The 121,896-nt window shown below is 47.3% G+C and overlaps 1 protein-coding gene across 1 annotated transcript; it reads right to left on the bottom strand.

The window, feature by feature from the left end:
• Window positions 1-20,950: 20,950 nt before the first annotated feature.
• Window positions 20,951-121,255, bottom strand: NPHP4 (nephrocystin 4). The gene is made up of 30 exons (XM_035119028.2): window positions 121,193-121,255; window positions 114,874-115,064; window positions 107,918-108,070; window positions 99,896-100,068; window positions 99,509-99,573; window positions 97,377-97,526; window positions 86,420-86,547; window positions 82,508-82,689; window positions 82,002-82,128; window positions 69,741-69,923; window positions 68,247-68,388; window positions 57,559-57,617; window positions 55,892-56,008; window positions 54,139-54,287; window positions 53,354-53,545; window positions 51,832-52,022; window positions 48,318-48,478; window positions 46,649-46,829; window positions 38,901-39,029; window positions 33,604-33,815; window positions 32,857-33,083; window positions 31,473-31,659; window positions 31,041-31,130; window positions 30,236-30,392; window positions 29,530-29,615; window positions 28,857-28,942; window positions 28,028-28,199; window positions 24,563-24,742; window positions 22,355-22,498; window positions 20,951-21,662 (listed from the first exon to the last, which is right to left on the bottom strand). Exons 2-30 carry the CDS (start codon window positions 115,009-115,011, stop codon window positions 21,522-21,524), a joined length of 4,302 nt encoding a protein of 1,433 aa, XP_034974919.2. The 5' UTR covers window positions 115,012-115,064; window positions 121,193-121,255; the 3' UTR covers window positions 20,951-21,521.
• Between the last annotated feature and the right edge of the window lie 641 nt (window positions 121,256-121,896).

A 121,896-nucleotide genomic window follows, 5' to 3' on the forward strand; every position in this document is an offset into this window, starting at 1 on the left:
CTGCCCAGCTGGGCTCAGCGGAGCGCCCCAACGAAGCGGCGGCTGTGGGAGGGGCTAGCCGCCCCCCCCCCACGTGCTGCCGCCGCCACAGAGAGAGGCCGAATTGCGGCCTTCTTCTGGGCGCCCGCTGCCCAGCTGGGCTCAGCGGAGCGCCCCAACGAAGCGGCGGCTGTGGGAGGGGCTAGCCGCCCCCCCCCACGTGCTGCTGCCGCCACAGAGAGAGGCCGAATTGCGGCCTTCTTCTGGGCACCCGCTGCCCAGCTGGACTCAGCGGAGCGCCCCAACGAAGCGGCGGCTGTGGGAGGGGCTAGCCGCCGCCCCCCACGCGCCGCCGCCACAGAAAGAGGCCGACTTGCGGCCTTCTTCTGGGCGCCCACTGCCCAGCTGGGCTCAGCGGAGCGCCCCAACGAAGCGGCGGCTGTGGGAGGGGCTAGCCGCCCCCCCCCACGTGCTGCCGCCGCCACAGAGAGAGGCCGAATTGCGGCCTTCTTCTGGGCGCCCGCTGCCCAGCTGGGCTCAGCGGAGCGCCCCAACGAAGCGGCGGCTGTGGGAGGGGCTAGCCGCCGCCCCCCACGCGCCGCCGCCACAGAAAGAGGCCGAATCACGGCCTTTTCTTGGGCGCCCGCTGCCCAGCTGGGCTCAGCGGAGCACCCAGACAGCGGATTAAACGGTAGGCAGGGGGGGGGAGCGCGCGCGTGTGCGCGTTCTGTCTCTCCGTCCAATCCCTGTGTCTCTGGGGTACATGCGCAGTACCCCAAGGACACATGGGACACAGGGACTGGACGCAGGGACACTTGCATATTATTATATAGGATTCCAACGAAATCACACCTCACTTGGTTTGGCCTTTGTCCTAATTCACATGTAAAGGACGGTCCTTTACATGAACAGCTGTCTGATCCAGATCCACATTAAACATAAAAAAGAACTGTAAGAAGCGGCTCACAGAGGGTGGGTGGAGGTAGCATGAAGTTCACTGGCTTCCCCCATATGGTGATACGGATTGCATTTCTAGTTAGATTACAGTAATCATTCCTGAATGTGCATTGATTATTATAAGTTAGCATATGCAAATTTTATGCATATCTGGACACTTTTCTTCCCCCACTCCCTTTCTGACTATGCAAAAGGGGGAACACTTAGTTATGTTGCTGGTTCCCAGCCAGAACTATCAGGAAGAACCCTCCCTGGCTCAGACTTCAAAGCCTGCCAGAAGCCTTCAGAAAGTTTTTCCTCTCCCAAATCTCCTAGGTCCAGGGCTTGTAAAAGAGCTACATAAGGATAAGCTTGGCTGTCCTTTCCTGACTCCATGCAGGAGCTCACAGAACCCAAAACCAGCACCTGAAGATAGAGTAGCCTTTCAGGACCTTGGACAGCACCAAGGAGAAATCCCTTCCCTCCCTTGCTCCCACAAGCTCAAAGGACCGGTACTGAATTCTTGAATAGCATCTTTAAATATAACAACCACAGTGAGAGTTCTGACTGACAGAGGGAGCCAGGGCATACATTTTGATATTTTTGTTTTTAATAAGGAAAAGCTGGTGGATAACTGAGTTCCACTGCACAGATTTCCCCTGGAGGTGCGAAATCAGGGCAGCTCATCTTACAATTTGAAGGCATCCCTTTGTCCAGCTGACAAAGGATTTCAGCACATATCTTTCCCCTTCTTGCTTTACACACACACACACACACACACACACACACACACACACACACACACACAGACGCTTCCTTAAAACATTGCTTTTACGCATAATTGTAAGCAAGCGGGGCTCTGCCTTTCAGCTGAAAGGGAGTTAATTGTTTAATTAAAGCTAATGTAGTGAAAACAAACTAATAAGCAGCAACTGGGTGTATATAAAATGCAGCCCATAAAGGGTGTGTGTGTACATTCAGTCCGCCATTGGCCAGCACCACTTGCTCACAGTGCCAGGGCTGACAGCAATGGAAATGCGGGTGGAGGAGAGGAAGGTCAGAGAAACCCTAATTTGGGGCTGTAGGGAGGCTCCAGAGAAAGTGCAGGAGACCTGAAGGGGTGTGCATTTAAGATGGAAACCATATGAGTGAGACGGTGAAGTGTGTGAGCTGCTGACCCCTTATTTACCTGTGGTCACCCCAATTTTCTGATCCTTGCTTAATCACTATTCCAATCTGTTATTTAATGGAAAGTTCAGTCTGTAGAGCATGAGACTCTTAATCTCAGGGTTGTGGGTTCGAGTCCCCTGTTGGGCAAAAGATTCCCTGCATTGCAGGGAATTGGACTAGATGGCCCTCGTGGTCCCTTCCAACTCTGCAGTTCTATGATTCTATGAGAAGTGGAAGTGTGGGAAGGATGGTAAAGGCAAGTAATTCTTTTCCCCCAGGGTTACAGGTTAGAGCAGGCTTCCCCGACCCAGTGCCCTCTGGATGTTTTGGACTACAAGTCCCATCAGCTTCCACCAGTGTGGGAGGATGTCAGGTTGAGGAAGGCCAAGGTTGCATCATCTCCTCAGAGTCCCCTACTTGCTTGAGTGACTCTAAAGGTAAAGGACCCCTGACAGTTAAATCCAGTTGTGAACGACTCTGGGGTTGTGGCGCTCATCTTGCTTTACGGGCCGAGGGAACTGGCATTTGTCCGCAGACAGTTTTTCTGGGTCATGTGGCCAGCATGACTAAGCCGCTTCTGGCGAAACCAGAGCAGCACACAGAAACGCCATTTACCTTCCCGCCAGAGCAGTACCTATTTATCTACTTGCACTTTTACGTGCTTTCGAACTGCTAGGTTGGGAGGAGTTGGGACCGAACAACGGGAGCTCACCCCATCGTGGGGATTTGAACCACCAACCTTCCGATTGACAAGCCCAAAAGGCTCAGTGGTTTACACCACAGCGCCACCCGCGTCCTTTTGAGTGACTCTACCCACCGCAAATGACTGTCTTCTCTCCTGAAGCAGGAAGAGCTGCATCAATGAGGATATAAGGCATTATTACAGCTTGCTCAGACTAGCTTTGGAGTTGCAGCTATAGGGGGGAAATACCCCCCTTCCAAAAAATATCTGTCATCTGCATCTTTTAACCTTCACAGCTGTGTGAGCAGTTGAGAAGAAGTCTATAAAGGCCTGCTGTTCTCTCTCTCACACACACCCCATGGCAAGGAGCTTCAGCAACAGCTGGCCCAGGCATCACCAGGGTGGGAACTGCAGGATCCTTTGCCTTCTGCGCGTTCTGAAAAAATCTCCCTGTTTCATCTTTCAAGGCTGAAGTGACTTCTCAATTTGCGTCTGCCTTTGCCTCGGGCTGATGAGACAAGGAAGATACGGATGAGCCTCGCCTTGACTCATTCAAGGCTTGCTGTCAGTCCTGAACAGCTGGTTCTAAGCATCCCACAAGACAATGCAATGCAGAGGGATGATTAATGTGGGGAGGTGCCAAAGGTCGGTAGCAGAGCAGGTGCTTTGCGTGCAGAAGGTCTCAGGTTAAATCCCCAGCAGCATCTCCAGGTAGGGCTTGCAGAGAGCCGTACCTTGAAACCCCGGAGAGCTGCTATCAGTCAGTGCAGACCATGCTGAGCTAGGTAGACTGATGATCTGTGTTCTGGTCTATTTCTATGTTCTCCCTAAAGACTGTCTCTCTCTTCCTCCAAATCCATCAAAACCTGCCTCTTCTTGAGGGCCTGGGGGCAGGAACAGTGTGGAAGACAGAATAATTTTAAAGCACAGAAGATGTTGGAGAAGTTCATCTTTGTACTTTTGTCCTTCCTGGCTGCGGTTTACATTTCTGTCTTCCTCCAATGTCTATTGGTTTATAGTTAATTATTCTATTCTTTACCTGTCTACAAACATCTATTCTCAAAGATGCACAATTAACAGATCCTGCATTGGACTAGATGGGCCTCAGGGATGCTTACAGTTCTATGATTCTTTGTTTTCTTTTTGTTAGGTGTGCAAAAATCAATAAAATATTACATAGTTAAAAACTTAGGGAATTGAAATTTACTACTGGGACTCCCCCCCCCCCCCGGCTTTCTTATTAGAGTAATTTGGAGCTTCAAGATGACAAAGGATCTGGAAACCAAGCTCCTTATGAGAAGTGGTTGAAGGAGTTGGGTATGTTTAGCCTGGGGAAGAGGAAACTGAGAGGGAATAGGATAGCCATCTTCAAATACATGGAGGGCTGTCACATGGTGCAAGCTTGTTTTCTGCTGCTCCAGAGCACCCAAACCAATGGATTCAGATGACAAGGAAGGAGAGTCCCACTAAACATTAGGAAGAACGTTCTGATTTTAAGAGCTGTTTGACAGTGGAATGGACTCCTACAGAAGGTGGTGGATGTTTGAAAGCAGAGACTGGTTGGTCATCTGTCAAGGATTCTTTAGCTGTGATTCCTGAAATGCAGAGGGTTGGACCTTTGTGGTCCCTTCCAACTCTACAACTCTATGATCCTGTGATGTTATGACAGAAAGGAAACTTGGAAGCATTGAGATGAGCAGTTTAGGTTTCCCCCACCTACAGCAGGGGCCCCCAAACTAAGGCCTGGGGGCCAGATGCGGCCCAATCGCCTTCTAAATCTGGCCCATGGATGGCCCAGGAATCAGCATGTTTTTACATGAGTAGAATGTGTCCTTTTATTTAAAATGCATCTCTGGGTTATTTGTGGGGCATAGGAATTCATTCATTTTTTTCCTTCAAAATATAGTCTGGCCCCCCACAAGGTCTGACGGACAGTAGACCGGCCCCCTGCTGAAATAGTTTGCTGACCCCTGACCTACAGCCTTACTTGAGCAGTTAGAGACCAATAATGTAAATCTTTTAAGAATCATGCCCCCCCTTGCTGTCTGTCTTTCACCCTCACCCATCTTCCCTTCCAAATTCTCTCAATTTGTAAGGAATGGAATTAAATATAAAGGGCTATGTAAATAATTCAGTAATCTCATTATACCTCCATCCTTTGCAGCATCAGCCTAGCATCTTGTGCAGAAGCAGGAGAGAGCGGGAGCAGAGAGTAAGTCCATTGGAATTTCAACACAGCTCTCCCCCCAAAAAACATTTTATTTAGTGAGCTCCCGGTTATGTTCATTAACTGCATGATTCACTTGGTGGTATCAGGGGAACATTTTCAAGTTGGCTCAAAGGGTTCCTTATATTGAAAAGGGTGCAAACTGCACCTTAGAATGGAGATTGCAACAGATCAGGTTGCCAAGGCCAGGATCCTAGCCTACAAATGAAGTCTTAGCCTTGTCCCCTGAGGGAAGCACTAGGACCTATTTGAGCAGCAAAAAAAAGAAGAAGTGGTCACTCTGGAAACAAATAACAACATTGCTATATTGGTAATAAGTGATATAGATTGGTTGGCTTTTAATTGTTTATATTGTATACTTGTTAATTTCATTGAGAGGTGATTCATAAAATAATAACAACAATATTGATAAGAGCCTATAGCAGATGGAGCAAGCTTGTTTGCTGTTGCTCCAGGGGGTAGGACCCAAATGACAATAAAGGAGATTCCAACTAAACATTGGGAAGAACTTTCTGATGCTATGAGGTGTTTCACAGTGGAACGGACTCCCTCAGAAGGTAGTGAACTCTCCTGTGCTGGATGCTTTTCAGCAGAGACTGAATGACCATCTGCCAGGGATTCTTTGGTTGTGATTCCTGCTTTACGAAGGGGGTTGGACTAGATGAACCTTGTGAGTCCCTTGCAACTCTTACGCTACGGTTCTCTGTTTCTGTGTCAAGAGACATTCAGATCAGTGCTGGAGGCCCTCACGCAGGATCTCTGCTTATTCCCTCTCCCATTCCCCAAGGCTGAACCGCCTGACAAAGGCAACCGCTTTATAGCTCAGGGTGCGCTTCGCCGGCGTGGGATATGAGCTACACGGAGCCTTAATGTGACAGCTTTAATTAGATTTTTTTTCCTCCAAAAAATAATAAAATAAAATACACATGCCTATTAATGGGAGGCAAAGCCTGGCGGCGGGATTTATAGCTGACCCCAGAGTTGCAGATCTCACCACCCGGAAACGAAGCAAATGAACGTTCCTGCAGAGTGAGTTTTATCGCCGCAATACAAACCTTCCTCTCAAAGATGATGCAAATTGAAAGCCCAATTTTCAAGGCTGTTAGGCTCTAGGATAGCCTTCCCCAACCTTTTGTACTCTAGAGGTTGTTGGACCAGCATGGTCAATACCCAGAGACGATGGAAGGGATGGCGATAGCGCCAAATGATGTGTGGTGATTGTCCAGAACATCTTAAGGGTACCAGATTGGGAAAGTCCCATGGATCAGGGACCTGAGGTTAGCTAAAGCCAAGATTAGCTGAAGTATTTACCCACCCATCAACTAAGGGGAAAACCTAGAAGATTTTGGAGTGAGAAACTGCCATGCTACACCATTTGTTCTTTTCATTCTTCAGAAACAAGCATCTATGCAATGGGCAGATTCCATTCCCCCAACCCAGAGAACCAATAACTGGTCTGGATGGACTTCATAGTACAGTCCCACAAGGCAAGTGTTATGTCTCAAAGTTTCCAACGGTAAGGAAGATGGTTGTAAGGGTGACTCCCTACAGGGAGCCAGCCCCCATCGTCCTGACGTCCACCTCGTCAAGTACAGAGAGCACCAGTGGTTCTGAAGCAGCCAGAGGGGGAGGAAGAGACTCGGAGGGGGAGAGAAATCAGAGTGAGGAACAATGGGAAAGATGCAGACAGGGCTCAGGGATGTTGGAGAGCCATGTCACCGACCACTCAGGGAGGAAACTGAAAGGGCATCGCTCCTTCCGGCGCAAGAAGTAAGGAGAGCACTGCGACGCAGGTCAAGGGGGAGGCGTTTTGGGGTGCCCCAACTACTTTGCTGGCGTAGGAACAGACGTGCGCCATTGCCGGATTCTGATTCGGGATGAGAGGTCATGTTTTAAGCTGTCTCTACACTGTACATAATTAGCACAATAAACGTCTTTGAAGACAAACTGGACTCAAGCGGAGTTACTCTAGAGTAGCCACAACAACCCTCTGACAATGGTGATAGGATAGGTGTCTTCAAATATCCAAAGGGCATGGTGCTGCAGCTAATAGGAAAATCCACCTGCCACATTTGACTGTGGAAATACAAGGCAGTCTCTCTCCAGGTGTGTGGAGGAAAGTCTTCAGTGCTAGCCTGAGGTGGCATCCAGCTAGGTGCAATGGGGAAAGGCCCACCCATTTGTTTCTATGGCAACCAGCCACCTCTTTGGACATGTAAATGGCAGGACTTAACCGGCCAGCTCAGGCTATAATCTTACAAAGAAACTAACTTGACGGATCCAGCAAATTCTCTCTTATAGAGTCTAACCCCACATACACAGGACCACAGGCTTGGAAGGGACCCACAGGCATCATCCAAACCGACCCCCACAAACCTATTACAACATATTCACCATGCATTGGGTGAAACAGTAATCCCTGAACCTACAGACCATCAATTTTGTTGCATAGTCAACAAATTTCTCTTCTCCTTACAATGTTTTTTAAGATGGGGTTGGCCAGAGGGACTGAAATGTATATTTTTCCCTGCGCCTATTCCCTGCACCAGTACCAAGCAAATCTAGGGTGTCTGTTTAAAAACTGAAAAGCAAAGGAATGTTGTCTACCTTTGGTGATTTATGGCCTGTGGGGGTCAGCGATTCACCTCCTGCTTGCTCATAATCCTTACGAAATATTTTGAGAAAATGTAATGGGAATTATTCAGCTAATCTACTTTAATAACCCAAGCAAGAAGGGCCTCTGTACATGGTGGATGGACTAATAATTTTGACAAAATATTAGCTGTCTCTTTCAATCAGTTCCTGGGATCCCGGTGCATGCATTAATGAAGCCAGCTAATACATCAGCCTAATCCACCATAAAGATAGGGGGCAGACCGCATGGGCCTGACTGCTAATCTCCTGCAGTCCCTGCCAGGCAGGAAGTGAAGTTTGTGCACCTCACTTAGGAGGAGCCAGATGGGGAACTCGTGGTCTTCCAGATGTTGCTGGCATTAAGCCATGCTGGCTGCTGGGGGTGCTGGGATGTCTAGAAACTCTTCCCTTCAAAAAACCAGGTCCTGGCAATGCTGTAAAGGCACAGCTTAGGAAGCTGCCTTATACTGAATCAGACCATTGCTCCATGTAGCTCTGTATTGTCTACACTACTGGCAGTGGCTCTTCAGGTTTCTCAGACAGGGGGACATCTCCCAGCCTTACCTGGAGATGCTGGGGATGGAACGTGGGACTATTTGCACGCCACAGAGCTATAGCTTTTCTCCTTTTGGAGTCCAACACCCACCAACCCCAGCTAACATGGCCAATGGTCAGGAGTGACGGCAGTTGTGTGGCGATACCCCGATTCCTCCAGGAGTAAATAAAGACACAGGGCACGTTGACTAAGGTTAATGGGCATAAAAAGGCCACAACTTTATTGATTACGGGTGTAGAGAGGTATTGGCTTAGGCATTGGATCTAACCCTTACCTTCCAAGTCCCGGACTGCAGAATCCGGGACCGGCAGCCGTGTGACACCAGAAGTTGCGTCGACGTAACTTCCGGTGGCACTTTGCCCTTCTATGGGCACCAAAAATGGCCACCGCCGGCTTCAAAAGTAGCTTCTACGCATGACCGGAAGTGCGTCGACGCAACGTCGGGTGTCGCCCCGCCCATCTATGGGCACCAAAATGGCCGCTGCCGACACCGGAAGTCGCATCTACGCACTTCCGGTCATGCGTAGATGCTACTTTTGAAGCCGGTGGCAGCCATTTTTTGTGCCCATAGAAGGGCAAATCAGGAAGAAGAAAAAATGGCTGCCGGCAGGAGAAAATAACGGAGAAAAACGGGAGACGAAGTGATACGGGGGACCACTGGGAAAAGGTAAGTAAAAACGGGGGTTTCCCGGGGAAAACGGGAGATTTGGCAGCTATGATCTAACCAACTATATCCGACTCCAGCCCGTTGTGCTGGCAGTCTGTGAAGGGTTAACCACCGTTGGGTGAGCCCTGCAATGGAGATCAGCTAGGAACTCACCCTGGGGCCACCTCCAGGGGGCGTGCCTTAGGCCCTCACCTACCACGGCTTCAGACATGGCCACGCCCCCTTAAGGGAGTACCCTTCAGCATTTGGGGGGAGGTGATGGCAGCAACCTCGGACCCCCACCCCCCACCATAACCTTTCAGAAATAATCCAATGCCTAATCGCCAGAACCAAAGTTGTGACAAGTTGCTATGAGGTAGGCGAAAACCACCCGGCCAGAGCCAATTTGCCAAGTGGAAAAATTCCTACCAGGCCCCTCAACGGCGACCAACCGAGGTCCGCAGCAATGTCAAAAGGAAAGCCCTGCCTAAAAGGAGGGTGGGCGGGGACACCGAAGCGGCTGGGGGCAGGACCCGAATCCAAGCAGCTCTGGATTTTCTACACTACTGGCAGTGGCTCTTCAGGTTTCTCAGACAGGGGGACATCTCCCAGCCTTACCTGGAGATGCTGGGGATGGAATGTGGGACTATTTGCACGCCACAGAGCTATAGCTTTTCTCCTTTTGGAGTCCAACACCCACCAACCCCAGCTAACATGGCCAATGGTCAGGAGTGACAGCAGCTGTAGTCCAGCAGCAACACCAGGGTTTGGGGAGCTAGAATCAATTGTTTGGGCAAAATATTTGCTGTGTGCACCCTGATATCTGAGTGGCGAGAGCCTCCAGGGGTGCCTGTGCTTCTCCAGGGTTCAGTTTCCTTGGAATGAAGGTCACTGGAGACTGCAGTGTCTTTAGGACATATAGCTGTATTTACACATATATGCAACCTGAGCAGAGGTTGGAGGGGCTCACAGCATTAACCTCCCAACAGATCTTGTCCCCCCCCCCATTAGGTGACCAAGGAAGCCTCAAGTCACACTTGAACTCATGGACGTTCCATGATGCTGAATGATGGAAGGTTCAGGACAGAAGAAAGAAAGGATTTCTTCACACGGCACACAGTTAACCTATGGAACTCCCTCCCACAGGAGGATTAGACAAGCTCATGGAGAAGACTATCAATGGCTACTAGCCATGATGGCTCTGCTCTGTCTCAACGGTCAGAGGCAGTAATGCTTCTAAATAATAGCTATTGGAAATCATAGGAGGGGAGAGGGCTCTTGTGCTTGAATCCTGCTTGCTGGTTTCCCAAGGGCATCTGATTGATCACTATGAGAACAGGATACTGGGCTAGATGGGCCATGGGCCTGATCCACTAGTGCTCTACTTAAGTTGCTTCTGAGGGGGTCACAGTAGCCGATATCCTAACAGGAACTTCTGCATGCAAAGCACACACTCCACTACTGAGCTATGAACTCATGCATGAAAAATATATTGTAATAAAATATGTGCCCTGAAGATTGAGAGATCAGGATGGAACCATGTCTGTTGAGGTAGACACTGTTCTATATTTGAAGTCTGAACGCCACATTGACTTCCCTGTTAATTTTCGAGAGGGTCAGGAAGGATGTAAAACACACTACAATGTGATCTCTTCCTCGGGTGCTGGGAGTCACAATGAAACATGGTCTGTATGCTTATAACGTATTCTTTCCTTTTCTACACAAAGGAAGCTGGTAGGACTTGTGCCCCTGTTTTCAAAGGGGGAGCGGGTGGGGGAAAATATGCAAAATGCACTGGAGTACGTTTCCCTCAAATTATCTGAGTACGTTTCCCTCAAATAATATGCTTTAATAGCACAAACTGAGGCCCTTCACTGCCTGCTATGGGCAGCAGTGGTGGTAAAATGTGAATTGTTGAAACAGCTGTGGTTGAATGGACGAGTGTCTATGCTAGGAAGTAGTTGGGCCAGGAAGGGTGAGGAGCTAGAAGTGCACAAAGCTTTTTTGCAGCTCAAATAGAAATTCCCAAATATTGGAAATCAGCTGGATGTCCCTCTAAAGAGGGCTGGGTGTATTCTCTCTGGGCCATCACCCTTTCCACATGCCTGTCATATAACCAGAGGGTGGTGCAAGAGGTAGCAAAATATGAACAGTTTGATAAAGTTTGGTTCCCATTTAAAAGCTATAGCAATAACTCTAAAGGGCTCCACTTACTGGTAGCACATCAAATAACAGGATGAAAGGGCTGTCTAAATGTCAATTTATTTTATTCATTTGTTTTTATTTATTGGATTTATGCACCACCCTTCAGCAAAAGAGCTCTGGGTAGCTCACGAGATAAAATAAATGAATATGGGTCTTCCGGTCTGTCGCGGCGGAGAGAAGGACGCAGGGACTTCGCGTGCCGAAGTCCCTGGCTTCGCGGAGGGGGGGGGGAGTCCGCAGAGCGAGCGGACTCCCCGTAAAAGCACCGGGTAGAGAGTCCCGGTGACTCACGTGCCCAGCGGCTGCTCCGTTTTGCGGATCCCCCGCTGCCCGAGAGCTCAGTAGAGCGATCGAGAGCCGGCGGGGTGGAACCGCGGGAGCCATTTTGGGCTATATCTTACCTCCGAGAAGCGAAGCTCCGAGTCCTGACCCGGCAAGCGGCGGATTCTTCCGAACAAAATTAAAGGTTTCCATGAAGTAAGTGGAATTTTGATTTGGACTTTAAATTTATTAATTGGAAAAATAGGAGAGACTTTAAAGAAACGGAAGTCGGTCTCTTCCTAATGGAAAACTGGGAGGCGTTTTAAATAAACCTAAGCCGAACGACGAAAAAGTATTTGGGACTGTGGACCCGAGAGGAAAAAAGATCTTTTCGAACCATCTCAGCTCCTGAGTCCGGCACCCCTTGAGGTACAGCATTATTAAGGGGAAGAGCGCTTTGACAGCTGTCAAAAGCTGTCAATCTGTTAAAAGACCGGGTGGATTTATTGCATTGCTGTGAACAGTACAAATTGATTGAAAACGTGGTAGAATTATTTAAATCGGAATTAAGAATGGATTTGTGATTGAGTTAAAGAACAAAGAGAAAGAACAGCCAAAATGGAGTCGATCGTCTGAGGAAGGAATTTTCCAGCACCCTTTGTTCTCCACCTCCTGTTTGTCTGCGGTTAAGAGAAGTATGAAAACAAAGTACTCTCGAGCCTTCCAGGAGGCTGTGCTGAACTATCTACAAACATGGGAAGACATTTACAAGGAACGGCAACATCCCAATTTACCAACAGTTGAGGTTGAAGTCCAAGTTCAGGACTTAGAGGATAATTTGGATTTGGAGACTGCTGAGTCTGAGACTGTGTGTGAGGAGAAACAACTTGATGAAAGTATCAAAGAGGACTTGGACTATAACAAACATGTTTGGGATGAAGCAAAGCATGGATTTCAAAAGGAAGAAAAACAAGCAGAGCAAGAAATTGAGAAGCAAAGGAACTTAAAGATTAATGGAATTGAAGATCCTGGAGGGGTTAAAATGTGGGGTGGTGTTTTTGTGGGATGGGAAGGACAGGGACAGGGGGGGGGCAAAGGCCTGGAGATGGATTTGGGAAAGAATGGGTGTGGGGTGAAAATTTTAGTTAAAAGGTTTTGTCTTGGCTTTTGAAAGACGGTTTTCAAAATCTTGGCCTGTTAACGGAAATGCTGATCCAATTGGGGGAAAAGACTTAGGGAGAGGAGATGGAGTGTAAAAAAGAAAGAAAAAAAGCTGTGTTTTCTTGAGGGAGTTATAAGAATGGCCTAGGAAAGAATTTTTAGGTTGATGTAAATTTTTGTAAGTCAAGATAGGTGTTTAGGCAGAAAGCTGCCTACTCTCCTCTCCTTACTCTGAGATACCCAGTGGCAGGGGGTGCTCAGAGGGGTGAGGAGGGGATTTAATGGAACCTTGGAAATGCTGTGCCCTACAGGTTCCTATTGTGGCAGGAGGGGGCCTGTGGGAGGGCAGCATGGAAAAGGAGGAGGATTTGAGTTAATAATATAAGAAAAGGATTTTAATTTGGAATAGAAAACCCGCCATGCAATTAGAGTTTGTTAGGAAAACCAGGAGGAAGAGTATCGAGGAAGTCACAATTACAATGTTAAGATAATAAGAATTGGGGAGTTAAAACTCTTCCCTATTGTTGTTATGTTTATATTTGTTTATGCATGTTTATGAAAGAGCTGGGGGAACCCAATCCTCAGAACTCCTCCATTCCTGTCCTTTCAGTGGCAGGGGGGGATGTGGGGGGAGGGGGGAGGGGGGAGGCCAAACCCAACTTACAAAGGACCCCTTTGATTCTTAAAGCTCACGGGTACCACTGGTGGCAGAGGTGGACCGGTGGGTGGAGGGAAAACGAAGGGACAGTTTTATATTGTATGTTTGTTTTGTTTGTTTTGTTTGTATAAAATCAATAAAAATTATTATAAAAAAATAAAATAAATGAATATGGGGATGTGTTGTTACATAAAGGTTGAATTGCAACAGGAAAACATTTTCCATCATTGTAAGTTTTGTGTTTATGTACCCTGAGCTATGACTGTATTGGGGTTAACTACTTTATGTACTCTGAAAGTTCCCAATAAAATATTTCAGGAAAAGCAGAAGGGCAGAAGGGCTTCCCTGTTGATTCTGCCAGACCACTCATTTTCCAACCCCACTGTCCATTGTTGTATCCTTCCAGATCGCCTGAATGGGAGGGAACTGTGAAGCAAAGGGGGAATACTCTTTTGTGACAGCCCTACACAGATGGCAGGTCTTGGAATGTAGTGCTGTCTGGTCTGGCCCTTGTTTTTTGGCTCCCATCATGCAATTTAACACCTCCATGGAACCCTAAAGCATTCACTGTGTGCTGATGACACCCAACATTCACACCGGATTCTGGATGGTAGTGTACTTAAGAATGTAAGAGGAGCTTGTTGGATCAGGCCAAAGGGGGCACATCTAGTCCAGCACCCTGGCCAATCAGATGCCCTTATGGAAAATCCACAAGCAGGATTCAAGCACAAGAGCACACTCCCCTTCTATGGCTTCCAGCAACTGGTATTCAAAGGCATTGTTGCCTCCAACCATGGAGGCAGAGCATAGCCATTAGTAGCAATTGATAGACTTTTTCATGAATCTGTCCAATCCTCCTTCAAAGCCATCCATGTTGGTTGCCTTCACTTCTGCAGAAGGAGCAGGTGAACAGTTTGGGTCTTCCTTTGGCGGACCCAGCTTCACCCCTGGATAAAGAGTTACAACTGGGGGAAGGCGTGCTTTTGTGTAACTTTGGCTGCAACCACTTCTTTCTTTTAAATATTTCCATCCTCATTCGATGCTCTCGCAACGTGGCTTCCAGCAACAGAAACAATACAATTAAAAAATAAATGGCAATTAAAAACCAGCAGCGCAAAGCTGACATGAAAGGAATCAATCAGGAGAGGCTTAAGCATAAAACGAGATCGATCAGGAAAGGCTCAGGAAGACAAACGAGCCCAGTTAAAAGCAGTCAGATTGGACAAAGGCCCCTGGGAAGGAAGTTACACAGAAATGAGAGTCTCTTGTGTCTGGTATTTTGCAACCTGGCCCTTCCCAACGAACCAGAGAGCAAAGCTTCAGAGGGTGGTCTTAAGACTGCCAGCTTTTCCAGAGTGGACTGACCTCACCACAGTTGCCCATCCCCTGATTGCATCCAGATCGGACTACTGTAAGCACACTCTGTATGGGGCTGCCCCCTAGAAAGCATACAGAGACCCATTGGTGTAAAACAGGCATCCCCAAACTGCGGCCCTCCAGATGTTTTGGCCTACAACTCCCATGATCCCTAGCTAACAGGACCAGTGGTCAGGGATGATGGGAATTGTAGTCCAAAACAACCGGAGGGCTGAAGTTTGGGGATGTCTGGTGTAAAATGAAGCAACAAGGCTGTTGAGGGGACCTCAGGACTGCTGGCCATATTGCTGCAGTATTATAGTAACTGCAGTTGCTTCCCTATCTGTTTCCAAGGTGCTGTGGTGTTTTTTTAACAAGGGGTGGGGGGAACCTTTTTCAGCTTGTGTGAAGCATTTCCCTGTGGGGAAACTCTTGGGGGTTGTTTGTCAGTTGGTGGGCAGCGTTAGGGGCAATGGATGGGTCTCTGGCCTCTGTTATGCCCCCCCCCATTATGTCAGTGGTTCCTTGTTCCCCAGGTCGATGGGACAAGTAAGTCAAGAGTCTGTAGCTTGGAGGGAGAGCAGAGTGTGGGTTCAGGACCATGGACAGTGCTCCTGCAGTTGAAACCAAACATCCAACTTGTCTCAGCAAGGTCCCGGAGCAACTGATTTTTACAGCACCGCTCCATAGTAATCAATTGGAGTCTACACACACACACACACACACACACACACACACACACACACACAACTTCCTTGCCAATCAAAGGGCCAGTGCCTTTTTCTTTAGTTCGGCAATGGGGTTTCCAGGTGCAGGGGCCTCATCTCAGAACTCTGTTGACTCGAGGCATCTGTAAACCAGCCATCAAAGGTGTATCCTCGAGGGTGGAGGGAAGCAGACCTCAGTGCCTGTGGACCCACAAAGAGTACAGCAGAACATAGATCCATCTCCTCGGAACCGCAGTTGTTAGGGGAACCTGCCCCCAAGGAGTCCTAGTTTGGGCCATGACAGAACCCACCTGATTGAAGAAATCCCTGGAGAATATAAACTTGAAATGTGGGTGGTGGGGAGGCTTTCTGCATTTCCAAAAGAAAAGTAGCAGCACTGGCAAGATGGTTGGTTATGTTGCTTTAATTAAGAGATATCCATGGTGTAACGACTGCAGGTCCCAGCCAATCACACCGCTTTTTGTTTCTTTTTACGTCTTCAAAAGCAGTTATCCTTTTGATCCTGTTACTTTCAACCCAGAACAGAAAATTGTGTGACGCAGGGAGGGCAGAGAAACAGAAGCCCAAAGGTTTGGTAAGCTTAAGGAGAAGGGGATGTTTTGAGGCCCGTTTTGAATTCCCTAAGATTTCTCTCTCATCTTTCTCACACACTGTTACGATTCTGTTTAATCACCCATTGTGCTCCAGGATTAATTGGACTGAGCAGAAAAGCATTGCAGAGGATGATTAAGAAACAAAACGCAGAGCTCTCAAATTGGCCTAATACAGTGGTTTGCATTTGTTATGAAAAATAGCTGTGTGTTTCTTTTAAAGCAACCCTAGGGGCTTGTCAATGCTGGACAGCAGGGAGGAAACATATATCAGTATGGTGAGATGGTCAATGTATTAGGCTCAGGTGTGCACATCACCTGATCTCTCCATACTTGAGTTTTCATGGGGGAATGAAGCTCACATGCCCCATCCTGGTTCCACTAAAAACAGTAGCTAAGGGCCCTCTTCCACCCCCTTAATCTGAGCACTATCGTACTTGATATCTGGCAGCTGAAAGTGCAAACTGACTGCAGTGCATAGCACCAAAGCTTGCATTTTAAATGGGAAAGGGTGATTTTTAATTAATGGTGCACACATTTGCTTTAGAAGCTATTTTGTCTCTGGTGTGTTAGCTGTCGGAGGCAATGGAAAACAAGCTATTACTGATGTCCCTTTCTTTCCTTATCATAATAAAACCAAGTAGCAGCTTTCGGTTATTAAATTGTGTTATGTGACATGCCCTTCTGAACGCCTTAACAAGGAACTCGGCCGAGGTTTAGTTGACATACAGATGCACTGCAATTTGACTGATTGAGCCGCTGGTGAAAAGTGTCCACAAAAGTGCTTAGCAAGGGACTAGGAGGGAGACGGAGAAGGCTGCAGGCTGAGCAAGAGAGCGCATGTCTTCCCTGCCACCGGTGCCACATCCACTCCCTGGCTTCTCCAGTTTCAGAAAGGCTCACCAAAGTGGCAGGACTGGGAAAGACCTAGTTGGAAAAGACTCAGAGCAACAGACAATTCTGTGCTCCATCAACTGGGCTGATTTGTTATAAAACAGGTGGGCATATTGGTCATTCTAATGGACTTTAGCTGTAGGACTGAATATTTTACTAAAGGATTGGAAGAAATGTCTCAGGGGCAACAGCAGTTTGACAATGGAACTAATGACCTAGAGGGATGCTAAGAGGCAAATGGGCAGCAGGAAGTGGAGATGCCTACCAAACTATCACTGGATCAAGTTCATTCATTTTGTTGAATTAATTGCACTAAAGTGTTTGAATTGGATTTTGAATAAATGTGCAATTATTTGTTACCGTTTTTAATTGCATTGTTATCTTTCTCAGTGGGCTGTGCAAAACGCTATATAATTTTTTTAATAGGGTAGAGTAGGCACTGGGGATGAGTTTATGGAGTCAAGGGGGCAGTGGCCCCAAAATGTTTGGGAACCATTGACCTAGAGCAGACATAGACAACCTTGGCTCTCCAGATGTTTTGGAACTACAACTCCCATGATCCCTGACCACTGGCCCTGTTAGCTAGGGATCATGGGAGTTGTAGTTCCAAAACATCTGGAGAGCCAAGGTTGCCTATGCCTGACCTAGAGGGATGTCATTCACTCACCCTGGAGGTCTTCAAGCAGAGGCCAGGCAACCATCTGGGCTACAGGATAATCTACCTCTGGGCTGCCTGCATGGAGCAGGAAATTGGCCTGCAGAGCCTACAAGCCCTGCCCCCACCCCCAAATGCATTCAAATTTTCACATGGACCTAAAAAGAAAATGCATTCTAACACAGAACTGGGATGAACTGAAGGCTGGGGGGGGGGACAAGAAGCAGAGAGAAATGGTTCATCCCAAGTGAATGGAGGATAGAAACTACCCTGCCTTTCTAGAGCCCCATGGAATCTCCCAACCTTCTTGGGTCCCTTGGGGAGATTCTCCACTGCTGCTTGATGCCCTACCCACAATCCTTTGCCTCAAAGGGCACTGGTGTCCTCAGTCGCCACTACATTAACCAGAACCCCAGAGGAGCACCATAAACTGATTATATTTGTACTTCTGTAAAAATCAGATTGTCTCACAAGAGAAGCAACTCTAATTATGGGGAACCATCGCATAATTTTGTATCTAATTGGAGATGCATTTGCTGGAAGAATTTGTTGGGATAATTAAGAGTTGAGGGAGGGAGGGAGGGATGTGGGTAAGCTTGCGAGCCATGGAAGAAGCAAATTCCTCATTTCAAAAAAAGAGAAAGAACAAAAGTCAGCAGAGTGAAGGTTGGGTGGGAGTAGCTGCTATCGTCGTCGTCGTCACACTCATGCCAAGACGCATTTCAGAACTGTAGACGGTTCCCTTTCCCTTTTTAATTTAAAGAAAAGAGCTTTTATTGAGATCCTTAGAGAACTCTCCTTTTGCTTTTGAAAACTGCATTAAAGCCTGGAGTGGGGATTGCAATTAGGGTGTCTGGGGACATTAGGTAATTGAAGTTTCCTTAACTACTGTATCCAATTTTGCTGAGGGAAGGATGTTCTCTGCATGGGGAGGAGGGGGAAGCAAGCTATAAAGCTGCAGAGAGACCCTGGAATCTTTAAAAGGTCAGTGCAATGTGGCTGGAAATTATTTGCTATTCCCCCCTCCCATCTGTCTGAGCCCATTGTGGGGTGGGAGGTGTCCTCAAAGTTTGGAGGTGGTGCTTTTTGCTCATTCTCGAAGGGGTTTTGTATCGTGGTAGTCATCTGTTGTCTGAACAACTGACCAACAGGGACGTGGAATAACCATCCTGGCTTGGTGTCAAATGCCACCAGCTCTTAACCATGCTAAGGATTAAAAGGTCTATAAATGCCTTAAATATAGAAGAAGCAAACCAGCAGCACTTTAGAACGGGGCGGGGCGGGGCGGGGCGGGTAGTCATCACTGCTTCCCTGCTCCCGCTGCTGCAACTGCTGCTATCGCAAACAGTTGGGATGAGTGGAATTAAATTTCTTAAGGAGGACCAATATACAGTTTTGTCACCATGTCACTGACCTTCATATGAATGGATTTTAAGCCCCCAATTAATTCTGCGGTTTGCCATTTCCACCGGTTAGATTCAATACTAAAACACGCAGGCACACACACACACAAAACCCTAAAGCATTTTCCTAGTTTAATCCCAATGGCTCTTTTTGCTTTATTTCCCTTTTCCCCTCCACCTCCTCTTTGAACGAAACAAGAGGTTATTAACTAACGAAGGCTCCCTCATTTTCCAGTCTGCTGGCTGCTTTGCTACCTGTGCCATGGGCCGTTGAGATGGAAATTCCATCCCTCGGCCGTTTGGGCAGAATTACTCTCCATTCTTTTGAGACGCTCCTGGCCTCTGGGCTTTTTTTGTTCAGCCCTGGAATTGTATTTCAGGGCTTGTAGTTTTCATTCAATTAATGAAACGCTGGTCCCTCTCTCAGTAGCCGAGGAAAAACCGTTTCCCGTCTTCTAATGGGATGCTCCCATTTGCTAGCTGAAATGGCTAGCAGGAAATGACCATTTTGAAATCGGAGCCTATTTACTTGGTAAATACTAAGTTTACTTGGTTTATCATCCAAGGATCTCAGGGGTAGCAGACATGAGGCCATCCCATCCCATCTTGAGAGAAGTTTGCGAAACAATGCCTGGCCCAAGGTCACCCAGAGAGGTTTTGTGGCTGAGAGTGGTGAAACCAGGTCTTTCCAGCATAAGGTTGATTCTCTGGCAGAGGAATAGCTAACATGGTATAGTTGGACTACAACACCCATTATCCTTCATTGTGGGCTATGCTGGCTGAGGCTTATGGGAGTTGTAGTCCACATCTGGAAGGTCCCACATTGGATCCCCCTGTTCTAGCAGGCACATCACACAGGTTTCCACAGGTGCTCTTGCTTGTTCCCAAGCAAACACAAACACAGGAATACAGAAGACAAGAAACTGTGATATATCTAGTCAGGCCATCAATCCATTTCGCTCAATGTTACCTACACTGACAACTTTTGCCTTTCTGGGATATCAGACCAAGAGACTTTCCTTGTCCTGCCTGGAGACGCCAGAAATTTGGGCTGGGGCTTTCTGTGGTGAAAAGCAGATGCTCTACAACAACCTCCCCAGATGTTCAGCCAACTACCACATCAATGATGCTGCCCCCACCTGATGGTCAAATCAAAGTTTATTGAACGGTCACAGACCAATTCGAGATCTGATGGTCTATTTTAGTGTATCTTTGATTCTCAAACAAGGGACAAAGTGTACCTTCCCAAAACTAGCCCACCATGTTGGATGTATGCCTCTATGCCTACCAGAGGGAGGTCTCCCACAGCTGTATCCCTCACCCCTTCAAATATAATCTATTGCTACAAGTGAAGGGGAATCCTAAAAGCTCGGCTATAACCCAGAAAGCATCTCCCTATCAATGACAGACCAATTAAAGAGGAGAAGAGGACATTGGGGGAACCATATGACCCAGTCCATCTCACAGCAGAAAGAAGCACACCTGCAAAATTTGTTTGAGCAGCCAAAATAGATACGTAGCAGTTGGATGTAACAGCAAACTATGCATCCTCTTTTAACCCGGGGGTAGAGGGCAGAAACAAACTTGTACCTCCAGGTATCCAAAGTTTAGATGACCCTGTCTTAATCAGTATTTGCTTTGAAGCATTTGAGACACACTTTTTAGAGGAAGAGTGCATAACATAGTGGGCGATGGGTGAGAGCTTTATAAAATAAATGGTACCTGCTAGTCCCAACCCCATATTTACCTTTGAAATTGCTGCCACCTCCTTGCATGCCAATGATCCATTTCCTTCTCTTTTCCCTCATCCTGCCCCACCCACCCCCTGATCGCTGGTCCCCAGTTGTGTGCTCTGTTTAGGACAAAATTTCAGCAACAGTATCCTGGACCGTGTATATCCTTTCCTTGCAGACAAAGATATATACATTACCATCCAAGTGGCATAATTTGTTTGGACAGCCAGGTTTTATAAAAACAAACCAAAAACACTTGGTGGGGTGGGTGGGTGGGATGTGCTGCTGGTTTAATTTCTTTTTTAACACCTTTATAGTTTATTATAGAGGGTTGCTGCATTTTTTCCATGGGGAATGAGCTTTATTTTTATGTTTGTGTGTGTTGATTACGTCAAAATAACTGTCTGCTTTCTCCATACTGTGGTGGCTTTAAACAATTAAGTTTAATTCCTTCAACAAGAATGAGAAGGCACGTATGTTCTTCTGATTATCATCCTTTCTTTAATTAAAAAAAAAAACAAGCACCCAAACACGCCCCCAACCCAACCCCTGTGTAAAAATAATGTTACAAAACCAAACAAATTGGCAAACAAGCTTGCACTGCCGTGTTAAAGGTCTGAAAGCCTCCGCTGCCTTCTACCAGCCGGTGACATTTCGTGGCGAGAGAAATGAATTTTCGATCCGGAGCCAGGAGGAAAGGGGGCAGGGGTATAACAGGCGGGACTCAGCTGCGTGGCTGGAGGTCGTGCTGACGTCCCAGGAATCCACTCGGGCAATCAATCACGCAGGCTTAGCAGGGGCTCGATGGGATGCAAGCTAAAGTACACTCAAGTGGAGGCCATGTGTCCCACCGCTCTGAGGTAGCAGGGAGGGGGAGGTAATCTCTCTGCAGACTTGTGGTCAGCGACAATTCAGGGGCACAAAGGCTGTTTGCCAACGGGGATCGTGAAGGGAGCGGGACTGTCCCTTCAGGGAAGTTTGATGGGTTGCAGGAGAGCGGGAAACAACCGAGGCAAGGGCACACACAAACGCATACACCTTACGACACTACTGGTAGGTGACCTTCACGCAGAAAGTCTCTTCGTTCTTGTCTTCATGATCATTGATATAAATCAGGATTTCCTCTTCGCCAGCACTCTGGCTCGGGGCAAACCGCAAGCCAATGGTGTACGTCTCCCCTCCGCCGATCTGAGAGGATAAACAACAGGGACGGTAGCCAGAGGGTCAGTTGAGGGCTAATGGATGCCTGCATATAAATTGCTCAGTAAGCAGTGATTCCGTGGATGATCCCTCAGTATAATTGTTGAAAAGGGCATGGCTCAATTCCAAGCCAAAGTGAAGCACCTTTTGTGTCTCAAGGGTGGTGTGGGATTTTTACTATTATTATTATTATTTTAGTGCTGAATTTTGGCTGGAAGGTGTTCAGATGGTGCTCGAGGCTACATGAGACAATATGGAAGCTTTGCCTCTGGGATTTGGTCTATGCTGGCTGTTTCATGCATTCTAAACATTGCATACCCTCATCGAAACTGAAAGATGAGGCATACACATGCGAAGAGAACCCTCACAGAACTATTTTGGGATGTGAGAGCTGATTGCCCTTGATATCCTCAAAACTCTCATTCATTGGAGGTTTTTAAACAGAGGTTGGATGGCCATGTGCCAGAGATTCTTTGGCTGTGATTCCTGCACTGAGGGGGGTTGGACTAGATGGCCCTTGGGGCCCCTTCCACCCCTACAATTCAATGATTCTATCCAAACATGCAGATTACAGAGACGGTTGAGAGCCAACTTAGCAGTGCCCAGGGTAGCATTTCTGCCTTGAGAACTTCCTGGAACCTCAGCCAAGTCAAACCATCCTGTTCCTCTTAAGATGCTACCTCAAAAGAATCCTCCTTGAACTGTAGAAGGTCCGGCCGGTTGGTGTGCAGGAAATAGACCCTCCGGGATGGATAGGGGTTGGCGTAGGTGATCCTCTTGTTTGAGCCTTTCCCTCCGCCCGGGGGGAGCACGATTTCAAAAGCCTGGAGGTGGGAAGAAAAAGAAACTGGAGTCCGAGACAACCATTTTACACTGGACAGGATGATGCAACGCCACTATCAGGGCCGAATGGTGTGAGAGAACTCTGTGTTTAGGATCTCCTCTGAGTTTCTTTCCTTTTTTCAGTTTAGTAGGTACAGGCATGTGCTTTGGGGGAAGAGACACTCTGAGAGAGGGTGATTCACTCTTTTCCTCCCATAACACTTCCTGTTTCAAATAGCCCCGCCTCCTTTTAATTACACAGGAGATGGGGGGTCTATATATATTGGGTTGCACCCAACATCTATGCCCAATGAAATCAAAGAGCTCCCCCAATTTAAACAGTTTCGATGGCCATCTGTCAGGGATTCCTTAGCATTGCAGGGGGTTGCACTAGATGACCTTTGGGATCCCTTCCAACTCTACAGTCCTATGATTCAAAGGCCATCAGTTTCAGAGGGCCTACTGTGACTGAGCTGGATTTCCTCATATCTTGAGGCTGCAGAGCTATAAACAACTCGGTGTGTGTATGTGTCGATTTCACATTTTAGCATCCCATCTGAGCTGCTGCTGCTGAGTTAGCTCTTAGCTTCACCTTTTGAGCAGCTGCTGAATATCTGATGCTTTCTCACCTAGCCTGCTGTCAGGTGTGCCAGGGTAATTGCTACTGTCTCCAGTTTTGGAGTCTCAGGTGCTCTACAGGGCTGGCACACTTCCTTACCCAGAGGACTTAATGTCTAATAAGCAAACCAGAGAAGGCTGTTATAATGAGACAGTGGAGAAAAGGGGGAAGGGGGCAAATCAGATGCTGGATCCGGCCACAGTGACACATGCCCTAGTTACATCCCAGTTGGACTACTGTAACACATTGTACATGGGGCTACCTTTGGAAGCTTCAGCTGGTCCAGACTACTGATGGGGGCATTGCAGGGAGCATGTTGCACCCCTCTTAAAACAACTTCACTGGCTTCTAGTCCATTTCTGGGCACAATGCAAAGCACTGGTTATGACCCATAAAGCCTTATACAGCTTGCGCTCAGGCTACCTGGGAGACCTCCCTGTATGAACCCGCCTGTTTGCTAAGCTCCTCCAGTGAGCACCTTCTCTTGGTCCCATCAACATCAGAAGCATTGCTGGTGGTGACACAAGAGAGAGTCTTTTCTGCGGCTGCTCTCAGATTGTGGGATTCCCTCCCGAGAGAGGTCAGCCTGGCTCCCTCTTTGCTATCCTTCTGTCAGCCAGCCAAGACCTTCCCTGTTCAGGCAGGACTTTGAGAACTAAGGAGCAGACAATGCTGATCACTGCAAACGGTACTTCAGCTGCTGGTTCTAAATGTGTTTCGATGCATTTTGAAGTTTTTAAATGTTGCACGCTGCTTTGAATCCCAGTATGGGAGAGAAGTGGGATATAAATACATTAAATAATGAATAAATAGCCAGAAGGTTAAGGCTTGTGGGATCCTGCCTTCCTACCCTCTGTCTTCTAAGAACGCGTTTTGAGGAAGGGCTGAAGGAAACGTGGCTGTGGACATGAAACTGAACCGAATCGTGTATTCTCTGATTCATGGTCTCTGAATCTGGGGAGCTGGGGGTGGCTGAACTGCAGCAAGGCAAATTGCTCCTCTGTTGAACAGGCAAGGGCAGAGCTCAGAGGCCAGTCAAAGTTCCTTCCTGCCCACAGAGCAGATTTCAGTGATGGGAGACAAGCTATGTAGCTAAAGGCCTGGATTTTAAATTACAACAAGAGGGGGAAACAAACAGTGCATTGCCTTTTAGGACACACCTTTGCCATTCCTAATAATGACCAGAAACACAAAAACTCCTGAAGAATAACCATGCAGACAGCCTTGAAATTGCCACCCAAGTCCCCCCTAAATGGCACTCCTGAGACAGGAGTGTAAGATGACTTTTGACTTTCAGACTGAAAGGAAAACCCACCTGAAGCAAGGTCTTGTCCTTGCCTATTCTGGATCCCTCATGTTCAGGAGAACACGGCCCTCCACCTGACCTTTCTGCCCCCCTTGCATCACCCTTAGTAAAACCTGGAATTGAAGGCAAAAGTCTGACTACCTTGGAGACAAGAGGCTGCCGGCAGGATAGGCACACCAGCCAGGAAGAGACAAGCTGATGGTATTCGACATCCACCAGGTTGAGGTAGACAAGCCGGCTGCCGGCACTCTGAGGCCTCACGCCGAGGTGCAGATCTTGCACGCCATTTGCAGGGAGGATGAAGATGCCTTCTGGGTCCACCTAGCAGGGGAAGAATGAGGAGACATAAGCACAGAGCTTGCTGGATCAGGCCAATGGCCCATCTAGTCCAGCACCCTGTTCTCACAGTGGCCAAACTGATGCAAGCAGGATCTGACCACGGAGCCCTCTTCCCTCCTGTGGCTTCCAGCAACTGGTGTTCAGAAGCATCACTGCCTCCATCTGCAGAGGCAGAGCAGAAGTATCATGGCCAGTAGCCATCAATAGCCATATTCTCCATTAATTTGTTTAGATTCTCTTTTAAAGCCATCCAAGTTAGGGCCATCACCGCCTCCCACGGGAGCGAGTTCTGTAGTTTAACTATGCACTGCATGAAGAAAGGCTTTGTTTTATTTGTCCCGAATCTTCCAACATTCAGCTTCATAATGAGCCTACGGGGAAAGGAGCTTGCTGCAAAATATTACATAATCTTCGGCGCCTGTACCTCTGCCCACACAAAGCTTGCTCTGGAAAACAGGGAGTAGTTGCTGACTAAACCATGGAGTGAAGCTGCTGAGGACCCAGAACTCCCTTTCAGGGCTGCTTCATCAGCCTTATTGCATGGATCCTTAGATCTACCTTTAGCAAGAAAGACCGTGATCAATGGCAGAACCACCCCTGGTCTGTCTATAGTAGGAGACTTGAGGCATTCCATTGCTCACTCTGAACATAGCTTGCTTACGAGCCTATGTTCAATAGCCCATGGGTGGTTTTACTAACCACAAGTGATTTCAGGCCTAGCTAAGACTTAAAATCTGTTCCATTTTAAAGTCACTGTCAAAGGATTCTGGGGAGGGAAATCCATGTCTCCCCCACAGAGGAAGTGAGGAAGAAAGACTCCTCCCTTCCTCTTTGTTAGATGTGAGTTACAAGGTGTGGGTGGGTGGCTTGCCAAAAGCCAGGTAATAATTTTGGAAGGGAGCATTGTGTTTAAGTGCAAGGCACAATGGTCCTCTCCTTCACCTCGCAGGACACCTCCCTCCCTCCCTCTACATCGTATCCAGAGATGCTACAGGGTGGGCTTAACTATGGAAAGATGGCTTACAAATGAACAATGAGAAAGGTGATGGATGTATCAGCATCCATACTTTGGCCCTTTAACAATGGTGCCCCGATAGGGACAGTGAACTCAAGGCCATGTGCTCTAGGTGACTGAGTGATGCTGTGAACAGTAGCTACCAAAGCCCCTTGCCGGAGGATCAGGAGGAGGAGGGGCTTCTCAGAGGTTAATCCAAAATGCAACAGACACCAAGGAGGCTCTTCTGAAAGGGACCACCCTGCTATCCTTTGATCAAGCCATGGGGGGGGGGGGGGGAGCTAATCTGCTCCACCTCTGTCTCCAGCCTGGAATGCAAATGAGGCAATGATTCAATGGGTGCTGCTAACATGGAAATGAGAGCCTGCAGAGGCAAAAGGCAAGGGCCTAGCATTTTCTTTTCATGAAGGTTCCCCCTTGGCAACGGGGGCCACATCCGCCTTATGCCAGCAATTTAGCAGCCATCTCTGGTCAGTCTGTCCGGCTGCGGTGCTTAATGCCCATTACATTTAAGGGAGGGCTGTTTTAGAAACTGAAAGCAAGGCTCCTGATCCTTGGCTTAAGGTATAATTGCCACTGGCTTCCTCCTCCCCTTTGCTCTAGAGATATAACACTCAGCTGACTCCACAGGAGGTTCTCCAGAGAATACAAGGCCATTCTCCACCACGGCTCAGGCTGCATGTGCCTCTCAATGGCAGGGGAGGTGGTCTCAATGGATGAAGGTCAGCAGAAGCTTGCCTTGGGGACCCTGAACACCCTGAGACATTTCGAGGCCCACTTTGAGGGCAGCCTCAAGGAGTGGATCCCGTGTTTGACTGGAAGTTTAGACTTCCTAAACGAAGACCTGTTGGCCAAGACTCTCAATCTTTCATAAGCTCGAGAGTTTACAGGTGTCAGTAACCCGCTGACATAGCCTCCTGACTTCAAATTGTCGCCAGCTTTAAATTCCTTCTCACTCTCAGCTAAAGGCCAGGACCTGGGCACTCAATAGGTCTGCCTGTAACGCCCATCTTCTCTGAAAACTCCCACTGGGAGCTGGTCCAGGTCCTGCACAATCTGAACTAGATGTGGCTCCCTGAGCTCTTGATGCTTGCTACTTGCTGCTGCACACTCACCAGAGGTCAAGTCCCTCCATGCCTCCCTCAGCATCTTCTCTGGCTTACAAACATCGCCAATAGCACCATCAACATACCAACTGCCCATACAGGTGTGCACCTGTTTAACTATCCACCTAAATTCTGCATGAACCTAATGCCAAATTCCGAGTTTGGAGAGAACCGCAGATTACTCACATCTCCACCCATTATACTTCTGAGCAGACTTTTCTTATGCTCTTATAACCTCATGTCACACTGAGTACCGTATGGGCTTTTATACGGACTGGATAGGTGAAGTTGAGGGTGAGGGATTGACCAAGGCTCATCAGAGAATCCACATCTAAACTGATCCCGGGTCTGATCAGCAGAATATCACTTGACACCATACCATGAATTAAGCCGGAGTTTCCTTCAACTTTCCTTTGTCTTTTGTTGTCCCCTTTCAACTCATGCAGCTTCAGAATTTTCAAGCCCACCCTCCTTTTTTCAATTTATGTGAGGGCGGCGGAGTTTGTGTTTCTCTTATTATTCACATTTATAATTATGACTAAACGCATTCTAAAGAAATTATTATTCTCCATAGACTCATTAATTCTGATAACTTGCCCACTGGGGTTTTTGGGCCACTGATCCCTCCGTACAATGGCTTTAATCAAAAGACAATTACAGAAGAGGCTTTGCAGCTGTAAATTGTCTGAGGTCCCCTAACAGGCTCTTGCATCCTAGCGGATGGCCCATCTCTTGGGGACCTTTGATGAAAATCTCCAAGCAAAGACACTTGCAGAGGCTGAATCAAATTTCCCAGCAGACACACACACACACACACACACACACACACACACACACACACACACCCTCCTTGTGTGATTTCTCACCAGTGATTTCTCGCCAGTTTCTTGTGAACATGTGCATCACCCTTTCTTTCTCAATTGCTTTTATTTGTCCTTGGAAAAACATCATCGCCCAGCCGAATCTGATTAGCTACACCATGTGATCCCTGATTGGCTAGGATCAACCGTTTGACTAATCCAGGCAGGAGGGAGAAAGCGTAATAAAGGAGGAGGAAAATAAAACAGAAGATTTCCTGTTCTTTTAAGATCTGAGCAAGGACGGAATAAAGCACAGTCCCCACGGAGTCCCGGGGTCTGATCTTACCGTCAGCTCATGCGGGTGTGAGGTGTACGCTTTCACCTTCCGGATGGCTTGAGTCCCTCTGAGCACCAGCGAAAGGCGGGTCAGCTGCCCTGTTATGCAGCTAACATCCACCCGCTGCAAAGAATGGAGGTAGAATTGCCAGATCTGTGTCGGAGCAGCCAGCCAGGGGTCCCTGGAGTGACAAACGGAGCAACAGATGGTGCTTCACAGCCTTGTCAGAGTGAAAAATACTCGGGGAAGTGACGGCTCCAAAACTGTGAGCCGGGAAAAGAGGAAAATCCTCCCTCAAACCCACATGTGTGTGTTCCATAAATTAAGCACCAGCCTCCCGGTTCCTGGGGAATGCTCGCACGGCCTAGCAGGGCACAATCCTATCCTGGTTTGTTGGTTTGTTTCCTTGTTTAAAAAACCAAAAGGAAAACATCCAAACAAAACGCAGTTCTGCGCTCAGCTCTGGGCTTCTCCGAGTGGTTGAATGTTCCAGGGTCTGTTTCCTTAAGGAGACAGAGCAGCATAGGCCAGTGTTTCCCAACCTTGTGCCTCCAGCTGTTTTTGGACTACAGTTCCCATCACCCCTAGCTAGCAAGACCAGTGGTCAGGAATGATGGGAATTGTAGTCACAAAACATCTGGAGGCACAAGGTTGGGAAAAACTGGCATAGGCTGCAGGGTGCCTTTTGATATTTTAAAATTAATTTTTATTGCTTTGCTTCTTACCTGTTAAACAACAGCACACATACAAGCAAGCAAGCAAGGAAGGAAGGAACCCTCCACCCTTAGTAACTCTGATGCAGCACAGAATCTGAGCGCCGTCATGGTTTCCTACTTACGTGTAAATAGAAAGGAAGAACCTCTTGATCTGTGGACTTGGGCCCCCTGCGACTTTCAGAAAGACATCCTGAGGTTCGCCAGGCCCCTGGGTGGGAAGACCGAGACCAGATTGTGACATATCAGACCTTACCCAGCAGTGTCGAATTAATTTCTGAATTAAAACCAGGGAGCAGGTTTTGGAACAGAGGAGACTGCCTTCCATCACTGATCTACACCAGGGGTGGTCAACGCGCATCCCTTTAGATGCGGCTAGAGTAAGACTCCTGTCATCCCTGACTATTGGCTGGGCTGACTGGGGCTGATGGAAACTGGAATCCAGCAACATCTGGAGGGCTGCACTGCTAACCTCACCCTGGTCCACCCTGCCTGGCAGAAACTCTCCAGGGTGTTATACGGAGAGAGCCCTTTCCCAGCGATGCCGGAGATTAATCCTGGGACCTTCATCAGACAAGGGACGACCCACTGACATATAGCTCTCTTCCCTGAAGGCTCTGCTTTCTTGCATCTGGAAAAGTTAATTTATAACGTGTGTAAGACTCAGAGCTGTGCTGGAAGTTAGGAAAGAAATATTTTCAGCACCTTGGGAGCAGGAGCAAAAGGGGGTAGGGGAAAAAACTCGCTAATCTTTGGTGGGTTGGAATAATTTTCAAAGATTTATGGGGCATTCAGTACCATTTTCTTGGTTTCACAAACAATGTTGGGGTCACTGCAACGCACAAACATCTCTGGTTCTCCACCCGGCATACCCACTGGGGCACCTGGCAAGGACAAAAATGGATCGTGAGGTCTGATTATTCCCACGAAAACAGCATGAATGAAAATAATCTCTGCCGTCACTCCTGCGGCATGCAATGCAAACGCTGAACGCAATTATCTGGGCGGCTTCCAACAAATACCAAAATACATTAAAATATCACAGATTAAAAACTTCCCTAAACAGGGAATTTATACTGCTAAGACCACCCCACTACCCAGACAGGAAATCAAGGGCTGAACTGGCCACCTTCTGCATTCCAAGCATATGCTCTACCCCAGAGCTAATGTTCTACCTCAGTACAGTACAGTACAGTACAGTACAGTACAGTACAGTACAGTATCACAGCAGACTACAGGGCCATTTAGCTCAGTATTGTCTGCACTGACTGGCAGTGGCTCTCCAGGACTTCAGACAAGGGTCTTCTTCAGCCCTACCCAGAGATCCCAATTGAAACTGGGAGATTCTGCATGCAAAGCAGGTGCCCTGAACTATGACCCTTTCCCATTGCATACATTCAGTATATCCATCTTGGCCCTGGCAATGGCAGTGACTTTCGACGTGCCGTTTCTCGTTCTGCACTTTCAGGGGGTGGGGCTGCCTGCAAAATTGGCTAAGAGCTACCTGGAAGAGTGTGCCAAGGAGGCAAACGGATGGATTTCTTGAGAAAGGTGAGCTCCGGGTGGTAGAAGCGGAACGTCTGATCCACCACATGGGGCTGGGATTCCACGTTCACACTGAGGATGGCGAGGAGCTTCCCGCCGCTTGCAGTGAAGGAGACCTGAGTGGAGGGAGAGGGAGAAAGTTAATGTCGTTGACTTCACTGCCTCTCACCCCGCCCTACCTTGCAGGATTGTTGCAAGGATTACATGAGGTGGGGGGGGGGAGCCACGTGCACCACCTTGAGCGCCCTGGAGGAAAAGTTGCCTTTCGTAAAACAGGCCGAATCTTTATTGCACTGCTGTGGGATAGTTTGCCTAAGCCGCAATTAGCAAATGCGGAATTAAGTCCTTAGGCTTGATATCCTTGTTACATCCCATAAATGCAGAGAGCAGAAATAATCCTTGAGAAATTTTAGTACTATCACCTGTAAATACTAATCAGGTCCTTGCGTGCCTTTAAAGAAATAATAAAATTGGAGTGCCTTTTGGAAAACAGGCCACATCTTTATTACAGAGCTGGGCAAGGTTTGGAGATCAAAAGGCACAGGGGTGGTAAATTGGGGGGGGCGCATGTCTGGAGCTGCCCCCACCACAAGTCATTGCACACAGACCCACCCCTGCCACTGCCGCCACCACCCCGTCAACCTTCCTGCATGAGGAATATACCGAGAGTGACAGAACCACCAAATCTGAAGAGGGAAGAGCACCCACAAGCCGACTGACTGGGTGCTGTCCAATCACTCTCCTTGTCAATCAGTGCAATTTACCCTGATGTGCTTTGTTTGTATCCCACAGGACTTCCAGGGGGCTGCGGAGTCCTCCTTGCCTTTGCTGAACATCGGCTCCGTGGGACCTTGCTGGGAATGAAAGAGAGGAGTTGGAGTGTGCTTCCCATTTTAACTCTCCCCCCCCCCTCAAAAAAAAAATCCTCCCACTGCATAGCTGCCAAGTTTTCCCTTTTCTCGCGAGGAAGCCTATTCAGCATAAGGGAAAATCCCTTAAAAAAAGGGATAACTTGGCAGCTATGCCACTGTCTTCTGGGTGTCTAATGTCTGTGAGCCATTATCCTGGTTTATATGCTGTGGAATTCATTCTGCTACAGGCTTAAATGAGATTCCAGTGCTGCACCTTGTGTAAAGTTTCTCAAAAGCAAATATTTGGGAAGTATTTTAAAAAGCAAAGCACGAACGCCTCTCTACCTGCATGGTGGCAGCATGCTCCAGGGAGAAGGCCTGGTACTTGAAGGGGATGTGGACCGTCTCCTTGGGGCGCAGGTACACCTGAGGCGTGAGGTCGTCCTGCAGGTGAAACATGTCCTCCTCCAGAGGGGTGGTGGTTTGGGTCAGCTTCTTGAAGTGCCTCCATTCTCTAGCATCCACAATGACCCTGGAGGGAGAAACAAACCCAACAAATGCCAAATGCTTTTACTTCCAGGCGGGACTTCCAACCTCTTTGTTACCTGCGATCCATCTCAAAATCAAACTTTGGATTGCCACCTTTGGCACCGTGGCTGGGAGCCGATGTGTGTTGCAGCACGTGTGTCGGCTTTCCTCGTGTATAGTGGAGGGAGAATTAATTTCACAGGAGCATAGAATTGTAGAGTTGGGAAGGGACCCACGGGTCATCTAGTCCAACCCCTTGCAATGCAAGAATCACAACTGAAGAATTTACCTTCTAACTGGGGGCTGGTGGCATTCATGTGCATAGAACCCTTTTATTATTGCCTGTAGGCAAATGAATGCCGCCCACTGGTTCGGGGTGGGGTGGGGAAGCAAAGCAAACTTTTGCAGGGCAGGGTGGGGGTCCAAAACTGTCTTCCCTCCCTGAGATTGAGAACTGCAACTCCCACTGGCAGAGATCCTACAGGGGATGCAGCAACCTGTTTGTGCAGTGTGTGAACTAAACCTCCCCTCTACCTCCCACACGAATTACTATTTATTTAGAGCATTTGTACCCTGCTCCTTAGACAAAAAGGTGGTTTACATATGATCAGTTAAAAGAAGCCTGGCAACACAGGCTTACAACCTAAAAAAAACAAAACAAGAACAGCACACGAGGGAAAGGGGATAGGGAGGGAAGAGGGGAAAAAGATAAATCTTGACCTGACTGCACACCTGGCATTTTTCAAGGGACCCTGCTCCAATGACCCAAAATGAAGGACACTTCAATATAAGAACATAAGGAGAACCCCTGCTGGATGAGGCCAAAAGCATATCTGGTCCAGCATCATGCTCTACCAGGGGCCAACCAGATGCCCCAATGGGAAGCCCGCAAGGAGGATCAAAGGGCAAGAGTGCTTTCCCAACCTGCAATTCCCAGCAATATGTTGTAAGGATTACTGAGCTAATGCACGTGAAGTGATATGAACACTTGAAACGCACCATACCGGGTAGATACACAAACACACATTAATGCCGAGCATTTTTATGATTGATTGTGTGTCTCCCGGCAGATTTTGCATGATCCTTCTGGCGTTCACAATGCAGCTGCTTTTTCTCACAGCGATCCGGTTGGGGCTCAGTAAGCACAAAGAAGGGCACCGCCTGCTTTTGCTCCCAACTGCTCCCCTGGGACTTCTCCTACCTGAGCTCTGGGTTGTCCGTCTCTATGGTGACCGTGTGCTGGACATTATACGGGTTCTTCAGGGCAAACTCGAAGAACTCAGCCGTGCCAAACGTGGCGTAGAGGGTGTGACGGGTGGTAATGGCCTGGCTCAGCATGCTGGCGATGCTCTCGGCTTTGATGCGCTCCCGGTAGGCCTCGATGATCTGGAGGTCCCGGGAGTGCTGAATGCGATCCTCATGCCGTCCCTGGGAGGGAAGGGAAGGCTCAAGAACTGGCTGAGTGGGCAGGGTGGCCTATGGGACGTAGCTCTCTTGGAGAAACTAACACAGCATCTTAAGAGTACTAGGGAACACAAAGACCAAAGACAATTCTGAAACTGTATGGAACGTATCTGTATGGAAGGTATCTGAAGAAGTGTGCATGCACACGAAAGCTCCTACCAATGACAAACTTAGTTGGTCTCTAAGGTGCTGCTGGAAGGAATTCTTTTATTTTGTTTCGACTACGTCAGAACAACACGGCTACCTACCTGTAACTAGACGTATGGGACATGTTTATTCCACACAATGCACAAGGCAATGCCACCCGCGGCTCTCTCTGGGACAATGTGTTCGGACAGCGGGTAGAAGACCACTGACTGTCTCCCACCTGACGGCTCAGCTCTAAGACCCTGTAGAGCTGCTATTACTTGGGAGTGAGTTGTACTTGGCTAAATGGGCCAAGGGTCCAGCTCAGAAGGCGGCCACATGGCAGCCAGTCTCTCACCGTGATGAGGCTGGCTTTCTTCCCAGCATCGCCCTCTTGGGACTCCCGCCTCCGGACCGACAGCATCCTCTCCAGCTTCCGCCTCCGGGTGACGCTGGCCTCGCGGTTGCTGTGCTGGAATGTGGCGCTGACTTCGCGCAGGCGCGAGAAGAGCATGGCCGCCAGCTCGCTGTCCACATCAGCCAGTTTTTGTGCCTGGCACACATTCCCAACTGGAAGACACACACACAGAGAGAGAGAGACAGAGAGAGAGAGACAGAGACTCAGGTCATGATGGAAATGGGCAGATGGGATGAAGCAAAAGCCAATCACATCATTTCTCTGTCTTGATGCGCAGGAATTGCTTGTGGGATTGATACCTGCCTAAATGCCGCTTTTTAAACCTGTGTCATTTTCTGTTTCCTTAATAAGAAAATTTTTTTTACTCCTTCTTCCTTTTCTCCCCGCCCCCCCCCTTCTTTTTTTACTGGGCAATAAAGATAAAAATGCAATTAAGACCGTGGCTACCTCTGCCCTCCTTTCAAATTCCATTAGATCTCAAAATGAAAGGCTTCAAGTTTGGTTTTGAAGACAACGTTAATGAATTAGCTACATGTTACTCTGCTGAATGGTTGAGTATTAAGTTATTAATTTGCGGCTTTATCTCCCCGGATTGATTTCATTTGGGGGACCAATTTTCAACACACCAGTTGGCTACACTTTCATATTCTTTCGTTCCTTGTTTGATGTGGCCTTTTCTTTCCTTTGTGGTGGGAAATAGCTTTGCAAATAAAGTAATATGCTTTTTTATATATAGAGAGAAAAAGACCACCAGAGGTAAAGCAGAAGGAGAACAAAAAGCTTTTAAAGCACAGAAACGTAAGAAGCTGTCTTATGCTGCAACCATTAGCCATAGAATCACAGGACTGTAGGGCAATCCCCTTTGCAATCTAGCTCAGTCTACACTTTCCTCAGTCCAAGGGCCATGGGGAATCTTCTGGGGGCCACATGCCAGCAGGTGGGCTAGGCTAGAGGCAAAAGTAAGAGGAAGAATAGATGGGATTCTTTGTGCCCTTGTACAGCTGGCTACATTTCCGCCACACAAGAGTCGGAGGTCTCTAGACACACATCTCTCCACCAAGGCAAACAAGAGACATGGTCCCAGCTGGCAAGAAAATGCCCTTAGGAAAGGCACAGAGGTGGGGTGGGGAGAGTCCTAAGGGCCGGGCAGAAAAACCTGTAGGGCTGCATCCAGTTCTCAGGCAAAATGTCTTGGGGCCAGCCCTGATGGTGGGTGCAACTGGAGTTTCAAAAGCATAGCAAGCTGCCTTCTATTAGGTCGCACCACTTGTCCTCCAAGTTATTGTCTACACACTGAACTGGCCACTTCCTGCTACACTTTTGTCCACCACCACAGCTAACCGATGAGAGCCAGTGTGGTAAAGCAGTTAAAGTGTCACAGACTAAGATCTGGGAGACCAGGGTTTGAATCCCTGCTCGGCCATGGTGAGTCACTGCCTCTCGGCATAACCTACTTTGCAAGGTTGTTGTTGTTGTTGTTGTTATTGTTGTTAGGAGGCGGAGAGCCAAGTATGGCACCTCGAGCAAGGAGCTTGAAAAAGGTGGGGTATAAATGCAGTAAAATAAAAGTAAGTAAATAACTGCTATGCCTTAAAGGCCCTAGTTTCAATCTCTGGTTGAAGGGCTGTCAGGCCAGAGAATGTTTCTCTCTCTCTCTCTCTCTCTCTCTCTCTCTCTCTCTCTCTCTCTGTGTGTGTGTGTGTGTGTGTGTGTGTGTCCCTCTCCTCCTCTTTCTCTGCCTGAGGGCTTGAATAGTTTTAATACATAGGTAGAGCTGGCCATGAAGGGCTGGTGGTCTTACTCAGTGTATAGCATTCATGACAGCCTGGGGTAGTTGGCGGTTCAAAAGGAAAGGTCCACTGGCCCCCTGGCCACTCCACCATTCAGGTTCCCAAATGAAATTCTTCTTCTGACGTGGACTGCTGTACAAGGTTGCCTATTAGTCTGACTGCACGACTCTCTCCCCCCTCTCTCTTTCTCTTTCTTTATAAATAGTAAGTCCTATTTGCAGGTTAGATGCCCTTAATTGGATGCTCAGTCCACCTTCTGTTCTCCCAGTCGCGGCAGATCGGCTCAGGCAACCTTGGCAACAACAACAAATGAATCACAAAGCCAGGATCCGGATACATCTAGACAAGACTGCTCCGAGGGAAGGGGATGTTTAAGGTGGGTGAATGTCGCACAACCTGTGTAAGTGGAGCTGGCCCAAGGCTGGCTGACTCCAGAGGCCCTAAAGATGTGCAGCAGGATTCCCCTTGCTTCTGGAGGTTGCATCCGGATAGATGCAGGTGTTACAAGAGCTTTGGGGGGGGGGACTAGCCCCTTCTAGGGCAGGCTCCCAGTTCACTATTTTTCCCACCCAGAATATCTTTCTTGTGGATCTTTTGGGACACTGTCGCTAGCAGTTCCGAGTTCTCCCTGTGGGTAACTCAGAAACTCCCTACCGGTTGACAACCATATCTACTCCACCCTGACGTGTTTGGAAAGCTGTTTCAAGCGGCTTTAAGACAATGCTGTTCAGCTGTGGGGATCTTCTCTGCTATTAGATATAGAGAGCCCGTGTGATGTAGAGGCTAGAGTGTTGGGCTAGGACATGGGTTCAAATTCCCCCACTCAGCCACGGATCTCACTGGATGATCTTGGGCCAGTCGCTGCCTCTTAGTCTAATCTACTTCACAGGGTCGTTGTGGGGGTAATAGGAGGAAAACTGTGCACACCACCTTGAGCTCCTTGGAGGAAAAAGGTGGGATATAAACGTAATAAATAAATAACAAAAATAACTGTCCTATATCATTTGTTCTTTGAATTGTTCTTTGTTGGTTTCGGTGGCGGGGGTGCTATTTTATTCTGCTACAGCTGTTGCATATTTAAATAAAATATGTAGGCCATCTTTGAATATGAGAATATATATGACTGATGAGTGTGCACTAGTAGCAGAGCAAGGGAGCAGGTTGCGGCAGGGGTACAAAAGTCTGGGGCGTTGGGAGAGCTGTTGGGCAATGAGGGATGGTTTTCACAAGGGGTTTGGGAGTGAGCTATGGAGGAGGGAGGTTGGGCAATCTGATGGAGGAAATGGCTTTCGGTGAGATATAAAGAGGGGGTTGCAAATGGGGTGGTGGATAGGTGGGACTGGTGAGTAATGCAAGCAGGAACAGCAGTCCAAAGTAAAGTGAAACAAGTAAAATTATCTGTTTCCCAAAAACCTTGCAGGTAGTCTTTACCTGCATGGCAGAAGTTGGCTAGAATAATACACCTCTGAATTTCTCACCCCCCCAAAAAATCCCCACAGTATTTAATGGCTGTGCCCGCGAGAAGCTGCAGCAATGGTGCTGCTTGGCTTGGTCTGCTGCCCTCGCCAAGCCTCCAACCAAGATCTGATCAGATCACTCAACCCACCAGCATCCACCTTTAAAAGAGAACCAGTGTCTGGAATTAAAACAAAAAAAAAACCAAGGCCTCGCCACGAGGGTGAGCTTGGCCAGTCTCAAAAACGGCTCAGGTGCAGAGCAGCTGTTTGGTTTTCATCCAACTCTTTGGAGTTTTCTAATGATGATTTTGTACTTCTGCATGACTGTTTTCAATCCTGGCAGCTGCTTTGAGGGCCCACAGACAGGAAAAGCAGGGTAAATACAATAAATCAAGTCAAGCTGGCTTTTCACTGAACACCTTGAACACAATCCCATGCTAGAAAGAAAACATGGCTTAACTGAAGAGCTGCTTTAACTGCCAAGTTTACACAGCCTCACTTGAGGCTTCTTCCCTGTGCATTGAGGTTTAACATCATGCATTTTCTGAGTCAGTCCCCATAGCCCATTGCAAAGAGGACACACATTTATGCATGAGGTACCAGCAAGCTAACAGATCCACATACCCTTAAGGGAACAAGTGGCCACCTACCCTCATCTTTTCAAAATAAACTCAATGGTCTGGTCTTGGATATCGGACACAATTTCATCAGTAACTGGTCCACCCCGTTGCCTGACACTCCCAGAAGCATTGTTACTTCTGGAAAGTGACCTGAATCCGAAAGTTAAGCACAAAGCTCTTTTCTTGCTTTCCCTGGTGGCGGCTTGGGTGGCCATTGCTCAACAATGGAAGTCATGAAAAATGCTACCTGAAGTGGCATGGCTCAATATCGTCTGGGAGATAGCCCTGTCTGAACGTCTCACACAGCACAGGTGAGGGGTGAAGCGAAGAAAGATCAGTTTGAGGGAGTGTTTCCCCTTTATTAGTATGGAAAAGTTCTCAAGCCCTCCACCCACACCTCACTTTAGAGGGGTTACAACCATAGGTGGAAACAACCCCCAAGTCTGACCCCCTGCAATGCAAGGGAGACAACTGCAAGTCTAGAAGCAGAGCATAAAATGTCGAAACAAATCCCTTCTGAGAACTCTTGGACACCAGAGATTCAAATCTCTTTAAAGCTAAAGGAACCCTGAAAGTGGTCAGGTAAACTTCGCTTAAAAGCTTCCAAGGAAGGAGAGTCCACCACCATCCATTCGACGGATGAACAGCTCTTTTTAGAATCATAGAGTTGGGAGGGACCACAAGGGTGATCTAATCCAGAGGTGCCCAAACTAAGGCCCGGGGGCCGGATGCGGCCCAATCGCCTTCTAAATCCGGCCTGCGGACGGTCTGGGAATCAGCATGTTTTTACCTGAGTAGAATGTGCCCTTTTATTTAAAATGCATCTCTGGGTTATTTGTGGGGCCTGCCTGGTGTTTTTACATGAGTAGAATGTGTGCTTTTATTTAAAATGCATCTCTGCGTTATTCGTGGGGCATAGAAAAATCCCCTTCGGAGGAATAGAAAACAAGTTCGCTCCATCCTAAAATCAATAATCATACGAAACTGGTAATGACTCTTCTAAGATAATGTAATTATTTGCTGTTATCTAGTCTGATTGTGTACTCTATAACCTGTGTTTGTAACTGGATTCTGCTATGTATGTTTACTCGGAGCTGTTCGATTTTGTTTTCTTGAAATCAATAAAAATTATTAGAAAAATAAAAAATAAACTCAATAAAGTTGAGGGGAGGAAAGGGAGGAAGAAGACTCATCCACAAAGCCCTTAGCAGGTGGTCCATCCCTCCTCTCCCTGCATCCACCTGCTTGGTGCATTACTTACTGTTGGGGGAAGGAGAAAGCGGTGGTCTCTCCTCTTCCCCATTTCTGCTCCCACCTGCCTCCTCAGCATAACCCAAAAAGGAAATTTGAGAAATCAGAAGCCGACTTACCACTGTAAGAATTTGCAGACATCAAGCTGCCCCCATGGAAGCCACTATTCCCGTCATAGGAAGAGATGATCCGAGAGCGAGAAGGTGGCAAAGAGATGGACTTCCTCGGCCTTTGTTCACACAGATGGCCTACAAAAGAAGATAAGGCAGAGACTCAGGGAGCACAGGCTCGGGGAATGAACAAAAACCTCTCTATCAAACCCCAGGGGGTTCCACAGAGCTCCTCCCTCCTCAAGCCACACACCCTACAGTCCATGCTCTGCACTCTCAAGTCCTTTTGTATAGCTTGAATGTTCCCCTGGAATGTAATCTTGCCAATGGATGCAGGAGGAGAGCTCCTCTAGTGGATTACAAACTGATTAAGTTGTAGGAAGAAGAATAAGCATTACTGAAGCAGAGTCAGCATGGCCTCTGCAAGGGCAAATCCTGTCTCATGAACCTTCTCTGAGCATATGGATAGAGATGATCCGGTTGATATAGTGTACTTGGGCTTTTGAAAGGGTTTCAACAAAGTCTCCTGAGCAAGCTTAGCCCTCAAAGAATAAGAGAAGAGGTCACAAATTGGCTAAGCAGTAGAAAGCAGAGAGTAGGAATAAATGGATGATTTTCTAGATGTAGAGATGTTGATAGCGGATTCCCTCAAAAATCACTATTAGGACCTGTGCTTTTTAACTTATTCGTAAATGATCTAGAGTTAGGCACGAGCAATGAGCTGACAAAGTCTACTGATGATACTAAATTGTTTAGGGTCACTGAAACAAAAAGGGATTGGGGAGAGCTCCAAAAGGACCTCTCTAAACTGAGTAAATGGGGGGTAAGATGGGAAATGCAATTCCATGTAAACAAGCACAAAGTGATGCAGTCAGGGCTAAAATAATAATAATATTAATTTCACCTATATGCTCATGGGGTCTGAACTGGTGATGAAAGGCTAGGAATGAGACCTTGGGGTCACACTAGAGAGCTCGAAGATCTTGACCCAGCGTACAGCGGCTGTGAAAAGGGCAAATTCCAGGCAAGGGATCATTAGGAAAGGAATTGAAAACAAAGCTACTAGTATCATAAAGCCGTTACAGAAATCTATGGTGCAACCACATTTGGAATACTGTGTACCGTTCTGGTCATCACCTCACCTCAAAAGTATATTATAGAGTTGGAAAAGGTTCAAAAAAAGGGCAACCAAGAAAATCAAAACGAGGAAAGGTGTTTGGGAGTTTTTAGTTTAGAGAAAAGGGAAGTGGTACATGACAGAAGTTTATAAAATTATGCATGTCATGAGTAAATAGACATAAGTTTTTCTCTCTCCTTCATGAGACATGGACACCCATTGAAACTGAAGCTTGTAAGAGCAGCTAGAAGCACGAAAAGGGGTGAGATTCCCGCCGCGTCCTGCTTAAATCAAGCAGGCCACACCCCCAGACCAATCAGCTTGGTTGCCTGGCCAGTGACGCAGCCTGGAATACCCCCAATTGTGCAGGGCTGACCACACCCCTATGCACATGAAGGGGTCATGAGTGCCCGCAGCGCCACCTCCTCCTAAGGCGGAAGTGGCTTAAGAGAACATCCTTCACACAGCACACAGTTAAAACTATGGAAGTCCCTCCTGCAGGAGGCAGTGGTAGCCACCAACCCTTTAAAAGAAGGTTGGACAAATTCATGGAGGACAAGGCTATCGGTGGCTACTAGCCATGGTGGCTATACTCTGCCTCCACAGTTGGAGGCAATAATGCTTCTGAATACCAGTTGCTGGAAACCACAGGAGGGGAAAAGGCTCTTGTGCAAGGGTCCCGCTTGTGGGTTTCCCACAGGCATCTGTTTGGTCACTGTGAGAACAAGATGTTGGCCTGTTCTAGCAGGCATTTCTTATATGTTTCCATGTTTCCAAAGCAGAGCCGGAGAGGCATGTGCATTTTGAAGTGGCTAATTCCAGTCTTAAGATGTAGTATTCAGAACGTGCTTTTGGCTTGTTGGAGAGCTTTCTCTCTACTCTCCTCCCCTCCTCCTCCTCTTTTTCTCAGATCTTTCAAAGCCTCAAGCTAGGTTTTCTTTTTGGGGGTTTTTAATTTTATTTTTTATTTTTTACAAGAAGCACCAGAACAAGTACGCTACAGAAAACAAAGTCTACCTTTCCTGAAGCAATGTTAATAATGAAGGTGACTGAGGAAGCGTGGGTTTTTCCAGAAAGGAGCCTAACAGGAACCATCTGCAGGGGCTCCAGAACAATTCTAAGCCCCAAAAGCACCCCCTCAAAGAATCAATTCCTTCCCCCTCGTGGCAATTGCCTTATCTTACTTTGTACCTTTCTGACACTGAAGGGGAACTCAGTGGGATCCCCTTTGACTTTCGGAAATAAACACCTTGATGCATAATGGCAAGCTTATCCAGTCTCTTTGCAAGTCCGACAGCTCCTTTGATCTCTGACTCAACCTGCCAGCCAAAACTCTCTTTAAAAAAAAAAAAAATTAAAAGGCCCCATCTAAACCCACAGCCCGTTCAGAAAAAGAGAGTTATCAAAGGAGGCACCTTAAGGCTCTTTCTGCATAAGAGGGTCTTTGATTTGCAGTGCGCAACGGAAGCCAGGATCCTCTGAAACAGGAGCAAGTGAGCGCCTTCATCCCTCGGATCCTCTGAAGGAAGCTTACGCTTCCTGGCTCCTTCAAGCAGTTCCTTCTTGATCTGCTCCTTCAGGTGCAGGAAGGTCCTTCTTTGAAGTCACAATTTCTACAGTCTCCATAGTTGCCATGGTGAAGAATTTACTTTAGTGGGGGGACCATAGCTCGGTGGTTAGAGCACATGATCTGCACAGCTGAAGGGCATAGCCTCTGCCTTCCAAGAGAGGGGGATCGTTGTGGGGGTGCTGCCGCCGCCCCACCACCACCACCACCACCACCTGCTGCCTGAGGAAGCTGCCTCTTTAATGGCAACGCTGGCTCCAAACCTTTATAAAAAGCTCCCATTGGCACCAATTAAAGTAAAGTCTAGTTTCGCTCAAAGAAATCAAAGTACAGGTGATCTGTGAACTGCAGAGCAGCAATTTAGAAAGTCCTGAGCAGGGCAAAGAAATGGCACCGAGCACAAACTAATTTGGGATGATGAGAGGGATGGTCAGGAGGGCTGGGACTGCGAGCAACGTCAAATCATCATGCCTTTCAATTATCTGAGGGAAAGAGCAGGATTTGGTCCGGCCCTTTCAAAGGAATCAATCTTTTTTCCCTGGCCACAAGTATTCTGGTCCCTGCATAATCACCAAGGCAAGAAGGGTCCCTATTACTCAGCCACCCAAACTCAGTCATTCTCAGACAGCACGGGATCAGAGAACATTTTTTTATCATCGTCGTTGTTGTCATCATCTCATGTGGCAGATCTTCAAAGAACAACAGAACCAACAAACCTGCTTCCCCAGATGAGATGACTGATTACTGAAAGGCCGGCAGTCTCCTGGACCAACACAATTACAGTCACTCAAACAAAAACACAAATTAGAAACATTAAACTAGCCAGAAAATGTTGTAGAGTGAAGGGGGTTCCTCTGTGTCCCCTTTAGCTGCATACATAAATAAAGGTATAACAGTCCCTTGCAAATGTGTCCTTCCCTTTCAAACCTCTCACGCGCTTTGATTTGTCAGCCAATTTCCCTGCCAAAGCCAACTGCCATACTTTCGTCTCTACCAGGGTGGCGATTGATGCTCCTTCCAGAATCTTCCAGTACCTCCTCGCTACTGGTAGACTAGATGCCAACAGCCACTGGCCAACAAGACGACTGAAATGGAGGATCAGGGAACATGTAGCTGTGGAGTCAAAGAGGAGGAATGGGGCTCTGTGCCTATGCCAGGACTTGCCAAGTCCCTTTTGAATCTCTCGCCCCCATTAGATCATTTCCTTCCCCAGCCTTTGATTCATCTCTGGATTGATCATCGCAGCCCCTGTCCCTCCCCAACTCCTTGCTAAAGAGCTTATCACCCACTTGCAGGCAAAGTATGAAATGTCAATTTATGATACGGTAGAATGGAAGCTAATCTTTCTTCTGAAGATAAGATTTTTTGGGGGGGAGGAGTGGAAACACATGGTGGAGTCACACCGCCTTTATTTTTTTGCAGACAGATGAATTAAAGCACCTGCTACGAGGCCTGTAGTGCTAAGGCCCTTATAAGCCCCGATTCCTCATCCTTCCAGGTACGGTTCTGTGCAGCTTCCAACGCCCCCGCCTCCATTTCTCCTGCGTTGTTGTTTTGTTGGCATCTAATTGAGTGTTGCCTTTTCCATATTGTCTCCTTTGAAAGCCGCCTTGGATTGCCCGCTTGTAAACAAGACTAAGCAGAATTAATGACCTGTGTATTTCCACCATGCCGCAACAACCCGATGTTATTACCGTTGTCGGGGCACAGGGGGGATAATAAGCTTTCGCAACGCAAGGTGCAAATCTTCTGCTTTCCTCCCCTTCCCCCTCCGAGGAGCTGGAAATCCTCCCTAAACAGCCCAAACAGTTGTTTTCCATCAGCTCTAGAGCTGATGCCCGTGTCTCAGTAGCCTGGGGTTCAGGTGGGGCAGAATCAAAGCATAGAAACACCCCTGGCAGGCTGTGATTGGAGGGGGTGGATTTTGTCAGCACTCTATTACGTAAAAACAAAAACCAACCACTCTGCCAGAGGGGGCGCTGGAGAGGTTTTGAGGTTTGATGATCTGCTTTGGGATTTGACTGCTGAACTATTCTCATCTGAACCCTGGGCTTGGGCTAGAAATGGACCAAACTATTTCTGGTCCATGTCACTTGGGGATCCCATGTGGCCCTGTTTCTGCATTTATCCACAGATACTTAAAAAAAAAACAACTGCACAAAACCAGATGTTGGCATTAAACTCAATTTATTAATAACTGTCAGGGGGACTCCCTACAGGGAGCCTCCCCCCCCCCCGTCATCCTGACCAGCACTTCGCCCAGCGACAGCACAAGCAGCGAGTCGGGAGGAGGGAATGAGGAATGGAGCAGTTTGGAGAGAGGGCTCATTGAGGTGTCTGAGCCCTGGCAACACTATGGGGAACAGAGCATGCAGGAAGGGCTCAGAGACGGGTCAGAGCCCTGGCACTGCTCTGATCGAGGGTCAGCGGATGATGGACTCAGCGAGACGTAGGAGCCCAGGCGCCGCCCCAGCCAGCAAGAGGGGAGACCTCTCCTTCTGGCGCCCGAATTTAGGTGCGTGCCCACACGAAGGGCGAAGGGGCGGCATTTTGGGGTGCCCCGGCTTTTGTGCTGGCCAAAAAGCAGGCAGCAGCCATTGCCGGGTTCTGAATCGGACTAGGCGGTCATGTTTTCTGTTATCTCTGCACTGTAAATAGTATGCACAATAAAACTCTTAAAGACAGTGCGGACTAGAACGTCTTTACTCGAGAGTAGCCGCAACAATCCCCTGACACTAACCTTCTAAACAAAGTCTCAAGGTGATATAGCAATAAGGTGATTAATACCAGTTAAAAACACAAAAACAGCTAATACTTTAAAAACAAGACTAAGTGGACCCATTTCTCCAGCTTGGAAAGCCAGTTGGAACAGAAATGTTTTCAGAAAGTGGAGACAGTGGGCTCTTGATATATCTTGACGGGAATGCTGTTCCACGGGACAGGGCACCTACACCAAAAGCCCTGCTCTTTTAGAGTTACCGTACTGCAGTGCAGGCTGTGGAGACCTCTGGAGCTTGCGGGATTCTCTAATGCAGTGTTTCCCAACCAGTGTGCCTCCAGATGTTTTGGGACTACAACTCCCATCATCCCTAGCTAGCAAGACCAGTGGTCAGGAATGATGGGAGTTGTAGTCCCAAAACATCGGGAGGCACACTGGTTGGGAAACACTGCTCTAATGGACCGCAGCAATCTACTGGGTGTGTCTTTTAGTAATGTTTGTGTATTACATAGTCTAAGTCCTATTAAATAGGGACTTAAATGTTAGCACCGGCACCTTGAACATGGCCTAGCAGGGGACTGGCAGTCATTGCAAATCCTGCAAGTAGAGTGTTATATTCTGCACCAGCTGCAGCCTCTGGACCAGGGGTCCCCAGACTTACCGGGCTTTGGGCCGGAGGGTAGGAGAGTGCGCGCGCAGCGGGCCGGAGGGCGGGGGAGTGCGCGCCCGTGCGCATGCGCACACGGTCGAAAAAAAATAGCCGAAAATCGCTTGTGCGCATGCGTATGGGCCTCTCCCGACCCGGAAGTGCACCGGAAATGACCTCTTCTGGGTCGGGAGAGGCCCATACGCATGCGCGCAAAGGATTTTCGGCGATTTTTTTCCGATTTTGAAGATCGCCGCCGCGCCACGCGCCGTAAGAGCGGGCGGCGGCAGTGGGCGGCGGGGGTCATCGCGGGCCGGATTGGGAGGCCATTTGGGCCGCATCCGGCCCGGGGGCCGTAGTCTGGGGACCCCCCTGCTCTGGACCAACACCACACAGCTTTGATATTTGGGGAGTTGAGCCGGAACATTTGGAAACTGCAACATCCAGTGGATAATCACGTTCCAATCTGTACGTTAGTCCAGAAGGTGTAAATCAAGGCAGTTTGTATCAGAATTGGATGTGATTAAATTTCACATGCATCCTTAGTTGAATGGGGAACCCTGCCAGGAAGCCAGTGCTGCTTCCTGGCAAAAAGTAGAGCAAGGTAGCCCTAGACAAAAACATTCTAGCCCTAGCCACCTATGAGAGGAAAACCCAAGGAAAGGTTCCCCATCCATTCATGAGGCTCTACCAGGCATTTGTTGTCAATCCATTTCGAAGACCAGGCTACTCCAAAAGAAGAGAGGGGCCTACGTTCCTTGTGAGATGAAAACAGCCACACTGTTTCTCTTACAACTACATCACAACGGTCATGTCTGCAAGTCACGGCAAGCTACAAACCATAGTTTACTGTGCACAAGTGAATTGTGGCCAAAGAAACCACAACCTTCCAGTTTGGCATTACGTCAGAACCAGGGGCTGTGGATTGCTAACGTCTGACAAAACATGATCTGTATCCAAGGTTTGCTCCTGGCCTACTGATGGTGGTTTGTTTAAAGCCCTAAACGGCCTCGGTCCAGTATACCTGAAGGAGCGTCTCCACCCCCATCGTTCTGCCCGGACACTGAGGTCCAGCGCTGAGGGCCTTCTGGCGGTTCCCTCACTACGAGAAGCCAAGTTACAGGGAACCAGGCAGAGGGCCTTCTCGGTAGTGGCACCCACCCTGTGGAATGCCCTCCCACCAGAGGTCAAAGAGAACAACAATTACCAGATCTTTAGAAAGCATCTCAAGGCAGCCCTGTTCAGGGAAGTGTTTAATGTGTGACATTTTAATGTATTTTAATGTTTTGTTGGAAGCCACCCAGAGTGGCTCGGGGAACCCGGCCAGATGGGCGGGGTATAAATAGTAAATTATTGTTATTGTTGTTGTTGTTGTTGTTGTTGGGGCTGAAAGAAACCATAGCCTCCTTTTCATATGAAATGCTAAAGTGTGGTTTGTTGTTTTGTTTCCCCCATGGAACAAAGTGGATGAGATCAGCCCACTTATGGTAAAGCCATAACTGGGCGGGCGAGTTTTTACATGGGTTTGCTCTCGATTGGAAAGGGATATTTTGAGCCCTGTCCTCCAGGATTAAACAAAATTGACTTGGGTGGATCTCCTTGGGAAGGAAATCCTGGGTACAGCTGAGTTCTGTTTTAATCTGAGGCTGAAGAGCCTTAGGTTGCCCCAGAAAGCCAATGGAAATGCCTGAACAAACAGGATTCTTACCGATGTTAGCCAGGCTCAGGTGGAGACGCCCTCGCACAACAGCATGGACTCCAATGGGCTTCACACCCCCATGCTTGAGAATCTCCCCACTCATCACGGGTGTGTCCTGCTTGTATTCCATGGTGATAACCTCCAGCTCACGGTAAACTTGGACAGCTGTCCGGCCCTGGCGGAGCAAGTGCTGCAGAACAAAGAAAGTCTGTGTCTAATTGGCAGATCATTCAGGGGTGTGGGTGTGGGTGTGTGTTGGAGTGTGTGGACCCACTCAGCCATGAAGCTCACTGGGAGACCTTGGGACAGTCACTGCTTCATATGATTGTTGTGGGGATTAAATGGAAATGGGAGGGGGGGGCAATATATGCCACCTTGAGCTCCTTGAAGAAGAAGTGTGATATAAATGCAATAAATGAATAAATAAGAAGCAGATCACCTTTTGAGTTGTCCTCTGAAATCAGTTATCAGACTGGCTGCCAGACTGGCAGTAGGCATAATCCAAACTTTCCCAAGCTGGTGCCCTCTAGATGTTCTGGACTACAACCCCCATTGGACTCCTTATTTTTGCCTAAGATGTATATCTCCTTTCTGGGGATGCACTACAAATCCCAACTTTTTCAATCTAGGTCCCAACCTGAGAATATGGGGGTGCATGCATTGTCATTAGCAGCCAACAACCACCAATGCTCTTTTTTGTGTGAGATCTTCTAGCAACAAATAACCATAAGGAACATTTTGGGGGGTGCTCTCAGATCCTTCTTGCAAGATCTGGTTAGGCACTGTGTGAAAAGGATGCTGGACAAGATGGGCTACTGGTTAGATCCGATTGGCTCCTCTTTTCTTCTTCCAACATAAGACACAGCCTTGCACTGAGTTAGGTCATTGGTCCATCTAGGTCACCCTTGTCTAGGCCAGCTGTCCCCAATCTGGTGTTTTGGACTACAACTCCCATCAGCCCCAACTAGCATGGCCATATGATGCTGAGCCTGATGGTCTCAAACGCCTGAAGCACACCAGGTTTGCAACAGCTGATCTAATTCATAGGGAGTAGAATCAGTGGAAAATTTAAAAGGTCTAGTCATTTCTAAATACTCTAATTTCAGTACGTCTACTTTGAGTGAGACCCTGTCAACATATAACACTTGTGGTCAGAGACCTGCTAAAAGCATTTTTGTTTAGACAAAGCTACCCAGGTATGCAGAATGATGATATGGCTTTTAATCTGTCTTTAAGCTTATTGCTGATTTTAATTACTACAGTCGTACCTTGGAAGTCGAATGAAATCCGTTCCGGAAGTCTGTTCGAATTCCAAAACGTTCGGAAACCAAAGCGCGGCCTCTGATTGGCTGGAGGAAGTTCCTGCAGCCAATCGGAAGCTGCAGAAGCCCTGTCGGACGTTCAGCTTCCAAAAATAGTTCGCAAACCCAAACAGTCACTTCCAGGTTTGCGGTCAAGAACTAAGCTGTTTGAAAACCAAGGTATGACTGTATATAAATGTTTTAAATAGCTGGGGGTGTTTTTACTGATAACTTTATTCTTTTTGTAAACGGCTTTGAGGTTTTGGGGTTTTTTTACGCTCAAGTAGTATATAAATTTTATGAAATTGGCTCAGAGTGTGTGTGTGGGGGGGCTTTTCTCCCTCCCAAGAGTCAGCTCCAACTTAACAAATTCCCACCTTCAGCTTCACAGCAGCAGATCCGACGAGGAGCAACGAATCGCCATCCCACGCGTCTATTTGCAGGGTGTGCTCTGCCAGGTAACGGATAAACCACCGTTGCTCACCTGGCTTGAGGAAACCAGGATCCACCATATATTTCAGTTGGAAACCTGGGGAGCCTGCAGAGAAAGTTGCTGGTTACAGGTGTGTAAGGCCCAAAGCAAGCAAACAAACAAACCCAAACTCGCTGAGGCTATGAGCCGTTTGACAGTGGAACAAACTCCCTCGGGCAGTGGTGGGCTCAGAGACACATTCCATCCAGGAGAAGCACTCAAGGAGGGTGTGAAGCTGGGCAGGTGGGGGTTTAGAGACTGGGGGATGTCCTAAGGGCCTGCCAGGGACTGGGAAGAGGAGCGATGGGGGAGACCTCCTCCCCAGCTTGACCCTTTCCAGGGAGGAGGAAGAGGAAGACAGTTTAGATTTACAACAGGGGTTTGAAGGAGGTCACAGCTCAGAGGTAGATGAGGGGGAAAGCTGGGAAATAATGGGAGAGGAGGAGGAAGCATCAGGGGGCAACAGCTGACGGACACAGTATCTTTAGAATGCATTCCAGAACCTGCTCTCCCAGAACCCGGCGAGCCTTAGAAGTAGGAGAGCAAAGTGCTCAAAGACAGAAGGCACGTAGCAGCACGTAGGAGAGACAATGAGAATGATGAATGAGGGAGTAGGAGAGATGGAGGGTGGAGATTCACTTGGGACAATGCCACTATCCAAGAGTCTGAGTTCTATACCCTCTCTCTGTAAATACTGAATAAAAAGAGGAATGAAAGAAACACCCCCTTGTTTTTGTATGTTCCTGGGCTACCAGCAGGGAGTTGCTGGCAGTGGCCTGACAGGGCCAGATATGGGGCTCAGCCCCTGGATCTGAAACTTTCTATCCCTAGTCTAAATGGAATGACAGTGGTTCTCTGGGGCTTTAAATGAGGACGGGACCTTCAGGAGGCAAAGTAGGTTGTCCTGCTAATGCACTCTATTTAGTTGGAAAGCCACTACATTATCTGCTTTCTGTACTGCTCCTGTGTTATGTTTTCTAACTTTCATTATGTTTCGTTTCTTGTTGGCTTGTACTTTTTATGCTACATTAATTTTTCTTTTAAAAAAAGCTTTACAGAATAATAGAAACATGAAATAATAGAAACTGTAGAGTTGGAAGGATTTCTAAGGCTCATCTAGTCTAAACCCCTACAATGCAGGAATCACAGCTAATGATTTTTAAAAGAAGGAGTCAAGGGTGTGGCAGCATGAAAGGGGAAATAAGAGAAAGGAAGGGACATCAGATCACAGCGAGGCCTTGTGCCTTCTTGACTAGGACAGCAATGGCATTTGTCAATGGATCCAGGGAGCAACCGAGGAGTGGAAGATGAGCAGTTCAGCTCCAACAAGAGGACCAACCCTTGAGGGCCTTCCTTTTCAAAAGTCATCAGCAAATGAGGGGTCTGCTGCTGCTGTGTGGCTCCACTTTAATAAACAGAATGATCAAGGCTATTATGAAAGATCTGGCTAAGTAACTTTTAAAGTCACACTGGGAGCGTCCTATCCTGGCACAGAGCAGCATTTAATGTGTGTCTTTCCCCCTTTTTAATTTCCATTAACTGTTCCACGGGGGAGAGGGGTGGCTTTATGAACCAGAGACACTCAGCAGGGTACGGAACAGGACCGCCTCTCCCGGGACGAGGCTTTAATAAGACCAAAAAGCACTTTGCAGAGCGAAACAAGGCAGCTGAAGCTTGGCTGCTCGGATGCGTAGAACTCGAAATAAATAAAGAAAAATCTGCTTAGCTAACTGGCAAGTCAGCATTCTGGATTGCCAAATCTCAGCCCTGATGCTTACCAGTGCCTGACACTCCATCCTAGTTCTGCAAAGAGCAGATTATTTATACTGAACCTGTGTCTTAACTGTACGGCTACAGACGGAAGGTGAGGGTTCTCATATCTGAATATTGGAAGGCTCTGCACAGTCCTGGTTGCCTCCCCTAAAAAGAATATTGCGGAGTCGAACAAGGTTCAGAAAATAGCATCCAAAATGATCATAGGGGTGGAATGACTCCGCTGTGAAGAAAGGTTATGAAACTTTGCATGGCATGGAGAGAATGGTGAGAGAGAAGCCTTTCTCTGTCTCTCATAACACTAGAACTTGTGGACATCCAATGAAGATGAATGCTGGAAGATTCAGGACAGATAAAAAGAAAGGACTTCTTCATTCAGCAGACAGTTAAACTATGGAACTCCCTCCTTCAGAAGGCAATGATGGCCACTAATCTGGATGGCTTTAAAAAAAGATTAGACAAATTCATGGAGGAGAGGGCTATCAATGGCTACTAGCAATGATGGCTATGTTCTACCTCCATGGTCAGAGGCAGTGATGCTTCTGAATACCAGTTGCTGGAAGCCACAAGAGGGGAGAGCGCTCTTGTGCTCAGGTCCTGCTTGTGGGGTTCCCCTGGAGCATCTTGGTCGGCCACTGTGAGAAACAGGATGCTGGACTAGATGGGCTTCCTTTGGCCTGGTCCAGAAGGCTCTTCCCAGGTTCTTACGCTATTAAGTTCAAACACCCACTCAGCCTCCATGTCTGTTTTCAAGGAGATCAGAAACACGGCGCTAAATGAACTGGGAATACAGGCATCTGGGAGATGGGAGAAAAACTTGGCTTGCGCATATGTCAATGACCTAATTCTCCAACCTTGAAAACCAAAAGTGTTTTAAAGGAGGAAAGGGAGAATTTACAATAAACCAAGGCAGTATCTGAAGCGAAGCCTCTCAAAGGGTGGGCTTTACTAGCTACACTTCTGTTCTGAAGGAATGATGACTCAACAGCATAGCAGATTCTAATTTTTGCTATCTGTGCTTGGGAGTCGGTTGATATACGTGTCATTGACCTATTAAAAACTGGAGTTAACCTCGCTCACAGGTGTCCCTTCAGCTTCCACTTCCATCAGGCTCACGGCAGAAAGGAGAATTTTGCTGACTCGCGGCTTGAGACTTCATCCCTGGGGGATGCTGCAACAAGCTCGGAGCCGGCTCTGACTGCTGCATTCTGAATTGGGAATGATCTTCCTTGTAGGGCCTCATTTTTCAAACTGGACAGACAGCTGGACTCAAGTCTGCCTGGAATTTACACTCTCTGGTATGATAGCCTCTCTCCCTCCCTTCAGAAACAGAGGGATCCGAGTGGTAGCTGTGATGTTAAAGTGACTGTAGGAAAGGTTTCGAGATATTCCTTACTGACATACTGCAGGCCTAAATGCCATGACATCAGAGAGGGTCTTTGTCAGTGTTTAACTAAGCTGCTCTAAAGGCATCCAAATGGAGCTTCTTGGATCATCGGAAGAGAGAAGAAAGGTAGGAAGACATATCTAAGGAAGAGGGACAGACTAAGGAGGGACACTAGGGAAGGCAGCTGACCAAGGGCACCATGGGGAAGGACCGGAGGGTAGAAATAAGTTTCTGCCCATCTGTTCCCCTCAGGCCTTACCAAGGTTCAGGGTCCCATCTTCCTTGATTTGCACCAAGATGTGAGAAGATGGAATGAATGGAGCTGCCTTCGAAGTATCTGCATTGACCAGCTGCAACCGGGGAGTTGTGACTGGAGGGAAGCGGTAGAACTGGAAGGTGAAATAGATGGTTTGGGGCCACATCTCCAAGGCTGTCCTGTCCTCTGCGGCCCTTGTTTAACAACAACCAAAAGAGACAGAAGACAATTAAATCCCACTGAGATTAAATCCTGATGATTTAAATCCCTATGCCATGAGTCACCAATTCCCAGGGTGTGTGCTGGCCAGGCCAAGGGCACCTCTCAAAGGATGGCTAGCCAATTCTTTGAAAAGCTAAAGGTTTTTGAGAGACAGGACGTGCCTTCCTACAGCAGAGGCTGCCTGCTCTGTCTCAGCATGAGTCACTGCTCTGAACTTGCCTGCCTCCAATCAACCTCAGCTGGGGGGGGGGGGTTGGTCATTCTGACAACTCCCTGCATCAGGAGCCACTGGAACCTCTCCCTAGTACACACCTAACAAAGACTTGTGTGCGTTTGCACACCTTGTATGATCTACCTGTCTGGACTGGCTGTTGGAGCTGGAATTAAATCCTTGAGAATTTTGGTGCTCATCCCCCAGCCTCCTCCTCCCCCTGCATAAAAAACCCACAAGTCCATAGACCTTAAGTCTGGGTAGACACATCTGGAAACACGAGAGCAATTTTTAATTTCAGAATGATACCGTTACGGGAGTCTGATGCTGATAGAGGAAGGTTTTCAGTACAATGCAAAAAGACATGTTTAAGACACAGAACACCCTCTCAAATGGGTCTTCTGCTATCCCTACAGGCTATTCTACTTATTTTATTCCTTCCTTTGTGTTAACCAAACACTTCCACACACTCACAGTGGATTGGATCAGCAGAGACTGGTTGAGGAAAAGAGAAACGAGAAATAAGGATGTCTCTTTTCCCCCTTATGGACAAGTAACAGCTGGGCCAAATCTTCATACATTGCCTGAAGAAATCTCCCTGTTTAATGGAGGGGAATTATTTGGCAAAACTTGTAAACAATGAATCTGAATGCCTGTGTTTCCTCCAAGACTTAGTCCCTGTGGACGAACTCAGAGACGCAGCACTGCCTCCCTCAGCTGGGTTCCCTGTCAGCTAGTTCAGGAACTACATAGCTCTCTGGAGCCTTCAAAACAAAGCAACCATCATAACACAGTTGTTTGTTGCTTCCAGCACAGTTTTTTGTGCAAAATGCTGGGTGTCCAGGGCTCGGGAGGAAAACAGTGCCATTTTCGAGGCAGGTGCCAAAAAACTATTGCAAAATCCAAAAGTTTTTTCTGATAGCAACAAAACCCAAACTACCTCAAAAGCATTGACTCAGTCATAGAGATGGGAAGGCCTGGGGGGGGGGGGAATGGGGAGGACAGCCCCCCCCCAGTTTTTTCTAAAGCCGTTTCCCCCCAGAAAAATTGTCAAGACTCAGACCTGTCTTGAACCTCAGAAACAGGCTTTACCTGGTAAATGCAAGAAACTGCACGATGATTTCATTGTTCTGCAGGAGGTCAGCTTCTTCCCGCTGTGGGACGAAGTTCACAGGGTCCACAGGGTCCACAATTTGGACAGGCTCCTTGTTACAGTCCAGGAGCTGAGGGAATCCCGATGCACGCAAGCGGGCGAGAGCAGCCCGCGTAAGGCCGGTGCTAGGACTGAAGCAGAGGCAGGCAGCTTAGTCTGGGAGAAGCCGGGTGCTGCCAACAGACTCTCAGCCTAAGCGTTTCCCCCCTCTAGCACATATCTGGGGAAATCAGCTGGCCTTAAGAGCAAGGGTGCAAATATCTAGGTGTCCAGTGGCCAAAAGCTTTGGGGAGGTGCCCAGCGCTTGTGTTTCTGCAGAGAGCAGGGAAGCAGGATTCTACTCCCACCTGGCTCCTTAAAAAGCCTTGCCGGATCATTTGTTTTGCGAAACAAGATCTGTACATTCTACCAGGCCGCTGTCCTCAAGGTGGGAGCCAAGGTTATGTGGGTCCAATGACACCCAGGAAAGGGGAGGTAGAGGAGGCTTCCTCATCGCCCCTTGAAATCTTCTCTGGCTTCCTCCCCAGCCAAACCAACAAGCCCCTGCTTTGTCTTATTCCTGCCAATGAGGCTGTGCTGTCTTCGGCAGCACTTCCTCAACAGCAGAATTGGGGGCTCTCAGTCCTCCTCTCCATGTCAATCAGCCACACCCCACCATCCTGTCTGCTGTGTCAGGGCCAACCGACAGGTGGCTAAGCCCTGCCTCCTCCCCGCACAACCTCACCTTTCTGAGTGTGGCCCCAGGGCCATAATGGGCACGTGCACTGGTGTGAAGGGCAGCTCCTGGAGCTGATCTGCGGTGGGGGATTCCTGGACCAGCGAGCTGTAGCTGAGGTTGGACTCCAAGTGGGTGATGGCTCCACGGGGGTTATCCTGCTTGCAGAGGGAAAAAGAAAAGCGATGTTCATCCAAAACAGGCAAGCCTGTGGCTGGATGCAAAGAGGGCTGTGCACAGACAGAGCAAAGCATAGCATCATATAATTGTAGAGTTGAAATGCACCCAAAGGTCAAATAGTTCAAGCCCAGCAAAGCAGGAATGACAGCTACAAGACGCCCTGACAGATGGCCACCTAACCTCTGTTTGAAAACCTCCAATGAAGAAGAGTCCACTATCTTCCGAAGTAACACAAGGTGCCTCTGGATATCCCACAAGCAGGGCCTGAAAGCTACTGGATGCAGGGCCAGCTCTGAGATGAAGGGCAAGGCAGTGCTTCCCCCCCCCCATTCCAAATACAGAAGAATAAGACTGGGTCTTATTTCAACACTGGCAGCGAAAGATACTGTCCTCCACTGCATCGAAGGGCACCAAGCTAGCTTATCATGCCCAAGACAGGCTTTGTAGCTCTGTCCACTCCCTGCCCCTCAAAATCTGCCTCACCTTGCTCAATGGTAGAGCCAGCGCAAATTGGATGTTCAGGGTGCACTGTCAGTTCCCACAGGGTGATGGGGAGGCGCAACAGATTAGGACTGCGCTCAGTGTGCAAGCACAATAACGTGTCCCAGAATGCAGGACACTGGCAGCCCACCTCAGAGCTGAGTTGGGCCTCCCTTTGCTAGCAGCCAGAATTGATCTAGCCTATCTGACTGAGATACTGGCACAGACTCAATGCCTTCGAGGATCATACTCTTACTAAGCTCTGCTGGTTAGATCAACTGAGAACAGGGGGCTGGGCACAAAAGTGCCAGGATAAGCTTAGGGCTTATAGGCTTCAAATGGAAAACTGCTCAGCTCTTAGCCCATGTGACCTTAGAAATTGGATTTTTTTATCAGGATGCCAACCAAGACAGAGCATCCATCATTGCCACACGTTGCTCTACTTGGTACCCCCAAATTAAGACCAATCACTCAAGGCCCCATTACCTTGAAACTCTGACCTTCCCACAACTACACAGGGCCTTTGTAGAACTAAGATTCCAACAGATGCCCTCGGCATATTTAGAGGGGAGATATCGGGGGATTCCTCATATGGATCGCAAATATATATATGGATCACAATCAGGTAGAAGACATCACACACTACCTGCTAGTTTGCCCCCTGTATACAACGTCCAGAGGAAAAAATTATATTGCCAATTCTTAATTGGCTTCCAGGTCAATCCTCACAAGAAGTGACAGATGAACTCCTAGCAGATAAACATCTGTACATTACCCACCAGGTAGCCAAATTTGCGCTGGCAGCCAAGAAGCTCTGTTCCAGCTATGTGAATGCACTCCAATCTTAAGTCTTAATGTTGTACATTTCTTTTTATGCTGTAAACTGCTACAGGTTATGTTCTATGATTTTAGATGAAAGTTTTTCTTTTATTCTCTTGTCCATTGTAAAGGCCTTTGGCTATATACAATAAAAATTGACTGCCCCGGAATATTTGGTGATGCTCCAGAGGCTGCTTGGTGGAGAAAGGGTTGATCTGGCCCACGAGGGGCACTTGAGGGTCTTTGCAAGCTCTTGGGGCAACAGCGTTGTCCAAACCTTTACCTCCTGCAGCTGGCTCAGAGCTTCCGAGGACTGGGACGGCAGAGCCCCTCCAGATGGCTGTGATGGGGTTTTGGAGGAGCAGCTCACTGGAGGCACAGAGAGCTGGGAAATTGACAGCTGAAATGAAAATATGAGTGTTATGTAGGAAGCATCACTGCTGCTCGCTCTTCTGATGCAAGGTAAGGGATGGAGAGAAGAAAAGAGTTTATTCTGTCCTCCAGAATAGGCACGTAGAGATGCCTGGAATGGATGAATTCCTAAAGCAAGCAGCTGCATGGCGCTCCAATTAAGAGCTGATCCAGACATAATACAGAATGGGACATTCAGCTAAATTTTACATATACCACTTCAGTCTGACAGTGGGTACATGTGTGTGGTATTTGAAGACACCCAAGGTAACCAATGGAGTGTCATGGCTGAGCGCGGATTCGAACCCAGGCTTCCCCAGTCATAGGCCAACTCTCAAACCACTACAAATCAACTGACCACCATGAGAAGAGAATTAAGCTAAAAATGCACTGGTAAGCAGCTCGAGTGAAGCAGGGGAGCTTTCCTAGTGTGAATATGACATGAAAGAGAGTGGAAGAGAAGAGGGCAGCTCAAAGCCACCCTTTTATCTTGCATCCCATTAAAAGCAGGATTTGTGCAACATCAGCTTCTCATCCAATGACAGCAATGACGAGGTCGCAAAGCGAGTCACCAGTCCTCCTCTGCCTTCAAATCCAAATGGTTTTTCCTAGCAAGTTGACCCGCTAAGCTCCTTCATTTTCCCCCTGCCTTTTCTCTGCCATTGTCCAAGCCCCTTAATTTATGGGGGTGGGGGGTGGGGAATGCCCTCCATGAAAGAGAAGGACAAGAACTAGGACTCCACCGTTAAAACTAAACAAAACATTAAGCTGGCAATTCTCAAGCCACATGCCAGTGGAAATGAATGAAACTAAAGCCTCTCAGGAGCTCAAAGTACATCTCTTCATGAGTCACCACTCTGGCCCATGTTAGACCATAGCTGCCAAGTTTTCCCTTTTCTCACGAGGAAGCCTATTCAGCATAAGGGAATTTCCCTTAAAAAAGAGGATAACTTGGCAGCTATGTGTTAGACACTGGCAACTGAACCACAGAAACCCTCCCAATGCAGAATTACGTACCCTTACCAATGCTCTGGTTGGCATCCCCCGCCCCTGGCCCCATCAGCCTTTGCTGGAGCAGGTAATTCTTCAGCACTGGGGACAATCAGATCATCAGATCACCCACAGTGCAAAAAGATCATAGGGACCTGAAAGGCCCACTTTCAAGTAAGGTTTTTCGCTACATCTCTGTCTGACTCACCACTCAGGGCCTGCCACTTTCCAATCAGACTCCACAGGTGGTGGATAACTGTTACGCAGCTCTCAGCATTACATGAGATTATATCATCCCATCGTTCCTGATGCAGGGATGTGGCAAATGGACCTGCCATTGGGTGGTTGGGGGAGAGATGCCCAGAACAGTGACTCATGCAGAAATAGAGAGGGTAGGCTCCTCCGAGAGCAGATAATTTCCCAGTCTTTCAGGGCGAAACTTTCGGTACTCCAGTTTTCAATTCAGGAAGTGGTGAGCCTCTGTTATTGAAAGCTTAGGAATACAGCATTAAACTGAACAGGTGGGAAACCTCCGAAGCACATACTTACCCCAGGACCTCGGGAATAATCTTGGGTGGAAACCAGCACCTGAGGGGAAGGTGGAGACCCTATGAGAGACAGAAGATCAGGTATGGTCAGCAGGGAGGTGAAGGTTGTCTGTTGGGTTTTGGTTGGCCATTTTAACGTGAAGGGGATGTTAACAGCTTCTTAGAAATCATGCAAGCGGGTCTTTACCAAGTAGAGCTTGTGTTTGCCCTGGAGATCTAATGCGGCATTGTTTTAAAAGAGTGGAGAAAAGTAATGTGGTGTGGCTTGACAGGCCAATCATTATTGTGTGTGTCCTTGAGTCCACCCTCAGAGTTCTGCCTTCCTAGCTGGGCTCTAAATTGCATCCCATTCTCTCCAGCCCCCAGAATCCAGGAGACTTCGGGGGGGGGACTAGATAACCCTTCCTTGAGGTCCCTTCTAATTCTACAATTCTATCATTCTATGAAATGGGCCGTGTGGCCTCACACTCAACCCTTCTGGTCCTGAAGAGGCAATGGAGGAATGGGAGTCCTTTTGATTTCCACTTGTCCCCTGGAGATGTGTACACCAGTGTGGCCTAGTGGTTAGTGTCAAACTATGACTCAGGAGTGGGTGAGGGAAGCAACCCCAAATCCCCCACTTCTCCAGGAAATGCACTTGGTGACCTCAAGCCAGCGACCCTTTCTCAGCCTAGCCTGCATCACAGGGTTGTTGTGCAGATACAAAGAGAGAGAAGGAAAGAACCATTTGCGCCCATTAGGAGAAAAAAGATGGGATATTATATAAAGAAAAAGTTCAGGGGGTTGGTGCCTATTTCGCACAGCAATTTCCCGCCCCCCCACACCACCTCCACAGAGATAAGACTATGTTCCTTCTTTGCTGTAAAACACAGCTTCTTCATCACTGTAATGTGCTGCGTTTTTTTCCCTTACAGCCATACAGGCCCCGGTTAAATGGGTTGTTTAATGAGACGTGAACGCATCCGAATACTTAAGGTTTCGCCTGCCTTTTACATCATTCCTTGTCACCTTTTTAGTCTGCTGGAGCGTTCAGACCCTGCGATCCTGCTTCAAAAGCTGTGCTGTCATCCTTGTACCTAGCTGGTATAGGGGTGTTGTGCTCCACCCCACCTCCCACATACCTAGTTGGAAGAGAAACAGATGCCCCCCACTTTTGTGGAACCATGTGAGGTATAAAATGGCCTAACTGGCTTCAGGTGGGTTGCAGGGAGTGCCTTCCACACAAACATACGAGTCTTCCTGCCCCGTAGAACTCTGATTCCGTTGCTGCTGCCATTTTGCTTGGTAATAGGGCAGGCTTAGACAATCCAGAGGCTTCCTTCTGCCTGCAGATCACAGGGGTTAGCACTGCATGCCAGATTCCCCTCTGCAGCCTGGGTAGCAGCTCATCAGGCTATATGCAGTCCAAGTTGCAGATCTGAACATTCGCCATACAAGCCCCAACCAGGCCATCACTCTGATGTGCCGCCCCTAATGAGGCTCATAGCCAACGCTAAGAACAGAAGAGGAGCCTTCTTGATCAGGCCGATGGCTCATCTAGTCCACCATCCTTTTATCGCATTGGGCAACCAGATACTCCCAAGGGCAACCTGCAAGGCAGGACCCAAGCACAATGACACACTCCCTTCCTGTGGCTTCCAGCAACTGGTATTCAGAAGCATTGCTGCTTCATAAAGGCAGAGCATTGCCATCATGGCTAATAACCATTGGTAGCCATAACCCCCAAGATTTTGTCTAATTCTCTTTTAACACCATCTAAGGTAGTGGGCATCACTGCCTCCTGCAGGAGTGAGTTCCATAGTTTAAATCTGCACTTCAAGGAGGGCTTTCTTTTATCTGTCCTGAAACTTCCAACATGCAGCTTCATTGGATGTCCACAAATTCTAGGGTTTTGAGAGAGCGAGAGAAACTTTCCTTTATCCACTTTCTCCATGCCAGGCATAATTTTATAAATGTCTATCATGTCTATCATCTCAGTCGCCTTTTCTCTAGATCAACAGGTGCCCAACCCTGCAATCTGTCCTCATAGGAGAGTTCTCTCCAAAGCTCATCCTTGAGGGTCTTTAGATAAAGCTCGAGGTGCACCATGGTCTGAACAGTCCCTGGTTAAAAGTGTTGTGTGGGGAGCCAATGTGGTGTTGTGGTTAGTGCCAGACTAGGACACGAGTTCAAACCCCCGCCTGTCGGTCATGAAGCTCACCAAGTGACTGGCCACTGCCACTCAACCTAACCTACATCACAGGACTGTTGTGAGGATTAAGTAAGGGGGGGAGCCATGTACATCACCTTGTGCTCCTTGAAGAAAATGCAAAAAAGAAAAAGAAAATAAAAGAAGCAAAACAAGAGCAATAAAAATAAATAGATAAGGCAAAAGCTCGAGTCACTGATGACTTTGCTGGAGCAATTCACCCTGTAGATGAAAACACTGTTTCCCTCTAATCTTTGAGATTGCTCCTTTCTTCTGTATTGTGAAGAGTTAACAATGAATCTCTCTCTCTCTCTCTCTCTCTCTCTCTCTCTCTCTCTCTCTCTCTCTCTCTCTCTCCTGGTTCTGAGCCAAGCTGTTCAAGGAGAGCGGAGTTAAAGTAAGAGTGGCCATGGTCACACCACGCCTGGGCCAGGAAGGCAAAATGAACAGCCATCCTTCAGAGAAGTTGTCCTGAGCAACCAGCAACAGGGGTCAGATCTATTTTTAAGAGGAACTCTATTGGCTGATAAGACACATGATGCAAGGACACTTTGTCGAGGCACGTGTGGCCTGCACGACACCAGAAAGTGATGGATGAGTGCAATCCCTCTCCTCTGCTTAGCAAAGAAGACAAGCAACCTTCACCAAGAAGCATAGGCAGTACAGGATCAGAACAGTCCAATGCCAAGGCTACAGCTGCAAGAGGAGACAAGGATGGAGCTGGGGAAAAAGTCACTAACCTGGATTAGTGGCAACAAAACGCACTCCATACAAAAACTTTGTTTCATTCAGTTACATTGTCCCTCAGTTATTTGCCATCACGAAGCCAAATCTGATTGGCTTTGCAGCATTCTGACATTGTCCTATTTCTTGTGTGATCCCTGACTGGGTGGGATCACTCATGTCAACAAACCCAGGGAGGAAGAAGCAGTCGCGGCAGCCCATTTCCACTTCACCAAAATGGCTAGTTTCTGCATGAACATTTCTGTCTGGCTCAATTCCACCTATCCAGGTGCGTGGAGTCCCAAGCAGGACATTTTTAAGGATTGTGTGTCCAAATGGACACCCAATCCTGGCTACTAGCCTCCCGCTAAATGTGATTTGGATGCAGAACATTCATGTAATGAAACAGTGTGTGGGTAATAATTTAAAATGTTGAAAATATAAGGAGAACCTGCTGGATCAGGCCAGTGGCCCACCTAGGCTAGCATCCTGGCCACCAACTTGTGTGTGGGAAACTATCAAGCAGGGCCCTAGCACCAGAGAATTCTCCCCTCCAAGCAAATAAATATGAGCCAGATTAATTTCATTCCCATCCCTGGAAAGACACAGCTAAACACAGCTCCCTCAGTATTTAGGGAGCATGGTCTGCCTTGACACCAGCTGGCTATGTCCAGGGTGAATCATCTCTAAACAGAGACTGGCAGTTCTCTCTCCCAGGGTCCAGGTCCAGTACTCTGGGCATTGTTTACTATGGAACGACTCTGTTCACTGGAGGCCCACAGATTCTTTTGCAGTAATGGATGCAATGTTAATGATCTGAGTGAGAAGAGAGAAAGCATGGGCAGCACTGAACTGTTCGCCTCTGGAGCAGTCCATCTCCACTCTCCATCCCTGGGAGATGCAAGGATCTCTCAGCCAAAGACAATTTAAAAGCTCTGTGTTTTCCTGCTGGTAATATTTCAGTGGCAGCAGCGAGGAGTATGTTCTGAAATAGGCTGTCAGTAATTGTGACCTCCGTCAGCCTTCCCCAAAATGCAATGGAACCGGCTTCTGTGCAGCCGCTCCTGAATAGTCCCAATCAGCGTGACATTGCCGCTTCTTGAATAGACATATTCAGCCGGCAATTAAGGGGAGATCAGGAGACCAAATGGGGCGGGAGGGGGGGGGGGAATGAGGCCCTCAGCGAATTGGGATTGAAAGGAGCTGGCAATGGCAGGCTGCAAAGGGACAAAATCCCAAGGCAGAGGATGAGCTAGGACAACACAGGGCTCATACCCTCCCTCTTTGGTTCTGCCTCATGCAGAAAGAAGTTGCTCTGCTGAAGACATAATCTGACAACACACCGAACGTTCACCAGTTGCTGTGCTAGGGGGACCAGGAGAGGAAGGAGGCAGCATCTGCGTTATGTTTAATTGCATTTTATAATGCTGTTTTAATTGGCATTTCTGTCTTCAGCACTTTGGATTTAAAAAGAAAAACGAAAAACATTATATATAGTTTTGGGAGGGGGAGGTATAAATAAATAAATCCTAGACACACTTAATAGGCAAAATTATTCCCCGTATGAGTTGGCACTGAGCAATGCAAAGGATCAATCTGCAATGACTTGTTCACACATGAAAAGGCCTTAAGAGCTGCTACACATATTGTAACCATGGCAAGGACCGAGAGTTTTCCAAGGACACTGCCACACAAGAAACATGTAACACATGGCCAGCACACGCAAGGAAATCTGCATCTTTAACCACCAGTGTACATGTGTCTGGGGGAAATACATGGTTTCCAGGCAAACATACCACATGCAACATGCAACAAGCACCTATTACATGTTCACTGTGAGAAATTCCACTAGCTGTCAGAATGTGTAGGGCTCCTATTGAAGCCACAATCTGGACCCCACCCAGCAGAGGACAATTTTAAAGGCCTTGGGGATGGGCTCAGTGGTAAAGCATCAGCTTTGGAGGCAGAAGTCCCCAGGTTCTACCCCAGAAACTCCAGGTAAGGGTAAAGAAGACCCTAGTCTGAAACCAAGAAGAGTCACAGACATTGAAGCCAGTACTGAGCTAGACAGACCAATGCTCTGACTTCAATAAGGCACCTTTCTATTTATATTAGAACCATGAAGACTACCATCTTACTTTATTTTAAGGGAAAGGGTTGTAGCTCAGTGGTAGAGCAGCTGCTTTGTATGCATCAAGCCCCAGGTTCAGGCCCCAGGGGCATCTTGCTGCAAAACCCCTGCTGCAAAGCCCAGAAAGCTATCACCAGTCTGACCAGTTGACATTGGGCTAGATGGGCTAATGATCTGATTCAGTATAAGCCACCTTCCTCTGTTCCTATGACATGGGAGGATGAAGAAGTCGGGGGCCCTGAACCACTGCAAAAAGCAGCCAATGGAGCAGTCATTCTGCTTCGCCAACGAGCACCTTTGCATCATACTGGACGAGGCAGCCAGGCCCCAAAGGGAAGGCATACTTAGGGGCATAAGCAAGGAAGCCAGAATTGACTATGTCTTCCTGGCAGATGTCCATGGTGAGCTTAGGAACCCTCCTTCTCCAACACCTCGTCAAGCCCAGGGATCATGGGAGTCATCTCAACCCCGTGTAAGAAAGAGCATGGCCCCTTTAAATCTCAAGAATCAGACTCTTTCTCTACAGGACTGACACCCCACCCCCAAGTTGATTCCAGGTTAGTGCTGAGTTAAGGTTGCTTCACAGGAAGTTGTCCATCCAGACTAGTGCTGAGTGAAGCAGGCTCTGCGGGAGGCTGTCCGTGGTCCTGATCAAGAGGTCCAGACTGGTGTTGGGCAAAAGTGGCTCCACAGGAAGCTCTCCCTGGTCCTGAACCCCAGCCGGCTGCCCTACACTGTACCTCAACTGACTACGAACATCCCTGCGGAGCCCAGCCTGGAATGAGAAGGGTCCCCAGCTGAGTCCCAACAAGCTCTGTCTCAAGCAGAGCCCCAGCTGGAAGAGGCAGTAGGGGAGTGCACAGCACGCTCAGAGGACTCATCCTCCCCCTCCTCTCTCATTCGGGTTTGATTCTGACCAGCTGAACTGCCTCTGTCGGGAGGAATGTCAGTGGCACAGCAGTGCCTCGATCACTTCCATTTATGTCACAATAAACTAGATTGTCTCCTAAGCGCTATTGCTCCCCTCCCCAACGCCCCTGTGCCAGCACGGCTAACTCAACTACCGCTCAGGATTATGTCAAGGAGAGTCTAAGTGAAATTGCCACCATTAAACTTTTTTTTTCAATTGACCCTCACCAGTTCCAGGTTTTAAAACCTATTAAACAACACATGAAACCCACCTCTTGTTGAAACCAGAGCATTTGCAAACAGAATATAGGTCAGCACAGGTCCCAGCAAGGCAGAAGCCTGGGAGACACTGCGCTCTAGTGGCCCCATGGAGGAAATGCATCTTATTTTGCTGCTGCTGCTGCTTCTAATGCTGCAGCAAGAAATAAAAGACAATTGGGGGGATTGTTCGTAATATCTCTCAGCCTAAGTGCTTCTCTCAAGATGACAGCTTCAGTGGCATCAGGATTACCAAAGGAACTTACAGTGCTGGTGAAATATTCAGGCAGGGAAAGGTCTCAGCCAGGACTTTAAATGCTATCACATTATTTTGCCTCTTCCAGACTCTTCTGAAAAGGATGCTTCGAAGGGGGAGAGCTAAACTGAAATGTATCTTGGCAGCAAAATCATGAGCAAACCAACTCTGAGCCCAAAGGATTATGGGAGCTCAGTTTCAGGCAGGGAAAGGGGGGCCTTACTTCACCCCGAGGGCAACAATCCCTCGTAGGCAGCCTTTTGGGAAATGGATGCCAATGTCTGGTGGGGCCAGAGGCAAAAATGGGTGGATTCTTTACTTATGTGTGATAGACTGCATTCTAGCTATTCAAAAGCCAGCATTTTCTACAACCCATCCCCTATCTCTTTTTCTAGGCAGGCAATAAGTATTTTATTGCATTCCAGCCAGGACAAAGAACTCAAGAAGAGTGTGGAACAGGGCGAGTAAGGGGTGTGGTTTTTTAAAATTTTATTTATTTCATGCATTTATATCCCGCTTTTCCTTCAATGAGCTCAAGGTGGGGTACCTGGTTCGCTCCCCTCCTCGTTTTATCTTCACAGCAACCTTGCATGGCAGGTTAGGCTAAGAAGCAGTGACTGGCTTCCCAAGGTCACCCAGGGAATTTCACTGTTGAGCAGGGATTTGAACCCTGGTCTTCCAGGTCCTGCACTATAACCACTATGCCACACTAGCTCTTGTGGCCTCAGGAGACTCTTGATGGCCAGATGGAAGTCTGCAGTGCTGCATTAGGCTCCCAGGATTGAAGTTCACCCTACTCCTGCTCCAGGGGGATGAAGGGCAACTGTCTGGTGTGATTCAGAAGAGGTGCCCTCCTTTGACTACTGGAACCCATTCTGATGCCCACTTTCCACCACATCAAGCTAATCCTTACAATTGCTTCTGTAATGTAAGAACAATGGTTCCATGGGGTAAACATATGTAGCTTCCTAAAGCCCCATGCGTCACACACAAGCTTCTAAGAACACCCCGTTCTCCCACAGGTCTTTGTAAAATTGTGCTTAATTCCATTTTTTTTTAAATGAAGAGGATCTTATTCCTGATTCCACAATGAAACTGGCTCTTTGCTAGGAGACCAAAGTTCTTGCTACCAGCGGATCCTCTCTGGCACTTTCTCAACTGCACACAGTCCTAAAAAAGTCAGTAACTGCACCACATTAATAAGGTAATAAAGGCGCATATGAGTGTTCACACAGGCTGTTAAGTTGAGAGGAATACAGTTAAAACATCCACAGACAAATGGGAAAAGATTAAAAAGAGCAATGCAAAGCAGATTTTGATGAACGGTGGGACAGCGCTTCACTTCATCTTTTAATGCAAGGCTGTTCGTTACCCACCCCAGATAAAGGCAAACTATATAAATGCATTAATTCCTATTGCTGGTTCTTGAACAGGAGCCAGCCAGGTACGGTTGCAGAGTTCAATGCAATTTCCTGTCTTATTGTTAAGTGACTGAATGATAAAGTCTAGGATCTGGCCTATGCAGTCAGCAGAATTACATGGTGCAGTTATTGCTCAGACTTCAGGAGGCATGCTGCATGCTTGAGGGCACTCCCCCCCCCCAAAAAAAACTGTCTGAGGAAAGGCAGCACATCAGGATGAAATTTTCTAGCTCAGTTCTCCAACATGCTAGTTTTCTATCTGCAGAGATATGTTTTGGGTTTTTTTTTTTAAGGGGAGGCTTTTGTTATGTTGTCGGTAAATTCAAGGAAGCCTCAGGTGTTAATATATCTAAGACTTTGGGGCAAGTGGGAGAGATATAACCAGTGGCTTGCCTCCAGGTACGTTCTACTCAGAGTAGACCCATTGAAATGAATAGGCCCGAGTCAGTTATGCCCATTAACTACAGTGGGTCTACTCTGAATAGCACGGGCACTGAAGACAACCCAGCAATGGCCAGATGTGTTTGTAATTTCTAGGATTAGAACGTGTGACTCATAATGTTCCTCTTCAATCCAAAAAGAACATGGTGGCCCAAAAATCCTTCTCCATCTTAGATAATAATTCAGCTACAGTGGTGCCTCGCTAGACGAATTTAATTCGTTCCATGGGTCTTCTCTTATAACAAAAAATTTGTCTAGCGAATCCCATAGGAAAGCATTATTTTTTTGCCCATAGGAACACATTAATTGAATTTCAATGCATTCCTATGGGAAACCGCGATTCGCTAGACGAATTTTTCGTAAAACGCATTCGTCTAGCGAGGCAACCTCCGCTAGAAAAAACCTTTAGTTAAGCGGAAATTTTGTTAAGCAGGGCATTCATTAAGCGAGGTACCACTGTACTATATGGAATGCTCCCTGCCTCACCGTCTCCTTCTTTTCTCTCAAACTTATGGAAGCAAGAGAAGCAAGGTCTCTTCACCTGCAGCCCTTTCCCTACCTCCAGTGCCCAGAATCACTGCAACAGCATCCCAAGTACAAGGAATAATGGGAAATATAGGTCTCCAGGTTCCTGAATCTACATTGTGGGCCCAGGTTCACTGAATTATTACATTTCCCATTTTAGGCACCAGGCAGAGGAAGATGGAAAACCCACGGGGAGAAACGTTAGTTTTGCCATGTACATTGGGTTGAAAGTGTTGACAGCACCTGTCTAGCGCAGGTGTAGGAAACCTTCGACCCTCCGGATGCTCCTGAATCACAACTCCCATCAGCTCCAGCAAGAGTGGCCAGGGATGACGAGAGCTGAAGCAACATCTGGAGGGCCAAAGGTCCCCAACACTTGGTCTGGGGCAGGAGTTCATTGTATGCTACTAGCCGCAATGGAAGCTATGCTCCGCCTCCACAATCAGAGGTGGCAATGCTTCTGAACACCAGTTGCTGGAAACAGCAAATTACCTTCCAAGTCCCGGACTGCAGAATCAGGGACCGGCAGCCGTGTGACACCGGAAGTTGTGTCGACGTAACTTCCGGTGTCGCTTTGCCCTTCTATGGGCACCAAAAATGGCCACCGCCGACACAGGAAGTTGCCTGTACGCATGTCAGAAAGTGCGCCGACGCAACTTCCGGTGTCGCTCCGCCCATCTATGGGCACCAAAAATGGCTGCCGCCGACACCAGAAGTCGCGTCTATGCACTTCCGGACATGCATAGATGCAACTTTTGAAGCCGGCGGCGGCCATTTTTGGTGCCCATAGAAGGGCAAATCGGAAAGTAAAAAAAAATGGCTGCCGGCAGGAGAAAATAACGGAGAAAAACAGGAGACGAAGTGATATGGGGGACCACCGGGAAAAGGTAAGTAAAAACGGGGGGTTTCCCAGGGAAAACGGGGTACTTGGCAGCTATAAACAGCAAGAGGGGAGAGAGCGCTCTTGCGGTGTTTGGGTTATGCCTGCAAGATACCCACATATTGTTGGCCACTGTAAAAAAAGGATGCTGGACGAGATGGGCTACCTTTGGCCTGATCCAACAGGCTGCTCTTAAGTTCTTATGGGCGGGGCCAGGGGAGCACAACCCAGAAACATCTAACCCAGATATTACAAACTGAACACTTTTTCCAACCCAGGAGTGAAATCTCCACCTTGTAGTGTAACAAAATATGAAGAGAAGGGATTCTGACTAAATATTAGGAACAACTTTCTGACAATAACAGCTCTTTTGACAGTGGAATGGCCTCCCTCAGAAGGTGGTGGCCACCTTTCCAGGGATTCTTTAGCTGTGATTCCTGCATTGCAGCGGGCCAACTCTACAGTTCTGTGACCTCAAAGGTGGTAGGCTCTCCTTCGCAGGAACCTTTTGAGCCGAGGTTGGATGGCCTTCTGTCGGTGATTATTTAGTTGTGATTTCTGCTTTACAGGGGGTTGGATTGCAATTCTATGATTCTATTCTGTGAGTCAACTCCATCTTAGCAGCACTTGACAGACGGCACCGTGTTCCCTTCTCCAGCCACAGTGCTTGTGTGGCTGCCACGGGAGCGCCTAGCTCCCGTTAAGGAGCCCACGTCCGTGCACCAGAAACAACAGCCTCTCGAGCTGCAGGCAGCTGAACGGCGGCACTTAAAAGGCTGGAAGAGAGTGGGAATCTCGCCAAGAAAGCAGAGCCCAAGTTTTTGGCCTTATCTCTCAAAATTCCCCAACCACAGCAGCGCATTTTAAGTGGTCTCTCCCCACCTCCACCAAGTTCTGGAGTGGAACAGACGTCCCGCTGTGCGTTTGAAGAGTTAGCAATCTGGAAAAAGAACTCACTGGGGGACGGCGTGGGCGGAGGATTCTTTGAGAGAGGAGCCTCTCCCTTCGTGCTGCTTGAGGGTTTTCCAGCCACTGCAGGTTGTTCCTCCGAGCCGGTGGAGAAGTGGAACTGAACAGTCCCTGACTCAACCTGCTTCACCTGGGATTTGAAAAAAAGGAGAGGGGAGGAAGCAAAGACATTCTTATTTCTCCTGTTCTTCATGTTGCCACTGTGGAACAGCAGAACTGTATAAAATCCTAATGTTCTGGGCCGAAGGAATCTGACTTCTGCCCCAAGAATTCTGAGACCTGCATAAATTGTGCACACTTCTGCAATTTCTACTATTCGATGTAGTCTTGGCTTAACCATGGGGGTAGAAGAAGCACAGACTTTCTGCCCCCTATTCTAACCACTGGAGTTCTTGTTTGGTAGCCCTTCTGCCTTCTCAGATTTTAGCAGGTATTCACACATGTTAAGGACTAGAAACTCCTTTCTCTCTCTTAAAGAAAGCTGGGGTTCTCAGAAAATACCTGCTTTTGCGCAGAAAGTCCCAGGTTCAATGCTCAGCATGTGGCTTTGCATCCCTGGAATCCAAGCCTAGTAAACGCTCCTGGTCGGTTTAGCACCCTAGCCGCTGGCTGGGACTGTTTATTATTATTTAGTTCATAAAATTTATATGTTGCTCAATTATAAAAAAAACCTCAAAGCAGTTTAGGTAAAGGTAAAGGGGCCCCTGACCATCAGGTCCAGTCGTGTCCAACTCTGGGGTTGCGGCGCTCATCTCGCTCTATAGGCCGAGGGAGCCAGCATTTGTCCGCAGACAGCTTCAGGGTCATGTGGCCAGCATGACTAAGCCACTTCTGGCGAACCAGAGCAGCGCACGGAAACGCTGTTTACCTTCCCACCGGAGCGGTCCCTATTTATCTACTTGCACTTTGATGTGCTTTCGAACTGCTAGGTGGGCAGGAGCTGGGACTGAGCAACGGGAGCTCACCCCGTTGCAGGGATTCGAACCGCCGACCTTCTGATCAGCAAGCCCTAGACTCTGTGGTTTAACCCACAGCGCCACCTGGGTCCCTCAGTTTACAAAAATGTAAAACTACAAAATCAGGAGAAAATTGCCATACGTTACAAAATGCAAGACAAGAAACTAAAATTAAAACAGATTAAATTTCACATCAGATTTTCTAACCACCTGGCTTGACTAAACAAAAATGCTTTTAGCAGGAGCCAAACAGAATACAGTGAAGGTGCTTGCTTGATATCAATGGGCAGGGAGTTCCAAAGTGTAAGTGCTGCCACAGTAAATGATTGGGTTTTGACAAATAAGTAATAGGTATTATGTGGCACATGTAGTAGTGCCAATTCTCATAGGTTCCTCCCTCTGACTGCTCTTTATGGCTGATTTGCTGACTGGCTTCACCATGTCCCTGGCTAGAGGCCTGTTGCCTCCAAACCACCAGCTCTGCCAATACTTCCCCCCAAATATGTTTCTGGGGATCACAACTCACCTCTTCAGAGCTCATGGTGGCTGGTGGTGTCTTGTACACCAAAACGTGACTGGGATTATGTTGCACTCCTCCTTGCAATGGCAGGACCACGTTTGAAGAAGTTGCGTCCGGTGAGGGGTTCCAAACAGCCCAGCGAATTGAGTGCATGTAAGCCGGCGTTGTCAGCGATGTAACGGATGGCGTCTGTAGTTCAAGGGGGCGGGGGGCAGGAGTGGATGTGAGAATGAAGATATCACTTATTAATGTCAGTTCCATGGGGCTGTTACACTCTGAGCATCGCACACCGGTGTGACCAAGAAATGCAGTCCGGATTATGCAGATATATACAGATATCTGTGGAATAGCATCCCTGTTGAGATAAGACAGGCACACGCTTTCCAGAAATGGCTGAAGAGATTTTTGTGTTGACAGGCTTCACTAGCTAGGTCTTTACCATGAATGTCCACTTGTTATGGATTTGTTGCTTTTGTGTGTGTGTGTGTGTGTGTGTGTGTGTGTGTGTGTGTGTTTATAATTATAATTATATGTTAATCGCCTTGAGACAGTGGTTTAAGGCAACTAATAGATTCATGTTATAATTAATTGATTAATAGCTCTGTTTAAACTGCCCAAGATGGTGGCAATTGCTGCCTCCCGCAGGAGCAACCTCTGCAGATTAACTATGAGCTGCATGAAGAAGGACTTTTTACCTGTCCTGAATCTTCCAACATTCAGCTTCCTTGGATGCCCATGAGTTCCAGTGTTACGAGAGGGGGGGACTTTTTTCTATCCACTTTCTCAATGCCATCCATCATTTTATAAACTTCCATCATGTCGCCTTTTACTTGCCTTTTCTCTAAACTAAGAAGTCCCAAATGCTGAAACTTTCCCCCAGTTGGGGTGCCCTTCTCCAAATCTTCTAAATCAAGTACACGGGTTGTACTTTTTAATTTGGCAATGTTACGTGGTGGTGCAGGCAATGTAGAAGTTAGAAGGGAATGGTTTGTTTGTTTGTTTTTAAAAAGAGCACAGTGGCAAACATATTAATACAATCTCCCTGTGACCTTGTTCCCCTATGTAAGCATCTGCCAACTTCATGAATCTGATAAAATAGGCCGTAGACCACAAAAGTTTATCTGCAATAATTGGTTAGCTTTTAAGGTGCCACAAGACTATTCGTTTACAGTAAATTAAATATGAATACGATTCATGATTTTGGATAAAATCAAGTAATAATCCAAAAAAAGAGCCCCTTCCCAAAAATACATAGTTTCGAACTCCTTGCTGCTTCTAAAATGATGTGCTATGTTCCAGCTGATCCTGGAGCCAAAAAACCCCAGGATTTTTCAAGGGCAACTTCCTCCCGCTTTACCAATGTCCTTGTGTAATTAAACCTTCATTATCTGTGTTCCCACTCCACAGTCTATGGTAGAGTGGTGGGAAAGGGCCTTTGTAGCACTGAGATTATGGAGTAGGTGGTAGGTATTATTATCAGCAATAATAATAATAATTAAGCTTGGTTCATATTTTGTACAAAAAGCAACTCAAAGTGATTTACAACCATAAATAAATAGGCATTGAAATGAGGCGTAAAATAAAAATCTAAAAGACAACCCTGTTCTTAAAAGGCGACATTTAATCATCCCACCCACTCAAGGAGGCCTCAAATAATTAAAAGGCCCAAGAAAAAAGACATGTTTTTGCCTGCCACCTAAGGATATGGAATAATGGCACCAGGCGAGCCTCGCCAGGGTGAACACTCCACAAGAGGGGGGCACCACTGAAGTGGCCCGTTCTTGGGTTGCTACACTCCAGGCCTCCCATGGAAGGAGCACACAGATTGCAGGGTCTGGGGCAGTATATATGGTGAGAGGCGGCCCTTGAAATACTTGGTAGACTGAGCTCTACTGATAGATCTGTTGATTCTTCGCAGTGGGTCAGGAAGAGCTTGTGACTCCCACTTGACTGACAGTAACAATGACTAATAGGCTTCCTTATCCCCCTAAACTGAAGTGATGGAACAAAGAAAGCATGAGGGCAGGAACCAGAATTGGATTTTTTGTGCGAAATGACTGTGAGTTAATTTCTGAAACTGATCACAATTCCTGGGCTGAGCATGTGCTCAGAAGCGCTCTGTTTCTTAGTGAGTGTCTGCCCTTCTGGCCAGAATTGTGCACCCGATTCTAGTTACAGGTCCAGGGTTCTAAGTAATAACAATAATAAAAATAACAAAGCAGATCCTGCAAGGCTGGTGATAGTTAGGCATTCAAACTGAAGAGGAGAGAACTGTTCCTTTTCTCCTAAGTCTTACCAAATTTAATATTAGCCCCATAAATCAACCCCAGCAATCAGGATTCGCTCTCCAGTATCTGGTGCTCTAGTACTAGTTCTGCTAGTAACCTGACCTTCCAAAGAGAAAGTGATGCAGGATGGGCTACACCGGTAGGAAGCACCATTCTGAATATGACATTATGGGCTGGCTTCTTAGCTAGAGAGGCTCAGGAGGCTCAGGCTGCCCCCGTTTTAAGGACTCTTCAGAAGGGTCTCAAAAGAAAAGCCTAGGAACTCACGGCTGCGTCCCAGCATTTTGAAATCCTTCTCCCGGCTCCTTGTAAATTGCTCATTACGAAAGCTACAAAGGCAATCAGCTTAGGGATTATCCACCCTCCAGAAAGGAGAGGGTAGGGGGTTAATTGGGTTCAGTGCGAAGCCACGGCCGGGCTGCGCAAAAGGGCTGTTGATGACACTCTGGAGCGCTGGGAGGCATGCTAATCTGCACATCTCACACTCATATGACGGGCAGACTGTCTGGCGCAGGAGCCTGATTGCGGTAGCTCAGCATAGAAACTGGCTTATTTGGGGGCACCTGCCCGGGTACTGATCACTTTAGGGAAACTGCTTCCTCCTGTTTCATGGAGGATAATTTGGGATAATCAGCCTCATATGACCAGCATGCTTAACTCTAATTAATGCATGAAGGGGTTAAGACCATAGAGTAAGCTGCCCTGCTGGGCTTAGCTAGGCCATACCCCCTCACCTTGGCAGGAAGGGTTATCAAGCCTTTGTTCTTGAACTCCACCCTTCCCCAGCTCCCAGGTTCTTAAGGGCAAAGGTTGCAGCGGACCTGGTGGGGAGCCCGGAGTCTGCATCAGAGTGCTTCCGCTTTCTCCCCAGGGTGGCCGACTAGATCTCTCAAAGAGAAGCCCACAAGCAGGACCTACACTCTCCCCAGTTGTGATTCTCAGCTACTGGAATATTCAGGGGCATGCCTTCTCCAACAATTGGAGACAGAACACTGTTATCATAGCTAGCAGTCACTGATAATGACATACAAGTCCATAACCTAAAAGCAAAGATTACCTTTTGCTTCACAATTTCACAAATGCCGGTATTGCTTTCAAAAACCATTCTGATGATCATAATTCAAGACAACTGGGTCTCAACTATCTAACTATCAGGCCCCAAGTATCTCAGGCAGAGCTGGTTAATAAAGACCGGCTGTTTTTATAATGCAAGCTATTTTAATGCAAGGTAAACCAGTTTGGGTTTGGATTTGACATGCAGAGCACAGGAGAGGAGCTGTTCCTTTCCCCAGCAGGACCAGGTGCCATCCAGCAAGAAACTGAATTCCATTATTACCACAGCCTGGCATGTCTAATTCAAAACAGGAATGCACAAATGGTGTCTTCTCTGACCCACAGGGGAGATACAATCGCCTATTCTATAAATATTAAAATGTGCACACTGGGTTGGTATTCACAGTGTGATGTAGCTGTGGGAAGCAATGGGCGCACAGTGCCCTCCTAGATTATGTATGGGGAAAACATCAGGCATGGGATCAGTACACATAAAATACCAATGAGATTTCTCTGATGCACTGACAGTTCCTATTCTCTTGCGTCATCCCAGCCCTAGCCAATAGCTTCCAAGCATGCAAAATATCTCATGGGGGTGGGATGGGGAAATTGGCTAAGCTGCTGATGTATCCTGGGGATACACCACTTGCTTCTGCTGTGGTGAGCTGGTGGGGGAAGAAATCATGTTCCTTTATTCCAGGTTAATTAATCAAGCATAATTACAACCTGCTAGATTTGCATGCACAGATTAGAAAGGCCCATTTGAAAGGCGACAGGCTCCGTTTTACAAATGAATTGTTGTTGTTGTTTAGTCGTTTAGTCGTGTCCGACTCTTCGTGACCCCATGGACCATAGCACGCCAGGCACTCCTGTCTTGCACTGCCTCCCGCAATTTGGTCAAACTCATGTTCGTAGCTTCGAGAACACTGTCCAACCATCTTGTCCTCTGTCGTCCCCTTCTCCTAGTGCCCTCAATCTTTCCCAACATCAGGGTCTTTTCCAAGGATTCTTCTCTTCTCATGAGGTGGCCAAAGTATTGGAGCCTGAGCTTCACGATCTGTCCTTCCAGGGAGCACTCAGGGCTGATTTCCTTAAGAATGGATAGGTTTGATCTTCTTGCAGTCCATGGGACTCTCAAGAGTCTCCTCCAGCACCATAATTCAAAAGCATCAATTCTTCGGCGATCAGCCTTCTTTATGGTCCAGCTCTCACTTCCATACATCACTACTGGGAAAACCATATTTACAAATGAATAGACTGCTTTAATCCTAAATTTAAATGGGTGCTCCAGGGTTATTGCACCAGAACTTTCAAGATTTGAGTTAGTTAGGCCTGTTCACACATCTGTTGAGACCCAGCTTGCAGACAGCTCTGGCAGGGGCTCCCCAAGCTGTGAAGGTGAGCTGGGGCCACCTGCCCAGGCAATCTCATAGCCCTGGAATCTCAATTCCAAAGAGGATGGATCAGTTCACCGGGTGTGAAACCAGGAGAATCAGGTCGCATAACCCATAGCCTGGATTAGGCTGCACAGTACACAAAGACAACTTCCTCTCTGATGGATCTCCCAGAAGAGAAGGCACAACTAAGGTCCACCATTGGAGCCCTAGGGCAAGAGCATCACCCCCTGGCATTCTCTGGGCAGCAGCTCGTGCCAATCCTGGCCATCGCCCAGGCTGCCTGGGGCTAATGGTAGCTGGAATCCAACAACAACCAGAGAGCACCAGACCAGCTGTCCTCTGCCCTAAGATCTCAGTGTCAGGGCTATAAATATGTGTCTGGGCCAAAGCATTTGAGATGAACTCGTAAGACTTAAAGAAATCCAGCCTTCACACAGAAAACCAAATGATAGATAGCTCTGGCCTAGCATTTTGTGGGCATGCTAGTGTTCTCTATGCAGGGAATCATGTGGATTCCCTACATCACCTGACTGCCACCTGAAGTTGAACACATGCATCCATGAGAACTAAGCATAACTCAGATTTGTTTATGCAAAGCTGACCATCAACCACCATTGTGGTCCACCTGTCTGCATGAAGCCAAATCGAGCCTCCCTTATATTATCATTCAGCAAATAATGCCTAGGTATGAACAGAGGGGATGGAGCGGGTCTGTATAAGCCCCATAGTTTTGTTGTTGATTATTACTGCATTGCTTCTCTTTGCTCTCCTTAGTCATCTGCACACAGATCAAGTGAGTCTGGAAACAGAATACAGAAATTAGCAAGAGAGGAAATCCCTAATACAAACTGGGTCAGAATTGGATAAAGGCACCCCCACCCACCATAATGCAATGCTGCCATCCGAAAAGATTCCTTCCTCTACCCCTATTCTTTCACTCTAATTCCTCAAATCCTCCATTCAACCATCTCCCATGTAATTATATTATTTCACTGCTTCTATATGTCAATTTCCTTTAAGCAACATAGCTGTGAGATGTCAAAACTGAACAGAATTTTAAAAAATAACACAAATAACACAAACACACAATACCAAGCTTCTTAAGAGTTAAAGAAGTAAGAAATTGGCTTGTTTCTACAGTGGTACCAAGGATTAAGAACTTAATTCGTTCCGGAGGTCCATTCTTAACCTGAAACTGTTCTTAACCTGAGGTACCACTTTAGCTAATGGGGCCTCCCTCTGCCACCACGCGATTTCTGTTCTCATCCTGAAGCAAAGTTCTTAACCCGAGGTACTATTTCTGGGTTAGCAGAGTCTGTAACCTGAAGCGTCTGTAACCCAAGGTACCACTGTACTTTTGAGTCATAGAAAGCATTTGTGTGTGTATTAGGCCACTTCTCTTTCTGTGCTATGACCTCAATAATTCTTATAATGAAAGAAAAAATTGGAGAGCTTTCAAATGCTCTTTCTGGAGCTCACTGTTTCAAGAGCTTTCCAGAACGACTGTTGCAAGTCAGTATTTCCTGCACACACAGTCAGCAGGAAGATTGAACGCCACGGACTGAAGGGGTGTGTGTGTGTGTGATTTAATATACTTATTTTAGCATGTTACATGTGACACCTTTGCAAAGCTCAGAATCTGAAGATGAGCAATGAAACACCTTGAAAGGCATCGGAAGCAAAACCGCCACTGGTGTTGCAATCCAAAACGGCATTTCACTTTGAGAGTGTGTGCATTATTGCACAGGAAGGCAAGGCCGGCCCTAAGGCAAGGCTGGGTGGCGCAATGCGCCAGGGCACCGGGCTGCCAGGGGGCACCACGCCCGCCAGACAGCCACGCCCGCTTCAGTCCTTTCCCAGCAGCAGCGGCGGAGCTGCCTCTGCCGAGGGGTGGCAGGAAACAGGAACAGGGCTACCTTCCGCCCACACTCCGCGGAGCATTGTGGGGCAGCGCTGTTTGTGCTCGCTGTGACTTGAAGGAGTGTGGGCAGGCACTGCCCCACAATGCTCTGTAGGCAAACCTTCTGTCGGGGCGGCGGTTAGGGCTCCCTGGACTGCAGCCCCGCTCTGCTGCTTCGGCCGATCAGGCGGAGGCAGAGCACAGCTGGCAGTGTCCCTACCTGTCACGCTGCGCCCTCCGGCTGCCCGCTGCGCCTGGCCCTACCCAGCGGAGCGCGAGGGGCGCTGGAGGGATCATCGCGCCATGGCGCCCAATATACTTAAGACGGCCCTGCAGGAAGGCAAAAAGAAATGGACTTTGGGAGACCATCGCTCAGCAGGCATGGCCAAACGTGGCCCTCCAGATGCTTTGGGACTACAATTCCCATCATCCCTGACCACTGGTCCTAGGGATGAGGGGAGTTGTAGTCCCAAAACAGCTGGACGGCCAAGTCTGGTCATGCCCGGCTCAGTGGTTGAGCATGTGGTTTTCCTAAACAAGACTCCAAGTTGAATCCCCGATGGCATCTCCAGGTAAGGTTTGGGATGTCCCATCTACAACCCTAGAGAGCCACAACCAGCTAACACTTCCCATACAGATGGTCCCAGGTCCAATCCTCAGTGACATCTCCAGGAAAGGAAGGGAAGGGAAACCCTGGAGACACACTGCCAGCCAGTGTGAACAATACAGAGTCAGGCAGACCAACCATTTGAATCATGGTTGACTGATGCTCAGTTACTGCTGGACTCCAACTCCCAGCAGCCCCCATGGCCAATGGCCCAGTGGATGATGGGAGTCAGGAGTCCAGCAATATCTGGAAGACCAGAGTCCCCGCCCCCACCCCCCACTGTAGGAACATAATGAACTGTCTGCACCCTGGCTGACTTTATCCATTGCTGTTAGGCAACTCTTTTAATGTATTTTGATTTCTTGCAACACTTTTGTTGGGATCTGTTGGGTGTCTTGGGTCCATCTTTTTTTTTCCTTCGAAGACAGGAAGGGCATTACTGGTTTTATAAATATAATGTATACATAAAATATGTTTGCAATATATGGGATTTTGTGCCCCACACCAGACTCCCCAGCAAAGGCTTAAGGAGGTGAAGGGTGGAACCTATTTGTAAGTACAGTTCAACAGCAGGACATATGTTGGTTTAAAGAGGCTGTGGTCCCTCCCCAAATATTCTCACGTGGAAAGTTGTGTCATTGTGCAAGACCTTGACTCAGGGCAGAGAGCATCACTTATTAAGTCCTTTCTGGATCCGTGACACTGTAATGCGAGAGGTAATCTTTCTCTAGGGTGAAAACACAGGATGTTCCTTCCCTGGAGAACCACAGCCAGTTCATTTGTTATACTTTCGACAATGTATTTGTCAAGACAAGGTTGCTCATTCCAACTGCGCAGCTGTACAATCAGGCAAGCAGCACGGTCAGGTATGACATCTCAGGCCATTGCCAACCCCCTGGGGAAATCAAGCCTTGGGTTGATGCATTGCCTGACAACTCCCATTGTCTTTACAGTAGGCTCAGGAACGGGCCCACTGTGTGCGGAACTCAGAGCTTGCTCACAGCCTGCATGAGAGAGAGAGAGAGAGAGAGAGAGAGAGAGAGAGAAACTGAGCAGGCCAGGGAGAAGCTGGCTATGTCGAGGTGGCGCTTGCAATCTGCACACAGATATGCAATTAAGTGCTCAATTAACGACTGACAGATCCTCCCAACCTCCTCACCTACTTTCAGAGGAGCTGTGAGGCAGAAGTGGAAGGGGCTCGGAGCCAAGCACAGGCCGCCGTCCAAACGTTACCAAAAGGGGCAGAGGGCAGAGTGCGATGCTGGGACAGCCAACAGAATTCCTCGATGGGGTTTGCTCCTGGAAATATTTAGGGCAAAGTTAACTAATAGTTAGGGCAAAGTTAACAAAGCCGTGTCTAATTAACGGCTTTGAAATCCGGCAGCATCAAAGGGAATGCCGGGAGGAAGCCAAAGGTACTTTCAACTGGGTCTTCGTTGAGGACAAGGGTCTTTCCAGATAATAAGACTTTTTTGTTTAGAGGAAAGGTAAGTAAGCAGTGACAGGATAGAAATTTATAAAATGCTTGGCATGGAGAAAGTGGATAGGGTTTTTTTTCTCTCTCTCTCTCATAAGCACTAACAATGATGACTTGTTCCCCTTGCTAACCTCCTTTTCAGCCTCCCCGCCCCCTTTTTCTTGATGTGGGGGTGGGTCATAGGGGAAGAAATCAGCAGCATCAGCGGGGTGGGGCATGGTGGAGGAGTGGCATCGTAACATCAAAGCTACACTAGAATGAACCTGGGTGACTCCTTGCACAGGCATGGCCTTAGAAAGGAAGCCAGACCTTGTGGGGGATCAACAAGGGGTTGAGGGGCTCAGCAGGTGGCCTTTCTGCTCCTTAGAGAAGGTAAGCAATTTGACAGCAAGGCAGCAAGCAAGTTGCTCTCTAGGTCAGAGCTGCTAAGCTCTGGCTAATGAACCAAACACTTCAGATCTGCACAGGTGGATTAAGGTGGCTAATTTCGTTAATAAAAAGCCGAGGAGCACCTGATTCACGGTGCCCGGATTTCATCTGGATAAATAAAAGGAGCGCACTGGGCTTCACTCCTGCTGTGTTGAAGGTGCCTTCGCCTTTGTGTGGACGTCAAGCGGAACACTTAAGACTGGAGCCCCAAATCAAAACGTTTGCTAATTGAGTTATATTGAAAGGGAGATCCGCACAGTGAAAAGGAGGAGGTCACCAAGTTCCAGTTCAAAACTAAGGCTGGGCAAGTTTATTTTTCTTTTCCATTTTTCTGCCTCCTCTTAAAAACCGAGAATTAAATTCATCAGCAGTAATTTTCAGGCAACTAGGATTGTTTCTCACAGGCATTTTGTTATCTTCCAAGTTAAATATCCAGGGCCGAGCTACCTATTATGCAAAATGAGCCGGGAGAATTCCAGACTCTTATTCCTGAATGCTCCTCCATGTTAAAATGTAAATAAATCCTACACGCAAGGCAGAACTTGCAGAGCAGAGAGATAGCTTTGCTAAAACTTTTTCTGATCTACTCTTAAATGCAAGGAGTTCTCGTGTGGGGTGGGGTGGGGTGGGGAACTTCAAGATTTGATGATGGAGGAGAATCACTGGGGGCCCTTCTCCTCCCACCACCTGTCTCAGCTGAGAGTGCTTGTCTGCTAGTCCTGGGTGCTTCATATACCAGTGACTCCTCCACAGAAGCTCCCTCGGCTCCTGGCATCCTGCTCTCCCAATACAAGACAAACCAGCACTGCCACAGTGCATGCTTCATAACTGAGTGCTACTGCCTTCATAGGGAGCTCATCTTCTCTAGGGAGGTGGGGTCCAGGTTATTCCTGCATCCTGCAATGGGCTCTGGTGGGCTTCAGGCCAGTTAGGACTGGACCACAATCTTGGCCAAGAGCAGGGTGGTAGGCTATGATTCATCAGTGAATGATTGCCCAGCTTCCAAAGGAACACTGAATGCTGGGATTCTTGTAAGGTGAGTTAGACTTGGAGGACATAAGGAGAGCCCTGCTGGATCAGACCAGGGATCCATCCAATCCTTCACTGTTTTCAACATTAGATGCCTCCTTGTCCCATTCCTGCCACAGGTTCTCCTCTTAGCAGTAAGATGAACTAGACAAGTCACGCCATACATGATGATATGATATCACTTTAAACAGTCATGGCTTCTCCCCAAGAATTCTGGGAGCTGTACTTTATTAGGATGTTTAGAGTTGTTGGGAGTCCCCATTACTCTCCCAGGGCTAAAATTCCCAGCATTTCTTGGGAAGAAGGATTGGCTGTTCAGCCACTCTTGGAAGTACAAGGGGCAGGGAGGGGTCTTGAGCTCAGCACCACTACCCACAACTGCTTATCGCTTGGTATTCTCCCCAGGTACTGTAACCATTGGGCAACAGCACCCCTGAGAAATGGCATTTGGCCAACCGCTATGCTGGAAAACTCATTCCCCCCCCCACACACACACCTGCAAAAATATGCAACTCCCCCTGGATCTTTCATCACTGTTTGGTGGAAGGTGGCACTCCACTGAGACAACACCACTTAGAGAGGATTTATGAAACATGATAGAACCATCCGGTATGAGCCAAGGGTAGCAGCAAAATTCACACTGGCTTCCCAGCCTTAAATAATTTTAAAAGGACTTAAAAATCAATTTGAGCATATTGTGCAATGGGAATAGGCCTCACGACATACTGTAAATCTCTGCAGCCACCCTCACACTCCTCCGCAACAAATACCACTGCTACATGAGACAGGAAGACCTTTTTGAGGGCAGAAATACCCCAGCCTGGAGGACACAAAATCATTTCCATGATAATTCCTGAAATGAGTTTTCCCACCACAAATTTATAACCTTATATTATCACTTGCTGGGAGGTAGCAGCTTACACTTAGGGGACCCCACACACACACACACACACACTCCTTCTATTCCCCCTCCCCACGTCATTCAAAATGTGGACTCAATACAGGTTACAAAATCACTCAAAACAGCCAGCAGTTAAATCTATGTAAAGATATGAAACAAAACCACCATCAAATCTCGATTATACAGAACATTTAGAAGCATATTCTGATTACAGCAAATGATTTCTGAAAGAGTGACAATTTCATAATCCTTAGAAAGCAATTTGGTTGCCTGCTGGCTTGGGAACTCAAGAAGTACACAGACTCTGTTATTCATTATTGGGACCAGTTCTGACCAACGAGTCTGGGGCTGAGTGCTGCCAGTATGCCCCTGAAAGTAGCTAATCAGATCTAGCTATAAGAAGAGCCTGCAGGATCAGGCCAGTGGCCCATCTGGTCCAGCATCCTGTTCTCACAGTGCCCAACCAGATGCCTCAACGGGAAACCCGCAAGCGGGACCTGGGGACAAGAGAACTCTTCCGTCCTGCGGTCTCCCGCAACTGGTATTACAAACCAATGGTGGAGACAGAGCATGGCTATCATGGCTGGTAGCCACTGATAGCCTTATCCTCCATGAATTTGTCCAATCCATGAGTTCCAGTGTTATGAAAGAGGGAGAAAGCTTTCCCCTACCCACTGCCTTTGTGCCATGGACAATTATATGAACTCTTGCTCAGGTTGTGTCCCAGGTGAGGGATGCCCTGGGAGAGCAGTAGCCAGCCTCTAGCCTAATATCCCTACATGAAGCAGATTTGCTGTGAGTGTGCAATTGTATCCTACGTATTGGTTCTGCACTTTGAAATGCTGGCCATGTTCAAGACGGCACCATACGGATGATACGCAGCTACCGCCATTGCAGACCGGGCTTTTAAATGAGTGATGGAGCTCGTAGAAGGGAGGGGAGGGCAGTCAATGGCCACAATTGACCTCCATAAGGCTCTTCTGATGTTTCTATGTCCTTGTGCTGTGTCAAAGGGAAGAAAAGCATTGCCTGCCTGTCCACCTCTCGTCAAGAGATCCTCATAGAAAAAATGGATAGGAGGTACCAGGAGGTCAAAGCTGGCACAACTGAGTTGTGACCCTATGAAGATAAAAGACTCAAGCCATCCTTATGCTACCCAAGAGGTGACAACAGATGCAATGCATACCTTCCCATCTGGTCCACTTGCCACGGAGAAGACGTACTCCAGCAGCAGGACCACTCCAAAGGCTGGGTGATGGACCATCTCTGTCAAGTGTATGCGGCTTCGCAGCACAAGAGCTTGCCCCTCCGAACTGCAAGGAAAGAAGGGGGGCAGAGAGACCCAGAGATGATATGCCAACCAGCCACATGCCATCAGGTTTATAGTCCTGGCCATCTTTCTTTTGCCCTAATTTCTACTTGGGGAGGAACAAAGTACTGCCAGTGCGGGGTGTGCTCATGCCTCTCTATCCAACCCTCAGGACTCTTCCCCAGGCAACGAACACCTCTCTTCAAGCCACATCCCGCAGTGGTCCTTTGCCCCATCCTCCCCAGGTACTTTTGCCAGAAGGTGCCCTTGAAATGTGATCATCTTCTTGCTTGCTTGCTTGCTTGGATGAAGGAAGGAAAGAGACGCGTGTTTGGTTGGTAGGAACCTCTGGCTTTTCCTTGACTGGAAAGCCGCCTCCTTACCTGGGTCTGACACCGGCTCCTTGTTTCCTCTGTAAGCTGCCGGTCCGCCCTCGAGCCACCTCAGCCTCTGGCACCACCACCACCACCTGTGGTGGCTGCACAAAGCAAAAGCTGTTGTGTACCCCAATGTGCAACCGCCTCTCCTGCACTGTGAGGGTGTTCCCATCCAGCATCGAGTTGCCCTAGGAAAATCGATAGGTGGCCGGGTCATGTCTCAAGGCACAAGGAACAGCCATTCAACTACCCTGCAAAATGTCACGTAGTCATTCATTCATTCATTTTCCTGTCCTTCACCCTAAGGTGCCAGGGAAAACCATACTCGAAACAACTCAAAACAACTTACAGAAATAAGGCGCATCCTGAAAATATACACCCCGAGCCAAGTTAAAGAGGTGCCTCTTCAGCATTTGCCGGAAGCTGTACAATGAAGGTGCCAGGTGCACTTCTGTGGGGAGGGAGTTCCACAAGACAGGGGCTGCCACAGAGAAGGCTCTCTCCCAGGCAGCCACACACCCCTGAGCCTCTGAGGGTGGACTAACTACAGTGGTATTTCAGTTTACAAACAGCCCTGTTTATGAACTATTCAGTTTATGAACTCCACAAAACCAGAAGTAGTGTTCCGGTTTGCGAACTTTACCTTAGTCTACGAACGGAAGCTGAACTATGGAACAGGAGGTGCGCCTTGGTTTAAGAATGGATTTGGTTTAAGAACAGATTTCAGGAACGGATTAAGTTCATAAACCGAGGTACCACTGTACTCAGCACCCAAGAGGGTCTGTAGGGAAGGGGGGGATCTTTCAGATATTTTGGGCCTAGATTGTTTAGGGCTTTAAACACCAACCTTGAATTGGGCCCAGAAACAGACAGGCAACCAGTGCAGCTGCTTTAAAACAAAAGTTATACGAGATCTAAACAGAGGCCCAGCCATTAACCTGGCTGCTGCATTTTAGACTGGTTGAAGTTTCTAAGTCGTCTTGAAGGGCACCCCCATGTTTCATGACCACCTGGAATGGAAACAATTCCAGGAACATGTTGGAGGCGCTTGACTGAGAGCCAATGGGATGGGCTCTGTGACCCATCTCTCCCACTGTTGTAGTCTGCCGGAATGGCTGATGGCTGGGTGATAGCTATGGGAGAGAAGGCCTGATGCGGCTTGTCTTATAACAGCGCTGGTGGAAAATGAAAATCCAGCTTGCTGTTCCCTTTCCTTATATTCAAATGCACTGGAAACAGACCCAGAGTTAAGGGCCCAGCCAACTTATCAAATGCCATGGCATTTTTTAACCCGCGATACCAATGTATTGTGAGGAGGGGGCGGGAAAAGTAATTTTAGGCAGGATGTCCTCAGCTAATAAAAATGAAAGCTGCCCCAGAGTGACTGCTGGATATTAAAGTGTTTCATCTTCTCCTCTCTGAAAATCCACTGCGCATCTGACAAATCAACAAGGCGCATCCTTGGGGGTCATTACCGCTTCCTAAATTGCGAGAGCGGAAAACACAAACATTAAAACTTAGAAGTTGCTCTGGGTACCCATTAATCAAAAGCAGCCTGGCCACCGTGTAGCTCATTAGCAGTTGCTTATTCCAGGAGGAGGGGAGGAGAAACAGCAACAGGGAGGCTGAGAAGAGAGCAGTCTCTTAATCAGAAGGAAAACTAAGGCAATGAAAGGACTCTTCCCTCCCCGTGAAAAATGCAGCCTCAAAAAGCAATCCATATGCAAAGAAACAAGCAGGTGCGTTGTTATTGTTCAGAAAATGGGAAATTCATCCCTCTTAGAAACAATCCATTGTTTTCCGCTTGGTGGTATTGGAGGAGGCAAGAAAACCAGCTTGCGAGGATAATCCAGCTTCCTAAAAATTAAGCTTCATTTTGAAAATAAAAAAAGGATGTAGTCCCTATGAACAAGACTACCTTCTTAGAACAGTCTTCGCCAACCTGGTGCCATCCAGATGTTTTGGCCAGAAACACATGCTGTGAACTGTAGTCCAAAAACATGTGCCCCAGGATGTTGCAGAGGAGATCCAGAAAACCCTAGTGAAAGCTAGGTAGCAGTGTCTGAATAAGGTTTTCAGCGGTTCAGACAGGGCTTCCGTGACCATACATAGCTCCCCCTTGCAAAGACTAGCCGATACAGAATGAATTCTGTGATATAGCAGCAGCTGGTGAACAATTTATGCAAAAGAGGAGCTGCTATGCAAAGATGGCTCAAGTTGTATAATCAAGACCGGTAACAGGACCAGGTTTGCAAGAATTTGGACCACCTGGTCTCAGAATTGCAGGGGTTTTGTTGCTGTTGTTTTAAGCTTTGACAACACAGGGCCAGCCTACCTGTGCAGCAGGATAGTGGCTAGAGCAGTCATCCCCAAACTGTGGCCCTCCAGATGTTTTGGCCTACAACTCCCATGATCCCTAGCTAAGAAGACCAGTGGTCAGGGATGATGGGAATTGTAGTCCAAAACATCTGGAGGGCCGAAGTTTGGGGGTGCCAGGGCTAGAGTGTCAGAGTGGGACCAGGGAAACCAGGGTTCAAATCCCTGCTTGGCCATGAAACTCACAGTCCCTCAGCCCAATGTACCTCACAGGTTTTGGGTGAGGATAATCTGGGGAGGAAGAGAAACTTTGTCCCATTAGTTCTGAGTAAAACTTAGTTGGCTACAACCACTGGTGTCTGAATGGTGTGGCAAGAGATTTTAAATTCTTCAAAGAATTGCCACTTCAAAGAAGCAAGCAAACTGTCTTGGACCGACACTATGACTTATGCGCATTCCTGACAACAGGTTATGTCTGGTCATTGTCTGGAAAAGAATGTGCAATGAGATTTGAAACCAAAAGTCTGAAACTAGTTATGCTTCAGAGTGCCCCTGAAGAAGAACAATTCAATCTGAAATGCATTGGGTTGAAGAAAGCATACTTCCACTAAACTTCTGAATTAAACACACTCCTGAATCTGTCATTTTTTATTTCTTTCAGTAACTTGTTTTCTCCACTCTTAAATTTGATTCCCCCCATTTCCACATCAGTTTTGTGTGGGTTGTTTTTCCCCCAAAGTCCTCGTGAAAATGTGTCAGGATTTTAGTGCACGTATTTTGTAATATCTATTTACTAATTACATTTATATCCCACCCTTTTTCCTCCAAGGAGCTTGAAGTGGCATACATGGTTCTCTGCCTCCCCATTTTATCCTCACAACAACCCTGTGAGGTAGGTTAGGCTGAGAAGCAGTGACTGACTCAAGGTTACCCAGTGACGCTTCAAGGCCAAGTGGGGATTTGAACCCTAGTCTCCAAGGTCCTAGTCTACCACTTGTAACCACTATGCCATACTGGCTCCAATAGGCAAAATTCATTATGCAACTTGGCCTAATATATGTTTTCCCTCAAGCAATTGTTTCCTAATACCATGTGTTATTGTATGTTATTTTCACTAATGCTTGTTTTCTTGTACAGTGGTACCTCTACTTATGAATTTAATGCGTTCCGAACGCACATTTGTAAGTCGAAAAAATTTGTAAGTCAAATCCCATAGGAATGCATTGGGAGAAAAATTCGTAAGTCGAAGTAACCCTATCTAAAAATTCGTAAGTAGAAAAAATCCTATCTAAACTGCATCCAAGATGGCGGACGGAGCTCCATTCATAAGTAGAAACATTCGTAAGTAGAGTTATTCGTAAGTAGAGGTACCACTGTATATGTTATTTGGCTGGAAAGCTGCACTGAAAATTCAGAGAAGTGCAAGCTTGGAAGGATAACTGTGTCCTGGTTTACGTATTGTTTTGGGAAGTATGAATTAGGGTAAAGGTGTATGAAAATGCAAACCAAACTGAATTTATTCCCCAATCCTACCTGGAGGCCTCAAACCTCTTCTCCCCGCTCCTCCTTGACTTTTACTGCATTTCTGGCCTTGGAGAGTACCTGATCACTTATGAGCAGGTCCAAGAGCTCCTCTTCAAATCTCTCCAGCGAAGGGTAGAGGTGGATGGACAGCTTCTCCAAGTACCACGTCACTGTCTTCATGAGTCGTGGCTTCTGGAACAGGTCTCCTACAAAGAGAGTCACAGGTCATAGCACAGCCAAGGTTTCAAGTCGCGACATCTCCTCACTTTGTTCATTGTTCATGAATTAATGAGCCCACTTCGCAGCTCTTTCGTCTTCCTCATAATGCTGGTGTTTCTTCGTCCTGGGCAAACTTTACCCAGGTAAGGTTTTGCCATTGTTTTTGAAAACAACATTATTGGTTACGTTGCTGAAATTCACACAAAAGGATTCTTTCAAAAACAACAGTGTCAGAGGCATCATAATTTCACAAGCAGTTTATGTCATTTTACTACAGACGTATGATGCAGGTGTTTTTGGAAAGGAGATTAGCAAAGTGAAGCCAATGTAGCGGGGTTTTTTATTATTATTACGAAAATAAAAGTCCAGGGCACCATACTTCCGCATGCATTTGTGAAATCTCACTCAATGTGTACTAATCTCAATGAAGATTTGTTGTTGTTTAGTCGTTTAGTCGTGTCCGACTCTTCGTGACCCCATGGACCAGAGCACGCCAGGCACTCCTGTCTTGCACTGCCTCCCGCAGTTTGGTCAAACTCATGTTCATAGCTTCGAGAACACTGTCCAACCATCTCGTCCTCTGTCGTCCCCTTCTCCTAGTGCCCTCAATCTTTCCCAACATCAGGGTCTTTTCCAGGGAGTCTTCTCTTCTCATGAGGTGGCCAAAGTATTGGAGCCTCAGCTTCACGATCTGTCCTTCCAGTGAGCACTCAGGGCTGATTTCCTTCAGAATGGATAGGTTTGATCTTCTTGCAGTCCATGGGACTCTCAAGAGTCTCCTCCAGCAGCATAATTCAAAAGCATCAATTCTTCGGCGATCAGCCTTCTTTATGATCACTCAATGAAGATAGGAGGGGGCTATCAACGGCTCTTAGCCATTATGACTATGCTCATTATGGCTCCACAGTCGGAGGAAGCAATTCTTCTGAATACCAGTTGTGGTTTCCAACAGGAGGGGAGAGGGCTCTTGTGCTCAGGCCCTGGTTGCCTGTTTCCCCACAGGCAACCAACTGCTTGGCCCCTGTGAGAACAGGATGCTGGACTAGATGGGCCACTGGCCTGATTGAGAAGGACTCTTCTTACAGTACATTCTCAGCGGCACTCTGAAGTTCCTGGATAAGTTTGAGTTTCTGTACATACTTTGTACTACCCAACATCACTTTAATATTCAGAAAGCCTGAATATAAAATGTTCAGCCAGTGGTATGGAAATTAATCCTGCAAATATTGTCAGATGTTGAAATTTCAGGCTGCCAGAGCTGATTTTCTTCATTTATAGTGGAAATCTGCAGAAAGCATAGTGATCTTGGAAGCTTGTACTGGAAGTAATTTTTTTAATGTACTGTAACTCTTCATCCACTGACAACTTCATTGAATTTAATAGGAGATTCATTAAAAACAAAAGGGAAGGTGGTTTGAGAACATGCGTTAGCAGCAACTGAAACAGTTGGGGCTCGGTATTGGAAAAAAATGTACGTAGTGCCCTCTGACTCCAAGCGGCTGAGGGAAATTCTTGATATTATTGGAAACTGACTGAACTAATAAACTAACATAATAGGGGTTATATTCCATAAGATTTAGGAGAGAAATGAAAGGTGTTTCTCAGTTATTAGAATACATATTGGAACAATTGTCACTGAGGAAACTTATTTTTTAGATTTAATATCCGTTCTAAATGTGCTTATTGGAATAAATATATTGTATGCAGCATCACTGGAATGACATATATTTACAATTTAATACATATTACATACATTGGATTTTTTTTTCCTTGCTTTGCTTTAAATTAAAAATCAATATAAAAACGGATTGATGTTTATGTGCTTGCGTGATTACAGGCTCCCATGTATCATTCCTTTCTTTAAAAAAAGAAGAGAGAGAAAGAAACCCACAAAGTGTCTTGTGGCACAGGCAAGGCAGTTTATTGCGGCATCTGCTTTTGAGGGACAAACTCCACAACAAAGGCTAAGTCTGAAGGCACCTCTGTGGCTGGTGTGAACTGAATGGGTGTCACTTAAGAACCCCAGGGCTTCAAGCAGGAGCCGGGGCAGGAGAGGCTGAGTTCCCGCCTCCGGCTTGTTTAAAAGACACGAAGCCCCGCCTCCCAGCCGACCCTATTGGGCAGCCCAGGTCTGACGGAGGCGGGAACTCCCACTTCGCGAGGGGGCTGAGCTCTCAGCCCCCATCGCGAGAGTTCGCTCTGGGCCAGCCCACAACACCACCTCCATGGGGATGCAGAAGTGGTTTTCTCAGCTCTGCCTGGAGGTGCTAGGGATTGAACGTGGGGGCGTCTGAATGCAAAGAGGAAGGCCTTTTTTAGACTATGGCTGGGCCTATTTGACCCTAATATAATATTTGTAACATCATTTTTATGTAAGCATGTTAGGGGAATTAAAAAAAAAACCTAGAACACAGATTGTCCACTCATCAGCCCTGTAAACATTCCTTTTTACCAATGCTTTTGGCCTGTTAAAAGTTGTGGAGGGGACTGTTAATATGCGGATGTTATTATTATGCTATCTGTCATTATCTTTTCATTATTATGCTCTGTAAAATGTGTTCTTCATGTTGTACACCACCCTAGGATCTTTTGATAAAGGGCGGTTTGTAAATCGAATTAACAACAGCAACCAGCAGAGGGGCTTTGCCAACTACCCACACAATGTCAGCAAGAATCAGAGCTCTCCGAGAGCCTCTGTGGGAGAAGCAGCATTTATACCAGGCTTCAAAAAGCAATGAGCTGCATAAAATCTTATACTAAAGGGTGGGGGGGATGGACAATTCTCACCTTTTTTCTTTAAAAGAAAAAAGTACAATCAATAAACAAATAGTAAAACTGTTGACACTATCTGAGTCCTAGTACACAAAAAAAAACCTTGGGCAACAAATTGTAGCATTCAATCGTTCAAAGAAAAGCACCATCAGGAAAGAACTGGAACAGGTGTTCTCTCCCTTTGGCTCAGCCTCCCTTCCCCCCCCCCCCCGTCCCTTCGCTGGCTGGCCGGGAGAAAGTTGCACTTGAGTTAATTTAAGCATGGGAAGAAAACCAGCAGCAAGGCAGCATCCTCTTCCTGAGCCCCTCTGTAAAGTTTCATGCTGGTCTTTCCAACAGAAAACTTTGGGGCCCACCATGTCAACACCTGGGGCCCTTCCAAAGGCATCTGCCAGGGAGAAGGAGGAAGGGAGGTGAAATGTATGCCTGTAGCCGGAAATGCTGTAGTGGTAGTAGGTGGAACGGTATTAGTTCAGATGGCTTTGAAAACCGAACTGGGCAGATTCATGAAGGATGCTTCTAGCCTGCACCAACAATGGTGGGTTTGGTGGCAAGAGAGCTCTCCAGGGTGAAAAGGCAAGGAGCCAGCACTAAGACTCAAAGTGTGTATCTCCAGCAAGGAGCCCAAGCAGCAGCCTCCAGACAGCAACAGAGGCTTCTCAGAGCGCACAGCTAAACTATGGAACTCACTCCCACAGGAGGCAGTGACAGCCACCAACCTGGGTGGTTTTAGAAGAGGATTACACAAATTCATGGAGGGGAAGGCTATTAATGGCTACAGGCCGCAATGGCTATGCTCTACCTCCACGGTCGGAGGCGGTAAATGCTTCTTCTGAATACCAATTGCTGGAAGCTGCAGGAGGGGAGAATGCTCTTGCGCTCAAATCGTGCTTGCTGGTTTCCCACAGGCATCTGGTTGGCCACTGTGAGAACAGGAGGCTGGAGTAGATAGACCGTTGGCCTGATCCAGTAGGCTCTTCTAGTGTGGCAAGTGCATTTTGGAAATGCAAGAAGGCAACAGAGATGGGTAGGCGTATTTTCTGAGCCCCTTAAATTAAGAAAACCTTTAATAAAAATTATTTTAAAAATATATCGCTAGGATAAAAGTACCAGATTTCATAGAGGTGGGTTGGAAGATCTTGGCTAATTAACTGTTTAGGGAAGCTTTTAATGTTTGGTGGATTTCTGTATTTTAATATTTTGTTGGAAGCTGCCCAGAGTGGCTGGGGGAACCCAGCCAGGTGGGCGGGGTATAAATAAATTATTATTATTATTATTATTATTATTATTATTATTATTATTATATATTATTTGAGTTAACCGGAGTGGGGTGCTGGAGAGCTTAGCCACTGCAAATCTACAACAGAGCCAGTTAAGGGGGGGGGGATGGACTAAGCTAGCCTGATCCTCTCCTAGCCTGTGCTGCGCCAACAGCTTTGCAGAGCACCAGAGAGTCACCTTTCACCTGCACGACCCATCTATCTCCATTACGTTAATGGAGGCTGGAGAAGTGTGATTCCAACCCTCTGCACAGCCAAGAGTGACTGTGCATGAAGTGACAAGGTTGCTAAGCCTGTCGCTGGGAAAAGCTCACGGCCAAACAGCAGCCAAGTGGGAGATTGATGAGCCTGTCGGTGGGGATGACGGATCAAGTTCCTGTATGCCCAGGATACAGCTGCAGAAGAAAAGATCTTTAGGGCATGGCAGGAGAAGGAGGACCCACTTGGAAAGTCATCAGCATTAATGCAATGTCCGCTGGATTCTGTGGACAAGGAAGTATCCAGAGGAGTTGGAGATTCTAACATTTCCTTGCTGCGGGAATATTCCTGAAATAACAGCAGGCTGACTTCTAGGGCGAGCATTGTCCACGCATGACTCCTATCTTTTCAGAGCATTTGAAGCACCACATGTTGTTGTTGTTTAGTCATTTAGTCGTGTCCAACACTTCGTGACCCCATGGACCATAGCACGCCAGGCACTCCTGTCTTGCACTGTCTCCCGCAGTTTGGTCAAACTCATGTTCGTAGCTTCGAGAACACTGTCCAACCATCTTGTCCTCTGTCGTCCCCTTCTCCTAGTGCCCTCAATCTTTCCCAACATCAGGGTCTTTTCCAGGGAATCTTCTTTTCTCGTGAGGTGGCCAAAGTATTGGAGCCTCAGCTTCACGATCTGTCCTTCCAGTGAGCGCTCAGGGCTGATTTCCATCAGAATGGAGAGGTTTGATCTTCTTGCAGTCCATGAGACTCACAAGAGTCTCCTCCAGCACCATAATTCAAAAGCATCAATTCTTCGGCAATCAGCCTTCTTTATGGTCCAGCTCTCACTTCCATACATCACTACTGGGAAAACCACAGCTTTAACTAAACGGACCATGGTTGGCAAGGTAATGTCTCTGCTTTTTAAGATGTTGTCTAGGTTTGTCATTGCTTTTCTCCCAAGAAGCAGGCGTCTTTTAATTTCGCGACTGCTGTCACCATCTGCAGTGATCAAGGAGCCCAAGAAAGTAAAATCTCTCACTGCCTCCATTTCTTCCCCTTCTATTTGCCAGGAGGTGATGGGACCAGTGGCCATGATCTTGGTGTTTTTGATGTTGAGCTTCAGACCATATTTTGTGCTCTCCTCTTTCACCCTCGTTAAAAGTTTCTTTAATTCCTCCTCACTTTCTGCCATCAAGGTTGTGTCATCTGCATATCTGAAGTTGTTGATATTTCTTCCGGCAATCTTAATTCCGGCTTGGGATTCATCTAGTGAAGCACCACATACTATTTTTTGATATTTATCACACACCTAAAAGCAACAGCAAGGTACTCTACAGTGTTAAGAGGCACATCGTTTTTTTAAAAAAAGCACAGAAGAAAGACTACCTGTATTATTGTCCTGATATTACAGGAGTAGGGACCGAAGCTGTTCTCATGGCTGAACCCAGAACTTTCTGACTCAAGAGTGCCTTCTCAGTTCAATTGACAGATAGCCCTTACAGCAAGAGGGTGTCGGTCCTAATGCCGTGGACTAAAACTCCCATTATCCCCGACCACTGACCACTCTGGCTGAGGCTGATGGGAGCTGGATTCCAGCAAAACCTGGACAGGGTCAGCCCTGCCTTGAGCTACTCCAGTGACATGAAAGCTGTGAAGAGACACATCGTCCCCTTGACTTGTTCCTCTCCCAGAATGGTTGCTGGCGTGAGGCGGCTCACCTTCGGAATCCTTGAGCTATTGCCAAGTGTCGTTTCCGCCTACTTACCTGCGGTGTGCCTGAAATCTACATGCCCGGAAGGGAAGAGAGTGGCAAGGGAAACCATCCCATAACGCTTTTCTCCCCAAGAGGCAGCTGATTAAAGATTCTTCTTGTCCTCCTCAAGATACACAACTGTGCATTACTGAGCCTGTACTGTATAGTTAGGAGGCACAGCCCCGGCGACACAGAAAGCACCCGGCAATAGAATGAAATAATACATCTCTGGCTGGCGGAGCAGTTTAAGAGCCGCAGGAAGTGCTGGGAACGGAGAGTTTCTGACAAATTAGCTTTGCTAACACTAGAATCTCCCTTAATTCAATTTTGGGAGCCAAATATACCTCCTCAATTTCATAGAGGCTGTTATCCAAAGCTTCAGTGTATCAAATTACAGGGTACATTTGGCTGGAAGTGCCCATTTGCAGCCAATTTCAGGCCCTCGGCTCTGTCTTGTCCAGTAACCAAGTAGTATTTACTGTGGGGCCGTCTTGGTTAAGGAGAACAAACAAGAACAGAAGGGCTGGAGTGCTAACTTTGGAGGACACAGATCTTTGTCAAAGTAACGCAGCCGGCAAGAGCCATTTTCATGCCCAGAACTTAAAAGGGTGAATCATTCATTAGGCTCTAGAGCAGGCATGTCCAAAGTCCATTTCAGGGGCCTAATCTGGCCCGTCAGTCGGTTTAATCCAGCTCCTGTGGCAGTTTATTTTGGGGGGTAAAATCCTAAAACAAAAAAACAAAAACAAAAACCAACCTCAATCCTAAAAAAAGCTCAACAACTTCAATCAACAATCTTGGCCGGCCCCCACGGCCCTTCACTTCATCAAATCTGGCCCTCTTTGAAAAAAGTTTGGACACCACGACTCTAGAGTGTGTGCGCCTGGCTGTGTGTGTGTGTGCCTGTGACTTTTTTTTCTGTCTGTCTAACTATGTGTGCTCTGATTGTGTGTGAGGATCCGGTCACTTTTCTTATGATTATCACTGTAGAGTTGGAAGAGACCCCCAAGGGTCATATGGTCCAACCCCCTGCAATGCAGGAATCACTACTAAAGAATCATTGACAGATGGCCACCCTACCTCAGCATAAAAACCTCCAATGAGGGAGAGTCTGCCACCTTCCACTGTCAAACAGCTCTTCCCATCAGAAAGTTCTTCCTAATGTTTAGTTTGAATCTTCTTTCTTTTCTTTTAAATCCATTGGCTCAGGTCCTACCCTCTGGAGGAGCAGAAAACAAGCTTGCTCAATCTTAAATGTGGCAGTCCTTCAGACATCTGAAGTTGGTTTTCATATCACCTCCCAAAGTGCTGGGTTTGACATTTAAAGCCTTATGCAGCTAAGGACCTCAACAGCTCAGGGACCGCTTCTCTCCACATGAACTGACCCAGACCCTTCCATTGTTATCTGAGACACTTCTTCGTGTGGATCCTCCTTGGCAGGCCTGGAGAGCAGCCATATGAGAACATGGCATTTTCAGTGGTGGCTCCCCACTTGTGGAACATTCTCCACAGGGAGGCTCACCTGGCACCATCAACACACAAACATTTCTTTTCCATCAGGCCTTGGGCCTCCTTGAGTGGGGGAGATGTTTTAATCCTGCCTTTTAAAATAGGTTTGTCTTTGAGTTTGTTTTCGCTTTTTGCTTTTAATGCATGTGCTTGTTTATATAGTCATACCTCATGTTACATTTGCTGCGGGTTACGTCTTTTCAGGTTACGGACGTGCTGAACCCGGAAGTCCCAGAACAGGTTACTCCTGCATTCAGTGTGCACGCATGCGCAGAAACAGCAAATTGCATCACATGTGTGTACAGGCGCGGCACTTCAGGATGTGACCTTTTCATGTTGCGAACGGGCCTCCGGAATGGGTCCCGTTCGCAACCAGAGGTACCACTGTATATTGTAAATCACTTTGCGTTACCTTGGTAAGAAAAAGCGACCAATAAATTTAATAAAGAAATAGGTAAAGGTAAAGGGACCCCTGACCATTAGGTCCAGTCGTGACCAACTCTGGGGTTGCGCGCTCATCTCGCATTATTGGCCGAGGGAGCCGGCATATAGCTTCCAGGTCATGTGGCCAGCATGACAACGGCGCTTCTGGCAAACCAGAGCAGCACATGGAAACGCCGTTTACCTTCCCGCTGTAGCGGTTCCTATTTATCTACTTGCATTTTGACGTGCTTTCGAACTGCTAGGTTGGCAGGAGCTGGGACCAAGCAACAGGAGCTCACCCCGTCACAGGGATTCGAACTGCCGACCTTCTGATCGGCAAGCCCTAGGCTCAGTGGTTTAACCACAGCGCCACCTGGGTCCCTAATAAAGAAATATAAATGAATAAATATTAAAAGCAGTTTCAAATGACTTAAAACTGCAGAAATAACGTGTGTCCTAAAAATATGCATCTCAAGTGCGGAAAAGCCAGGGTAAAGCAGTGCATCTTCAGCATTTGCCAAAAGGTATATAATGAAGCCCACAACATAGGGCATGGGTTGGCAAACTAAGGCCTGGGGGCCAGATCCGGCCCAATCGCCTTCTCAATCCGGCCTGTGGACAGCCCGGGAAACACCGTGTTTTTACATGATTAGAATGTGCCCTTTTATTTAAAATGCATCTCTGGGTTATTTGTTGGACCTGCCTGGTGTTTTTACATGAGTAGAATGTATGCTTTTATTTAAAATGCATCTCTGGGTTATTTGTAGGGCATAGGAATTCATTCTTTTTTCTTTTTCTTTTTCAAAATATAGTCCAACAACCCACAAGGTCTGAGGGACAGTGGACCGACCCCCTGCTGAAAAAGTTTGCTGAACCCTGACATTGGGTCTGCCATTTGAAATGCCCACTTTTCGACTCTTGACAGCTTTCCAAGGAAGCAATGGAATTTCTGGGCCCTCTCCCTAAAAAGTTCCCCATTCCCGAGTTTCAACTTTTGGATGAAGAGGGAGTCAAAGGAATGCTCAGCACAATCTAAATTGCATTGTGGGGGGCCTTTGAAATTTGACACCCAGCCTCCCTTTCCTCTGAAATCTCAGATTTAAATCCAATTAAAGTGAAAGGGCTTTTATTTCAGGGCCTCTGTGGCTCCAATGAGGGATCTCTTGACCTGGGGCTAGAATCAAGTCTAATGAGCTCCCACAGGCTGCATGTTCAGGCCTTCAGGTACAAAGAGCAAGGGAAAACATTGCGGGGGCCCCCCCCCACACAACTGACAGGTCACATGAAGCCTCTAGTAGACTAGCCTGGCCTGGTATAAGTACAGCGAAACCTGTCCTTCTGCCCTTGTCTGATCAAACAAGTTGGGATCTTTCGCCTCCTCAATTTCAAGGCTCTAGTGCCTCCAAGTCTAAACTCCCAACACTAGCCACTGGCCTCAGAGACCCTGTTTGGTTGCAAGTCGCTTTAACCAACCAGCCAACAAAAAACACGACTAGGTCTAGTTGCAGGGCATGACTCCACCTCCCCGACCACTTCCTACCACCCAGGAAGTCTGCAATATACAGGACCTTCCTATACACAGGTTCTGTCCCCTACCCCCGATACTGGTTACTTTGCTAGCTGTCCATGATAATGGTATGCACTGTAAATGATGCAGACCACAGCCAACAATCAGGAAATACTGCTGTATGAGTACAGCTGATGGATGTTAATTTGGGTGCTCTGGGAATGGCCATGTGACAGAGTGCGGCCTGGCTTGTTTGCGGATAAAGAGAGTGTGTGCATACAGGTACACACAAACCCCAGAAACCTGCTTCCTTCTCCTCTCCATCCCTTCGGATCCTCACCTTTAACCATTTCCCAATTCCCGAACAGTCACGTAACTCTGCAACCAGACAGGATATATGTTGCATGTTGCTCTCCTCCGTTTGCCCACCTACATTCCTGACCTACTGCTTTGGCTAAGTGTAGAAGTCATTGCCCCTTTTAATGAGTGGGAGGTTCATTGATTGCTAGGCATGCAAATAGGTCTGAGATGAAGGTAGGGATTGGTATAACAGCTGCCGATGCCACAAAGGAACAGAAGGCTCCAGTCAAGCACAAGAAAGCAGGGAACTTCCCCTTCGCAGTTCTTTTGGGGAATGCGCATTTAGGGAGCTCTGTCCTAAGCTAAAAGTTCTATGTGTTCTGAGCACAGTCTGTTAAGTTTCCCCTCCACTGCAAAACAAGACTAAAACCCTTACAGGTGGACACTTGTGGGAAAGCCAATCAGAACAGAAATCCTTCAACTGTTTCTGGAAACTGCAGATAGTGGGTGCCTGCCACATCTCGACAGGGATGCTATTCCACAGGATGCTGGCAGCCACACTAAAAGCCCTGTTCTCAATCACTGCAGAGGCTTTCATGTTAGTGCCAGCACCTTGAACCTGACACGGTAGCAGATTGGTAGCCACCGCAAATCCTGCAAGTAGGGTGCTATATGCTGGCAGTAGTTTGCCTACTCAAGCAACCTAAGTCTCTGTGTTCTGCACCAGCTAAAGCCTCTGGGCTAACATAAAGGGTAGCCCCACAGAGAGTGTAATTTATTGAAGCGATTCATCAGCAGGTTTTCCAGTCATCACACATTTTCTGACTTGAGGAATTTGGCAGGTCAAATCCAGGATAGTATACAATTTTAGCATGGTCAAGTGGAAGGCCAAAAGGGTGAGTAGTCACAGTGCTGAAACCCTGAACTGCCCCAAACCCTGAACTGCTGCTGCCAATCAGTGTTGACAGTACAGAGCTAGATGGACCAATGGTCTGGCTTGGTATAATGCAGCTTCCATCCTATGCTCCTAGTCTTTCACACCGCAAAAAAGAAAAAGTGTGCCTTTCACAATACCTTCATGTGCTGCTAGCATGCCAGGGATTCTCTGCAAGCTGGACACAGGGGTGTTCTCTGGCAGGAGGTGATAGACAGCCTCCAGGGGTGGGTGTGGCTGCAGGCTGCACTGAAGATGACAGCTGTCAATCGTCATCAGGTACTTGTTCACTAAAGAAAGGAGAATAGGAAACTTTTTTCCTTAATTCAGTGAGACCGAGAAGGGCCCTGCCTTGCCCAATAAAATAAGCCACACTGAAGAGGAAGATAGCAGGACTCCTATGGATTGTTTTCAACTAAGCTTACTCAGAGTAAACCCACCGAAATTAATGAAATGAAATAGTCAAGGCCATTAATACTGATGGGTGTACTCAAAGTACAATTGGGGGGGATCTCTGGATCTTTAGCCTGTGAATGTGTGTTGTGTATGTGTATAAGGGTATGTGTAGGGGGGGACTTTTAAGAAGTGCTTCTTTGCTCAACCCGTTTGACAAGACACACCCAAAATTCTTTCTTCTGCACTGTTCTAAAGGGAGCTGGAACTCAATCAGGAGCACAGGCTTAGCAGACAATGGTTGTGTCCCCACAAAGTGCAAAGTCATGGTTTGTTTTAACCATGGTTTGTCCAACATCTCACTGATGAACAAACAACCCACATCTTCACTCTCCAAATTTTGTTGTTTTCCTGCTGCTCTTGCTTCTCATGGCTCTGTAAGCCAATAAGCACCTAGGTTGGGGCGGTGTGGTTAAGCAAGTATGTTTGGTTTGGATGTTACACTAACCCACACTTAGAACAAGCTGTGGTCTGCAATTCAACAAACCATGGCTTCACACTGTGGTTTGTTCCCAGAAAGCAATGCAAGGTTAGTCTGCTTGGCTGGGTTCAGACATTCAAACAAACCATGGTTCAGCTTGGGCTAAATAAACCGTGGATTAGTGGTAGGCACAAAGCAGGCCACCGTATTGCTCAGGTTCTCCTTTTAGCTTGCCTCCCCATCAGCATGTCCAACCTTCCCTCACTCCCAGGTTGTTCTTGCCCTCTGGCAGGAGTCAGATCTGCAGCAGGAAAACCCATTGCAGCATATCTAAATAGCTCACCCCATCCCATTTGCTGCTATGTATCGATTGGGCGCTGTCCTAAAAGAGGGTTTCAATCTGCATAAAAGATTCAGCATGAGACTGTGCCCTCTTGCAGAACTGCTGCCAACAATGACCTTTGTCCCTCCCAAATGGATTTGGCTCATGTATGGGCTGTACAGAGCGACTGTCCAGAAACAGCTGGGCTGTTGTAAAATGTTGACATGGTTTCTGCAGCACCAGAGCAGACAATGAGGGTGGGTGGGATAAGGGAGGAATCGGTCAGCAGGTAAGATGGAAAACAAACAGTAAATTAAATCTGACAGTTTCCTGGAAGCAGTCTGTCTAAAGGCAGTTTGGATCGGCATTTCCAGACTTCTGAACCACCCTCTTTATCTGATTTAAAATCAGAGGTATGTTTCGCTGCTACTTCCCAAGAGGTTTAGTTTTAGAGTGTGTTAAGGGCTACCGTAGCTGGTCGTAAACAAGACCGTGCCCTGGGTTTGTGCATGATTTGCTTGCTTGAGTGTGTCACGTATTTAGAATAACACAATCCCAGAGCAGTGCTTCAAGCAGAGATGCAACAGGCAGATAGGTGTCTCTGGGAGTGGGCAAAGAGTGCATCTGTGTCAGAAGTGACCGTATGCTCCAGTCACACTCAGTGAAAAGATGAGACAGAATGACCCGCCATGGAAGGGCTGATTGGAAGGAGGCAAGCCAGACTGCTGAAGTATACAGAGAAATTTATGTTTCTTCTATCTCAAGGTTTCTTTTGGGAGGTTTAAACTAATTTTGGTTTGTTGTTTTTTTTGAACAATTATTAGTTTAGTTTTAGTATCATTCACTTTATCAATATCTCGTTTCAGGGATTTATCACGGTTTAGTTTTGTTTTTGCGCTGTATACTGAGACACAGCATGCAGACTCTTTTGTGGGTGGGTACTTTGGGTTCATTCATCCCCCTCCCCTCTGAGTCCATGTTCTGCTTTCCCTCAGAATTTTATGGATCCGCCTTATTACATATGCAAAGAATACACTGTCTAGCATGTGAAAATGGCGATATGCCTCATGACTTACACTCTATTGGCTCTTGGAGAAGTGGGTGCAAGAGGGCTCGTGGGGTCCCATGATACAAACTGAGCCTGGGGAGAAAAAGGAGACAGAACATGATACAGAGGGTTGGTGTCATCTTTTGTCCCAGTGCAGAGTAGTAAATAAAAACCAGAAACTCTCTTTAACCTACAGCCCTCCAAATGTTGTTGGGACTTCAACTCCCATCATTGGCCACACTGGTCAGTTGGCCACACTGGTCAGTTGTTGAAGTCCAACAATATTTGAAGGGTTGCAGGTTCCCCAACCATGTCAACACAAACACAGCTCTAGGCTTAACAACCAGCTAATCTTTACTGTGTGAACAGCCCTAAAGATATCTGCCTCTGCTATTACAAAAGTTTATCCATTTACCCTTTGTCCTTCAAGTTCAGGTTTGTTGGCTCAGATCTGCTGTTAAACAAATGTACGATCCCAAAACCACACGACATCTCCTGCGGGGTCCCGTCCCGCCTCCTGGCTGTTGCTACGACCTCCACCACCAAAACGATGCTGGGATAATCCAAAGATGTGTGGAAATAAACAGTCTGGAAGGGGAGGGCAAGAGGGGAGAGGAGATGAGTAGGGTTATCATAGAAGCTTGCAGCTAACTAAAGCCGATTCCAAACTGTGGTCCCTTGCTGCCTGTATATCAGGAACTTCTTCCAAGGACACAAATATGGTACATCAAGCTTTTCCCCTCCTAGTCTCCCACCCTGTGAGATCTTGACTTCCCCACCTCTCACTCAGGTTTCATACACCAACTTTCTGCAACTTTCACGTGGGTGCAGCATTTGGCCCTCAGTAGCAGCCCAGAGTGGGTGCCCACAGTGCTGGGTCCATATCAGTCATGGCATTAGCAGTACCCGGGGGGGGGGAGTGAAAATGAACAACCAACTACCCCTGGCAGGGCCAGCCCAAGACATTTTCCCACTTAAGGCGAAACAGAAAAAGGCAGGGGAGCTCCCCCATCACTGCCTCCTCCTCCTCCTCTGCCTGAAGTGACTAGAAGCCACAGCATGCTGAAGGGGTTGGGGTTGGGTTGGGGGGAGAATCTGGAGAGCAGCAAGTGACATTAGCCGCCATGGGCAGCAAGCACAGGAGGCAATGAGCAGTATGCTCCTGGGGGAGGCTGGATCTGCTGCCCCTCTCAAGTCATCCCCAGCCTGCCACCCGAGGCAACTGCCTCACCAAGGCTAATGGGTGGCCCAGTCCTGACCCCCGTCAAAAGGGAATCAATCCATTTTATTGCATATAGCCAAAGGCCTTTACAACAGATGACAGAGAATAAAAGGAAATTTCATCTAAAACCATACAACGTAGCCTCGTAGCAGTTTACAACATAAAAAGAAATTTACAACATTAAGACTTAAAATTGGAGTGCATTCACATAGATGGAACGGAGCTTCTTGGCTACCAGTGTAAATGTGGCTACCTGGTGTATAAGGTAAATATGTTTATCTGCTGTTCAGCTGTCACTTCCTGTACAGATCGACCTGGAAGCCAATTAAAATTGGGCGATATAAATTTTCCTCTGGGCGTTGTATACAGGGGGCAAGTCAGCAGGAAGTGTGTGATGTCCTCTACCTGATTGCATTCATGTATAAATTTGCGATCCATATGGGGAATTCCCTGGTATCTCCCCTCCAAATATGCCGAGGGCATCTGCTGAAATTTTAGTTCTACAAAGACCCTGTGTAGTTGTGGGAAGGCCAGAGTCTCAAGGTAATGGGGCCTTGAGTGATTGGTCTTAATTTGGGGGTACCAAGTAGAGAAACGGGCAGCAATGATGGATGCTCTGTCTTGGTTGGCATCCTGATCAAAAATCTCAATTTCTAAGGTCACATGGGCTGAGGGCTAAGTAGTTCTCCATTTGGAGATTAGAAACCCTAAGATTATCTTGGCACATTTGTGCCCAGCCCCCTGTCCGTAGTTGCTGTAAGCAGCAGAGCTTACTAAGTGTATGGTCCTCGAAAGATTTAGCCTGTGCCAGTTCCCGTCAAAGGGAATCACTTCTGGACCACTCCCAAACCATGTCCAGTCGCCTCTCCTTAGACCTGCATGACTTGGAAAGTCTGGGTGCAATCCCTGGCAGGCGTGTGATTGAAGAGCAGGTTAATCCTTCTATTAGAGAGTCATTATCCAAGTGTCACAGGCAAAACATTTGCTGTAATCACAGACTGTCAGGGAAGGATAACGGAGGGAGGCATTAAAGCATCAGTCCGCAGAAATAAATCGTTATTCTATTATCTTTTATTGCAAAATGATGGAAAAAATTGTCAGCAACCGTTGACAAGCGGACCGGCAAGGCAGAGTTATGTGCAGGTTCCTGAAGAATTGGGTACCTCTCTCAAAGTAGGTATCCGTTGCGTCGCTAAGCCTATTGCTGTCTCCAGAAGTGCCAATATTGGTCTTCCTAGCATATGCCTCCTTTCCTGAATGGGGCTACCACGCTGGCAGTTAAAAACCACCAGGGTTATACCGAAGTGAAGATTCGGGAGAGAAATTGGCTGAGCTCCCTCCCGAACGAGAATGCAATACGGGCTATGTTAAATGTCTTGTTGCATTTGACGTTAATTGGGTGGTTGAAGAAGAAAAGGCCACTGTTCCTCACCCACCTCCATGGTTTCAGCCAAAATCGGGCCTTCCTTCCACAAATTGCAGCCTCGAGGTGGGGCATCTTCATGAGGGCCATGGCAGGGAAGAGTTAAAAAGCCCTGCCCATGTGGCCATGTACCTATAGGGATTGGGAGCTTTGCAGTGTTGTCCCCTCACTGGACTAGGACAAGGAAGGGCACACATACTGGTCTCTGTGGGCATCACAATTCTCTTAGATGGCTTTTAAAAGAGGATTGCACAAACTCATGGAGATAGGAGTATCAATGGCTACTGGCCATGATGGCTATGCTCTGCCTTCACAGTTGGAGGAAGCAATGTTTCTGAATACCAGCTGCTGGAAACCACAGGAGGGGAGAGGGCTCTTGTACTTGGATCCCACCTGAGGGTCTTCCACAGGCATCTGCAGCAGCTAAAAAAGCCAATGCAATTCTGGGCTGCATCAATAGGAGTATAGCATCTAGATCTAGGGAAGTAATAGTACCACTGTATTCTGCTCTGGTCAGACCTCACCTGGAGTACTGTGTCCAGTTCTGGGCACCACAGTTCAAGAAGGATACTGACAAGCTGGAACGTGTCCAGAGGAGGGCAACCAAAATGGTCAAAGGCCTGGAAACGATGCCTTATGAGGAACGGCTTAGGGAGCTGGGTATGTTTAGCCTGGAGAAGAGAAGGTTAAGCGGTTATATGATAGCCATGTTCAAATATATGAAAGGATGTCATATGGAGGAGGGAGAAAGATTGTTTTCTGCTGCTCCAGAAAAGCGGACACGGAGCAATGGATTCAAACTACAAGAAAAAAGATTCCACCTAAACATTAGGAAGAACTTCCTGACAGTAAGAGCTGTTCGGCAGTGGAATTTGCTACCAAGGAGTGTGGTGGAGTCTCCTTCTTTGGATGTCTTTAAGCAGAGGCTTAACAGGCATATGTCAAGAATGCTTTGATGGTGTTTCCTGCTCGGCAGGGGGTTGGACTGGATGGCCCTTGTGGTCTCTTCCAACTCTATGATTCTATGATTCTATTATCTTTGGCTCGGGCTTTGTATAGCCTGGGAACAACATGGGAGTTCTTTAAAGCCTTGCATCCACCAGGATCCACAGCACAGAACAAACGATTAAATCCAAATAAATATATTTTTTTTACTTATTATGTGCTTGCCTAGCTTTATGTAAAGGAAGCAGGATTGCTTGCTTGCTGCATATTTCACACGCCTAATTGTCGACAGGGGGAATCCACTGGGCATCCAGGAACTTGGACAACTCTCTTTCCGTTTGCCATTAAGAAGACAAGCATTAAGAGACGGTTCCCCTGCACAGGCAGCTCTCTCTGAAAGGTTTGAAAGCAGCTTCCCAGGAAGGTAAACGAGGGAAATGTAATTATTTGCAATGGCACCTTGGCAAACCTCTCCACACAAGTGCTCCCCCATTATCATCAGGGGGAAATAATAATTGAATAATCACAGTGATATGAAGCTGTTCATTAGCCGGAACAGTACGGCTGGGGGGGGTGGCAAACGGGGCTCAGCAAATTATCCACGCAGGAACCGTGTTTGTGACAGATGAGACGATGTTCTCCTGCCCTCTTTGGAGCGGCTTATCAGGATTTGACAGTTATTCTCTGTGACGGAATAAACAACTTTCTAAACCATTAACATGTGCTGCATTCCAATCCCTGGAATACCCTCAATGCAAAAAAAAAAAAAACCTGGATTTTTCTGTTGCTGTTGATACTGTTTAGCAGAACAATTTTACCGGCTCCTTTGGATTTCACTGCTGCCATTGTGGGAAAGAAGGGTCACAAGAAGGTCTTGAGACTCTTCAAATGGCAGAAGGATGGAGAATGTGAGTCAAAGGCAAAGGAACCTGGTAGACAGCTGAAGCAGGTGTCCGAGTTGCTCAGACTAGCAGGGAAATCTGTCCTGGAAGCATGATACCATCCTTGATTGAAAGAACAAATATGCTGAATTGCAATCCCAGCATAATTCATCCCCGCCCAAAGAGAAGCCCACAGAGGCCAGCCTGCATTTGCCCTCGATCCGCCCTCATCACCTCTTCCTCCTTCCGCTGCTGCCCTCACCCTGACACTTGTTCCTCCTTGCATCTCCCCTCCCTTCGTTGACTCCCCACCAGCCAAAATGGAGACTGGAAGTTCCTCAGGTTGAAAACTGTTGTTTGTTTATATCACTAAACCTAACAAACAAAAACACTCCTTAAAGTAAGAAGCCCTCGCTGTTGCTTCTCTGGCCTTCAGGGAAGCATCTCTTTGCATGCTCAGAAACAATGCATGATTCTGATAGGTCATGACTCTGTTGCAACAGAAAAATAAAGATCTGCCTTGCTTTCACTGCATCCTGCCTCCGTCCATTCATCTCTGACTGATCATGAACTTAGAGAGGACTCAGTCCCTTGGGGAGTTGGGCAGCAAAAGCCAACTACCCCTATTTTTTCCTATATCAAATGTGATGAGAGTATTGAGCACCTGATTGGCCCACTGCATCCATTCGCCACTGGAGGAGAGAGAGAGAAATGGCAAAATGCACCATAATCCTAAAGTTCCCGGGAACTGTGCTTTACAAATACTAAAACGCAACATTGCATTTAAAGAAAGGCAATCCACTTAATGGGATCATCGGGGGGGGGGGGAGAGGAAGGGAAGACGCAGGGCAACTCAGAGCAAGGTCTAGTGGTGCCAAGTTTAAGACAACACAGAATAAAGTTACTGGGGAGGGACACCCCGTCACCCTCAGCTGCTCCTACCACCCCTGAATTGGTTGTACAGTGGTACCTCTACTTACAAATAACTCTACTTACGAATTTTTCTACTTACAAATGGCGCTCCGTCCGCCATCTTGGATGCGGTTTAAATAGGATTTTTTTCTACTTACGAATTTTTAGATAGGGTTGCTTCGACTTATGAATTTTTTCTCCCAATGCATTCCTATGGGATTCGACTTACAATTTTTTTCGACTTACAAATGTGTGTTCGGAATGCATTAAATTCGTAAGTAGAGGTACCACTGTATATGCTTCCTGACCTTGTGTCATTCCTGGAGCAAGAGCACCATCTGCTGCCTGATCTCAAGCATGACAAGTGTAGTGAGAATTTTTATTTTTATTTTTTAAAAATCTCTTCCATCATTTACTAGACTGAGGGGGCGAGGGTAGAGCAGAGAGACAGAATGGAGGCACAATACCGTGTGACAGGCTCATTTACAAAGCCCTGAACAACTTAATGTGCAGGGTATCTCAGAGAATTTGTCTGACCCTCTTTTAAAGCCATCAAAGTGTGTAGCCATCACTACCTCTTGCGGAAGAGAATTCCACCAAGTTACACTCAAGAGAAATCCCAGTTCTGCTCAAACCCTTCATTCCGGAGATGAGCGGGGAAAGAGCATAATTTTACAGCTAATATTACTAGAAATGGGGAAAGAAGAAAGGCGGGACATCCAGGAGAATACTGAGAGACCTATAAGTGATATGGGGGTGGGGAAAAGACAGTGTGGTGTAGTGGGTAGTGTTTTGGGACTAGGACGCCGGAGACCACGGCTCAGATTTCCATTTCCATGGTTCAGACTGTTCCATTTGGGACAGTCACTGGATCTCATCCTAAACTACCTCACAGGTGGTTGTTATTATTATTATTATTATTATTATTATTATTATTATTATTATTATTATTATACTCCGCCCATCTGACTGGGCTGTCCCAGCTACTCTGGGTGACTTCCAACTTAATAAAAACATAGCAAACATCAAACATTAAAAAGTTCTTGATACAGGTAGGTTGTGGGGATTGAATGAGGAGCGGGGAGAATCATGTACACCACCTTGAGCTCCTTGAATAAAAAGGTGTGATAAAAATGCAATAAATACATAAAAGACCAGGGAAGGAGCATGTGCTCAGGGACTCCGGAAGGGTCCAAGGCTGTGATCTAGCCAAGTCTGGGTGTGCCCCACCCTCCACTTGAGCTGCTGAGACGAATAGATCACACCACTCTGCCCCTGTGAATGGCATGGCCATAGAATCACAGATGTATGAAGCCTCAGAATCGTAGGATCCGAGCCTGCTGTATCTGTGATCATTCAGGCTCCAGCATCTAACCTCAAGCAACTCCTAAGAGATCACCAGCCCTTTAAGCAAAAGCACATAAAGGGGCATCCTAAATCAATGGGCTGGAGCAACTGGTCTATGAGGAAAGGTTATAATATCTGGAGTTTTTTCAGTTGTTTCCAGAAAGTGCAGATCAGGGTTCCTGTCATAGCTCAACAATAGCTATGTCCACAGAACAAGGGCAGGCACACTAAAAGCCCTGCTCCGAGTTACTGCAGAATAGGCTTCTCAGACCTCTGGAACTTGCAAGAGAAGCCCTCCTGCAGACAAAAGAAGCTGGAGTAGGCACTAGGCAGGCCATTGGTCTGATCCAGAAGGGCTCTTTTTACATTCTTACGGGATTCCGCATGACCTCCTGCTGACTTCAGGGTGAGGTTCCTGGCAACCGCAAACTGCTGCTTGACTAGCAAGGCCAGCCAATGTTTTGCTGACCTCTACCTATATTCACTGATAACACCCAGGTTCCAGGTCCGATAAGAATCCCCCCTTGCCTTCATGTTAGCTGGTTGCTGGGCATGCAACTAGGTCTGAGATGAGGCTGGGGACTGGAGTAGGGGCTGCGGCCTTCATCAAGACACTAGCAGCTTCCTAAAGCAGTAGATGTGGGGGGAATTCACTTATGCAATCCCTAGTGGGAAAGGGGTTCGCCTTCCTCTCCATTTGAGCATTCCGATAATCCCTCCAACACATGCACTGGCAGAGCAGTTCAGGAGAAGAAAGTGTACCAAATGACTGCAAGAGGTTACAAAAGAGACCAGCATACAATTTTCAACACCTCAAGCAACCTGGCGCTGGGATCTTTCCAGCCCCGACGTCATACGATTCCAACGTGGTGGTGGAGGAGACTAAGGGGGCAGAGAATCTCTGGTCCCAGTTTCGGAAAGCAAGAAGCCGATAGGTATGTATTCTGTTTATTAAGCTATTAATAAAAGTGTAAGGGAAGAACTTCTTTTCCACTGCGACATCAATACCACCCACCAGATTACAATTACAGTTAAGGGGAGATCTTGCAATGGCAGGTGCCTGCATGGTTTACAGCGGGAGACCCATTCCTAACCCCGCGTCCCAGACACGTACCTATCTTTCTAGTTCATTATGATTATTAATAATTGATACTGGCAGAGTATTGTTTGCAACCTGTAACACAGTCCTTGCTGAAATCCTGGGGCACGTTGGCGATCTAAACTTCCACAGGTCCCTGACGCATCAACAGGAACCTCTGTACATGCAGTGGAACCGCCATCACATGGATAAAAGCAGCAGGACCCATATACGAACAGACTGAACCCATATTTGGGGCTGACGTGCCACCTTTTTTGAAAGAGCAAAGCTGTGAGCTACTACTGAGCCGTCGCCAGGCTATCAGGACTCTCAGCTCTTCAACCCTGCCCTGTTACCTTGTCAGAAAGTACAATGGAGGTACGATTTCCCTGCCCTGCCTTCCCTGATCCCAGCTTTCCACCCATCCTGTCTAAGGGAAAACAGAGGCGCTTAAAAATTAGCACCACGTCGATTATGGTATAAGCATGAACTCCTCACCCCACTACAGAAATAATGAGTCGCCTACAGGCTTTTGAACCACCCTGTGGATTTGGGCCAATTCAACTTCCCAACCCTGTGCCCCACCAACACCTCAATTTCAGTCATCACTCAGAGCATTTCTTCCTTACCTCGTGGAAGACCGCTGCAGGGAGATGTCCCAGCCCAGCTTTAAGGGGCTTCGTGGCACTCCTCCAGGTCTTCCCAAAGAAATGGTGGTAGGTGACGTCAAAGAAGGAAAGGCGCAGCTGGAATTCCACGTCCGACATTTCATCCAACGCTCTCTGCCAGTGGTAGACCAAAGCAAACCATGAGAATGTAAGAAGAACCAAATGGATCGGGCCAGTGGCCCATTTAGACCAATACCCTGTTATCACTGTGGCCAACCAAATGCCAATTATGGAATGCCTGCAAGCAGGACCCGAGCACAAGAGCACCCTCCTTTCCTGTGGCTTCCAGGGAAACAGGAAGCTGGGCTGGATAAGCTTTTGGTCTAGTTGACAAGGATTCTTAAAGATGGAGAGTGCAGCTCTAAGAAATTCCATTGCCTCTCTCAAGGCATGGGTCCAGAGGAGGTAGCCCTTCCAGCAACATGCAGAATTCAGGGTTCATCTACAAGTTCTCAGATTACAAATGGAATTTGCAGCAAACTGTTAAAAACTTATGAGGAGTCTCCTGGATCAGGCCAACGGCCCATTGAACCATGCATCCTGTTCTTACAGTGCTGCTTCTGACCATGGAGGTAGAACACAGTTGTCAAAGCCAGTAGCAGTGAGCTGATTAGCATGGTCGGTCCATCAGAACGGAGGAGGGCCTGTCCTAAGGAGAAAGGGAACTATTTGCACCTGTTCTAACAAATCTCCTTGCTCTAGTTCAGGGTTTCCCAAACTTGGGTCTCCAACTGTTTTTGGACTACAATTCCCGTCATCCCTAGGTAGCACGACTAGCGGTCAGGGATGATGGGAATTGTGGTCCAGAAACAGCTGGAGACCCAAGTTTGGGAAGCACTGCAAAGTTACTTCTTCCCCAACCTGCTGTCCTCCCGCCAGCCCCGTTTATTACAGTCAATGATCAGGGAGGATGGGAGTTGTGATCCAAAATATTTGGAGCGCTCCAGGCTAGAAAAGGCTGCCGTAAACTAACTGGTATATGAGATGTGCCTACTCAGAAGAGTAGGATGAACTGAATTTGGTAGAACTTACTCCAAGGACCCAGGTGGCGCTGTGGGTTAAACCACTGAGCCTAGGGCTTGCTGATAAGAAGGTCAGTGGTTCGAATCCCCGTGACGGGGTGAGCTCCCATTGCTCGGTCCCAGCTCCTGCCAACCTAGCAGTTCAAAAGCACGTCAAAATGCAAGTAGATAAATAGGAACCGCTACAGCGGGAAGGTAAACGGTGTTTCCGTGTGCTGCTCTGGTTTGCCAGAAGCGGCTTTGTCATGCTGGCCACATGACCTGGAAGCTATATGCCGGCTCCCTCGGCCAATAATGCGAGATGAGCGCGCAACCCCAGAGTCGGTCACGACTGGACCTAATGGTCAGGGGTCCCTTTACCTTTACTCCAAGGTAATGTCCTGGTTCCTGCTGTATAAAGAAATCAATCTCAGGTTAAATTTTCTGCCAGATCAGTGTGGTACATAAGCAAAGCAAGGATCAATGGCCCAAGAGGTGTTATGCACAGCGTTGATCCAACAAACGCCATGCCCCCTTACGTCCCGTTATAAAGACTGTAGAAGGCACCACTTCAGTGTGGCAAGCAGGTTATTTCTTTGGACTGGGCAAGCAAATGGGGACACCTTCTGATGGGCTGAGCCTAAGCTGTCTGTGCCAGTGCTGGACTCTTCACAACCTATGTAACATAGGAGATGTCACCTCCGGCTCAGGACCAGACCGGTGGTGGGTGTCTCCTGAAAGGCTGGACGAGGAGCAAGCTCCAGCAGTGCAAGGGGCAAAGGAAAGGCTGGCACAGAATAATAATAATAATTTTATTTATACCCCGCCCTTCCCAGTCAAGACTGGGCTCAGGGCGGCTAACAACAAGAATATCAAAGCAAGCATAAAAGAAGCAATTCAATTAACATGCAGATTAAATACAATGTTAAAATTCAATATTAAAATTAGGAATCTACAAGTGCAACCTCATTTAAATATCTGTAGGATAAAGCCTTAGGGGAGGGTAACACCAGGGTCAGACTGAGTCAGTCCAAAGGCCAAGCGGAACAGCTCTGTCTTGCAGGCCCTACGAAAGATGACAACTCCCGCTGGGCCATAGTCTCCTGAGAGAGAGCATTCCATCAGATCGGGGCTAGTACTGAAAGGCCCTGGTCCTGGTCGAGGCCAGTCTAACCACCTTGTGACTCGGGATCTCCAGTATGTTATTATTTGTGGGACTTAATGTCCTCTGTGGGGCATACCGGGAGAGGCGGTCCCATAGGTACGAGGGTCCTAAGCCGCATAAGCCTTTAAAGGTCAAAACCAGCACCTGGGTACAGACCATCTAGGTGACATGGGAGGGGTTCGGGTGGAGCACTGGGGTGACACACCTCTGGGACCCTCCCCTGGGTCCGAGTCCTCAGCTGTAGTTTCCTCTCTGGGTTGTTCCTCCATCTCGCACAGCCCAGACTCTGCCTATCATAACCTGCTGGGCCACTCCCCATGGTTGTCAGTAGGTAACCCCTACAATTCTTCCCCATCCTGGTCTGACCAGGTAAACAAATATAGGTAAACAAATACAGGATAGCAGCTTAACGTATGTTTATACTTAGCCACTTTAAAGAGAACTGGGTGTATAAGTTTTATATAAAAATGCTAATCCACCTTTGCAATATCCTCATGGGGAATTAAGAGTTTATAGCAAAACCAGCAAAGCACAGAAGAACATAAATTACAAAGGGGCACAGGGCTCCATATAGTATGAGATAGCACAGAAGACAGCCATGGGTGTGGGAAGTCACATGCAAAGAGGGGAGATGAATGTGGTCGATTAGGAACCAGGTTAGGATTGAATATATATTTTAAAATATATATATCTTACAGTAATATGAGAGGGCAGGATAGAGAGGGAACAGCTGGCCAGTATCTGAACCAGAGGGAAAGTAATTAAAGTTAACTGCATCTGATTTTTAAACAAGGCGATGTTCTCACTCTCTGTCAAATATAAAGCAATTGGCCCCTGGAAGTCTTAGCCACCAGCACATTACACAGCAGCTGCTTAAAGCAGGCGCACGTCCTGAAAACTTGACACACAGATTTGCATAGTTAAGGCAGCGCTCTTGGGTGATGGTAAGGTCAAGAGCCCACACAGCAGCTCTCTGTGTGAACATGGCACTCAGCGCCACTTAAATTATTCAAGGATTGCTTTTCTCATACAAATTTAAATGGGCATCTAATAATACACCTTTTTTCATTTAAAAAATAACATTACAGTCAATGGGTTATACGCAAAGCAGTCTGTGCATAAGCCTGGGCTTCTACTTGTGCAATGGGGCTTCACTTTCCTCCCCTCCTCTCTAAAGCACCCTCATGCATGCTCAAAGTCTGCTTCTTGGGGGGGGGGTGGCAGAGGGCTGTGGAGCAGACCATAGCCCTTAGGCCAAAAAAAGAGGAGAAAAGATTAGCCACCCCATCCATCTTAAATATTTACAAGGTTGGCCATGGCAGAAGACGTGTGCTATTGGTGAAGAAATCTGATTAAGCTGGAGCAAATATAAATCATGTTTCTAGTCCCCCCCAGTTAAGAGAAGGTGCAGCAAGTCACCTATTTCTTCCAGGAGGGCAGAGGTTCCCAATTAGCAGACACCCAGTTTTTCAAAAGCTAAGTCACAGACTCCCTACTTTAGAAAATTTTAATAACATTATGGTGTATTTTGTTATGTGAATGATGCCACAGACCCCCATAGGTGGGTTACGTGGATCCTCTGGGGTCTATGGACCACAAGTTGGGAACCGCTGCTTTAGAGCATAAGAGAAGTGCCACCATTTGCATAACATAATGTTCTTTATTACTGTACCTTGTAATTTACATTGTGGTTCTGTTCCTGCTTTTAATGCTGTGTTTTTATTCCTGTCTGTCCCATGCACTTAGCAGGGAAATGGTGGTACATAAGAAATAATAATAACAAGAACAACAACTCACCTTGGCCAGGTTTTTAGGTGCTATTAAATTTGCCGTTGATTGTTTAGTCAAATACATGCTGCCCTGGGAAAAGCAGAGCCCTCAGACAGCCAGGGAAGCAGGAAGTTTTTTGGGGCAACTTTTTTTATTATTAAAAAACAGCAAAGTGATGCACAAGTGTGGGTGACCTGAATTTAGGTTTGGAAAAACAAGAAACTGTCAGAAACCAAAATTGACAGATTTTGTCATTCCCTGATCTCCACCACTGTGAAATGAGCCGGGATGGCAAGAGGCAGCCATTGCAGAAACTGGAGCCCTGAAGCCATGCACTTCCAACAACCCACTCCAATCGGAAGACCAGCAGCAGTGTTTTGAGACGGAAACCCTATAAAATGTGCATTCTCTTTTGCTTATTGTTTCTTTATCTTACAAAATAATCAGTGAGCAATTTTCCATCCCACCTTGATTTAAAAGGGACAGGACCATGGCAGAGGAGGGTGTGCACACAGCAACTCCCTTTAGGGCCTGGGTCAGCCCACGTACATTCAGCGTTGACCCCCCGATCCAAAAGAAGGTATTTTAAGGTATTTTAACTCCCAGCTGCCCCCTCGTCTCCAATACCATCAGCAAGGCCAGGATTAGAGCAGAGAGACTTTACCATGTGTGCTATTAAAGATTTAGTCGCTGTGCATTATTTAGCAGGACAGGGCTTTAAACCCCTGAACACTTCAGCCTAGAGAGTGGCAGGTTCATCTTCTCAGGTCCGTGCCTGCAGGTTGGATAAGGTAGATGGGAGTTCAATCAACCACTTTATACTCCTTTCACAAGGTGGTACAGAAGGGGCTGAGTTTGCATGAAAGAGGCTTGCTTTAGCAGGTGAATCCTACTTATTTTAAGTGAGATGCACCAGCAGCATCACATACTCTGGAGACAGACAGACAAGGTAACGAAGGGAAATGAGAAAGACAGGGCAAGCTGGCCAGATCACATTCTGCCATTATACAGTAATGAGAAATCGGTGACAGGGTGGGGAAGTAGGTTCTATGGTATGTAGTTTTAAAATGTAGGTAGGTTTGAGAATTGTTGTTGTTTAGTCATTTAGTCATGTCTGATTCTTCGTGACCCCATGGACCAGAGCACGCCAGGCTTCGAGAACACTGCCCAACCATCTCGTCCTCTGTCAGGGCACCGGGCCGCCAGGGGGGAGCCGCGCTGCGCGCTGCACCCGCCAGACAGCAGCGCTGGGAAACGGGGCAGGGGAATGCCGGAGGGCACCAGATATGCTTAATACAGCCCTGCTCCTGTCTTCCACTGCCTCCCGCAGTTTGGTCAGACTCATGTTGGTGGCTTCGAGAACACTGTCCAACCATCTCATCCTCTGTCGTCCCCTTCTTCTTGTGCCCTCCATCTTTCCCAACATCAGGGTCTTTTCCAGGGAGTCTTCTCATGAGGTGGCCAAAGTATTGGAGCCTCTGTCCTTCCAGGGAGCACTCAGGGCTGATTTCCTTAAGAATGGATAGGTTTGATCTTCTTGCAGTCCATGGGACTCTCAAGAGTCTCCTCCAGCACCATAATTCAAAAGCATCAATTCTTCGGCGATTAGCCTTCTTTATGGTCCAACTCTCACTTCCATACATCACTACTGGGAAAACCATAGCTTTAACTACACAGACCTTTGTTGGCAAGGTTTGAGAATGCCCCATGCCAGATAGATAGATGATAGATGATAGATAGATAGATAGATAGATAGATAGATAGATAGATAGATAGATAGATAGATAGATATAGACTGCACCTGCAGCAGAAATACCAGACGCCTTCATCTGCTCCACCTACAATAAAACATGTCCCTCCCGTATTGGTCTCCACAGCCACAGCAGGCACTGTAACTCTCCAACGGTTTGACTTTACCCCTGAAGGCACACTCTTCCATTGTCTCCTGAGACAGACAGATCCATTTTTGTTGCTGTTGTTGCCAAAAATTCCCAGGAAGGGCAGAGAACTCCCCACTGGTGCACACATATATATACACCCACATGCACACAAATGATTACACCAAACAGCAGCACCAGTTAAAAATATAAACTGCAGCGGAAGGATGTTTGGCTACCTGAGCACATCTATTTCTTTCTCGGCCAGAACACATGCTTGAGGTAGTTCTGATGCCAGACCCCACCCACAGGCCCCAAGGTTCTCAGTTCAAGTCCCTGATGTCGTTGTCTACACTGCAAACTCCTTTTAAAAAAGACTCCCCCCCCTACCCCAACAATAACTTGATGTTGGTGGTGGTTACCACTTATAGACACGGATGCTAATGGGGAATTATCTTTGTGATAGTGGAAGAATCACAGATTCACTTCGGTGGGGAGGTGTCCTCCATGAGCATTTCATCTAAATCAGGCACCCCCAAACTTCGGCCCTCCAGATGTTTTGGACTACAATTCCCATCATCCCTGACTACTGGTCCTGTTAGCTAGGGATCATGGGAGTTGTAGGCCAAAACATCTGGAGGGCCGCAGTTTGGGGATGCCTGATCTAAATGTTATTGTATTGGTATCAGTCTCTTGTCGTGGTCAAATCACTTCCTGTTGAGATTTAGGTTTTCAGTACCTTCCTCTCTGCAGAGGTAGGAGATCTATTAGGATGGTCTGCCCTCAAAGGCTGATGGATCCAATGGGTTTCCAGACAGCTCTGGATAATTTTCTGGCTCTTATGACGGGCATGCCTAACAAAGCCCTGGGGTTATGGGTTTGTTTTTGGTTTATTATGTATTTTGTATTCTCACATTGTATTTTTCTGTTGTGAACAACCCTAGGATCTTCGGATGACAGGCAGTTTACAATTTAATAAATAATAATTTTAATACTAATAATAATCTCAGCTGTGAGGCGATGCCCAAAATGTCCCTGCACAGAGAGACTTTTTCTTTTTTTAAAAAAACAACAACCCTGGTCTTCAAGGGAGGCATATCTTACCAGCTTCAATGCATCTCCCTCCACAGACTTCAGGATGAACTGAAACGCCGTTGATTCCCTGGGTGGGGAGTGCCGTCTCCTCTGGTTGTGTGGAGGAACCGTCAAGTTTTGTACAAAGATCCTTTGCCACTCCCCCATCCTGCTGCCTGAAATGCTGGCACTGTTTTCACTTCAGCCACAGAGACTTCTGCCTTTCAAAGGGAAACAAAAAACAAAAAGGGAATCTGACTTGAGAAAGGTTTTGGCCCACCCTCACATTACATGTGTGTCTTCCAGTGCTATGAAGGTGCATTTGGCAAGGTCCACATAAGTAACTAGCCCCTTCAAAGCTTTTGCTAGTCCACAGCAACAAACCCTTGCCTGAAGGCAATACTTACCTCACCACTGTCCCCTGCCTCTTGACATTTGCCGCTTGAAGCAGCTGCCTCGCTTACCTGTTGACAGAGATGGCTGTGCGCATAGGAGCCCATGCTCCACAATTCCTGCCTATGCATTTTCTTCCAGTTTCCAGAAGGAGTAATTCCAACATGGCAGAACATAAGAAGAGCCTGTCGGATCATGCCAATGGTCCATCTACTCCAGGATCCTGTTTCTCACATGTTGGCTGGGGTTGGTGACAGCTGTAGTCCAAAATATCTGGACAGTACCAGGTTGGCAAAGGCTGCTCCATCACTACAGGGGCGTGTGGAGTAGGGAATTGTGCTCCCCTAGCACTTCAGGAATATAGGCCAAATCTTTCTTCCTACTGTAGCAGTTTATTAAATGTAAAGGGGTTGGGGTTAACCCCCCCCCTTATCTAAAACAAATGTCTAATTCTATTTTACATACAAATAAAGTGGCTCAGAAGCATTAGGTTCCACAAATCTATGCAAGTGTCTAGATTTTGAACAGCCAAAGCTTATTTTTTAACCTTTGGGTCTGTGGTTTTTTTTGTTTTGTTTTTTTGGTGAGGGGGGGGTGTTTTCCTTTAGACCAGGGGTGGCCAACTTCCAAGAGACTGCGATCTACTCACAGAGTTGAAAACTGGCAGTGATCTACCCCCTTTTGGGGGGTTCAGGTCAAAGTTGTTGAGCATTTTTAGGAAGGAAAGCCCTGTTTTGGGGGGTTCACGTAAAAGTTGTTGAGCATTTTTTAGGGAAGAGGAAAGCAGAATTGAGCCTTTTGTTTTTTAGGAAGGAAACCCTGTTTTGGGTGGTTCAGGTCATTTTAGGGGTGCAGGGCAAAGATGCTGAACTTTTTTTAGGGAAGCCAGAGTTTTTTAGCTTGTTTGGGGGGGAGCCCACTGATCTACCGGTGATCTACCACAGACGTCCAGTGAGCTACTGGTAGATCACGATCTGCCTGTTGGACCTGCCTGCTTTAGACCATGGAACACTTTCTTATTGCAGACCATGCATTCTTTTCCTCTCGGTATGTATTATTACCGACTAGGTAAATCGCAGAGCTGAATCCTATTCTTTTTTATTAGCAGTTGTGACAACCATTACTACTTCTTCTGTTTGTTTGTTTTTTCCTGAAGCATGTCTGTTGCTATTAAAACTTGTTAAGAAATATATGACAAACAAACGTGCAGAAGCATCCAGGAACGTGATTTCCAACTCCATCACTGTCATTTGTAAACAGAATTCTATATGTATCTTAACTGTTTGTGCATATATATATTTTACATTGACAACCCTGGGAATTCTGTATTGTAAAGGGCAGTAAAAAAAAGGAGGGGGAAGGGGATAATCTAAAAGAAATATTGCCACCTGATTTCACACAATGTACAATATAGGGGGATTTTACCAGGAAGGAGGTGGGTGCGTGTGGAAACAGAGCAATATCAGTGAAAAACACAGGCTTGCTGGGCAAATGCAGGGCTTGGGCATCCAGAAATCCTCTCGCTTTCCAGCTGAGGAGTCTAAAGATGACTCACTGCCAAATTAGCCCTGCCTGGAGACGAAACCAGATAAGTCATTCAAGGGCAGGCAGCTGACCTGCCACGGGGGAAACCAGCACTGTGTACATTCATAGATGACATGCTGGGGTTTCTAGAGCTCATCTGTACAGATGAAATATGCCTGCAGCTCCAGCTCAGGTGGAAGGGGCCACCTTCACATCCTCTTCTTGCTGGCCTTTCTATAGTTTTCTTTTCCCTCCTCTGCCTTCCTCATTGTCGGAGATTTCCCTCTTCCAACCACCCCTCCTGCCCTAGTTTGGGAATAGGGAGGCACACAAACACACACACACACCTTGCCAAAGTTCCAAGATGTGGGGTCAGTCTCCTGACTGCATAGATAAAATCAACATGAGTCTTATGTATGCAGGCATTGTAAGACAAAGCCAGGCTGTATGTATGCAATGCAGGCCTAGGCCCCATCCCTTCGGTGAGGACAGGAACCATCTGTACCTAAATAACTTCCTTGGGACTGGAAGTGGGTGGGCAGTGCAGGTCTGCCTCGGATCAAGGTTGAAGTCCTACCAATTTTTGACAGGCAGGGGAATCAGTGAAGAAACAGGACCGATAAATGTGAGATTAAGACCCACTACAGTACAGGGAATGTCAAGAACAAGGCCTCCCAGCATCCTGTTCTCATAGCGGCTGACCAAATGTCCCAAAGGGAAACCAGCAAGCAAGATCCAAGCACAAGAGCAATCTCCCTCTTGGAACCTTAATACATGAAGGAGCACCCTTAAGCCCTACAGTCAACTGGAGCCCCCTGGCTATAATACATACTTATGACCAGCACCATGGACAAGACAGCAATGTGAGACAAGGCATTTTTGGTGGTGGCACCCAATTTACAGCTCCCTCCCGAGATTGTCCTCTCTATTAGCTTTCTTCAAGAGCAAATCAATTTTCTGTTCGTCTAGGTTTTTAAGGCAATGTTCCTTCTGAAGTTGATGGAGCAGACTATTTAGGGGCTCTCCAGACTGCTATTTTATTACAGGTGTATTCTACAACATATTCTCGACCCAACAATAAAGAATTAGGGGTGGATTTAATCTACTTTGGTTTGTTCTGCGATGATTCCCCAATGCCACAACATTATAGCTATCCAGAGAGACTACAGCAAACCAAAAGCGGGACAAAAAGAAACCAGAGCTTTTGTGGTATTGGACATGCACAGATTGAAAATGAAGCAGTGTGACTGCCCCAAAACATTTGGAGGGACAAACAGAACTGAAAGCAGGAATGTGTATCACTGCCCAAATAGCATCATGAACATAAATCATAATGAATGTCCAGTAAAAAAGAAAATCTGGAGGGGCCCTTAGTGTTGTTGATTTGTGTTTTTCATTTTAGGCTGCTTTTCTTGTATATTTTTTATATTATATTGTATATTCTGTGCTGTCAGCCATCCTGTGCTTGGAGGAAGGCTTGGAGGAAGCTGTGCAATAAATTAAATGGCAAGCAAGCTTTTTGAGTTCTAACAGAACTGCAAATCATCATGACACTATGGGCAAGTCATCACATAGGGGAAAAATGCACTAGCTGAAGGGAATCCCACTCTTGCTCTTTACTGGCTGAGAAAAAAGCAGGAACTAATAATAATAATAATAATAATAATAATAATAATAATAAGACTGCTGTAGTCTTATCAGCATCTGAAGGGTATTGAGTTCCACATCCTTAATGTATGCCAGTCTGAACATAACAGTAAACTATGGTTTGACTTAACCAGGAAGTGAGGGAGGGAAGTGGAACATACAAAGTATCAAGCAGTCACTGTGGTTATATATAAAATTAGGTGGTATATCTTCACTGTACCAATCAGTGTGATCAGTGTGCAAATATTACCTTTAAAAGTTAAGTAGTAACCTAGCCAAGCTCCCATTTTCTCCACACATCCTTATTATTATTATGTTCAACAGATCTGAACTGAAGAAGAGGTACCATTCACAAATCAGTAAAACCAAGTTTTCGGAACACTAATATTAATTTTTTTAAAAAAACTTTCCTGTTTGTGCTCTCATGGCAAACAGCACTTGTAGGAAATAGTATAATAAAACTGGCACGAGGTTTGGCACATAAAGACTCCTCCACAACTAATCGGTACAGCTTTATTGCATTTATAAAGGGCCAAAAATGAAAAACAGAGCATTCCCTTCACATTATGAAACTTTTTGGTTAGCATAAACTATATGTATATTGCCTTCTCTATAAATGGTTACCTAGATTAGGAACTTGTCTTATTTTGATGTACTGCCTTAACTTCATCTTCCTGGCCAGGGTGGGATATTTTATTTTAAGTTTGTATGATGGTATAGGACAGGGGTTTTCAACCAGTGTGCCGTGGCACACCAGGGTGCCTTGAAGGATGAGCAAGGGTGCCGTGGGCAACACGGGCCTCCATCCCTCTTTCCTCCCTCCTTGGATGCCCTTTCGCATCTCTGCCTCTCAAAGGCTTGCACAGTTGTTTGTTGCAGAAGCCTTGGCTACAAGCTCCCCGGGCCAATGGTGCCTCTCGGGCTTGCCAGGGGGTGCCGGTTGCCAGGAACTGAGGCTGCCTCGGAGTATGCAAGCAAGTGGGTGACTGAGGGAGCCCAGGCGGCCACCCCGCCAGCCCTTGCTGTAGGGAACGGGCAGGCAAGTGGGAGACCGGGCAGCCAGGCAGCACGTTGGCCTTTCTTGTGCATGCTGAGTGCAACGCCTATCTAGAAGGTGAGTGCCCGGCGCCGAAGGGGAGCCTTTCCGCCATGGCAGGCCGAGCAGTGCCCGCTGCTGCCTCCCAAGGTGAGTAAGGTGCTGGCTTAGTGTTCATCTTTGGTCAATCTCTGTCAGGCTGCTTAAGGCTGGGTAAGTAAAGAAGTTGGAGTTCGTGACTGAAGATCCCACAGAAATAGTAGAAAGGTAAGAACTTAGGCCACCATAGTAATGTATTCCTGATAGTAGTTCAAATGATAAAATAGTTTCAAATACAGTAGTCTCTTCTGTAGTTGGATTTATTTATAGAAGTTTATACGTCAGATGAAGTGTATATACCAGGAGAGGGCCCTGTTTCGAAAATTATTGTCCTGGTATATACACTTCATCTGACGTACTGTATAAACTTCTAAAATAAATCCAACTATTTGAAACTATTGTATCATTTGAACTACTATCAGGGATACATTACTATGGTGGCCTGAGTTCTTGCCTTTCTACTACGTACAGTCATACCTCTAGTTACATATGCTTCAGGTTGTGTACGACACGGAATACGTATTTGCCGAACCCAGAAGTAACGGAACAGGTTACTTCCGGGTTTGGTGATTTGCGCATGCGCAGACGCAGCGAATGACATGCCGTGCGCAGAAGCGTCAAATCATGCGGGGAGCATGCGCAAATTCAGCACTTCATGGTAAGTACTGCTCTGGATGCGTACGGGGCTCCAGAACGGATCCCGTTCGTATCCAGAGGTACCACTGTATTTCTGCTTGAGGCTGGGGACATCTTTTTCCCAGCCCTTTGTGGGGTGGCACAAGGAGGCACCTCTCTTTGGAGCAGTGGAGGCGGCTGCCCAGAGGACTCCCAAGGAGAGGAGAGGAGGCTGAAGGAGACCTCCACCCACAAGGGAAGGTGTTCAAAAAAAGGGGTGAGGGGTTGCAGGCTCTGCGGGTCACCGAGGCTCAGAGGGGAGGCATGGACCATAGCTGTCAACAATTCCTTTTTTGCGGAAAACTCCCTTATTCCAAGCCACAGGACAGGTGTCAACCTTCCCTTTTTTTGCTGGAATTTCCCTTATTCCAGCGCCGTTTCCGGCTGCTATCCTGGATTGTTAGATATACCTTGGACAGGTGAGGCTGCTGATCCCTTACTATTTTCAAATCCGAAAGTTGACAGCTATGGCATGGACTCAAAATTTAAGGTTGGAAACCACTGTTATAGTATATTGTGATAATTTAATCATCATCATCATCATCATCTGCGGGGTGTTCCATGGAAATTATCAAATTATTTCAGCAGTTGGTGTGTGAAGCTTCTTGGGGGCACTGGTGAGTGATTAAAAACAAACAAACCACCTTATATATTTACAGTACTGTATATAAAATGTCAAGAGAGGCCACGTTGCAGGGAGAAGAGCCAATGGAACCTTCTAGAACCTAGCGGAACAACAAAGGAGGGGCAGAGCCAGTTGGCGCCCCCGTTCGCGAGGTGGAGTGTGTGTGAAGGGAATCTGCTAGCCAATCAGCGGGCTCCTCTATTTTTCCCCAATGGGAAAGGGGCAAAGCAAAATGCACCCCTAAAGCTATACGAGGAAGGGGAAACCGGACAGCCAATCAGCGTGCTGCTTTTCATCGCCTCTCTCAATGGGACGGGGTGCTCGCCCCACTTTCTCCCACCTCCCGTTACCTGCCACTTTCATGCTCTCCTCCTTTGGGCTCACAGCCGCCGCCATCTTGTCCGGGCCGAAGCACTCGCCTATTGGTTGGAGGGGGGGCAGAGCAACCATTCGTCACCAGGGGCCAAACGCTGCCTTTCGCCACTGCTCTTCGCCCAGTATCGTTCTATCTCCTTATAGGGTTTATTCTCCTCTGCCTGTCGTCCCGCCCTCCCTCTCTTTGTCTCCTTGCGTTCCTCTTCTGCCACCTACCCTCCCCACCGAACTTTGCTAAATGGTACGGCCCAAGCCGGCGTGGCGGCCGTTGTAGTAGCATAGGCGTTGCCGCGGCAACGGAGAAAAGGGGCGCGGCCTCGGACGGGCAGAAAGTCGCGCGCGCGGGGAAAAAATAAAATTCAAATTTTAGCTGCACTATACTGTATACCGTTAGCTTAAGAGAATGAAAGCACAAATTATTCTTATCCTGTCCATGCTCCTGTGCAATTTAGCAACAATTACTTTGATATAATTAAACAGCCCGAGAAACAGACAATTTTACAATGGGAAGCTTTATTCCTTTCCCCGGCTCCCTCGCAGCTATTTTAAAAACTGGTGCAATTTCCCTTAATTCCAATATTATGTATTTATCCCATTTATACATGTACCTCAGACTTTCCGCAAAGAAGCTAAAGGAGGCGTGCAAAGTTAACCTGTGCCACTGTCCTTTTGCCCTCAC

This window comes from Zootoca vivipara, chromosome 6, assembly GCF_963506605.1.
Source record: "Zootoca vivipara chromosome 6, rZooViv1.1, whole genome shotgun sequence".
NCBI lineage: Eukaryota > Metazoa > Chordata > Lepidosauria > Squamata > Lacertidae > Zootoca > Zootoca vivipara.

Coding starts and splice junctions, on each gene's coding strand:
- NPHP4 (XM_035119028.2), bottom strand. CDS start 115,011: ATGGGGGAGTGGCAAAGGATCTTTGTACAAAACTTGACGGTTCCTCCA. Junction 54,288..55,891: donor CTCTGAGCCAGCTGCAGGAG/GTAAAGGTTTGG, acceptor CTCTGCAAGCAG/GATAACCCCCGTGGAGCCAT. Junction 39,030..46,648: donor CCTGAGCCTGGCTAACATCG/GTAAGAATCCTG, acceptor CTTCTTTTGTAG/GCCATCTGTGTGAACAAAGG.